The 144179-nt window shown below is 38.1% G+C and overlaps 1 protein-coding gene across 5 annotated transcripts; it reads right to left on the reverse strand.

The window, feature by feature from the left end:
• Window positions 1-8903: 8903 nt before the first annotated feature.
• LOC129235410 (uncharacterized) lies at window positions 8904-72605 on the reverse strand. Of its 5 annotated transcripts, none has more exons than XM_054869237.1 (7): window positions 72533-72605; window positions 69734-70587; window positions 23175-23908; window positions 10392-10629; window positions 10106-10317; window positions 9933-10038; window positions 8904-9799 (listed from the first exon to the last, which is right to left on the reverse strand). In XM_054869237.1, the coding sequence occupies exons 2-7, from the start codon at window positions 70209-70211 to the stop codon at window positions 9687-9689; spliced, it is 1881 nt and encodes a 626-aa protein (XP_054725212.1). In that variant the 5' UTR covers window positions 70212-70587; window positions 72533-72605; the 3' UTR covers window positions 8904-9686. The 5 variants fall into 5 exon arrangements, with proteins under 5 accessions (XP_054725212.1, XP_054725208.1, XP_054725211.1 ...); XM_054869233.1 differs by having other exon boundaries at window positions 69734-70665; XM_054869236.1 differs by having other exon boundaries at window positions 72313-72586.
• Window positions 72606-144179: the final 71574 nt, after the last annotated feature.

The following is a 144179-nucleotide window of genomic DNA, read 5'->3' on the forward strand; positions in this document are numbered from 1 at the left end:
GAAGAAATTCAATTCAATGACATTGAAATTGCTGATGACGATGCTGAAGTTTCGCAAAGTGCCGCAGAAGTATTACCTGATTATGCGGACTATGAGGATGATGAAGAAGACGATGAAAAAGAAGAAGTAGAAGAAAATAATGAATTACCTGCTAGTGGCGAAAAATTTGTTGCACGTGATGGTACTGAGTGGATGAAAGAACCAAATGTAAGTCGTCAGGTACTCAGACAAAATATTATAAGAGAACGTTCTGGACCAGCTAGATGCACTGAAATGTTGTCAATAGAGCAAACATTCAAATGTTTCATGAACGTTGAAATGGCTGATATAATTATGCGCCACACAAATAAGTTAGCAAAAGAAACTTATAATGCTTACAACAATGCGCATCCAAACACAACTCCTAAGTCATGGACGCCTGTGTCAATAACAGAGCTGTATGCATTTTTTAGCATACTTATTATGACTGGTGCGAACCATAGCAATGGAGAACATGTTCGAGATTTATGGAGCGTCAAAAACTATACTTTATATCGCGCCACAATGGGAGTCAACCGTTTCTGTTTGATATTGCGGTTCCTAAGATTTGACGATAAAAACACTCGTGCAACACGCTTACTAACTGATAAAGCAGCACCGATCAGTGAGTTGTGGACGATGATGAACAATAATCTTGCTGCACATTACAAGCCCAGCTCATGCTTGACGATTGATGAACAATTATTTCCTTACCGTGGACGCACACGGTTTACGCAGTACATACCGTCAAAACCTGCTAAATATGGTGCCAAGGTTTGGTGGATTTGCGATGCCACAAATGCATATCCACTGCATGGACAAATATATACTGGCCAAGCAGAAACTGGTAGGGAAACGAACCAAGGAAGTGGCCGAAACATTACAATGGACATTTTTTTACGACCTTGCCAGTTGCAGAACTGCTTCTCACCTGGAAACTCACGATCGTTGGAACTTTGGTAGAAACTGGTAGGGAAACAACCAAGGCGAACGAGTGGTGAAGGATTTGTCTGCCAAATACCAAGTAAGTGGCCGAAACATTACAATGGACATTTTTTTACGACCTTGCCAGTTGCAGAACTGCTTCTCACCTGGAAACTCACGATCGTTGGAACTTTGCGCAAAAACAAATCATATATTCCTCAAGAAATGAATCAGAACAAAAACAGGACAATTGGTTCAACGACATTTGGCTTCAAAAATAATGTGACAATGTGCTCTTATGTTCCCAAAAAAAAATAAAGCAGTAATTTTGCTTTCGACCATGCATAATGATGCTGAAATAGCTGACAGTGGGAAACCTGAAATAATTGAATATTATAATCGTACCAAAGGTGGTGTTGATCGAATGGACCAAATGTTTGCGGAATATCCAACACAAAGACTAACAAAACGATGGCCACTAGCGATGTTCTTCAACATGTTGGACATTACAGCTCTTGAAGCCTACATTGTCTACGATTTGAATAACCCTATGTTGCCTTGGAGAACAAACAACAAGCGTAAGCAGATCCTGCGCAGCTTGGCTGAAGCATTGTGTATGCCCATTATTGAAGCCAGAGCCATAAGTCGTCAAGTGACGCGAAATTTTTCGACTAAAATTGCTATTGAAGCATATTTCAACCGACCGCTGGAATCAATGGTGTCAACAGCAGCATCAACATCTGCCGCAGCGCGCACGCCAAAACCTGTGTCCGGATCTTGCTATTTATGTTACGCACAAGAGGAAAAACGCCGTAGAAAAACCAGAAAGCTGTGCGCCAAATATAAGAAGCCAATGTGTCTTGAACATTCGGTCACATCAACAAATTGCTCTATTTGCCATGATTTTCCTTAGATATAAGATGAATATTTATAATTTTTATAATAAAAGTCAATAATATAATGTGTGAAATGAATATTTTTAATTTTTCAAATAAAAAAATAATATAAAAAATGTTTTTTTTTTTGATTATTATGAGGATTTTTACTATTGGGGTACAAACGTATCCCGGGTGTGTGTTTACGTATATAATGTCTTTGGAAGGCTGTAGCTCCTGAACCAATGGTCCGATCTGGTTCAAATTTTGAATTTGAACTCAAAACTAAATAATCTTCCTAGATCCGAAGTTAGCGGTATAGAGGTATAGCAGTTCAAAAGTTACAACAATTCAAAGTTGAAGTGGATACATTTGTACCCGGGTGTGTGTTCTAGGGTTAAGATGGTCCCTTGAAATGTTGGCCACAACTGCGGCGTAGTTCGGCCATCCGTCAACTTTATAACTTTAGTAATGTTGGCTTTCAATGCCTAAATGGAAGCTGGTTTATCCACAAAGTATTTAGGCTTTACACACCCCCACAAATAAAAGCCTGAAAGTGTGATATCACACGATTTTGGTGGCCAATTCACCAATCCAACGGTCCGAGACAAGAGATGAATTGCTCACCGAAACGACGACACGATAAATCCGTTGTTGCACGGGCTGTATGGCAAGTAGTGCCGTCTTGCCGTCTTGTTGGAACCAAATGCTGTGGAGATCACGGGCTTCAATCTCCGGTCGTGTCGGTCAAAAAGTCGCTTATCCTTATTACCTTCTGGTTGGTCTTCAACCCAAATACGGCAATTTTGTTTGATAATAGCGTGATCGGTCTAGGAAACCCTATTGGAAAAAATACCTCCAATCTGACCACCTTTTATAACGGAAACGTGGGCACTGCCGGGCGTATGAGTAATATGATATTATATTGATTAATTTAATAAAAGATGAATATCAATTTTAAATTGTTTTAATTAACGATTTATTTTTTGTTATTAAAAATTCACTTTCCTTAGAAACATAATTCGCGTCCTTAAATTGCATGAACTTCAAGTTTTTATGGCACACGATTCGCTGCTCCGTATTTATCTTCACCATCTCACCACTTAACTTGTCTATTCAAACATTTCCTTCACAAACAGTTCTGCTGTTTAGCCTATTAAAGTATTATAAAATTGCACAGAAAAGAAGCTTATGTAGCAACGTTCTTCATTCTATTTGGGTGGTTATTATGTAACACTTTCACTCCATGTAGTAGGGAAACAAGTAGGCAATCCCACACTTCGCCTATCGTCACGCTTATATTTACGCTTCCAGCTATATCTAGTCTTCTCACACGAGGAAGTGAGTGTTGCTGGGAATATGAAATACATAAAGGAAAACTATGTTTATGAGTTCTTTATGCCAAGGATTATTACTACCTCTTTATGTACGAGTATTTGCTTGTTGCAACCCATTGTTTTCTATTCCATTGTTCGGAATTCTTTGTTTCGAAGCGCGAAGTTGGAAGCCTTTAAAAATGCTCACTCACTTTATCTATTTCATAACTATGGTATATTTGTAGTTGCAATCTTTAATGTGAGTGTGCATACAATTATTCGATGTGGTTCTACATCACAAATATTCATGATGGTATGAAACTGTTCCATAAGACTGCACTCTGAGGAAATGCTTTAAAAATGTGCAATGCAGACACCCGTCGGCGTCGCGTAAATTTGTCGTCAAAAAATTTAAGTACCAGCCATTATCAAGAAATGAGTTGCATTTTCAGTTATGTTGCATTTGAGAGTCGACACAAAATTGTGAATAATTGTTTAGCTAAAATTTTATATTTTTATGAATCGGCGGTAATTTCTCTACATCCTTATGATAATAAAAAAATAGATATATCGACAAAAAAAAGGAGAAAAATATGTCCATTTGTTCAAAGAAATCTGTAAAGATCGTAAGCCGAAATGTTACCGCAAGGTACTACCAAGACTATAAGATACGGAGAGTCCCGCAAAATGGCTTGGTCTTGGTTTTCTTTTCATGGAGTTTAACATCATATCGAGAGAGGTATGTAAAAAGTATGCAAATTGTGTATTCTAAGAGGACTATGACTAACAGCACACTATAATAGTGAGTTTGTGATCGAGTTGTGATCGAATTCGAGATCTCCGAACTTTTTTTTTTAAATTCTATATGTAATTTAATTGTTTTCATTTAAATGAAAGTAGAAAAAAATCTAAAAAAGCAAAGTTAATTATACCTAAGAAGAGAAGTGTTAACTAATTTTGCTATTTTGAATTTCGTTTTGGGGCATGCCTCAATTCCTCAATCTTTTAACGCTCAGGTACACTTTGAGTGTTAAATAAAAGTACCAACGATATATAGATGTTAATACTGCGTTGCATGATTACCTATTGATCGGTGGCTATGCATTCGAGAGTGCACAAAAATGTACCATCTGGGTATTAAAATATCAGCCAGTCAGGAAGCACTATTGACAGTAAATGACAGAGATTTAGCTGCAAATAAGTCTTACATTTCTAATTTCAAACGGCTTAAGTCTAAATGGTTATCTTGCGACCAAAAGTTAAGGTTAAACACAACCTTCATCTGCCCCATGTTTACCTTTGGTTGCGAGATATGGACGTTAAAAACTACTGACATTAATGCCAGAGATATTTGAAAGAAAAACTTTTGCAGAAAATATATGGACTTGTAAGACTGCAAGAGCTGCAACTATTAAAAACAAAACAAACTGTGATAGTATTTACAATATAAAATCTATAAGGATAATCTGGCACGTATTTAGAATGCCCAAGGAGATAACTACTCGAAAGGCAGTTGAATTACGTCCTGTTGTAGGCCGAAGAAGAAGACGCCCCACAAAGAATGGCCTCAAAGTTCACCTTGAAAAGCTAAACGTTCGGCGTTGGAAGGAGAGACAGATGGTGCAAAGTTGTGAATAAAGCAATGGTTCACCAAGGACTGTGATGCTTAGAAGAAGAAGAATAATACTTCGTTGTCATTTCTCTATGTTCCCCTAATAATTTTAATTAATTGAAGAATGAGCTGATGTTAGTATACAACAAAAGTTTAATCCACAGTTCAAACAAAGAAACAATCCAACTACAGTTCATTTAGGAAGCAGTTGGGGAGAGCAAAATTGCAAACGCCATTTGGATTATTACAGTATGCATGATTGAATCACATACATACAACTGTCTGCTTATTTTCGTGTTTTGGCTCAATCATTACCCGCCCCCCTCCAATCTTATATATAAAAATGGAGACGTTTTTTTGTGTTCGTTAGTCGCCGATTCACGTCTAAACGCATTTACCGATTTCAATCAAACTTTCACAGATCATTAGTATTGGTCCATAGATGGTTTATATGAAGTTTTAAAGAAATCGGTAAAAGTATGCGTGCGTTGTGTAAGTGTGAAAAATACAATATTTGCGTGTTCCCCTTATTCGGACATTACGTATACGGAATGAGAATACACGCAAATGAATGGAATATACACAGACATGAATAACATTGTTTCGATGTCGAGTGACGTATGCGACTGTATTATTCGTAACGCAATAGTTTTCCTCTCTTTTCTTTCCTTTTTATGCATGCGTGAGACGGCATCAAAGCACATTGCTTTTTTTTAAACTGGAAAAATATGTTGAGCTTCATTTGAACGTTTTATGATTTAGATAAAATAAAAATTCGTTAAATATAATATATTTGATTCCATTAATAACCATAAGCCTGTATTTTTCGAAATTCAAAGTTTTTGGGCAAATATTGAAATGTTTACTTAAATTAAATGTTAAATACATATATATAAATGCGCAAATGTAAAAGTTTTGGTGGATTTAAAATGTACGAAATTATTCAGCGGTTGAATCCACATATATTTTGAAATCCATCAATATGGATCGACTGTCGAAATAAATGTTCTTTTAAAAAATAAAATGTGTTAATTTGATGGTAGCTCGAGTATTAAGATCAGGTTTCTATTAGTATAACTTCGTTCATGGGTTTGCATAATTTTTTTGTGGTGAAAGTCTAAGATCACAAAACAATATAGCATTAGCGCTTGCATCGTCTGGAATAGCTGCTACATTATTAGATGGTGGCCGTACAGCGCATTCCGCACTTAAATTACCATTGAATATGCAAATTAATGAAAATCCAACATGTAACATTTCAAAAAATTCTGGAAAGGGAAGAATTTTGCAACAATGCAAATTAATTGTGTGGGATGAATGTACAATGGCACATAAAAAATCAGTGGAAGCATACGATAGAACTTTGAAAGATTTACGTAATAATCAAGAAATATTTGGTGGCACTTTAATATTATTGTCTGGTGATTTTCGTCAAACTTTGCCAGTAATTCCCCATTCAACACCAGCAGATGAATTAAAAGCATGTTTAAAGACATCCCATTTATGGAGGCACGTAAAAACTTTGACTTTGAAAACAAATCTGCGAGTTTATTTGCAAAATTATGCATCGGCTGACGAATTTTCAAGACAAATTCTGAAGATAAGAAATGGACAAATTCCTATTGATGCTGCTACTGGCTTAATCACTTTGCCAGATAATTTTTGTAATTTCGCACACACAAAACAAGAATTAGTTTCCAGTGTTTTTCCAAATATTGCGCAAAATTATCAAAATCACAATTGGTTAGCTGAAAGAGCATACTGGCTGCGAAAAATAAGGATGTTGGTCAATTGAATGCGAAAATTTTAAATTATGTGCCTGGTGAGATTGTAACATTTAAATTAATTGATACAGTTATAAATCAAGATGATGCTGTAAATTATCCAACAGAATTTTTAAATTCCTTGGATTTACCTGGACTGCCGGCTCATTGCTTACAATTGAAAGTTGGTGCACCAATTATTTTACTTAGAAATTTAAATCACCCACGATTGCGTAACGGAACAAGATTAGCAGTCAAAAAGATTATGAATAATCTTATTGAAGCAACAATTTTAAAGGAAAATTCAAAGGTGAAGACGTATTGATTCCGCGTATTCCGCTGATTACACCAGATTTAGCTTTTGACTGCAAAAGATTGCAATTTCCAATAAGTCTTGCATTTGCAATGATAATAAACAAAGCACAAGGACAATCGCTGGAATTATGCGGAATTGACTAAGAATATCCAGGCTTCTCCCACGGACAATTATATGTATCATGTTCACGTGTAGGAAAGCCATCAGTTCTGTTTATATATACCACAACTCAAGGCAAAACAAAAAATGTAGTTTACGAAAAGGCTTTGCGTTAGTTTAAGTTTAAAATTAACATTAATTTTATATTGTAAAAAAAGAATAAATACACATAGAGTGAATTTAAATCGATTGTTCATTATTGATTTCTAATTTTGATATGCCTAGCGAAGCAGGCAGAGGGTCCGCTAGTCTTATATATAAAATAAAGTCAACTTTTTGTGTGTGTTCGCTAACCGGCCGTGTCTTTGCACCGAATTAAACCAAACTTACACACATTGTTAAGAAGTAATTGAAGATGGTTTCCGTATAGTTTGGATACCTATTGGTGGATAGGGTTCGAGATATAGGTCAAAACGTGGACCCGGGTAACCTTCGGATGTGTATGTACAATAAAGGAAGCTGTTGGTGAATGCTTTAGTTCAGAGTATTTTTCATGCCGCTCCGTGACTGGGGTCTCGAGATATAGGTCAAAACGTGGACCTGGGTAACCTTTGGTTGTGTATGTATAATATGGGTATCAAATGAAAACTGTTGATAAGTGCTTTAATACGGGGTAATTTTCATACCTATTGATGACTAGGGTCTCGAAATATATACCAAAACGTGGACCCGCCGTGTCTTTGCACCGAATTAAACCAAACTTATACACATTGTTAAGTAAGTATTGAAAATGGGTTTCGTAAAGTTTGGTTGTAATTCGGAGCACCGGCAACGCGTACGGCGTTCTTTTGAACCCGCCATAATGTCGTTTACTTTTTTAACGCTTGGGGCGGAACTGAACTGTCAAATTGACAGTGTGAGTTACAATGTGTCAATATTTCTTTCTGATTTGGATGCCAAAAGGAGAAGACGTAAGTGCAAAGTGTAAAAACTTTTTTGAATTTTTTTGTGAATTTTTTTGGAGTGGATTTTGGAACAGTGAATAATTTTTTACGAAATTTGAGAATTTAATCTGAAATCCGAATCAAATGAAATTATGTGTTCGTGGAAAAAAAAATTTTTTTCGTTTTTGTTTTGAAAAATATAAATGGATAATGGTTAAAAAAGCTCCAATGCTTAATAAAGCATATAAATTGAAACGAAAAATTCATGGACGATCAGGAAAAAAGACGATTGTTTCTTAGTTATTCATTTGCGTTGATTTGAAATTTAAAAAAAATCTTTTTTCCTGATTTTCAATTTATATTTTATATTTACTCAAAAACAAATAGAAAAACAAAAAATATTGTTTATGCCAAAGCGCTTGAATAAAGAAATAAATAATATGAAAACCATATCTTTTCTTTTCTAAACCATATCTATTTTATTTTAATCTGCCCAGCGAAGCGGGGCGTGTTTGCTAGTATAATAATAATAAAAATGGACAAATAAAACTATTTGTTAATAAATAGTCTAGCACAGCCAAATTGGCTCACAAAAAGCACAAACACAGCTTCAGAGAATTTTATTTGATGCCAGAATTTACTTTGATAAAAGAGAAGAAAAACTAAACTTTTCACAAACGAGTGAATTTTAATCTTTCTTGGAGTCATTACTCGCGAGTTGGATATCGTCAGTGGCATGATTGCAGCATATCATAGCGATTAAGAGCCGTTGTGGCGCGACAGCACACCAGCGATGGCCCAAAGTGTCGCCACTGAGACAACAACGAGCAAGCAGTAAAATTCATGGGGTAAATGATTTTCGATTAATGAGGTATACAACTTTTATGGTAATCTGGCAATGGCAGCAGCTTTGCCCAATTCAAACAGTACTTACCCGTCATCGAAGGCATGTGGCCAAACAATGTTTATGCAAGCAGAGTATCTGTGCTAATGAAATGTACACACACTTACTTATAACTGAGAAAAGACGGAGCTCTTATAATTTGAATTGTCTTTATTGCATTTTATTATAGATTTCATTTTCAGCAACGAGTAGCTTGGCATGCCCTGCAAATATACTCGCCTGTGTGTTGTATTTGTATTAAATACTAAGTGTTCACTTCAATCGAATGCGTTTATATAATCTCTTATGCAGTATTTTGTTATTATTAAGGTAAAATTTATTTAATATTTACAATATTCGATTATGCAGTGCTGAAAGTAGTTGACAATTTTTGCTATTTGTTTCAATTCTCGTAATTATTTCAACTTCTGGTTCCACCAATTTGACTTAACCGCCATAATTATCTTGCTACTGTAATGAATAACTAATCGGCTGCTACTAAATAACTTTTGCTGATATCCTACTTATTGATGTTTCACAACTTTGTTTTCGCACTTTCCGTTATCTGTATTTCAGTTGTACGTTTCATTACGTTAATAAAAAAGTCACTTAAGTTATGGTGTGGAATTATTACATTAATTGTTCATCTCATCTTATAATTAAAGTGCTTGTCCTTGTGATTACGTCCGTGCACACTCTCGTCTGACTTGGGCCTCGTTGTTTGCCATATCCAAATGCTCTTTTCTCTTTCTCTTTGTCTTTGTCAGTAATATTAACAATACTTAATTATTTAATATACAAGTAGCGTTTCCAAGTCCATTTACTTAACTTAGTCTAGATGTCTTTGTTCACAACGAAAAGGGCTTGGCAATGCAAACATAAAATGAACGGCGGAGCTAATGTCACTTCGTCGACTTACGTTAAAATACGACGCAGTCACGTCTTCGGCACGACGAGCATCACCAGCAGCAGCAGCAGACAGCAAAGAGAACTTCCGCTCACCCTGTAGGTGCTTCCCGCCGACATTATTGCCGAGGCAGAATACTCCCCTATAAAAGATACGAAAGTAGAAAGAAAACAGAAAGTAATGAAAGAGCTGCTAGCTAGTTACTTTGGCAGTGAAATAAAAACAGATGGGATCTTGTTTTCTTGTTTGATTGTTGGTTACTCCTTAATACCTACCGCTCAGCACGTGCAGATCCACCGAAACGGGCGCACTATTAGACGGCTGACAAGTGTAGTTACCCGAATCCTTTTTCTTCACAAAAGGTATTATTAGCGAGCCAATCTGTTACAAAAAATTCATCTCATGTTATTAGCTATTGAAAATTGTGATGCACTCTAGTATTCCATACCGTATTACGGTTGCTGTCCGCATTACCGAAGATCGTGCGGTCGATTTCTGTGTACCAGCCCATTTTATTGTCATTCGCGATTTGTGTCTTGCCTCGGAACCAAATGATGTAGGTTGGCGGGTCAAGTGTGTCCCGAACTATGCAGTGCAGTGCCACCTTACTACCTGCTTTCACGAAACGGTTCTGATCACCAATCAGCTCGGTGTGTGGTACTGTGGAAAAATTGAGCAAATAAAGGAATTATTATCAACAAACTTAAATATGTATTGCGTCTTCTGGCATTTACCAACTACGCCTAAATAAATTTTTGCACTCATTTTTGGTTCAGTGGACACTTGGCACTCGTACCAGCCTTCATCGGTGTCCTGCACATATTTGATCTGCAGCGACCAGGTGTACTCGTCCTCGCCTTGGAATATGGCCTGAAAGCGCTGGTCGGCAATGAAAGTCGCTTGGTCCACGGAGAGTATGTGGCCATCACGAAGCCGCACCCACGAAATTGGCTTGTTCAACATGTGATGTATCTGTGAAATAGTGAAACGGCAGAAAATATCGGGGTTTTCATCAAAGAGGCGAATATGCATAAATAAATTAGAGTTTAGGGAAAATGTTTACACACACAATGGAAAATTAATTCACTCTCGAAGGCAGGTGTGTCAAAACTAACTGATGTTGCATTAAATTTATTTCAAGTGAAATCTTATTTCCGCACAATGCTTTTCTCAAATATGTATATTACTTTGCACCCTAGGTGTGGCCGTTATTTTTATGGGCACTGGTGTGAGTGCTGTGCGTGTGTCGGCTTTCTTATCAGAATGGCCCCCACGCTCCGCACTCCGCACACCCACACTATCTGCAAACAAACGTAATTGGAACGTGTGCTTGTGTGCGTGAGCGTTTTGTACTGCGCGGATGCGAAAGTGTTTTTCCGGCTGTGAAATGCAAAAATGTTCATTTCACCAAAGTTTTGTGTCGTCCCAGTATCAGATGTGCCGATTTGCATATCAACAATTTATTTTGCATTTTTCCTTTACTGTTTGTTCTCTTCATTTTTATTTTTTATTTTTGTTGTTTTGCTTCGCCATTGCCTTTGTGTATGTACATATGAAATGTCTGCTATTTATGCTGCTGTCTGATTACGGTTAGTGTTGTTGTATTCAGCGGTCCCTCTGTCGCAGGATGCATAACTACCGTGGCTAGCAGCAGCTCCAGCGCTGACACCGAAACCAAATGAATAAAATATATTATCCGTTAGTGGTTTAATACAGTTCGTCTACTCCTCTTAAAGTTCCGTTGCTGTTTATCCGTCATTAAGCCGAAAAGGTAAGCGCTATGCTTCTGATTAAATGATGTTTATCTTGATTGGATTTTGGGAAAGTCTTATCGTGACATCGGCAGGTCGACGTTATTTATTTACATTGAGTTTTTAAACTGCTGCTGAATCTCGTCTGCCGGCTGTTAGCATTTTAACCAGCAAATCGAGCATCCATTTTAAATATTTCATTACATATGTACGAGGTGTTGTGGGATAAATGTCTAGTAAAGGGCTCCCTGCGTTGAATTAATGGCGCTAGCGATTTCAGCCGCTAATCTTTTCACTCTTCAGCGGCTTAATAAGACGTCTTTTGTCTGAAAATATTGAATTTACTGTACTATTGGAAGGTAAGTCCGCTTAGTACAGTGCAAGCGAAAATCACAGCGAGTTTTTATCACTAATTTTGTTGACATTTTTCGGAAGGTCATTGTAAATATGATAACAAAAATTGTTTGCAGCAAAGTTAAAGTTGACGGTAGTTGCTTGCTGTTTTCATGATGCCTGCATCTTCCGGAGATTATACAAATGATTTTATTTCTCTGCTATTTTGAATAATCTATCTTCTTCATTTCCAGCCACTCTCACTAAGCGATAAATGCGTCTGCACAATATCCTCTCAAATGGCATGCACGCAGTCGAAAACTACTTGACGTCAGGTTGAAAGTTGACAGCTGGTAAAATGCCATTGAAACAGTTAGCCAATGCAAACGAAACTTTTACATTTTCACTTAACTACTCAATCCCGTAAACTCGCTTCGAGTGCTCAGCTCTGTATATTTCCTGATTTTTCGTTTTATTTCAGTACTTGCATTTTAATCAAACGCAAAAAGGAATATAAATAACTGTACATCGATATTTTAAACACTCTAACGAAGGCAGAGTGCAAAGCGAAGAATTTAATGCTCGATTATAAAGAAAGCAACAACTGCGTTGAATACAATATTACTCCTTTCACTGATAAACTTCTTTCTTAGATTATTTACAACTTATATTCCAAAAGACATTTGCATTAGAAACCTGAGCTTACTGTTTTTGATTTAAACTTGCACTCATTAAAAAGTTTAGTCGACTTTGAGCTCAGTTTAGTCCAAGTCAAATCATTTTAAGCAGGCATCATTTAGTTGAAAGTCGGTTTGCCGCCGCGTCACCTCCATAAAAACATTTATCGAATTCCAAAAAAAATATTGTTGGCATGATTTCTCTTTTATTATAATCTGGTAGAAAATTTCCTGGCATTTTTTTTTCTGCACGCATATGGCTATCGCGGCTACGAGTTACAGGTCCATTGTTCAATTTTTGAAAACTTTTTCCAATAAATTTATATGAGACTTTTGAGCAAAACGTAAACGATTCTTGCACGAACTGTATTTTATGGACATGTAAGCCAAGATCCATACCTAAAATGTTCCACGTAGTCGTAGTCGTGCCCTGTTATTACACCCACCAGTACTCTCAGGTCCTTCCTTCTGAGTTTTAGGAGGAAGGTCGCTGTTTTCCTGTTTGGTTCTTTCACAAAGCACTTGGCTACTCTGCACGAGTTCAACTCAGACCAACGACCTCTGTGAGTAGACCTCATGAAGTCGTCAATCCATAGTTGAATCGATGCGGAACTGACACCTAGAAAGGGTTCAGGGCCTATTGGCATACTTTAATAGCCTTCATTTGCCAATTCATCAGCCAACTCGTTCCCTGCAATACCACAATGTCCAGGTACCCAAATAAGACTAACTTTGTTGTGTTTTGCAACACTGTTCAGTTTTGTCTTACATTCACCGACCAACTTCGAAGAGCAGCATAGGTTAGCAAGGGCTTTCAGTGCAGCTTGACTGTCACTAAAAATTCCAATACTGTTGCCCCGCCAGTTTTTCTCAATTAGCCAGTACGCCACATTCAAGATGGCATAGACTTCCGTAAGGAATACTGTGGCCATCTGGCCTGTGGCATAGGAGTACTTAGTGTCTTCGTCTAAGTACCATCTAGATCCGCTTCCATCGCTGCTTTTGGATCCTTCGGTGTAGAAAGTGTGCTGGTATCCCGTTAATAGGTTCTCTGGACTTAACCATTGATCTCTATCTGGAATTAAAACATCATACTTCCTATCGAAGCTAACGACAGGCCCCCGATTGTCGACCGGCATCGAGAACAGTGTGCACCGCTCCGACAACTGGTGGTATATCTGACAGTGGCCAGTGCTTACTTCATTTCCCCAGACTCCGTTTAACTTGAGCCTGTACGCCGCCTTCATTGCTTCCTTTCGAATTTGAAGATTCAGAGGTTGCAAGTTCAGAATGGCATTAAGGGCATCCCCAGATGTTGTGCTCATGGCACCTGTGATACCCAAGCACACACTTCTCTGTAGCCTGTTTAGGGGTTTTACTCTGGAATTAACCATTGTGGCTTTCCACCATACTACAGAGGCGTATTTAATAATGGGTCTAATCAGGGTGATGTACCGCCAGTGTACTATCGCCGGTCTTAGACCCCATGTCTTGCCAAAGGTTCTCTTACACTGCCAGAAGACTTTTAGTGTTCGAGAGACCTTCTGCTCGACGTGTTTCTTCCAGGTAAGTTTACTATCTAGGATTACTCCTAGAAATTTAACCTCAGAAGACAGTTGCAGTGTTACCCCTCTCAATGTGGGTAGTAACAGGCCTTCCATATAGCGTTTCCTTGTGAAAAGCACTAAGGTAATATACTTTTTGTAGGATTCACCGAAAGACCATGCAATTCGCACCAATACTCAATCTTATTTAGAGCTATCTGCTTTTTATTGCATATAGCTTTAAGTGATCGTCCTGAGAAAAATATGCACACATCGTCTGCATAGGCTTGGATGTGTCCAATTTCCTGAAGATCATTAAGAAGAGAGTCCACCACGAAGCACCAGAGAAGGGGAGAGAGTACACCACCTTGTGGGCAACCCTTCTTAACCTCAACTCTGACTCCTTCATCGCTTTCTCCATCCATGGTAAGCAGTCTTTTGGATAGCATAGAGTGGATCCATCTGACAATGATTTCTTCTACTCCATGACTTCTGATAGATGAGCACATAGAGTGAAAGGTAGCATTGTCGAAAGCTCCTTCAATGTCCACAAACACGTCCAGAGTGTACTCTCTTTTTTCCAGCCCTTTTTCGATTATGCTAACGCACTCGCGCAGAGCCGATTCGCAAGATTCCCCACTTTGATAAGCATGTTGTCTGACGTTGAGAGGGTTTCGACTTAGAACCCTCGCCCTAATGTGCTTCTCCACCATACGTTCCGGACCCTTAAGCATAAACGATGTCGGACTTATAGGACTGAAACTTTTTGGTAAAGCGTAGCTGTCCTTACCTGGCTTTGGGACAAATACAACTTTCACCAAACGCCACAGTTGTGGAACATAAGCGTGCGCAAGACATGCCGTAAAGATTATTTTCAAAACCTTTAATAGTTGTTCTCCGCCTCGCTTGAGCATGATTGGATAAATGCCATCGGGTCGTGGGGACTTAAAGTTTTCGATTGGCGAGAAGGCGAACCTTATCGTTTCCTCGTTAACTATCCTGGATGCAATAAACCAATCACGTCTGCTGGTAATTATATTGACATGATCAGATTGATCGATAGAGCTTTGACCAACAACATTCCTGGAGCCAGGGAAATGTGTTGAAAGGAGAACATCATACACTTCTGATTTTGAGTCCGTATAAGTACCATCTGGTTTGAGCAGTGAGTCTAGCCTAGTCGTCCGGTCTCTTTGGAGGGCTTTGCATAACCTCACTGAACTCTTCCGTTCCTCCTGTTCACTGCAGAAGATTCTATAAGAGTCCAATTTAGATGATCTAATTTTCTTTTTATATTCCTTCCTCAGCTTTCGGTAGGCAGTCCAATCTTGTTCAAACTGAGTTTTAAGAGCTCTGTTAAGAAGTTTCGTGGAAGTTTTCCGGAGATTCGAGAGTTCGGCGTTCCTCCAAGGGACTGTCTTATCCTCTCTTCTCCTACGTTCCGGGCACACCTTGTTATAACACTCTATCAAGGTTCGCCCCAATGAGTTTTGTGGCTTCTTTAATACCAGTTATTGTACGGAGTTTGGGAACATCACGGATTTCCTCTTTAGTGAGATCCTCATATAGTGTCCAATCCACTTTTCGAGGATTCCTGCTGGGGTCGAGATTGTCTCGGCCGCAAGCCTGAACTCTATATAGCGGTGGTCCGACATGAAATCTTTATCGAGTACTTTCCTACCAGTGATATGATCTTTATCGTTAGATAATGTCATATGAACCACTTCCTGCCTTCTGCTGGTCACAAAAGTCGGACTGGTGCCAACGTTCTGTATGACCAAGCGAGATGACAGAATGAAGTCCATGAGTTTATGCCCCCTGAAGTTACATTTTGTGCTACTCCAGAGAGTGATCTGTGAATTTGCGTCACATCCCACAATTAGACCTAATTCCATGGATTCAGCATATCTTACAACTTCCTTAAACTCCCTCGTAGGGGGAGGGAGAATGGAGTCGCTAGGAAAATAGGCCGAGGCGACAATTGTCTCTACTTCTTTCCCCTCTAATCGATACTTTATTTTAACTGCAACTAAGTCTTGACAACAGAATTGTCTTAACAAAGTGCAATCAACCACTTTTGGCATAATAATACACGTACGCGGACGGACCTCTCCCTCTTTATGAAGGATAGACCCCCACTTTATATCTCCCAAGCCCCGTATTTGTACATTAGCCACCCACGTTTCTTGAATTAATATTATGTGAGGATTTGTGTGCAGTTTCGCTTGACTACGGCATAAAAGAGCCGTGGCCGATATGCTATGCTGCAAGTAATTTGCGTAAATGAAATGTTTGATGTCATAAGGACAGCCATAATTCCAACCTTACACTTTTCCTATATCTGAGTTGAGGACAGTAACTAGTATCCGTCCCAGATTCAAATATAGGCGCATTCCATACCTCGACCGTATGACCTTCAACGATTCTGGAAACACACCAAGAACCAAATGGGGACAGTTTCCATATTTAGGATCCGTCCCCGCTCTGGTGTAGTGGTATGATATCCAGTGCTTCGTATCAAGTCCCTCGTTCAGGGCATGGAGCCTAGAGATGATCGCATGCGGCTCCCTTGGAGGCCCAGGGATCAGCTTGCTCACCCTCCTGTTTTTGAATTTTGTTCGTTTGCCGAATGAAAAACTTACATCCTTCAAACGCTGACATCGCAGCCACTGTTTTGGTAAGCCATTCGAGCGATTGAGTGTTTGAGCATTGCACCTTCAATATACCTTGATCAACTCTCATTCGCTCGAATCTAGGTACGTCTTTCGACTTCCCTATCGCCTCCCAGACTTGACCGTCGACAAAATCCAATTGTTTTTGGGACAATTGGATATGCTAATCGCCACAGATCTCCACCATCATTCCGCTGGCTGCTTGCGCAGCATAGTTACCTCCAACGGACAATAGTGGATCACTAGGTGGACCTGGTTTTGCGCTCGCTACTGCGCTCTTAGCCCCTGCGGCATTCGTTCCACTGGATTCGTTGGTACTACTACCAGGTACTTGATTGCTGCAAGAGGCTCCTCCTGCAGTCACTACAACCTGTTGTCTAAGGTCGCTTACTACGGATTCCGGTTTATTACCCTTCCTCCTTTTCTTCTTCCTCGTGCCAACTGGTGCGCTCACCGTCGCTTCATCTGTCAAGGTGGCCAGATCAGATGGGTCATCATCAGATCTGTTCCTCTTGCCAGATTCGGCTACAGGAGTGGACGAAGACAGATGAGCCGCAACTCCGGCTCGAGTGGCAGTTGGCATAGCTACGTTAGCCGCAGTCATACCTACTGTTTCTCCCGCCTTCTTCGCGTTCCTCTGCCTTTGCCGCTTCTTCTGTCTATTAGACAGATTTTCCCCTGAAGCTGGCATCTGTTCCATGGCCATTGGTGCGCTGGTACTTTCTGAGCGTGAACTCTGATTAACCACAGCCCCAACAGTCGCCGAAACTGGTGCCAGAACAACCAATTTGGTTTTCTCAGTCGTGGTGAGATGACAGGCAGGGGTTACCTGCGTCATAACCACATCTGCGTCCTCTAAATTGCCTTCCGAATCAGACGCTTTCTTTGTAGCCGTTAGTGCAGTGGTACTTTTGGGATTTGCATCCAAATTAACTACATTACTTCCGTCCGCAAAGGAAAGCGTCAGAGCACTGAGACGTAAATGAGCTAGCGCAGCCTCCCTAGGATCAGCTAAAGGGTTTGCAGGGGTCACCTGCATCCCCATTGCTTTCGCTGGTTCCACTAAGCCGAACTGATTTTCGCCCAGTAACAGGCTCTCTATAAAGCTACGTATAGAGCCTGACGAGGATGCACCGTCCAATAGGTGTCATCCTCAACCAGTAGCTTACTTCCTCCAGGGCCCTGATTTTCAGCCCTGGTCGTCTTGGTGGTGAATGAGTTTTGGGCCTGTACATCCGATGCCCAAGCCGCTGGAGATCCAGGGGAAGGATTGCCACAAGTGTAGGTACCCCGTTAGGAACAGTCCTTGTTTGAACTCATTTCCATTTTTTTTTTTTTGCCCTATTAAAACTCTTCAAGGGAGCCACTGTTGAAGAGGAACCGTTATCAACAATTTAAGTCTAGATCCGTAGTGTTCTGTTTTAACGCATTAATCACTTTATTTATCATCCGACAGCAAGGGATCTTACTGAGTTAAGTAGCAGGGTTACCTCGCGCAGGATGTGATTCTTCATCACGCACTAACGGTCTTGGCTTAGTAGAGGCTATGGGGTTGGAATAACCCACTGTATTGCGCATATCTACGCCCTGTGTCGACCTCATAGTAGTCATAGTCAGTCCTAAGAAAGACTCATACAGTGAGAACAAAACACTTAACCCTCAATATATTCTACTTAGGCAAACTCACGGAAAATCGTTTATTATTATTAATATGAAAGCCTCGCAGATAAGTGAATATGAAAAGAAATCGTGTACATGTCATAAAGAATGTAGACGTAATTTATTGCCCAATAAAAAGCAGTAGCAGTCAAAACATGTTCAACTCGTGATGATCCTTAAGATACAATGGTACAAAAGCATATTTGAGTTTCTACATTCATCGGAAATACGCGTGGGCAGAAATTGTAATGGCTTTGGATAAAGTTGCAGATATTCCTATGGTTTCAATAAATATTTAAACGTGCTAAGTATTTTATGTGTAATAATACAAAAATGTAGATGGGAAGCAATAAAAGCTGATTTGTGTAGCATGCGAGCGTCTGCATTTGATTTTTGATTATAACTGCTTAATTTTGAATTCGTTTATACCAAATAAGTAAACGATTATCTGGAGCATACTCCGATTGCAATATTAGATTTTTAAAGCAACAAATAGCAAATATCAGCAGATGAAAATTGTATCAGACAAATCAAAAGAACGACAAATTCGTTCGAAAGTTCTTTAAGGAGTGAAGGTACGAGTTTGCCACTTTTTCATACGAATCAGTTTCGTGAGTACTTTAGGAATATAATATGGCCTGAAAAGTCCCGGGTCTAACACATTGATGGCCATAGTTTTATTGCATTCAGTTAGTACTAACAAAAAAAGAGGTTGTCTGTAAATTCGGGTTACTGACGATAGTATAACGTGACAACGTCATAAGAAAATACTGATGAATGGTTGCAATTTTCAAAACAAAATTTTTATTTTATTTGTTTGATAGAGAATTTGTATGGATATAGAGAAGGAGGTAAATGGGATCGCAATGGAATTGATCAAGTAGGTAGGTAGGGTGGTTGTCGTAAGACACACTTAGACTTTCGGCAGGTCCATTCTGATACCACTGGAGCTTATCCTTACTCTACGTGTTCCTTTTCAAACCATCCGGTTGCTTTAATAAACGAGCAGAGCCTCGTTAGTTTTAGATGGGCTATATCTGCTACATCGGTTAGAAATGCTGTATCGAGAGTGCGCAGGCTTCTCATAGCTAGGCTTTCCCACTCACATAAAAGGTGTCTGACTGTTTCCTCTTCTTCTGTATTAAGACAGCTTCTACAGAAATCGAAGTAAGGGAGTCCTAACCTTCTAGCGTGGCTGCCTATTAAACAATGACCAGTTAAAACACCTATCATTTTTCTTATAGATTCTCTGTTGAATCTTAGCAATATCTTCGATCGACCGCTGTTCCAGTTCGGCCATGTCTGTCTGCTTAGTTCGCATGTTGTGAGGTTTTGCCAGATGGTATTTACCTTTTTGATGGTTTCCCTGTCTATAAGTAATTTACAAGTGGCTATGGGCATTGGTATCAGCGCCTTATCCGGTTCGAGATCGAGCGTTGTACCGGTTCTTGCAAGTTCATCCGCCTTACAATTTCCTGCGATGTTCCTGTGGCCTGGTACCCAGATAAGGTGCACCTTGTAGCACTTAGATACGTCATCTAGTAGTTTATAACATTCTAGAACTGTTTTTGACGAGTGCGTTTTTGATTCCAGCGCTTTTATTGCTGCTTGACTGTCCGAGTAAATGAAGACTTCATTTGTGGATAATACTCTCGTTTTTATTTCTTTAAGTCCCTCTTTTATGGCAGTGACTTCCGCCTGAAATACACTGCAATGATCAGGTAAGCGAAATGATTGGCATACTCCGAGTTTGTCGGAGTAGACCCCTCCTCCTACTTTGTTGTCCAGTCTTGAGCCATCTGTGTAGATGTTTAAGTCCTTTATCTTAACAATGAGCCCGTTATCCCATTCCTCTTTGGAAGGAAATACTGTGACAAAGGATTTATTAAAATTGATGTCCTTGGTCCTACAGAAATCCGTTGTGCTGGGAATGCAGGGGAATTGTTCTAAAATTGAGGAGTGTCCTCTTTGGTACGTTCTGGGTAGGCCGATTTTTCTTAGTCTGAGAGTTGCTTTGGCAGCTGTTTGCTTACCGTACAGCTCTATTGGTAAAATGTTAAGCATGATATTTAGTGCATCTGTGGGTGTGGTTCTGAGGGCCCCGCAGATGCAAAGACTGGCCATTCTTTGTACGTGTGCCATGGTTCTTTTAATGTACAATTTATCTAAAGCTGACCAGCATACTAATATGCCGTATGTTAGGATTGGTCTGAAAATTGCCGTGTAAAGCCAGTATACGATAGATGGGGAGAGACCCCAACTTAGTCCTATCAGCTGTTTACAAGAGTATAGTGCTATTGTCGCCCTTTTTACTCTATCTTCGACATTTGCCTTCCAAGTTAGCTTTCGGTCTAGTATTAGACCTAAGTAGCGGGCCTCATCACTAAATGACAGTCCCGTTCCACCTAGAGTCGGAGGAGCTATATTTGGAATTTTATGTTTCCTGGTAAATAGGATGAGTTCAGTTTTATTGGGGTTGACGCTTAGCCCATTTGCTTTTGACCAGTTTTCAACCATGTTTAGTAAATCTTGCATGACTTCTCTAAGTGTATTGGGGAATTTCCCTCTTACTACCATGGCAACATCGTCCGCATATGCTACGACGTGTTGTCCTCTCCCCTCTAGGCTCCTTAGCAATGAGTTCAAGTTACATTTACACAAACGTGAAAAATGACGAAACATTTATCAAATTCATGAAAGATATGTTCCATTTCGATTGTGCATCAGACGTAAATAAGTCAACAACACTAAGAGGAACCATCATCGATTTGCCGTTTTCAAGACACATTATACTCGAAACACCCCCTTTTCATTTCCTAATTTTCCTATCATCGTCCTATTCTCAACAGAGAAATGGTTCATAACCATGCACACAGGAAGAAGGCATATGCAAATACAAATATGTGAATTTATATACATATGCGCATATACATACATATATATGCTCACTCAAGTAGGAGAGAGCCAGATGTCGAACGTTGCCGAATGCGGGGGCCGATTGTGCTCTTTGTCGTTCGTTCCAAGCTCTCGCTTGCAGTTCAAGCAAGGTAACGACGAATGAGCAAGATAACGACGATAGAGCAAGATAACGACACATTTTTTCGTGCGAGCAGCCGGCTATATCGAATTATAAGACGTTATCACGACAAAAAAAGGCAGCTGTTATAATTTCATGGTATTCTATTCAGTAATTCGTGAGTTACTCAGCTAAGAGTGACGCTACTTCTGTTATTTTCAAAACAAAAAGTGGATCAAAAAGAATTTCTGGTTTTAAGTTTGCATTGCTTCTTGATGGGAAAATGTACAGCTCAAGCGAAACAATGGCCTTAAAAAGTGTTATAGAGACTCCGCTCCATCAGAAACAACCATAAAACGAGGGTTACAAACGGGGTCGTAGAGTCATCGATGACGTCCGAATGAGGCGGTTACACCAGAAAACATTAAAAAATCAAGAAAATCGTTTTGAATGGTCGAAAAGTTAAGTTGCATGAGTTAGTTGACATCGTAAAGATATCAGAAGAACGTGTTGGCCTTGCATTTGAGTATTTGGCTATGAGAAAGCTCTGCTCAAAGTGGGTGCGACGTTCGCTCACTAGGACCAAACACAAGAACGTGTTGATGATTTTGAACAATGGCGAAATTACATGAATTTATCTTCGAATTGCTGCCACATCCAACATATGCGCCAGATTTGGCTCCCAGTGACCCTTAGCTGTTCGCAGATCTAAGCATGACAAGAAATTACGCTGGAACGAAAAGGTTGTCTCTGAAACTCAGGGCTATTTTGAGGCAAGAGATTCTACAAAAGTCGTATTGAAATGTTAGATGGGCGCTGGAATGATTGCGTTGTTCTTGATGTGAATTACGTTGATGAATAAATCTAATTTTGAACAAAGAACAACGTTTTTACAAATTCTTTTCTTTCCATTTGAAAAATTTTCAATTTAAAATTCTAAAATTTAGATAACAAGTACGAAATGGAGCGAATTCTCTTTTATAGCCTAGACAGACGACGGCTTTAATCAAGATACCGGCGCAGTTAATTCTGATTAAAATTGTAGTACGATAGACGGTTGTTACGCTGGTTAGTAATTATCTGATTCGCTTATTGGACGGTTTTGTCAGTAAAGGATGGACTGCAGGAACAAATACGGGTATTATGATTATGAAAAGTAATTATTTATTTTATAGAAAATCGTAAATTACAATTTCTCAAACTGGTCCGAAATATCAAAAAAGTTAATGTTATTTCGAACTTGTTAATGCATTTCACATAGCCGTCTGTCTAGGCTATGAGGAAGGAAACATAGTGGAGTAGCGAGCAAGGCATTGAGTTTCGTTAACAACGAATACTTTTCAATGAAAACTTATATTCCCAGCTAGCAAAACTGCCAGGCATTTTCTGACAAGTTGGACAAATATCTGAATTAAATGCCGGCTAAATGGACAATTCTTTCAGAGTTTTGTTTGGGTAGTTCTAATAATTTCTAATCCAATTTTGTTCGACTGCGACATGCTATTTAATTACTTATTTCAAGTCGATTTATGTTCGAATCTCATATTACAGACATGTTTGGTTATGTTTATTTTTCTCCCACTTTACTTTTCTCTTCGCTTTCATAAAGCAAGGAAGTTTTTAAAAACGATTTTTCGAATGATGCAAACTGCGTTTTTAACAGAACAAAATCTTTAATTAAATTAGGCTTTGCTCACCGCTCCACTAGGTCGCCTGCCTTAGTTGATGATGCAATTTTTATACTCCAAAGAGTATATCCTTATTTATATATCGGAGTAGCATTTTCTGCTATGAACTCCTATACTTGTACATACTTACATATGTATGTGTGCATATGTGAATGTATAAAAATATGTGCCACTTACATTGCAAGGCAGGTAAGCGTGATTGCCCATCTGAACGGTAATATTCATCGTTGGCATGGATAGGTTGAGGCGGAGCGCGTTTTGCTGGTAGGCGGCTAAATAAAGTTGATCCTGAGGGTCTGTTGACACAGTCGGAGTGACTGCTGCTAACGAAGTAGGCGCCAATTTGTAAGCTGGTAGGTCAGCCATGGCAAAAGACGGAAATGGTGGTAAAAATGTTGGTATGGAAAAGCCTTTTATGAGTACATCGGAAGGTGGCGGAGGCTGCAGGCTAATCGTGGCGCTTTCCACGTTGTCGTCTGTTGTTGTTGCTATAGTTGTTACCTTTTCCATTGCAAATAGCTCTACTGGTGGATCACTTGCTGGCATTATTGTTGTTACTGAGGAAGACGACAATGGGTTTGATATGGGACGCAGAGGCGATGCTGAAGGCGAACGGATAGGTGGCGTAGATAGCATTGCATCGGTAACGGGCGTAGCGTCAGGGACATTTGTTATTGCTGAGGCTGAAACTAATGATAATACAGGTGGCGCAGCCAAGTTTGTTGGAGGTGTTACTCCCATAGCTGCTATTGTTACGCTCTTTGTTTGTGTTGGGGCCGAACTCTCGGCAGTTCTTGCTGTCGGCACGTTGCTTGTAGATGTGTTTAAAAATAACATTGCGTTTGGCGTTGCTGTATTTGTTGTTTTTGTTAACGATATTATTGCATACGTCGATGAAGCGACGGTGGAGTCTGCAAGAAGAAATCAGTGTGAATGTAATTGATAGGATGCAATGGACTACCCTATTGAAAATAACTAAATTGAACGCTCAGTTAATTCAGTTTGTAAAACAGTGAACATCATTTAGAATATGCATACATACATCATTTAGAATATGCATACATACATACATATTATAGATATTCAAACTAATGGAAGGGAAATTGACACTTCAATATTTTCTTATTAAGCGCATAGAGAATGACAAGAACCGACTTCGCACCATTCCTCATATTCGAAAAATGTCAGTTGCAGCAGGTAAATACTTTCTTCTGAAGTGTACATATTTGTATATTTATGCGAGCATATTTCTACTCAATTATCATTGAAATCAATATACATCAAGCTGGAGAGCCATGACTTTTAAATTTATCTTACAGAAGCTGTAAGCTTAAGAAGTAACAACTTTAATTTTTATTTTATAGAATATAGATATTGTGGGGTCGCCTTCAAAGTTTTTTTTTCAAAATTGACTACCCGAATAAGAAATGCTTAAGTTTAATTTTTCAGCCATACAATTAAGTTTCTCCATATTTTCTGCATAGTTTTCACACCTTACCCACGATCTCTTAGGACCAGTTTAACTATGCTATCAAGTTAGATTAAGTTTAATTAAACAATTTTGCAGGCATAAACTCAGGCTAAATACTTCACCATGGTTTAACAATCACCGAAAAATCGAACCCTAAAGTATAGCGCGGAACTCCTGAATCATAATCACACAGCTGATGGATATCGGTGTCACAGTATTCCAGACAGTTTCTGGCGCTAGTGAACTAGCTTCAACATTGCCTGGGACGATTAAATTAACATCAAAGCTCGTCCGGCATCTTTGCCTATGTGTCGTCAGTCCATATAGACGCCAATAATGATCGTTGCATACTCTGAGGCGCAAATTTTTTTTTCATTGTTATTTCATTATTTGTTCATTGTTATTGGTAATTTATTGTTAACCTTTAACTACTGAGGTGGTGGTAAATTTTACACCTCGTAGTTTGTTTTCTCTCTCACTCTCTGCAGTTGAGCGCTCTGAATTTCATTCTCTTGGTATCTTCTCGTTATCCTATGATTATTATTCAGTTGTGTTTCTACAGTCGGGGGTATTGTATAAGCGGAGATATACCAGTGCTGGTGTCAAAATTACCACTCGTCCGGGGTTACGTATTTTTTTAATAGAAATTATTTTACCACCACATCAGACTAAGCGTAAGTATTTAATAGAAAATAAAATACCACTTCTCAGGCTTAGCGTTAGTTTTTCGTGGAATCATTTTGACTACTCCTACGATTTATTGCAACTTATTTTATTAGGTTATGTCAAATTCAAGCAAATTAAATGAATAAGCGATAGCCAGATTGCTGGAAGACGATGACGAAATCAGTGACGTTGATGATGAAATTGCTGATCCTGATTTTTGCCTTCAAGATAGTGATACGGATGATATAATGAGCATTGAAGATGAAGAAGGAAGAAAATGTGATGTTTCCGAGGAAGATGTTGCTAAAGAAATTGACAATGCTAATGAACATGGAGATGGAGAAGACGCAATTGAGTCAATAGGAGTAACCAAATATTTTTATGGAAAAAATGGGTATAAGTGGTCCGCAAAAGAGCCAGCACGGTGCAGTAAGACTCCACTACATAACATCGTGCGCTTGCCAAAAGCATTGCAGCAAAACCTTGAAGATGGAATAATTGGGTTTTGGTCAAGATTTTTCGATAGAAATATAGAGAACCTAATTCTTCAACACACAAATACCAAACTAAAGGCTAAGTTCGATAAGTCTCAAAGAAGTTAAGCGAAATGTTTGGATATTATTGAGTTGCGAGCATATTTCGGTGTTTTGATATATTCGTCCGTTTTCAAATCGAATCACGAAGACACTAGCCTTACATTTGCAACAGATGGAACAGGCAGACAAATTTTCAGGTCCACAATGTCGGTGGAACGATTCCTATGCATCCTTAGCTGCTCCACAGACAGAAATGAACGATTATTAACGGATCCATTGGCTGCCATTTCAGAACTGTTCAATAAGTTTATAGAAAACTGCCGAAAAAATTATACAATTGGTACCCATGGATGCATCGATGAAATGTTAGTGCCGTTTCGCGGTAGGTGCAGATTTAAAATGTATATGCCAAAAAAGCCAGCAAAATATGACATCAAAATAATGGCGTTAACAGATGCTCGCACACAGTACCTTGCAAATGCTTATATATACCATGGCAAAAATTCTGACGGAAATGGTCTCACAACTGAAGAAAAAAGGCTATCAGTACCAACACAAGCCGTATTAAGGCTAACTAAAATTATAGAAGGAAGTAACAGAAATATTACTGCTGATAATTGGTTTTCCTCAATGCAGGTTATAGAAGAATTAAAAAAAAGACAGCTTACGTACTTGGGTACATTAAAGAAAAATAAAAGGGAAATACCTCCCGAATTTCAGCCCAATAAAAACAGACCAATTGGATCTTGTTTATACGGTTTTACCAAAGAAGCTACCATTTTATCATATGTGCCTCACAAAAATAAAGCTGTTCTTTTGTTATCTTCTATGCATCACAGGGAAGAAAGCGATATCCAAAGTGGAAAGCCGGCTATAATAGCAGACTATAATAACACAAAAGGGGGAGTTGATGAACTTGATAAGAAGTGCTCCATATATTCAACCACTCGACGTACGCGACGCTGGCCACTCGCAATTTTTTATAGACTACTGGATATAAGTGCCGCAAATGCTTACGTTATATATCAATCTTGTGCTGAGTTTGATGATAAATCGAGGGCAGACTTTTTGAAAAGTCTAGGCCGGCAATTGATTTTACCACATTTGCGACAGCATAATCCTCGACTACCCAGGTTAATTCGAGATTATATAAGTAGCATCTTAGGACCAGACTCCGTAGCTTCCCCTCTAGGAGAGACGGCCACAACTGCGAAAAAGTTATGCTACATTTGCCCTAGTAGGTTGAAGCGGAAGACTCCACATGCTTGTTTGTTTTGTACTAAGCCTATGTGTATGGGATGCAGTATACGCGTATGCGTAAAGTGTGCAAATAAGGAATTTGATGAGTAAAAATCCTCCAAAAAGATTGATCTGCAGTTTTTTTTTTTGAACATAACTTTTGTTTGTTTTCTTTTTTGTGATTCTAATGTCATAAATTTGGCTGTGAAAAGTGCCTTTATCTAGTTTTGATTTTTTTCTTACAATTTTTTTTAAGTTATGTTAGTGCTGTTTTTTTAGTTTTAAGAAAAGTGACTATGAAATAAAGTCCTTGTTTTGTTAAACTAAAAGTTCGTTTTCTTTAAATTTATTACTCTATTCATTTAAAAATATGTTTTAGTATTCCAAATAAAAACAAATAGTTTAAAAAAAAAATTTCGTTCACAAATATTATTTATAGATTATAAAGGGGTAAAATTTATCCCCACCTCAGTAACTACGTCCAAATATTTCACCTCAGTAGTTAAAGGTTAAGTGAAAGTGAAATTCGCATAAAAAATATTAAAATATTTGCATGCTTAAATTCGGAGTATTGGCTTTTTAAATTCAACTGTTACACCTTTCGCTATCAACGCATTCGATTCAGCAAATTCAAATTTAAATCGTATCCATGTGCAATTGGTAAAGTATACGGAATGCTAGGATCTTTATGGTTAACACAGCACCTAACAGCAATGCCCACAAGACTGCTCGTGGCGAGATCTTATTTTCTGCCAACGTTGTTGTAGGGCTGTGAACTGTATGCTAACACGATAGTCAGTGCAGTAAAACGCTCAATGCGATTTATAATAACATTTCCAGGAATATTTATATAGCAGGAAACGGTATAATCGGATCTCTCTGTGGGCTCGCAAGATACACTCGATATCACTCGACGATATGATGAAAATTACAAAATCATAGTTTCTGAAGAGCATCTCAAAAATCGTCTTCAAATTACTCAATCGGCACGATTACAACAGCTTTTGCACTTCAAATTTTCTTCTGCAATATCTGAACGTCAGTTTTTCGTCCATACTGTCCGCCTATGGAACAATCTACTCCCTAAGTTCAGGGCTACTAAAGATGCATTCCAGTTTAAAACATTACTTAAATACCACTCACAGGGAAGGATAATTTGTCCTATTTAATCATTTGTCTCTTCCTCGCTTAGTTGTTGTATTACTCTTTCTCTTTCTTCAAATCTGACCCTTCAAGAATAATGCAATTAATAAATTTTAAATGTTAAGTTCAAATTGTGACAATTTTAATTTTAGTATGCATTACATTGTAGTAACATTAGAATCTAATACTGAAATACAATATAACCTGTGGCTGTTGTGTTGGACTAATTAACAAATATAAATAAATTGAAAGTAATAAATCACCAATGTGACAACAGTCTAGGAGACTACAAGCAAATGTCTTTCATTAGCGAATTTTAAAAAATTCTCGGCGCAAATTCGCTTTACCATTGAACATATGTGTACATATTTATGCATTGTTGGACTCGCCTTTCCACTGCCAATAGCACAAAGAAATTACAGTACTTTAAAGTTTTCAAATTCTAAACCATCTATCAGAAAGATACCCTCGTGAAATATCTCTGCTAAAAAAAATTGCATTGGGTCACGTTCATTTGGCTACGCACTTTTTTGTGTGCTACTCAGCTGTACAGGCCGAAATTCTTCCTAACCCTGAGATAGGTTTAGTTGGCTGGGCTATAACCGACCAACTGGTTACTACATCTGTTACCCTTAGTAATGACGAGACCGAGCCAGATTCACTAAAGTACTTACACAACACTACTAATATTACTTGATGATTTGTAGTCGAGAGCTACTTAATTACCCCATATATAATAAAAACTGCGTTGATCCCATAATGTACGTGCGTTATGATTAATTATTTCTGTGTGTTTTTTGTTTTTTAATACGGAGTTTCAAGTTCGAGCTTTCTTTGAGCAATGTTTCGTTATACGGCTTTCTCTGTTGAAAAGATGCTGAGTAGGAAATCTACAACTTATTAAAATGAGTTGAATTTGAACTGGGGACCATATCTAATTAAAATTCATTACAAAAAGGGTGTCCAATTTCAAATATGAAGGGCAGAGCTTTGAAAATGATCAAAATTTCGAATTAAAACACGTAAGTTAAGTTAAGTTTTTTTTTAAGAAATAGATATGAATGTTATTTGATTTCAACAACACGCCGAAGCATGCGCTTCATCACACAAGAAAACCCAATTTATGGCAAGCAAAATTTGCAGCAAGAATTTCACGATATTCTGCAAGAATTTACCCGTCGCTGTCATCCGGACATATCTGATGCTGTTGTTGTTGTTGCTGTAGTGACAGTCCTTGGTCGGATATAAATCTAGGTCCAACCGGAAACGTAGAATCGACAGTCGTGGGAACGGGGCTATATCCGATAGAGTTTGTGTAAGTAAACTAATAACAACTAAAGTCTTGACGGACGTACTTGAAAGACCCCGTAGGAGCAAGACAGTTGAGAAGGAATTTTTGTTCTCATGTTTTTCGATACAAAAACCCTCACGTTATTTTTCTACATCGAATAATGTTAAGTTTTTATATCCTTTACGACATAATGGAAGGTTTTTAATACCATCTTTGATCATCTATCTTTCAGTAGAAACAGATTGTACTCGTACATACGGGTGTTTCACTGTTCTCTATGGGCTGTTCGAAGGTGTGGTGGCAATGGTAGGTGAAATTGAACCGCATAGAAAATCACAGTTTTTTTCGCTCACAAACTAGCCTTTCCTTATCTCTGATTGTTATACTCGACGCCTTAACAGATCTTCGAACAAGATTTCGATTCATCATATTTGAGTCAGCCTTGTACGTGTGATTATATCTGAAAGTTATATTTATTGCGATTGATTACGTTTTATATTCGAAAGCCAGTTACAACAGTGTCCATGCTCCTTATGTGGAAACCAGTGAGCTTAACTGCTTGGTGCATGATTACAATTGCACACACATATGAACACATTCACTCACATAAAAAATCTGTGTGAATGTGACCTTTTAACATACTAATACTTTGCATTGAAAAGAAGAATAAAAATGTGCTCAAGCGCTTTCGATGCCCATTTCTATATTTTCCGCTCCGGGAATTGTGTTTGATTTTTAATTGCAAGCAAAAAATTAAAAAATATAAAAATATGAGTATGTAGAACACTGGCGCTAAATAAAAACCTACTATATGCTTAAAGGCCATTGGGCGGAAAAAGTAAAAGAGGCGGCATTTTGTCAGTTTAGCTGGGATGAAATTCAATTCCGTAACTATGTTAAAGCTTTACATGAGAGCGAGTATATAAGCAAACAAATCAGATTTTTGGTTCTATATTATATACATATATAAATTTTCCCTATGTTTGCCCCATTTTTCGTATATATTTTTCAATCGGGGCCATCTGTAAAACTAGCGCTTGAAGTAAATCCATGTTTTATTGCACTACAGAAATTGGTATGCCAAAAATCCAAAAATCTACTAATGAGCCGTTGGGCGCATACAACCTCGACTGGTTAAAGTTGAGCATTCCTTCAACTTATGCTGAGCGTTTCCACTGATTTTAAACAACTTATCAATGAGATGTTGAGATTTAGAGGCCCTCTTCTCACTTATCTGCTTCTTCTTGGCTTGGCTCTTATGATCAGAATTATCGATATTTCCGTATATATCGCCTGGAATCAATATTTCGATAGTTTCCTGCCCAGGTTTTCAAAATTTTGGTGGTTTCGGTTTTATACTAATTATTAAAGGGTTGGAGCTTAATATAAATCCATTCGAAGCAACAGATAATCAGTAAACGAAATTTGATGCCAATAGCAAAAAAACAAAAAAAAAATGACGTATACGCACCGAAGTTGATGGAAGAAATATCTAGGAGATGGGTGGAATGTTGTCTCCGAACGACTCATATTTTCATGATGCTGACTGTTGCGATCACTAATACATTTTAATGAAATTAAAAGTTTTTTTATAAAAGTAATTTCGATTTGTTTTTCCAAATAACTTGATCTGTATTTCTTCTGTGAAATAAAAAATAGTTTAAAAAAACTAAAAAACACGCTTTTATTGCTAATCGAACTAAAAAGTAGAAAATAAATTTTAATGACAAAGAGACCTATAATGAAGAAATAGCAAATCGAACGGTCAGTCATAGTCAACTACCTCAGAACAGAATTATAACAAAAATTAAGATACAAATAGAATAATTCAAATTAGAGTTAAAAGCGTGGGATGCTTGATAGAGTAATATATCATTCTATTGGCAACTACCTATGTACAGAAGGTTATGAAAGTGAAGCAAAATTTTCCCCACTCCATTGGCCAGTTTTTTTCGATTTTCGTGGTGTGGTGCACTATGAATTCGTTCCACCTGGCCAAACTGTTAATAAGGAATATTATTTGAGCGTTATGCGTCGTTTACGTGAAGCAATTCGTCTAAAAAGACCAGAATTATGGGCCAACAACTCTTGGTTTTTGCATCACGGTAATGCACCGTCTCACACTGAATTCGTTCTTCGTGACCATTTCGCTAAAAATTCCACGCACCAATTCCGCAACCACCGTATTCGCCTGATTTGGCTCCGTGTGACTTCTGGCTGTTCCCAAAACTCAAGAGACCACTCCGGGGAACGCGTTTCGAGTCGATTGAGAAGATAAAAGCTGAATCGAAGAAGGTGATGATGGCTATACCGGAAATGGACTATTTGGCATATTGGGGATTGGAAAAATCGTTGGCATAAGTGTATTTCATCGAGAGGGCATTATTTTGAAGGGGATGAAATTGGTTTACAAGAATAAATAAAGATTTTTCATTTTACAACCAAATTCACCTTACTTTTTGCCCACAGGTAAAAAAAGAAAATATTAATCCTGGCAATCCTAATAAGGATAATGGAAAACTTTTATCAAATTATTGCATTGTCATCGGTCCTTGTTAGGTGTGCAAAATTCCAAGTCGATCAGATTTTTAGAAGCCAGTGAAAATTAAGCTCAAAGATTCCGTTACATACATACATACATACATACAACCCGACCTAATAAAAGTGTGTTAATAAGTGAGGAGTAGAGTCATATTATGTAAATTAGATGAGTTAGGTAAATTTGTTTGGCTTTCGGACTTTAATTTTTGACTAGAGGGGATTCATCAGGCATTAGATTTAACATCATTTAACATATGTCAGGGTATGTTTATAAAACTGTTCACTGCCTCCCGACTTCACCAACTGTCCCAGCACCGACTGTTGCTGGCAATGTGATCACCACTTCCACTTCAAGCTCGTTCACAGCAGTTTTCTCTCTTTATGTGCATCACTCGAGTACTGGCAACTTTTTCAGCAAGTGCAGAGTAAGTGAGCAAGTGCAATTTTGTACATTTTTTTAATATTTGTTTGTATTTTTTTGACACAATTTGTATCCACTTGAAAAGTATCTGGCAGAAATTTTACGTATTTCGCTGAAGTATCCGCCAACATGCAATCACTGTTGTTTGAATGGTATTTTTAATCTTATTTATGCTTTTATTTATTTTTTTATTTCTTTATCGCGACGCCAATTTCACTGCCACAAATGTGTGCATGTGCGCATATCGCAGGAAAGCTTCAAAGGAAATGGTTTTATATCCATATTGAATTATTTAAGTCCGCTCGAGGTTTTTTTTTTATTTTTCCGAATTGAGGAATTTCACTCGCTTTCATAATTTGGCTTTGATTTATCTTTTGGTTTCTTATTGCAAGCAAACATTCCTTGATGTCCTTGTCGTCATCATATGTTACTTGACTCGAAGGGCTTCATACGAGCGGAATGAAATTAGAATCTTATTACGAGCACTCATTGCGCGAATGCAATTACGATTAGCAACATCCTACGAATAATTCTAATGTGGAGGCTCGCAGTAGAAATACGCGTGAAGGCGTAACTAGGGTCCGATCTTCTTGGCCTTGAAGCTGAAAACTTACTGTTAAAAATTCCATCTTATTATATAGGAACGTACCTCACACTACCGTAATGAATTGGAAATTTCTTCCTCTTCTTGTAATTTGGATTTTTACCCTTCATTTAGTTATTTAGCTCAGGTATTTTCATATTCATATTATTTTATTTTAATGATATCGAATTGAGAGCAAACACTATTTTGTGGATGTATGCCTGGAATTATGAGGTAGCTTAAAGTAGGTTCGAGGTGTGTTCCAACCTCTTCCGGGAATTTAGTTTAGTTCCAAAACTGGAAAAGGAAATATTTATTTCTTTATATTTACAGTGTCCTCAATGAACGATAACCCTTCCGAGATCCTTCGATAATTTACTGAACTCGAGACCCGATGATTGAGTATGAGCGCGAGTCACATAGACAAAGTCAGCGTAAACCAAGTCGGTTGGTGAAAAGGGTGGGGAGGGCCCAAGCGATGATGCCCAAGTCACAACTAAGGTCAATGTTGATATTTGTATATTTTTTTTTATATCTGTTTCATCATTCGTCGTGAATATTTTCTGCCTGACGGACAATGACTGAAAAATTGTATGTTGGCATAATAGGGCGGCCTCACGACCGCAGATGTGTGCGGATCGAACTAGTCTAGAATGGCTGAATCTTTCACAAGAACAACCAGTCGGTCCCGCCTTTTTTGAGCAAGAATTTTTGGCGTAAATACGCATTTCAACGTTGTCATACTCATTATAGCTTGGACCATAAGTTTTAGTTTCTTGTCAAGAGAACTTATCATGGCTGTGTACGAGGGATTAAGGAAGCTGCAACCACGATACTGAACTGGTTCACTTTGATGGGCTATCACGAGCGCAACGACGCGGTGATTTTATAGGGTTAAAATGGGACTATTTTGAAAGTCGATAATAAAATTTTGCTCGCACCTTAATTTGCTGGTATTTTATTGACAATATCCAGGAACTTATTTTCTACCCCTTGTACACAGGTTTGTTTACGTAAAATTTTCCAAAAAAATATGATTTTAATTTAGCAAAAAGCTTTTATTAAATTAAATAAAGCAAAAAGTAAATTAAATATGAATTCACACTAATTCACTTCGCGAGGAAAGTTAAAGTAGTTAACTAATTTTATTTCCAAGCGAAATGGCGTTGATGCCATGATTTACGAAAATAGGCGCTCTCTTCATCTGAGATATTTACATAAAAATCTGATTACATATTTAATGCTCCCAGACTAAATTATGCTTGAGCCAATAACCAACCAAAGCGTACATATATACACATGTACCAATAAGCTTGCCTCCCCAGGACGAGCGGAAGTCGAACACAACTCGAATGAAATATTCTCTTTGCCCTTTGTGTAATTCTCGCATCGAAAGTAAGGGCATGTTAATATATACAAGTTTTAAAGGCGACAAACGGAAATGCTCGTTGATGGACAAATAAATAAATTACTCTCAGAAGCTATGGCCGCCTGCTAGCCGGTGAATTTGAGTGAATCATGTCACTCATGCGAGTACCACAAGAAAAATCAGTTGTATGAAGCTTTGGAAATTTGCTTGTTTTTGCGAAAAACTGTAATAATGAGTCCACAATAAAATCACAAGCTCGCACCACCAACACATATATACATACATTTACACGGGTACCTACGGTACGCTACGCTGGTTGGCGGGTACCTACGAGTACATACATATACATATATATATAGTTTTTGATAAAATTTTCGTTGTTTTTGTGCTGTTTGGTTTAGCAAAGTTGGCGCATTTCATTTGCCATCGAGCGCCAATCACAGTTCCCATTCGGTTGGTTGGCAAACTTATCGGGTTGACAGACTGCTTGACACACCTATTGTTAGGTAGACAAACTAGCTGCCACCCAAACGATTGGGTGGCTAAAGCAACGCGCCGTAGGAAGCGGGAACCGACTCCCACGTACATTTACATTACAAATTCAAATAAAAATTGTCTTGCATATCCTAAAACTCTTGTGCTTCAACAACATGGCAAGTGGCATTGTTTCGAACCAGGGCATCGCTACTTACCGCCTTCGGTTTGTTGTGCTCGCATTGTTGACAGCGTGGCTTGCTAGCAACAAATTTGCCGGATATGTTTTTTAATGAGCACGCGCTGGGCTTTTGCCCTCATACAAGCATTAATTTCAATTAAGAGCCACAATTTAATTGAATTTTTTAGCTTGGCGTTTTAAATTAGTTTCTTTAGCCTAACCTACGCTCTCACACTCACGTATGTGTACGTACTTTTATAAATGAATATTGCAAATGGGTTACCATATACAATAAAGCCTTTTTCACTCAACCAAATATGCGGTAGGAGAAGAGGGAGGTCGATTAAAAAAATGCTTAGAGAGACAGAAAAGCTTTAAAAAATATTAAGTGAAATTTATCTCAAACCTACGAACAATATTTCAAAGTAGCTTATCTTTCGAAATAAAAATGATTATAATTACGGCAAAAATAGTGTTAGTAAAATATGAGAAAAAGGGACTGGGAAAGCTCACTTCAAGATTATTTGCTAAATAATTATAAATTCCGTAAGAATTTGATAGTCTTAAAATGTGTTTACACATACATACATATGTACATATGTGTGCACTTAGCAGTGTGCAAGCATAAGTGGATTTCGTGGTGAATATTATATGCAAACACTGGGAGTGACTTTTCTGCTCCCTCCGAACCGCAGATGGTTTTTTCAAAAAGCTTTTTCATGACAGAAATACGCTCGGAACCGCTAGAAAAAACCTTTTCAGCCATTCTGGTAGTTCATGTTCGCAGTGGGTTTCGAAGCAGTGCCCTCCCAAATGGCAGTCACAGACAAATCTGTTCGACTACGTTGAGCGAGGTGAGTATTACTGTTTTTAAACGGCTTCTTGGCTCGCTTCCTGTTTTTGGCGATTCAGTGAATGCTGGCATTCTTCTATACTTTATATTTTTCATGGTGTAATTACACTCATGGGATTCATTAGCGGAAGCAGTGGTCCAGTCATGATAAGAAAGAAATAAATGCATTAGTGATATTTTTCTTGTTCTTTCCATCTTTTCCTTGCACTCGTTATGATTCTTTGAATTCTTTTGTGTCTTATTTCATTTCATGCCTTTTGCGTTAAAGGAAAACCTTGAACACAATCATTTTAGCAAATATCTAGATTTATTTATTTGGAATGCGAGAAAGAAATAATTTGATTTGTTGAAATATATGAATATCAAATTATGCTTGTTTCATATTATATTGAGCATTTAATTTTTCATCATAAGTACTTTGTGATTCGACACCTAATTAGCATATAACACCGTTTTAATACCTCTGCTGCTTGAAGATTGAGTTTGCTGATTTGCTATTTCCTATACCCACTTTGTTATGTCCAGAAAGAAAAGAAGATACATAAATTCCATTCCTGAAATTTCTTCCATGCTGTTGCTGAATGGTTTGTCGAAATCTCATAGCACAGGAGTTTGCTTCTTTTGTTGTGTGGCGTGTTTAACCTCGCCACGAGCGCTCTTTCATTCCAGAGTCCTGCGCGAATCGCGATTAGTCTTGAGATGTGGGGTATATCGTACCAAAGCAGTTGTTTGGCCTTTGGTACGTTGTAGTGATATTGTGTTTCGATTACGAAATACGTGATTTTGCATGGCTAGGACGATAAGCGCAGATTTGGGAGAAACATCCATCAATTTTCGGCAGGTGCACACCCCAGAGTGGGGTAATCTTTCCACCTTGCTGTTAGCAATCTTCTTTAGGAACTTGCAAAAATGGGAGATAAGATAATTTCTTAGGCCGATGGCAAAAATGATAGAAACAAGATTGCGCCCATCAGAGAGTGTGTGACGTCACATTAGTTGAGTTGTGCAGTGTTGCCAACCATTTGCTCTTCGCAATAAATTTAATGCTTATTTATACTCAAAATGCGAAAATTTTTAAGTTTCGTGTTTGTTTCTTTTTTTATAATAATTTAAAGCTACCGAAACTGTAAGTTAAAAAAAACTTTATTATTAATCAAAAGAAGGTTAAAAAAGGCTACTCTGAGAAGATTTTAGTGCTAATGAAAATTTGTTGATTCTTATAAAATTTTATATTTTGAAAGTGCAAATTTAATTTTTTGTTCTCTTTAAGGTTATGCAAGAATATTAAACTTTCTTCTCTCAACTCTTCTTAACATGGTGGGGCATAGGGCATCAAAAGGTGTATTCATAGAAGAGATAAACAAAAAATACTACAAAATACTGAAGAAACGACATTTTTAGAGAAAGAGTACCTTATCTTGTTACATAACCTCAAAAATAGCAAACAAGTCGTTCTCTTGACAAAAGGGTTTCTTTTAATAAAAGACTCATAAACTAAATAGTACATAACCATAACACATGTTTTTAAAACATACGCAGATTTTAAAGGCAATTTGTCACGCATACAAAGTTTTTTAAGTAATTCAATAAAAATTTGGTATTTTATTTTCTTTAAATGGGCATTTTAGTGCGTTTTTATATCCAAAGCTAGGCAACACTACAGTAGCGAGAGAGAGATTTGACTGCAGAAGAACACCAACAGCAACTGCAATCGCGGGCAATGCGACCAGATGTTAAAACAAGTAAAGCTAAATAAAACTGGGAGAATTATTGAACTAACTTTTAAAAAATGTATACTTTACAAAATTATAATCATTAGATTTTAGTTAGAATAGCAGCACGATAGGCGCCATCTCATTATTCCTTCCATCATGGGCCGATGGTATTATAATAGCAATATCGGGAAAACATCTTCCAACATTGTGAGATCTTCATCAAAGATCTCACAACATACTATTACTTTGGTGTAAAGGTCGAGGACTAGAAGTAAATCTGGAGAAATGTGGGAAGGTCAGAATAATACATTGGCTCAGCGGAAATTAGGTCAATTCTCTACTATGGTACTGTAGTATGGTGGAATGCCCTTGAAAATGATGTGATAATTAAAAAGGGTTACAAGGTTCAAAGACTCGACTCCCCGGCTACTCTAGTGTCTTTCAAGGTGAACTGATGGCAATAATAAAAGCCATGACGCTGCGAATGAAAGATGGCGTAATGAAACCACTTGCAGAATAGTCCGTCAATGGTGGCCGACTCTCACTGCTTCTTCTTCTTCTTAATTGGCGCTATAACCGCTTAAAAAGGTGTCTCCATGAGGAAGAGACGACCTCGCATCTGCTGTACCATTATCCTGCTCTATTAAAACGTAGATTTACCATTTTAGGTAGACAATTCTTGAAAGAATCTTAAGGCCTCAGTACTGCGGAATTCAGGGATCCTCTAAAATGTTTGATAAGTACAGACTGGATGTAGAAGAGCTAAGGACAAGTTCCCTACGCGGCATTACAATGGGCTATGAGCCAGAGTATCCCATAGTGGATAATCGCTTCAACCTAGCCTAACCTAGACTAGAATTGGCGCCCGATATCATCCGCACATACATTCTTAATTTTTATATCTTCTCTGCAACATTAAATTCAAAATATAATACACGTTTTTTGCAAATTCGCTTACATTACTCACTTAATGCCAAAATGGTCAGCGTTTTAAAGCCTCCCGTTCTTTAACCAAATTTTCGGCAGTTTTTAATAACTTCCATCGCTAATTTACATACTTTTTTAATAATCTCATCTTTACTCATTTCCAGCCTCCACTTTTTCTTCTTCCGCTGCAAGACTAATCATAAACTTTTCCCTTCCACCCGCACTGCTTGGTATTCCGTTAATTCGGCGCATGTGTAAATATGTATGTCATTTCCAACTTGCGTAATCAGATCTTCCAGCGAATTAGGTTTTTAAGTGCAATTTAAAATTTAACTACTGAGATAAACTCTCCTAACGTATGTTATACTTCTGTCTGACGAGTGCTCAACAGTCTTCCGTTCTGCTAAAGCGATGAACTTTGCAAACATTTCAATTCAAGTAACAAAAAAAAACCGCAAGATAAAAGCGAAACAAGAAAGTCTCTTCTTAACGGCCGCTGTATCGTGGGCTGATTGTCAAAGTATTGCTTGATAAGTGCACGTGCCCGTAAAATAAATATCTTCTTGAGCTTCCTAAGCAGTTTTTTTGTCATACACACAAAACGACTTTTAGTTTCGAATTTCACCTTCCGTTTCCGTTCCTGCTTGGCTGATTAGTAAAAGGCTGTTGTTTACTTTTATTGCAGCTGTGCGAAAGTGTCTACAAATTGCTTCCTCGAGCTACTATGAAATATGGTTTCTACGTTCTGTTATGTACCCCGAATTGCTGTGTTGTGCGGTGCGCAAGTTTCTCTTTCTGTTTACAGACTTCACTTGCTAATACCTAACATTTTATGATACGAGTATTAAACGTTTGAGAGTAGCAAAACAAATCACTTCCTCGATTTCCTAGTAACTCGATTAACTAATGACGACTTACGAACATACTGTTATGTGAGAAATCAACAGGTGCGAGAGCTGCGTTGTACGCAACTCAAACGTTCATTATTTTCTAGATGGCTGAATGATTAGGGTTGTTCATGCTTTTTCTAAGTGCTGAGCTTCTGTAGTGCTCACCTTTGACTGAAATGTATGTAGAAACGCTATGTAGCATTTAAGAAAAGTAAACCAATGATGACACTTCTTCAAAATCTGTACCAAACTGTCACTCTCTGAAGATGCATTGGCTTCTCGACGATAAGGTTGGGGTTTTCGATCCTCAGGCGTAACAGTTTTGGTTGTTAACATAGCCGAGATAGAAAGTGGATTTTGACACATATTTAACAACGCTCTGCTTGGGCTACACAACATTGCCGTTGGCAATAAGTTTGCAAAATTCCCAAATGCTGTCCAAGCGTAGAGTGACTTATTTTGTCCGCTTAGATATGACGCTAACTTTCTGTAAAGTCCTCCGGTAAGAAAGATTAAAAAAAAAAACATTAAGTGGGATACTATATACTTTTCGTTTTCCATCTCTTGGAAAAATAAATACATTTTGCGAATTTTTCACTAAAGGATTTCACCAGATTTTTGAATAGATAGATTTTCGAGACCTAATCCACAGACTTATACGGATTGCTCTTGAGCTTAGTTTAGCATAAGTGTTTTGTTATATCATGCCGCGCATTTGCATGAATAATAACCAAATCTAACCATACATAAATTTCATACAAATATTAAGACCACAAATGCAATAGAACTGCTCATCCAAGTTCTCGGAGCTACTGCTACGTCGTTACAAATGTGATGTCAATTCCAGTTTCACCAAACACGTAGAAAAACTCTTGCTCTTAACCCGGGTTTGGCGATCAAACCAATATTTTTGTATTAGTATTATCATGCATATGCTACCCCCTTTTCGCCAGTTACCTTCGGCTTCGAAAATGTGTTAACCTCGATACGTTTCAGCAAATAGCCACAGGCGTGGATTCGGTTCGTTTTGCGTCCTTTGTCGTTGAATTCAGACTGAACAATGGTGGAAGTGCCCACATGCATGTCCGACTTCACGAGGTCCTTGCACCATGGCCACATAATAACTAAATTCAACCAAAGCGGAATCATTGGAACCAGCATTTGCTCTTATATTCGATACTTTACTTGGTTTATCGACAGTAAGAATTTTTTGGCATCCTGCCCCGAATTTTCACCTATTATTTGTGTGCGCAGTAACACATAACCGGTTTCACCCAACACAAAATGGTAAGAGCCATTTTCTTTTAAAACGTAAAGTTACCATTAAATCGCTGTACATCATGAGGAGGCATCAGAATTCTGTGAGATTGAAGCAAGAAATCTGTTTAATTGAAAATGAAAAAATATACGCCCTGGCATATTTGCATATATCTTCTGCTCAAATATGAACGAGACTTTATCAACAAAACGGTCCGCGGATGACATATGGCAAAAATAAATTTTTTGTTGGATGGTAGGACTGTTATAAGATTACATGGCAGCGTGATATGTCACATAGTTTGTTTTCTGTGCTACTGTAAACAAGTCAAGCTCGAGTGTGTTTTTCGAATTTAACGATGGAAATTCAAGTTGAACAAAGAATTTGTTTGAAATTTTGTTATTCCAACAAAATTTCGGCTTCAGACGCCTTAAAAATATTGCAGACAACCTATGGGGACTCTGCTCTATCGCGTGCACGTGTTTTCCAGTGGTACAAATCGTTCACAGAGGGCTGTACATCAGCCCAAAAAACCACGCCAAAGTCGCTCAAAAATCAAGGTTATGCTGACTGTTTTTTTTTCGATTACGAAGGTGTGGTGCACTCGGAGTTCCTTCCGCAAGGCCGATCTGTTAACGCTGAATATTATTTAGACGTTTTAAAGCGTTTGCACGAGAACATTCGTCTTAAAAGGAAGGAATTGTGGGACAACAAGTCATGGTTCTTGCATCACGATAATGCACCAGCTCACACATCACGTCTTGTTCGCGATTATTTGAACAAAAATAATGTGAATATCGTTCCGCAAGCACCGTATTCGCCTGATATGGCTCCATGTGACTTTTTCCTGTTTCCCAAGCTGAAGTTGCCGCTCCGTGGAAAACATTTTGAGACAATTGAAGTCATAAAAGAGAATTCGAAGAAGGAACTGAAATCCATACCGAAATCGGCCTTCCAGAAATGCTATGATGATTGGAAAAAACGTTGGCATATGTATATCGCCTCCAATGGTGATTACTTTGAAGGAGATAAAATAAAAATTGAACAATAATTAACCGTTTGTGTTTTATTAAATCAGTCTCGTTCATATTTGAGCAGAAGGTAAATATTTTGCATGTTTTTTGAATTTATTTTGTATATATATGCATATGTGTATGGTAATTTACATAGATATTGACCAGACGAAGAATTCTTTCATTCTTTTCTTATTAAAGAACTATAAACAGATTTTTTTGTGTTGCCGGTAATTAATTCCGCCTTACGAATAGTCAAAGCTGAGTAATAACGGCTGCGGCTTATTATTACACAAAGCAAGTTTAAATAAATTCGAGTAAATAAGCAAATAAGGAGTAAATAAGTCAATTCGTGACACGGATTAGCCGCGAGACGCTGTGCCAGCGAACTCCTGCAGTCACTGCTCTCAAGTTATCTTCTCCAGTTCACGGCGGATGTAGCGTTATAAATACTTCCTGCGCGTGGATATTGTTTTGAAAATTATTTTGCTGAGCGGCACTCAACTATTGTGGAGTTAACTTCCACTATAAAATATCCACTAGACAAGATAACGAAAAATTAATATAAAGATTTAAGTAAACAGAGGGGCTTAAGCTGGATTAGTCTATGACTCACTAAAGCATCACGCGGAAATTGATCTGAATGTTTATTTAAATATTTGGGCGTTAAGTTTTCCATATTTCTTTAAATTTATGTAATGTCGTAAGAATACCATGTAACTTACAGCTATGTGAGAATGGATTAAGTAATAAAATACCTTACGAATATTTTAGCTGTATAAAAACCAAACGTACATTTTTTAATAATAAAATTGAACTGAAAAAAAAAACTACCGAAGGTGGGAGATTACCGACGATTGATTACAGACGTGCACATTTAAATTACTTTAAATAGTTTTGAACTTTTGTATTATAATAATTTAAAATAAAATTAAAAATATATATACTTTAACATACCCGCTTTGGATGAAATTTACAGTGCAGTTATGAAGCAAAAGAGTTACAAAGTATTTGGAATCGATGGCAAAGGTGCAGAATTACTCAAAAAAGGAGGACAAGGGGCCCACAAAGCTCTTCACGCCTTAATAAAAACCATAAGAAGCGCCTGCAGACTGGCAGGTAGGGGTCATTATCTCACTTCATTAGAAAGTGAAACAAAGTTGAAACTCTACGCAACAATAATTAGGCCTTGCATTACTTATGCTTCTGAAACCTGCGAGAGGCGTTAGGCGGCTGAAGAAAAATTCTATGGGGCAATTTTGGTTTAGTGCGGATAGATCATGTCAACTATCGCCCACATTTCCATGCCTAGCCTGAGCTAAACGGCTTTCAACTTGCTGACTACATCAAGCTTTAGCGTCTTAAGTCGGATGGACTTTTTCTGAAGATGGATCTAAACGAAATTGCATAAAAGATGTACAATAGTAAGTTTTATGGGCCTTAAAAAAGGCATCGCCCAAGGAAAACTTGGATTCACACAGTTAATGCCGACGCCAAGGTTTTTAGACTGAAAAACTGGAGGATGTCTACAAAGGATCGAGATTCTTGATCGAAGCTATTAAGCGAGGTCAAGTTTCAACCCGGACTGTCACGCCTCCAATGATGATGATGCTGAACTTTAAAGGGTGAACAACCCAAACGTACTTAAGTGTTTAGTGGTATGGTGCCGTAACCCCTTTTTATTTCCCTATTATTGTTGTTTTCGTGCATACTTATACGTGCATCACACATACACTCTTATTTCGCTTGGCGAAACTGAAAACTAATAAAAAGAAAATATTACACTAAGATTTTTCAATCAGGTCTAATATACTGAACTTATGCGGAATGCCCCAAAATGCCTACATAATTATTTAACTGACACACAAACAGTGCGAGTTAGCGTTTTCCTACTAAATAATTAAGCATACTGTTTGAAAAGTTCTCAATTGCAGTTTTTGCATCATTAAGAAAATATTTATTTATTTTCCATTACATAATTTTTGGCTTGTTTGGATCGAGCCATGCAGAAAAACATCCATTTTGACGGGTGCACTTAATAATTTTCGCTTTCAAACTAAAACTGTCCACTCATAAAATTTCAAGCTCCATTAATATTGACAAAACAATGTTTATTATAACATTCAGCAGACTATACAAACAGAGCAATAAATAGTTGAAAAACTTATTCGAATGCCAGACATCGAATGGAGTCCAACAGCGACGGCCCAAGAACAAAATGTCTCCAAAAGCAATAAATGTGACAAACAAATATTTTAACTTAATTAAAACATTGTTTTTGCCGTTTGTGGTAGGTATGTAGATCTGTAAGCCATTTGGCAAAGCAATCTATGCAAAATGGCTAGAAGGCAATGCGACATTAAGCGAAGTCATTCGACATAAGTCAACAAATAATCGAAATCTACCGCGCAGGGAAAACTGGTACCACTGCAACCAATGTTTATCAGGTCTAGGTTGTTAATGCGAATCAAATGTGGCTGGAAGTAGTGACTTCATTATAACCAATTCATGCGCCCGAAGTGGCAAAATAATAATATTTTGGACTTTCTAATGAAAAGCTGTACATTTTGCTATTTTCTTAAAATATGGTGATGGTTTGGTAAAAAATCCAACTGCATAAGTGTGACTAACTAGATAAGTTTCGAATTTACATGATTTTATTTATGCCTATATCAGTCATATATGAAAATTTTATTATTTTATCCATAAGATTAATTTGGTGCTTTAAACCTGGGAAATAATTACGTATCATTTTTCGAGTCGTATACTGCAGAAAAGTGATACCGTTTATCCAGAAGGAACGCAGTCTACTCAAAATAATAACCAGCTACATGCACACCAGTGCGAAATCAGTGCTTGTCCTTTCTGACTCGTTGGCACTGACTCAAAAATTTACCTACGACGCGAGGATTGCCACAGCTGAGTGCCAAAAAATATGCACGTAAAATGAAATAAATTTCAACGAAATTAAATATGACCTTCAGAGGCGAACATGAACTGCACTCGTACTAGAAGGAAACTAAAATTAATGGAATAAGAAGTCATAAAGCATGTTCCACTCCTAATTTCGAGAAACAGGGTTTTATGAGAGACCGTAGTCATTTGCCGTTGCAGAATAAGTTAATTAAACTCTGACCAGGCCAACAATTAGCAAACATGCGCTACATTGCCATTCGCTTTCACTTGGCGCGTAGGAAAGAAGTGCTAAAGCAGTTCAGAGTGCCGAAGACAGTGCATAGTCGCTACTGCGGAGTGCAACTAAAATACCACAAGAAATAGCCAAAATAATGAAGTCAGAGAGCAATTACACCACATCCGGCACAGCTGTTTGTGTGTGCGTAGCATTCAGCAGCAGAAGCAATTGCAATTGCAGTTGAGTGGCCGGAATGAATGGCTGCACTTTAACACAGAACTGCACTGCACTGAACGACCCTTTGGCCATCTGGATGGCTAACAAATGCAGCCAATACATTCCTTTTGCGTTTTTTAACAATTTGCCTTTTTGTGCACTTTTATTTGCCTTTGAGCAAATTGAAATCTGGCAAATGCTTTGCTTTAACAACTCCAGCAGCCGATCTGCAGGTTAACTGGGGCCAACGGTTACGAGGGCTGTTGAAAAATAAAATAAATAAAAGTGCTCATGCAAATTGGTTGTGAGCAAAAAGGATTATATGGAAATTTTATTATCTTTGCATTTTGATTCGCGAAATTTGCCTTTATGTGACGAAGTAAAGGCTTCCAAATATTTTTATTCAAAACTCATTTCATGTACATTCGCAATGATGCATCTCATTGGCATACAGAAAGAAGGTAGCTAATCCTTTTATGGATGTCATATAAATGTCATCTGTTTTATTCCAGGAATTCAAATGTGCCGAACCTGTAGTGAATATTGGTTATGTGTCTTGCGAGTGTTTACTAGTTCCTCTCTATCCCCTTTGTGAGTACATCTAAATGGCTAAAACTAAATTCAAAGTTTTTTACGGATATAAAAACAATTTTGGTCAACCAACCGAAGCCTCTTGAGTAAAACTCGAATTCCACTATTTCCTCGGTAGATAGCTGTACTGATCGATATCTCGCAAAGTATCGATCAAACAATTTAAAGTTTATGCTCGTTATCAAGGTGACATTTCCCACTAAAGAACTTTGTTTCCTCCTTTTTGTTTGTTCTATTGCGTTGTGAGTTACAGGGTGTTAACAATGGAAGTCACCAAAGGGAAAATTCGGTACATTTTACAGTTTTTCTTTTGATAAGGGCGAAACTACAAGCCAGGCCGCTGAGATTGTGAATGGTGCCGATTCTGTAACAGCTAATTACGTGCAATTTTGGTTTTGTCGATTCTGTTCAGGCATTTTTGATGTGAAGTAATAGTCGATAATGTCGATAAAGTCACAGAAATAATCGAAGTTTACTCAGGAGCTAAAGATCGACCATAAAACAGTTTTAAGCCATTTGCCCAAAAATGTACGCAACAATATTTAATTTCTTTTTCCTCAAAGTAATAGATTTAATATCAGCCTTATAGATAATAACACGTCAAGATTACTTGGTGCTCTCTGGTCTATGTAAACGTATTTTCTTTCAGTGCTACATCTCTTACAGGTTAAACGGATGCCCACTCGGACGATAAATCAAATGTGTCCTTTGTGGTACCATACAAAAGAAAACAGAGGTAAAAGAACAGAACAGAGGCAGAAAAGGAAGGCGTATTTTGGGTACACTCTTAAGGTAAAAATTCTAATTTTTATATTAGTGTGAGTATTTATGAATAATATACACGTAAAGACAAAAAAAAATCCCACATAGTGACAACTTTTAACTAATTATTGTATTTATTTTCTAATTGCAATTTTTTTAATATACTTTCTTTTTATTATACACACTTTGTGCAAAATTTATCCAAGTTTGGAACAATTTCATAAACATTTCAATGTTTTTATTATGATAAAGTGCAAGTCTAAAGTAGCTGAAGATTTTTCTGATTTTTTATATTTGTTTTCCTTGACAGTGTTGCGTATTTTGACCATATAAAAAGTGCGATCTTTCACATTTTTTTCGGTGCCTACAAATTGCCCTTTCAAATGACGCATTTCTAACTTTGTGCCATTGTCTGCCACATCTGTACACACACATCTACTTTCGGTAGACACATTCTCGTTGCTCACAGGATGTCCTGTAGCTTTCGTTCTGCACCACTCAAAATTCTACTGGAGTAGTTTTTGCCGAAACAGAAGTGGGGGAGGGACTACATAGAAGCTGTGGTGCTTCGGGAGAAATGTAAGCATCTCCACTGCTTTGCTTGTATTTTCCGTGTTTTATTTTCTGTTTTGTTGCACCATAAATTCGGTGTTGTCAACAAGAAAGTCAAATGCTCAAAATGTAATATAATAAAATGAAAACACGACGATGCATGAAAAATGTTTAGAATTCCAGTTGCCACTTTAGCATTCCATTCGAGTACGAGCGCGTGTGTGAGCAAGTTTTAACTCCTACACCAACTTAGCTTGAAATATTCCCAACAAATTTTGCTTTCCGCGCCAATTTATACCCATACATATGTATGTGCCACCTACTTTCCTCTATTCCAGCCTGACAGTCTGTCAGCATTCCTGGTAGCGCAAGTGTGGCTGATATGTAATTTTGATTTTACTCACTTGTTAAGAAAATTTATTTAAATTAGTTTTTGCTTTCATTGGGATTGGGTCTATATAAAAAATGTAATCATCTTCATGAATTTTTGTATCTTTCAATTTATCAAAAGAGGGTTGGGTACAACATTTTTACGGTAAAATATTCTGTGTTCAAAAGTCTGGGTGTCAAAATTATGTATTCTAAAATTCCACTTGGTACTATCATTAATTGCGAAATTATGTATTTCAAAATTCTGCTCTGCAAAATTGTGTAATTCTGATGTGATTAAAATCCAGTGCTCATTTCAGAAATTGTTCAAGCCGCCAAAAATTTAGTTGCATATTAATTTATTTTGCATCTCAATAAGTTCAATAAGTTTTGCGGATCGATAAGAAAGGGCGTTGCTACTGACCTATATTTTTTGTTATGTACGTATGTGAAGTTTCATTTTACTCTGTCAATTCATTCTTTGTTTACAAGCCACTTTGTATCGACGTGTGCCAATATTTTCTACAATGGAAAAAGTCAACTATCTTGCGGTGATTGCATTTTTATTTTTGGAATGTTTGAAAGCAAAAATTTATGAACGAATGTTGAAAGATGGATTGCTAACTGAATACTGGGCTCGAGGCAGCTCAGAGAAAGCAATATTTTGGCTGAGCTCTGGCTTTCAGAAAGCTGTGTGCGCAATAGGTGCCGCATTCGCTAACAATGGAGCGATCAACAACATTTAGAGCGTTTTAAAATGGATAAAGTGGATTTTGTGCATCGACTCGTCACTATGATGATCCCAAATAAAAAGAAGAGGCTAAAGAGTGGTGTGGACCTGGTTCATCGGCTCCGAAATGAAATCAGAAATCGGCCAAGAAGGTTTCAGCATCAGTTTTTTGGGATGCGAAAGAATTTCCTTTGTGGATTACTTGCAAACTAATAAAACAACAAATTCTGAATATTATTGAAGCATTTAAACCAATAGAAGGAAAAAATTCGTAAAAAAAGATCCAGTTTGCAAAGAAAAATTGTCACGGTCACTGTGTCACAGGAGCATTTTGACAATGTTTAAATCCATGAATTAAAGTTCGAATCGAGCAACCGCCAGAGTTGGACCCTAGCGGCTTCTCTCTGTTTGCAGACCTAAAAAAATTCATGCGTGGAAATGATGAGGTCATAACAGCTGTGGAAGCGTATTTAGCAGCCGTTCCATATTCTCACTCCATGGATAGAATTCAATTATTTCAAACCATTCAATTGTGTTTTTCTTATCGAACTGCCCAAAATAAATTTGCATACATAATTTTAATACCCTGAATATTGATTCTACATAATTTTATAATATCTTTACAGAATTTCGAAAATATAGAATTATGACCCAAATTAATTTAGGTTGTTTAGAATTTATTTCATACTTTTTCCAGATTTTGTTTTATTGGAAAGAAGTATTTAGAACCTATGCGACTGCAGAATCGACTAATATTCAGGCTCTTCTATTTGTTTTAAGTATTTTTACATAAAATTATGTCTAGCCAATGCTTTAAGGAAGAAATTTGAAACTCATTGACTAGATATGGAGTACTATCGAATCCAAACCTTAGTCGCCTCTATTTACCCGAGGCCCGTATTGATCTATTGATTTCATTTGGCCATTCCGTCTGAACTGACATCTTTAATACGTAAAATAAAATAAATAAGGTTCTTTCTGTTCTGTTTAAAATGTGGAAAAATTTATATTTATTTAAGAATTTGCTTGAGCCATAAGAGCGGATAGTTGCCTGGTTTCTGGGTCACTTTAGCTCCCTGCCGCGCGATAACCATTCCTGGCAAAAAGGGATCCTTATTGCATCACTAAACCTACTCGAAGTTTCTAAGCTTCAGTGCAACATTGACAGCAATAAAAATTGCCGCTAAACAAACAACGTAAGAATAAAAAAAAAAACTAAACGTTCCTAAACTGGGCCGTACCGAACAGGATTTCGTTGCAGGGCCATTGCCAATATACGTGGGTGGGACCAGTAAAAGGAAAGAAATATGCAAATACAAGCCACCATTGTACATAGAATATTTGTTTTTATTTTTTAAGTTAAATTTTTGTTTGTGTGTTTTGTGGCTAGTTTTTATTTGACTTGCGCTTTGCCGACGTTGCTAGAGTGGAAATTAGCGCTGTAGATGGGATAATGTCTGTCGAGCTGTTCGTGGTGGAGCTGATGGAAGCTTATAAATTTTGGTGAGCTTTATTTGAAAGTCGTTTTATGGATTTCATTCTTCCCTTTTTGCTGCCAGGCGAGTTGTGTAAACGATTTTAGTTCTACGGGCGTTCATTAAACATTTCTACTTTCATCTAAACTACATCTATCGTGGAAACTATTCTGGTGTGAATAGCGTGACTCTAACGTTTGACGCTTACACACATATTCTTATACACATAAATATATATATATTTTTTCTTTTTTTAATTTACATATTGTACATGCAAATAAGAGGGTAACTGCTACTTCGTCCTTGTTCTCAATGTGAACGGTTTTCCTAACGAATGCCGAAAGGGTTACAAAGTAGTTTGATTCACTTAATTTACAGTCTTAACCAACAACTCCATAAAGAAAACATTGAAACGAATTTCTTAAAACGCCATCAGCAATTCACACAATATTGATAATCTTGTCTCTCATTCTAATAAACTCCGCCGACAGTTCATTTTTTGCCGCCTCCTAACGTTCCGTGACTACAAACTTGACAATAAAATTCGCCTCCATAACTTTCAGCTTGTCTATCTCTTTAAGAGTCGTGTAAGTCTTTAATTAAAACCACTCCTAGTGGGTTGCTGCTTGCTTCGTCTTTCCCGTCTGCCAAAGAGTGCCTTCAATAGCCACAATGGCCCGTTTGCTAAGTGTATTTCCAGACAGACTGCGCGAAGGCGGCTTCAGCCGCTTTTCTTTAGGCACTGTCACTGGCATTTGAGCAATAACACTGCCTCGAGCATGAGCGGCGATGCAATACAATGCTCGATTACCTTGCAATTTACATTGAAGCCGCAGTCAACTCGCGTTGCCGCAAAACTAAAACTGCCGGCTGACAGCGTGTAAACCGACAGCGAAATGGCGGATTAAGTATTTCGCGGTTGTCACGACGTGTTTGAAAAAATACTCATACAAAGGAGAGGGAGAAATACAAACCTACTTTGCAAAATCTTGTTGCTTTTTGTTTGCAAATTTGCAGTGGACGCACTTTTTCGCCTGCCATTCTGTTATCAAAGAAGCTTTTCGTTATGCGTAGAATAAGAAAATAAATTTAAAGTTCTATGAAATGTGAAATTAATAGAAGTAGACTCTGACCTTAATTGGTTTACTCAATTGGTAATGTTTTTAAGTGAACTTTATTCTTTTCAAAGACTTTCTGTAAAATAAGTTATGCTATATTGATTACATATAATTAAATAACTGTCGTGTCAAATATATATTAAATAATCAATGCCTTAGTCAAATGGACAGTTTTTGAGACTTTCGCCTCTGTGTGCAGATGCAGCCGCAGCTCAGCAGCTCGCCACTTCTTTTTGAAAGATATCAGATTGCTGATAGCCGATAACGTTTGAAGTATTAAATAGTGTAGGGAAATTTACTGAGTTTGCAAGTTTCGAGTTAAATACATATTTTCCTAGGTAAGTAAGTATATTTGGTTGATACTTTCAGGGCGATGTTTGGCCGAGTTTCCCCTTCAACTGGATTGTGTCTAAATGTGGTTCTAAAATTGGAAGGACCTATGACTCTAAGCGGCAAATGATTTATGTGAGAAGCTTTTTCAAGTGGGAATGCATTCTGAGGGACGACAGCTACTATACACATATAAAGGGTATTTCAAAAGCAGCGCCTAGTTGCTGTTTTTAAAATAAAAATCGTGAAAAGTTAGATTCTTTTAGGTTTCACTTTTTTTGCTCAAAATTCGGCTCTTGACAATTGTACGACTATGTGAAAAATGACACAATTTACATAAATGTCCACCATTAGCACGTCTACTGGCTGCCATAAATTTATGAATGCATAATTGTTGAGAACGCCTAGATATCAATATTAAAGGTTGTTCAGCAACACTTTCCACTGTAGCAGCAATATTCTGAACATAACGTCCAGTTTTTGCTCTGCCAGTCTTTTTTTCATCCTCGAGTTTCGTCTACTGTGTTGAGTGGTGTGGTGAGTAAAACAATCCCTCCTGTTCTTCTGGGGACACACCCTTCCCGGGACTACTTCCTGCATTACTTCGGGAAGGGCCATAAAAAGGATCAATTCAGCCAGCTTTATGCTATAGGCTCGTCTTCTTGTATCTCTACCTGAAGTAGTACGTCATTGTGAGTCAATGATACTCAAGTTAATTTCAGTCCGCCTGCACTGCTCTGCTGCTAATGGTGATGCTGCGCCTTGCGCTCCCAATCGATATGGCGGAGACCAATTACAATTTTTATTGCGAAAACTCAACTGACTTCCACTTCTCGCATATCTCCCATGCGGCTGTTTAAGGCTATTGGGTGCTCCAAAACTCTTTTTGGTGCATCTCGTTTTCTTCTTTAAAGTGGTAACAGAACGGAAGTTTACCTGTCTGGGAGCAACTGCTTTACAATTTACTTTGTTTTGTAATTTAATGTTTCATAGCTACATTTTGCTTCCAATCCGAGCCAGTCGAATAATAGTCACACGCAAACTTACTTGGCACCGGTGGCAACCATAGGCCACATTAACCATTGAAGTCAATTCTTCCCAATACTAAGATAAAAATATGTTCTTTTCATGCAATGGTTATTGCGGATTTTTAAAATTGAAATTCAAATTCAATTTACCCATAAATAGATCAGATCCTAAGATTATTGCTGAGTTGTGAAGTAAAATTTGAGTAAATTAAGTTATTCTTTAAATTTGTAATATTTTCAACATGTAAAGTTCAATGGTAAATTTGCTGCAGTATATATAAATATGTGCAATACATGAACTTGACCAGCCATCGGAATGTTCTCATTCGAAAGCTTAGTAAAACACGAAAACGACTTGTGTCTCTTGTAATTGGCTGTATGAGTATTCGATTTAAGCTTTGTTGTGGAGTTGTTGCTTTCACACTTGACCAGTTTTACATTAACATTTGCAATGGGAGTAAGCTAACAAATGAGCGTTCTCCCTATTTGTTTGTGTAGCTGCGTTGGTTCGCACTAACACGTTGTACCAAATACCCCTCTACCTCATTTGGAACTGATTTTTAAGTGATGCAACTAGCATGTATGGTAAGATGTGATGTGTTTCAATCGAGGAATCTTAAAGTGGTACTACGAAAACTACTACTTTATTTATATATCCACATGCATCTAACGACATGGCTTACCCACAATTAGTGTAATAGTAATAATAATTCTACACAGTTAAACGCCAATTTTCCTTGTAGAGTCACTACGATTTACTATTAGGATGTGAAAACGTTTCATGCAACCTCGCGGTAAACAATAAGAGGATTTACAGATTTGAAGAACTGTTTTGCAAAATACAGATACCTGCATGTACTTAGTTATTTAAACTACGTAATGTAGTACAATGAAAAAAAAAGTAGCTCTGCGCTGATATGCACATACATGCAAACTTGTCAGCAGTTGAATTCTAGCCGTGGACGTGGACGCAACGATCGTTTTTTCATTCCGCCTTCGACTTTTCTTAAGTTTCGCATTACAATACTTCGTTTCTTTTATTTTCGTTTTTTACTAATAATTGTAAATGAACTATAACTTTATATATCTATGAGTTTTTGAACTATAAAATAAAATAAACATTAAAATATAAGAAAAACCAAAACAACAAAACCATATCGTGGGGTCTCAACCGGGATGAAAATAATTAAACCGATGTCTTTTGACAGAAGTAAATCAATATCCGTGGCTGGTTTGGGTTCTAAGGTGCACACTAAAGGTGTCTGCAAACTCAACATGGAAATATAATAAATGGCGAGATCTACACTGATGTTGAAACTCACATCGTGAATGATACCTGTATGAAATATAATCTTTTATTGGGTGCAAACATAATTCGACAGCCGGTTGTAAAAATAAAGGCCGGTAAGTTGACGATGGTGAAAAAGGTTGGTGAATCTAAAGAATGCACTCCTGATGAAATAAGATCATGTCTATTAGCTGATATTGAACTTGAAGCGGTGGACAGCGAACTTGATTTTTCTATTGCATGCGACAAATCTGCGGTAGACGAGATTCGCAATATGGTTAAAGAGTACTCACCAGAAGTACCTAAGCAATTACCTGTTCAAATGAAAATCATCCCATTAGACGAGGTACCGGTTTTCCAAAGACCACGGAGATTTCCACCCTACGAGCAAAATATCATTGATGAGCAAGTACGAGAATGGCTGCAGAAAGAAATCATAACGGAAAGTTCATCCGATTACGCTAGTCCAGTGGTTCTCGTAAAAAAAGAAGGACGGCTCGCATCGTTTATGTATAGATTTCCGCGAGCTAAATAAAAGAATCAGGTGTGACCACTATCCGCTTCCCATTATTGAAGACCAATTAGACAAGCTGCAGGGAGCATTTGCATTCAGTACGATCGATCTGGAGAATGGATTTTTTCACGTGGAGATAGAACCGGCGAGTAGAAAGTACACTGCCTTCGTTACGCAAAAGGGGCAGTACGAATTTCACCGCGTGCCCTTTGGGTTATGTAATTCGCCCAGCGTATTCCAACGTTACATTAACTACGTTTTCAGGAAATTAATAAATGAAAATATCGTTATCGTTTACATCGACGATTTGATTATACCCGCTAAAACAAGAGATGAATGTTTGCAGCGGTTGAAGATGGTTTTAAAATGCGCCGAGGAAAATGGTATGTCGATTAAATGGTCAAAGTTTCAGTTGTTAAAGGCTGAAGTCGAGTACTTGGGCCACCTTGAGAAGGCAGGTGAGATTTCTCCTTCACCATACAAAATCAAGGCCGTTATGAATTTTCCACAACCGCGAACTATAAAGCTGGTGGAGAGTTTTCTGGGACTTATGGGGTATTTTCGTAAATTTATCCCAGATTACGCAGTTATAGCGAGACCATTAAGCCAACTCTTAAGAAACGGGATAAAATTAAATTTTGGGGAAAATGAAACCTACGCTTTTAATGAGCTTAAAATGAAATTAGTGAATCCTCCAAGTTTGAAGATTTTTGAATACGGTCAGTACACCGAACTACACACAGATGCAAGTCAGCACGGCTACGGCGCAGTGTTGATGCAAAAGAGCTGCAAAGACGAGGAGTTACATTCGGTATATTTTATGAGCAGAAAAACAAGCGACGTTGAAGCGAAGTATTCAAGCTTCGATTAGAGGTGTTAGCAGTGGTTCAAGCGGTTAAAAAATTTCGCACTTATCTACTAGGACACTTTTTCAAATTGGTAACTGACTGTAAAGCTTTTGCTCTTACCTTAAAGAAAAAAGATTTGGTTACTCGCATTGCACGTTGGGCCCTTTTACTGGAAGATTATCAATACGAAGTTGAACATCGCTCCGGTACCAGAATGAGACATGCTGATGCTCTCAGCCGAAATTCAGTAGCCCTTTGCGCGCAAACAGACATCATATCAATTCGGTTACGTCAAGCGCAATTAAAAGACGAAAAGATATGTGCTTTAATTGAAGCATTGAAACATGGACCATATAAAGACTATGTAGTCCAACATGGAATTTTGTATAAAAATGTAAATAATTCTTTCTTATATGTCGTTCCAGAGCAGTTGAAAAATACCATTGTTAGGACAGCGCATTAAGATGGCCACTTTCACCACCAAAAGACCAAAGAAAAAATTGAGCGGGAGTATTTTATACCTAACGTACCCAAAAGAATCGATTTGTGCATCGCTTCCTGTGTGAAATGCATCTTAGCAGGGAGGAAACACGGAAAAAAGGAGTATTTTCTCAATCCCATACCGAAAGGGGAGCAACCACTAGAAACTTTCCATATTGACCATTTAGGTCCTTTATCTACAACAGCGAAGGGGTATCGATATATTTTCGCAATGATAGATAGTTTTACAAAACTTTGTTGGCTTTTTCCAACCAAAACACTCAACGTCGAGGAAGTTGTCAAAAAGTTTGAAATAGTGGCAGATACGTTTGGTTACCCCAACCGAGTAATCGCAGATCGTGGCGGCGCTTTTATTTCAAACGTATTTAGATGTTACTGCGAGAATCACGGTGTAAAGCTTATGCACATTACTGCAGGAGTTCCCAGAGGTAACGGTCAGGTGGAGAGGCTGAACTCAACGATCATATCTGTAACGAAGCTCTGCGTAGACAAATTAGATAAATGGTTTCAACAAGTGCCTGTTCTACAAAGGGTATTAAATAACACGTTTCACCGAGATATTCAATCAACGCCGTTCGAACTGTTGGTGGGAGTTAAGATGAGAACTAAAAACGAAGAGAAAATTATGCAATTGGTAGAGGAGGATTGGATTGATAGGTTCAACAAAGGTAGAGAAGAAGCACGTGAGAACGCAAAGCGGCCATATGTAAAATTCAAGAAGAAAACCGAAAGCAATTCAATAGAAAACGTAAGGCGGCAACGGTTTACAAAATAAATGATCTTGTGGCGATCGAACGCACGCAGTTCGGAGTCAAACCGAAGTTTTTGGGTCCGTATAGAGTAGTAGCATCGAAGGGGTTTGATCGTTATAAAGTTGAAAAGATGGGAGATTGAGAGGGACCCGTTTAGACAACAACAAGTGCGGATAAGATGAAAGCATGGCTGCAAGAATGCGAACTATATGACTTTAGTGAGAATGGGGAAACAAAAGGCAGTAGCTCATCTGAGACAGATGAGTAGTACAGAATGGCCGAGTGTGGGAACGAGAAGTAGTAGAGAGAGTGAGCAAAACTTGTCAGCAGTTGTATTCTAGCCGTGGACGCGGACGCAACGATCGTTTTTTCATTCCGCCTTCGACTTTTCTTAAGTTTCGCATTACAAAATCCATTGTGGGCATGAAACATCAACTGTTTCACTTGTCAAAGTGGATGCCTCCTACTCGGGCTACCAACTTTAGAAACGCGTACGCAATTTTATTTCTGAATATGTATTCGATTCATAATCCCTCGTATTTTAACTGCGTTTTTGTGCTAAAGTTAATTATTTTAAATTGGATCAACCGGGATCCAAATTCATGCAAAATTTCTCATATTCATCGTCCTGGGACTCATTTTAGGAAACCACTAAATTGCTACTTTAGGCACGCCAATGAGTTAGTTTGTCACTTGGATCTATTTTCAAAAAATGCAAATAATTTTAAGGCCATATTAATTTCTGCACCCCCCTGTTTGCTAGGGCATATTCCTCTTTATCCCTGCTACTATAATTTTTTACTCAAAATTTCATTGCCAAAAAAAAGTAAAAGTAAAAAAATAAACAGATAATTGTGGTCGCCCTTCGGTTTGGTTCGCCAAGGGCATATTCCTCTTTATCCCTGCTACTATAATTTTTTACTCAAAATTTCATTATCAAAAAAAAGTAAAAGTAAAAAAATAAACAGATAATTGTGGTCGCCCTTCGGTTTGGTTCGCCAAACTTTCAAGTGTATTTCTGCTATGAAAAACCGCAACTAAACCTCATCCGCTGTTCAGTGACGGCATGAACCATGAGCTAGATATAGACATTTGTGGTATATTTAGTCAATTTTAATCGGGAAAATCAAACCACAGTTATTAACCACTATTTATTGAATAGTTTTTGACATACATATTTTAGCCTTGGCGGGTGAACTTTTTTACAAATATTTTTATGTAATTATAAAATTGGCACGTGCAAATTTTCGAACTTAGTTCTATTTCCTTTCACTTGATCAAACTGCTGTTCCTAGCCATCAAGTACAACATATCGAACTGCATATAAGGGCGTTTCTGTAGATTTTTCAAAAAACAATTATATAACTAACCTACTTCTTCAAACTATTCATTCATTGGCATAAATTCAGAATCAAATTGCAATTATTTCTTTCCCAAATTTCTCTATTTCAGTCACCGTCAGAGTGTTCGTTCCTATATTGCTTTCCTTTGCCATCGATACCTCCGTTATAGTTAAAATTCAAAGTTTTCAGGTCGATTGCCAAACCAGACAAAAATCAACAGGTTGTACAAAGGCCTTTAAAAGCAAAGTGTTTGTACTTAAATAGTAAATACTGGCACATGTTATATAATATAAGAGTTTAAATAGATATGGAGTTTTGCTATTTAATCAAGTAAACCTATGTTAGGTTAGGTTAGGTGAAGTGGCTGTCCTACGACGCACCTAGGCCAGTTAGAGGCCCCTTGTGATATCACCGGAACTGTCCTACCCTACTCAACTTGGTCCTCTCTAAACCATTGTGTGGCCTTTAAAAAGCTAGCTATACTAGATAGTTTTAGATTTGCAACCTCTGCAATGCTGTCCAGAAAAGGGAAACCGAGCAATCTCCACCGCCTACTACACAGAGCCATGCACCCGCATAGTAGGTGTTCGATTGTCTCTACCTCCTCTATATCTTGACAGCTTCTACAGTAGTCATTAGATGGTGCCCCTAATCTACTGGCATGTCTTCCTATTAGACAGTGCCCAGATAGGACACCTACTACAATCCTTAGATCCCTCCTGCCTAACTTAAGTAGACTCTTAGTGCGACCCATGTTCCATTCGGGCCACGCTAGCCTACTTATAGCGCAGGTGTTTAACTGCCTCCAGTTGGAGTTAGCAGCACTGATGGTGTATCTGTCTATCAAAAGTTTACATGTTGCCAAGGGCATAGGTATGTCGAGCCTGTCCTGACTAATTTGGAGCGAGGAGCCTAATCTAGCTAACTCATCTGCCTTACAGTTACCTGTAATGTTACTGTGTCCCGGCACCCAGAGTAGATTAATAGAAAAGTACTGTGCAAGTGTTGTTAATAATTTGTAACACTCCTTTACTGTCTTAGACGAGTGTTTGCTTGATAGAAGCGATTTCAGGGCTGCCTGACTATCGGAGTAAATGAAGATATCTCTAACAGTGACTACACTTTTATTTAGCATTAAAAGGCTTTCTGAGATTGCCAGGATTTCGGCCTGGAATACGCTACAATGATCAGGCAAGCAAAAGGATAAATTGGCGAAAATAGTTTCCGAATAAACACCACCTCCCACTTGATCATTGAGTTTTGAGCCGTCCGTATACATACTAACCCCGTTTTCGTTGTTTGTTAACCCATTCACCCAGTCCTCTCTGGATGGAAAATGGACTGTATAAGGCCTGTCTAGGTATGTATTCATCGAGTCACAAAAGTCGGTGGTAATAGGAATACCTGGAAACATCCCAAGTATGCGCGAGTGTCCCCAATTGTTTGTCTTGAGCATCGATGATTCCCTCAATCTTAGAGCCGCTTTGGCGGCCAGTTGTCTACAATATAGGTCAATTGGTAGTAGATGCAACATAACGCTTAGAGCCGAAGTTGGCGTTGTTTTGAGCGCCCCAGTAATACTGAGGCTTGCCGCCCTCTGAATACTATCTAGTTGCTTAATGGAAGATTTCTTATCAAGGGATGGCCACCAGACCAGGACTCCGTAGGTCATAATTGGTCTGACAATGGCCGTATATAGCCAGTGAACTATTTTGGGGGCTAATCCCCATTTTAAGCCTACAGTTCTCTTACAGGAATAAAGCGCCGTAGCAGCCTTCTTTATTCTTTCCTGAACATTCAGCTTCCATGAAAGTTTCCTGTCAAGGGTTAAACCTGAGTACCTGGCCTTTTCACCGACCAGCAAAAGAGTTCCGTTGAGTGTCAGATGCCGACAGTCGGGAATTTTATATTTCCTTGTAAACAACACTAGTTCCGTTTTGGCCGCATTCAGGCTCAAACCACATGTTTTGGCCCAAGTATCCACATATTTTAAGGTTCTTTGCATTAGACTGCAGAGGGTGTCTGGAAACTTCCCCCTTATTAGTATAGCAACATCGTCCGCGTAGGCCACAACCTTAATTCTCCTCTCCTCCAGATCCAACAACAACTTGTTCATTGCTAGATTCCACAGAAGAGGAGAAAGTACCCCGCCTTGAGGAGTACCTCTACAGACAGATCTGCGCATCACCGAAGAGCCCAACGTCGAATTCACGAACCTGCTCGTAAGCAACTGCTCAATGAAATTCACAAAGGTTCCGGAAATGCGCAGGTCTGACAGCGTGTTCGTTATGACCTTAGGCAGGATATTGTTAAAAGCTCCTTCGATATCTAAAAAGGCTGCCAGTGAATAATCTTTAACTTCAAATGAGCTTTCAATTGATGTGACCAGTGAGTTTAGGGCCGTCTCTGTAGATTCTCCTTTACAGTAGGCATGTTGGGATTGGGACATACGTGATTGGGGTATGCTGTTCCTGATAACCGAGTCAATCAGCTTTTCTAATGTTTTCAGTAGAAAAGATGATAGACTAATCGGTCTGAAGTCCTTAGGTTTGGTATGCGAGCTTCTACCTGCCTTCGGGATAAAGATGACCTTAACCTCCCTCCATGCTGAGGGAATGTGATTTAACTGAAGAGTACTTTTGAAAATGGTAACTAACCACCTTGTGATATGAGCCAGAGGCTGCTGAAGTTGTGCCGGTATTATCCCATCAGGGCCTGGCGATTTATACGGCTTAAAATTTCCTATAGCCCAAGTAATATTAGTTCCATTGATTATGTCTGAGATATCCGAGCTGATCTCAAATTCTGATACTCTGGGGTTGCAAGTTCGGGTAGGACCCGAGTTATAGACTTCAGAGTTCCCCGGAAAGTGGGTATCTAATAGTAAACTTAGCGACTCCTTGGTAGAAGTCGTCCAGCCGTTGTCTGGCTTCTGTAAAAAGCCAATAGATGTCGTTGATCTAGCCAAGACCTTTCTTAAGCGAGAAGCTTCCGCTGTAGTTTCTATATCCTCACAGAACGACCTCCATGAAGATCTTTTTGCTTTCCTCAACTCTTTTTTATAGACTTTGAGTTGCTCATAATAGAAGTCCCAATCGTCTTCCAGCTTAGAGTATTTCGCCTTATTAAATAGTGTTCTACATACAATCTTATGAAGGCTAAGTTCTGAGGACCACCATGGGGGTTTTGTCTTCCCCTTGTGCCTGACAAGAGGGCAAGACTTATTTAGCGCTTTACAACATGTTCCGGTAAACAAATTGACTAGCTTATCTAATTCTTCCTCGTTTTCTGGATAATAAGGGGGAATTTCAGGAAGATTTCTCTCCAACTCGTAATTATACAGCTGCCAGTTGGTCCTCCTGTAGTTCCTAAAACTAGTTGGTTGAGGGATTTCTTCTTCTAATATTAATTCAATGTAGCGATGGTCTGAGAAGGAGTGCTTCTCTAATACTCTCCATTGAACCACCTTTTCTATTAAACAATCTGAGACTAGGGTGATGTCAAGAACTTCCTGACGATTCCTGATTATAAAAGTAGGATCGTTCCCACGATTACACAACAGCAATTTAGTACATAAAATGTAATTGAAAAGTAACTCACCACGTTCGTTGATATCCGAGCTTCCCCATACAGAGTGGTGTGCATTCACGTCACCACCCAGTATTAATCTGCCTTTGGAGGCTTCGCTGTCCGATATCAAGTCCACTAACAGTTGTGGTGGTACGGGTTCTTCGTGGGCCAAGTACATCGATGCCATACGAAATTCGATGTCACCTGCTTCCCAGCTTACCGTCGTGAAGTCTTCATTGCTAATACAGGGTGGCTGATGAATTTTGCTACATTAAGAAACTCAAATAACTTTTTTTTTAGTGTATGGAATTTATTTTTTTTTTTCAAGTTGGAGGTCATTAAATTTTATTAAATGTAGCTTAACTAGTTTTAAAAATAATTGAATTTAAATGCCCCCCATGCTCGTTGACACAAGTGCGGCATCTTAGTAAAAAGTTGTTCATTGCTGCTTTGAGAGTTGCGACAGGAATAGCCGCAATTGTTGCCCGAATGGATTGTTTTAGTTCATCCAAATTTGTTGGCTTTGTTTTATAAACTTCTTGTTTACATAAACCCCACAAGAAAAAGTCAGGTGCAGTAAGGTCAGGCGACCTGGGGGGCCAACGAAATTCGGAGTTTCTTGAAATCAGTTTATTGGGAAATTTTCGTCGCAACTCTGTCATAACAGTCTGGGCTATGTGAGACGTTGCTCCATCTTGTTGAAACCACACAGAGTTGAAAGGAATTCTCTTTCGGCGTAGTTCTGGATAGAAAAATTCTTTCAGCATTTTCAAATAACGGTCTCCAGTAACCGTAACGGTGTGACCATTTGCTTCAAAAAAATAAGGCCCGACAATACAGCGTGAAGAAACCGCACACCACACTGTCACGCGAAGAGGATGCAATTCTGTCTCGTGGAGTATATGTGGGTTAGAAGTACTCCATATTCGACAATTTTGTTTGTTCACATTGCCGTTTAAATCGAAATGGGCCTCATCAGACATGAAAAGGCAGTTTAACATGTTTTGGTCTTCTTCCACCATTTGCAGGATCTTCTGGCAAAATTCCAAGCGAATCGACAAGTCTGCTGCATTCAGTTTGTTAACCATTTGAATTTTGTAGGGAAATAAGTCTAAATCTTTGTGCATTATTGTTTGCAAAGACTGTCGGCTGACACCAAGTTGAGCAGATAAGCTTCTTGTTGAAACCCTTGGATTACTTTGTATAGCTGCAGCTACAGCAGCGATCGTTTCCTCCGTCCGAACTGGTGGGTTTCGATGATAAGGCCTTCTTGCGACTGTTCCTTGCTCAGCAAAATTATTCACCAGTCTCATTATGGCCCATCTGCTCGGGGGGTCGCCGCCAAACATCCGCCTGTACTCTCTCTGTACCAAAACTACGGACTCCAGTGCGTGATAGCGGCGGACTATCCAAATTCTTGTTTGCGTGTCCCAGTTATCCATTTTAATAAATTTTAAAGATCAATCTGCAAATTAAAATAAAAATGGAACAGATAACTTAAAAAGAAAAAAAGTTATTCAATTTTTTTTTTGTAGCGGCTTTCATCAGCCACCCTGTATTATATATTTTATATTTTGGGATTAGGAAAACGTTAAGTTTAGATTTAGCTAATACGCATGTCCTACTTTTACCTGCACAGCTGGCAGCGTAAAGCTTATAGTGCGGAGCCCTCAATCCGCATATGCGCCCTTGTCTCACCCATGGCTCCTGAATGAGGACAATATCAGGATCTTCTGCCGCCATTAGTTCTACAAGGGCTGCTGTAGCTGCTTTACTGTGGTGCAGATTTATTTGAAGGAGCCTCATTGGTTACATCTGCGTCTACCTCACCCAGGAGCTCTTTCTCCGACAATAGGTTGGCAAAGTCTTCTGTCAAATCCGCCCCAGAAGAAGCGTGTCCAATACTGTCGACATCGCCTATAGATTCTTTTTCTTGCACGTCCATCTCGCTAGACAAATCTTCATCATCAGCAAGCTGGCCTAACGTGTCGCTTCTGTATGTCCTGATTTTAATCTTACAGAAGCCATAATTGACTTCGCCCTCGCTCTTCGCCAATGGCTCTAGTGAGTCCTCAGTCAGCAGTAACATGACTTGCATAGTGGCTCTTTTCGACTCCACCTCGGTGGTTGACTTCTCCTCAAAGGACTTGACAAATTTCCATTTGTCAGCTGGAAGATTAGGATTGCATGCTCTTAACAGCTGCATGATATCCTCAGGCTCTGATGGAGTAGTTGGTAACCAAACTCTTGCTCTTGGACGAGACGGAATATCCTTCTTCTCGACCACCGCCAGCTTGGCACCGGGATATACTTCGCCAACTTTAGAGATGGCAATCTTGTAAAGCTGCACCGACCTTTCGTCGTCGCAAGCAACTATCTTTATTTGACCCTGATACCACCCTGCATCTGTACAGGAAGGAGGAGGCCCAGGGTTGCTGGTCATAACCTCCATCGCTACTTTCGTCAGCGCAGCATTCACCCATTTCCACTGGTTCTTGGGGATTTTTCCTTCAGGGTCGTTTTCGTCTACAACGCCTATTATGATGCGGTTTTTTGCAACCTCCGCAAAAGACTTGTGTGGCGTGACATTGTGCAACCTTATTTTCTTTGCCTGCGAGCTGTCCCCCTCGGCTGACCTCTGACGCTTAGATATGTCCGGATGCACCGGACGCTCAATTTGGAAATTGGGTAGTACCGCCTTCGCCCAATCGATCGCAAGTAAACCTAACAAGAAACACAAAATAAGTCCACTTAGATGTTTATTGGTTCTAGAAGATTCAGCCGCTTAACCTGCGTGGATACAATAAAACTTGCATGCTGCGAAAATTAAAATTGAAGAATAAGCACTTAAAAGCGAAATGTTCATGCATTAAACACTTTCGACTGCAAACTTATCAGCTGTTCCTCGTAATCAAAGAACAAACATTTCTTCCGCGGATTTTTGGCTCTAAATAGTCATTGTAGCAGCTCGAAATACTGTTTGTTTTCCAAATAACTATCGAAGCAGAATGTGTGACTAGCTTGAAAACATGTAATTTGCATTCTCAGCCGCTGGGTGCCAACTGTTGAGAACGAAATTGGCTTCTCGGAACTGTACAAATATTGAATAGCAATGTCATTCCGGAGTTTGTAACTACAACCGCCACTAAGTTTGTATGTCTTAGCAGTTCATCGGCAAAACAATACACGCGCTAGTTTTCAACTGAAATTAGCTAGCGTTCTTCACCCCCATGGCAACGCTGCGTTAATACCGTAAGTGGTGGAAGTAGTGGTGAAGACTGAAGCGAAAAGGCGACCGTGACAGCTGCTCGGACGCGTACACGCTAACAGTGGATATGCGTGTGCATGTAAGTGAGTGTGTGTGACAGGGGGCGCTGCACGTACGTGGAACATAATGAGTGCTCAGGCGCATCTGTCTCGCGTTCGAATGACACCTGCTAGCAGCGGAGGAACCAAGTGCCAGCCGTGAGCTCATGCATCATTGTGAGACTTGTTAATGTGTGGCGGTTGGCAACAAAGGCCACACAAACAGTGCATTAGCGAGGACGGTTTGCAAATTGGTTTCGCGCTGTTCGCGGCAACCCTTCGGGTGAGTGGGCAACACTCTGTTACTGTTATGCGATTTTTACTTGTTATTTATGTCACTTCAGGTGAGAGTCAACTTTTGAATTCAAGAGGTTCAAGGTTTTCATAATACGAATGTATTTTTTGCGCTAACATTCGCCATTAAAATTCTGCAGGCACTGGACAAACAAAAAACCAGTAAATAAAGCTGCGGAGCTTAAAAAGTGAATACAAAGTAAGTTAAGCAAAGCTGAATATTTTTAGAATTCCCAAAATAGGAGACACAGTAAAACTATAATGATCTCACTTAACTTATTCCGACACCAAAAAGCATCCAAACTAAGCTATAAAGGATTCGATAATTACTAGAAAATTCCAAAACCAAAAATCACTACCTTTTCGGTGACCTGCAGCTGGTCCTGGATGTTATATAGAGAACACAAAATAATTTTTTGAACTATCAAATTTTTATGGACAAAGGCCAACTTCCGATTCTTTTCTGCCACAAAAATACTTAAATAAAATACTCAAATATTTTTCGTCGTTCGGAGGCAGTATTGTAGAGCCCTTTCCTTTGCAATATGCCTGTCATATAGAAGAAGGCGAAGAGACAAGGTGATACCCTCAAAAAAGAAGGGAAGGGAAAACGAGAGGAGGCGAACTAAATTGAAATTAAATACAATGAAAACCAATCTTGTGCCATTCACTCATTTTGTCCATTTCGAATTTAAGGTTAAGAGGAATGATGTTCTGAGAGTATCATCTAAGTTTCAAACTGTTGAAAGCTATTTGAATTTTGAGCAGAGTGTTTTATGTAAAGCAATGCGATTTCCCTACTAATCATGCACTGGTTACGGCCATGTATGCTTGCGTAATAAAATGCAAAATTACAGCCCATTTATGTCCTGATTTTCTCTTAGCTAAGGTGTAGCAGCTGCTTAATTGGTCGGACATGCATGTCATTGCGGTTTTCGTGCGGATACGGCAAATCACTTTATGCTCAAATGTTACGGAAAGTGCATACAAGAATGCATGTGTGTGTGCATCGAATGGACTCTTACATATGTAGTACAGTATGTAAATATGTAAACGTGCCTGCAATAAATAATGCGTGGAAGTGCATTGAAGTGTTTATAATTAAGGTAAAGTTTCATTTTGAATTTTTGCTAAAAGTGCTCCTGCATAATTATAAAAATATCAATGACAACCACACCAGCGAAATCGCAGTAAATAAAAGGCAACTGCGAAGTGGCCTCGGCAGAACGCGCAACGAAATGCCTTCCGACTGAATCAGTTTCCCATATGGAATGAAATTTTTCATTAACCTCTGCAGTACACCACAAAAACGGGTGTTAAAAGCGTGTCACCGCGAAAACAACCAGTACAATGACAAATCTGCTTGCATGCGCTTGAGCAAACTGAGCTGCAGCCCCATTGGCTTACTAAACACACATCATGTCAAACCTCGCGCTCACTGCCCATCACCGACTTCTGTACATAAAGACACAATAAATGACTGCTACGCATGTAACGTACAAATTGACCTGCCAATTCGGATTGTAAAAATAATTTTTGTATTCTGTTAGTGCTTCGTGGCTATGTCAACAAACCGCTGTTAAGAGAAATATGACGACCAAACTGTACTTTTTTACGAACTAAGTGATGCTCACTTAAGTGCGCGGGGAGGGCGTGTTTTCAAAAAAATTTGAATGAAAAATAAGTAGAAGCTTGATTGTTATTGAGGGAATCGGTGGATTTTGACCATTGGCGAGGAAATGTTGGCGAACGTGATTTCGCAAAAAACAGAGTTACAACTCGCTGAGATTGGTGTGATAGCAAAAAAAGTAAGAGTTTTGTAAATTAAACCGTAATCCTGCTATTAATTTGCGAAACAACAAAGCCTCCCTTCACTGTCCACTACGACTTCGCAATGGCACAAGACTTTCGGTGTAAAGCAATGATCAGCAATAAAACACAAGGGCAAGCGCCACAAGTGTGTGGGTTAGACTTGGACTTGATAAATGCTCGACCCTCTGAAATATTTCGTCGGTAAAAAATAAACAGTTTATTTACAGTATAAACGCACTCATAATTTTTCTGAATGCATTGTCCACAACAACTTCTAACTCTTAATGTTTGTGAAACTAATGGAAATTCAAGACTTGTTGTTGTTGTTATACATAGTCATTGCTGAAAAATACGGTCCAAATCTCTGTACTTGCGTCTTTGCACTTTTTGTCAATAAATTTTGCGCGACATGCATACCCAGAGGTTCCCCACCGGATTAAAATCGGCACAGCTTGCAGGCCACTTCATAAGCGGTATTTGTGCTCTTCAAAGCATTTCAACGATTCCTCGGAAACGTGAATGGCAGCGTTATCTCGTTGGAAAAGTTTGTCTTCATTCATTCTATCATCCAAAAATGAGATGAGAACATCGTTCAATAATTCCGTGTATATTTTATAATTCAGTTGTTGATGAAAATGCTGCCACCACCAGAGCTTCTTTTTGACATACCTACGTCGTTGTTACGCAAATTGTACCAATAACTGCTTCACGAGTCTGTGTCATGTGGGTGATTTTTTTGGGGGAGAACACAACATCGCCGCACTCAATTTCCCACTGCAAGTGTTTTTGAGCGAAGTCTAAACGCACTTGTCAGTGATGTGTTTTCAACAAAAAATGCGTGCGACCCAGGTGCTCTTTTATTTAATTCGAATATAAAAAACTCTTCTTGGCTTCCTTTTGAACCTTTCGTAGGTTACACCATAATTTTTGCCTTTTCTTTAAAAAGAGCGCACACCGCCTCTGATCTTCCAATTCTTCGCCTAATCTCTCTACTAGAATAACCCTCCTTACGGTACAGGTTGATTTGCACCTTTCCACAATCATTAAGATATTTGCCTTCTGGCGTTTTGATAAAAATTTACCAGTTATCAACTTAACTCAAGAAACGGGAGAAATACTACTTCAATGTATTCGGCTTTCTTATCCAGGTGCATTTCACCGGATATGTTATTTTAGTGTGATACTTAAAAAGCAACGATTTAGGTAAAACAACAACAACGAGACTTAAAGTAAACATGCAATCTAAATTTCCGTTAGTTTGACAAACAATATGAGTTAGAAGCTGTTGTGGGCAATGCATTCAGAAAAGAGAAAGACGGCAGTAAAACTAATATTATGAGTGCGTTTATGCGAATATGCGGCACTGTATCTTATATTCAATCATAATGAGTTTAATTGAATTTCCTTTCTTCTGAGATGGCAGCAACCTGGGACGGGTAGACAAGTGTATAATTAAAAAAAGAGCTCAATAATTAGACCGTCTACTGGCATTCTGCGGCGAGGTATGCGGTTGAAATGATATGCAGATCTTTTTATACCCAGGCGTACTTGTGGATCAGGGTATTATAATGTTGTTCACAGAATGGTTGTATATATATAATAGCATTCAATAATCGAGGTAGTAGAACTCACAGAATTTTGGTGCACGATGCTTCGGTTAGATCCGTCCTAATTTTTATTCAGATCAAATAAAAACTGGCCCACTTTTTATATGTTAAGACTAAATTTCCATCTGGCCACCTTATGTTACGAGCAATAACTTTGTCTAAGATTGTTTGATTATACAAATTAATTCTTACTAAGAGGGGCGTGAATTCGAAGCACCAGGCGGCAAGGCAGCATATGTTGCAAAACCGAAAAAGCACTAGGAACGTCGAGACACTGGCCGATCTGCAAGCCATCATTGATGAGGACCCTTCAAAGGTAGTTTATGTCGCGGCAAACCTGAGAACAGCGAGCTCTCCGAACAAAACGCCTTCTAAACAAAATTAAATCGCTTGAAGCGCCTGAGATGTTATGGTTTTTTTCTGACGTTACAAATTTTTACCAAGGCCAACCACAGAAATGACAAATGGCTCTGTTCTAACACTACTGGGATTCCTCTTGTCATGCACACGAAGTTTCTAGCCACTATTGTGGTTTTGGTGTTGTGAGCAACAATGGTCATGTCAAGTCATCACACTTCTTTGCTCAAGGATTTAGAGTGAATTCTGCTGCATATATCGAGGTTCTAGAGACAATAGTGAGACACTGGATTTACAGAGTACGCGGTGAGAGTCGGTACATCTTTCAGCAAAACTCTGCTCCTTCACACAAAGCGATTGCGACACAAGATGGGATGGCTAAAACTTTCCATGGCCACATAACACCAAACTTATGACCGCTGCCTACTCAGATCTTAATCGCCTGGATTACTATGTATGTATGTAGGGTAGTTGAACGTGAAACCATTTGGTTCGGGTATGCAATCATCCGGATCCGAGAGGTTATTGAAGGTAATGGAAATTTTACTGAGTGATTCATAAGTCAATTCTGTGTAAAAATTGGTGCAGTGTCATTAAGTTTTGTGCAAAATAAAAGGTAATTTGGTTTACTCTCCAGTTGTCCTCAAATGCCGTACGCACCCTATATATGTATTAGTTGCGTTACGTAATAATACAGAAAGTTTTTCGCTTTTTAAATAGCGGCTATAGGCATTAGAAAACTATTAATCCATCGAACTGACGCTTTACTCGGTCTTCCTGCCCACACATTAACAGTAAATTGCCTGTTTCTGTATGCTAATCTCTAATTTTAAAATAGGAAGTTTAAACAGCTAAGCTGCATTTGGGTGCCTGAATCTAATTAAATGTATTTCCTTTACAGAAAGTGCAGCCACATGTTTGAGTTCTCAACAGCTAAAAACTAATTATTTTCCTCTTTGTAATATTTTGTATGAAGTGAATGTAAACAAAAACACCCACACTTCTGAACAAATATGCACAATTTGCATTTGTGCAGAGCTTCTCCTGTAAAATTTTATTTGCACACACTTGGAAAAAGCGTTCATTGATGATGTATTGTGGGCGGAATTTGAGTTTTATTGTTGTAAATACATTAATATACAAATGATTTACACATCAACAGTAGCAAGCGAAGAGTTCAACGGTCGATCCGCCATAAGTGTAGAGCCGAAAAAATTTGGTTGCGCAAAAACGTGAAAGGCTTTTATTAAATGGCATGAAATGAGTAAATAAAATTAGTCTCACAACGGTACTCGTGCTTCCGAATTTTCTTCACGAGTATTTTCCTAATTTTAAAGTTTTAATAAAGCCCAATAAATCTACATGAGGAATAATTTACCAATGCCTCGCGAAATTCGGTACGAAATGCGCAGAATTTCTCCTTTAGTTCAGTTCATAAAAGTCGAATAGGTCGCAACTAAGAGCATCCTCAGCTAAGTAAAGTTTCCCATATTGATTGCTATCTTTTTAAATGAAGATAATTCCTATTGATTGGCTCATGCACGAGTAAATATCTGAAGAAGGGAGCAACCACCCTATTGACCTCGAATCCTTTTCGGAATTCCATTGGTCGTATGCAAACTAAGTAATGTGCGAAATTAGATTGAAAAAATTGTTCGCCTTCACTTACTCGCTTCCAGGACGAGCACGGAAGATAGCAGCATTGTCAGCAGGAGTTGTCCGCTTGTAATCGTTATTCTTCTTCTTGCTGTAAAGCTCTTGCCATTTCTAACACAGAGATTATAGCCGTAGTAGCTGTGTCTTTTGTTGTTGCTCTTCGCATTGCCATGACTGTAGTCGGTGCGAATGGCCCCACTGGTGCAGTTAATGTTGGTACTGGCGCCAGTTGAGCTGTTGTTGTTGCTGCTGCGTCTCTGCAAATGTCTATAGCTTCGCATGCTTGTTTTTGTTTTTGCGGTGGATGTTGGTATTTTAGCTAACTTCTTCAGTTCAGCTTCTTCGCTCTGCGCACTTTTGGGACACATTTGCGGCGTGAATTTTTGGTGTAGTTGAAGTTGCTGTCTTTTCACAATTTCGCACAAATATCGCTTATTAAAATAATTCCTTAAGGACAGAAATTCAGTTAGCGTTTGCGCTTGTTGCTGCATTATTATTGTTGATGTTCGTTTTCTTGTTTAATTTCTTATTTTTTCTCTCCTTTTTTTTCTCTTTTTCTTACACTTACAAGTAAGCTGCGATGTTTTTGTCACTTAGAGAATCGCACATTTTCACACTTTATTTATTTTATTTTATTACAAAACTTAGCGGCGTTTTTTTTCTTTTTTCGATAGCCACTAAACTTAAATGTTTATGTTGAAAACATTTTTACGTTGCAGAGTTGGCACTGCCGCTTTGGTTAATTAGAAGTACTGCGTTGTATGCCATCGCGGATCGAGAAATATTTTTGACCATTCAGATGCCTCATAATATATTTTTTTTTTACTTAATTGCCATTTTCTGAAGCATGTGATTTATTTGTCACTTCTGAAACATATTAGCCATCGCATGGGATACATTCATTCATCACAGAGGAGAATACAAATCCAAAGTGAATGTTTTTAGCTATTACAGAATGCCAAATTTCATATTCAAAATTTTGATTTTATTGAGTGTATAACTTGAAATATAGGCATTTATGCAAGAACATGACCAATGAGTACATCAGATTTCGATTTATTGTGGGTTTGCTCTTCGGACTCATGCCCACCACCAAAATTTATAACCCCTTGACATTTGTCAGGTAATTATGGATGCTCATTCATATTTTGAGTCTAAGAAAGGTCAAGCCCTAAGTTTAAATGAACTGTTATTTTTAAAAATCAGTCTGTATCAATCGAAACAAGTGGAAAGCAGAAAGTGCAAGGACTGGTAAATCCAGTGTGTAGCAGTGTAGCAGTTCGGGAGCACTGTCACAATGAAGAATTACGCACTCTTGCCGTGATGCATAAAAATAAAAATTAAAAAAATAAATAGTTGGCGCGTACACTTCTATTAGGTGTTTGGTCGAGCTCCTCTTCCTATTTGTGGCGAGCGTCTGGATGTTGTTCCACAAATGGAGAGACCGAAAATTTTAAGTCGACTCTGAACAGCAAATAGTTTTTCTTATGAGGAGTTTTTTCATGAAAGAGGGCCAACCGCTTTTAGAAAAAAATATGTTTGGTGTTTCATGCATGGAGTCACGCACCAACTCATTCGGCTGCGTCGGCCGATGCATATTCTGGTCATTTTTCTCGCAATGCTTCAAATGACCATTTCGTACTTCCTGGCGGTGGCCCAACAACAACCTGCTACTTTCGCACCACCATTCTTTAGCTAGAGAAACCTTTAGCTATACGATAAATTATTAACAGTACAGCTCTGAAGTGTCTAGTACAACTTCTGATAAGTGTTTTAAATCCTTCATTTTCAAGTTACACACCCTGTAGCTTCATCTCATCCACTAAGCTACATTTTCGAATGCCTAATAATTTGTCTTCAAAATATCGGCTATCAATCGTCAAATTATAAGCTCACATTTGATTTCGATTTCTTGATATCTCTGCCAACAAATGGTCCTTTTATTGACCATATCCAAACACATATTTTGGTTTTGAATTGATTTATTCTTTTCGGTCGAGCAAAGAACTCATCTGTCAACTTCTAATTTCATGGCTGAATGCGCTCTTAGTGGCTTAGGTTGCCCTCATTTTATTCACTCTTTAATCCTGAATATAAAGTTTTGCAAATATTTTGCATTTAAAGGATTTAATCTTTACTATTTTGATTTTCACTGCCTCGGAATTCGAAATGTTGGCTCAATGCTCACATTTTTAATATTACACTTTCCATCAGCCCACACAATTCACTTCTACACAGGTCATTATTTTTTCATTTTATACAAATTCTAAATATTTCGAATTTATTTGCTTTTTGCATGTAAAATTGGGCACATGGCTGCGTTATAGTTGAGTGAGTTGCCAGCAATCATAACTTCCAGGTGGATGCTGGCGCACCACACACAACTACACAAGTGCGCGACCGCACATTTTCTTTGAATCACTGTATTTGTGCACAAAACAGGAAAAAAAACATGGAGTAGAAAGCAATTCGTTTTACATTCGATTAAAAACAATTTAAATCTTTCCTTGTTCTCACAATCTTTCTGCAGTGCCTGCACCTGTATTGCAATATAGGCAATGAAATGCGTATTTGCTGGCACCAGCTGTTCACCTTATGTCGACAAACATTTAATTGCTGTATGATGGCTAGATGTGTAAGTCACGACACATGTCCTGGCACCCGCACGTGCCCACACACTTGACAATCCTTCATATAATCCTGTGTCTCCGGCGTGGAGTCGTGTGGCGCATATTCCGCCTCTGCTTTGAGGCTACGACCACCCGCCTAAAGCACTAAGTGGATGTTTCTTTTTCACAGTTTAATGCGCTACCTCTTAGACTTTTGATTTGGTATGCCGCGCGTGACACTCGCGAGTGTAGCTCATCAGATGTGTTCACGGCAACATTACAGATTTTCAACTGAATCCAAGAAAGGCACGCAGTTATCAGCAACGTCGAGATGTTGTGATGTGCCGCTTGCCAGCGTTCCTTTTAGTTCGCCCATTGCTGAGGAGTCTTTATGTGTATATGTTTTTCGATTTATTAAATTCCGTTTTAACAGAATTGAGAGATTTACAGAGTGTTTCATCCTGGCACGTGCCTTTGAATGGCGCATGTCCGTTCCCAGCCGCCAGAGACAGAACAATGCATTTGATGTCTTTATTTCAAGCTGCTTCATCTGCTTTGTTTTGCTAGCTCTTTTCGTTATGTAGAAATGTAATTCATTACGAATATTTAAACAATCTTCGAGAAAAATTCATCTGTCATAAATTACTCACCTATTCTTCAACAACTTCGTGAAGAAGCGGACACCAGAATTCTTCATATTAATTTGTAACTACTTTTAAATGAACCAAACATACAAATTAATTATTTAAAAGGGTTCACCACATATGCATTCCACTTCTCCAGTATCTGAAATGTAGTGGTCAAGTAAATTGTATTGCAGAACTTCTCGCTTATTAGTGGACATGGCAATTAATAAATAATTTGAGCTTACAATGATTGGCTTAGATCGAGCTTCTTTTTCAAGTTTAAGCCGCGCTCCAAAATGAATTTTTTTCCTGATATGAAATGGCCTACCCTCCGACTGTATTTCCGAAGACCTAACAAGGATCAAATTAAATGGAATGTAGAAGCGCCTCACGCAAAGTTTATGTCTGACTGGCGCTATTCATTCGTATGTTATCCGCCCTCTATGTTCGGAATTTCCAAGTTCTCGCTCGCGGCTGCAGTGACCAGTGCACAAGTACGAGCATGCATTTAAGGTGCGGGGGTGGGAATATGCAATAGCAGGGGTTTTCGATAGCGATGCCGACTGCGAAATATTTGTGCAATTAGTCGTACTTTCTTGCAGTCAAACAGTGAAACTTGAAAAAAAGGCCGCCTTCGGGAAATAATCGCTTCAAATTGCATAGCGCAGAGCTAACTTCATTTTTTATTCCACTCAGGACGGCATTTAAAAGCAAACTACAAAGCGCATAACCATGACGAAACCAACGGTGGTCAGATGAGAAAGTTTGTACGCTGCGAACCGCAACTACATTTGCATTTACACCTTGGAGGGAAAGTTAAATTAGACAAAAAGCGCATTTCGATTGCTTGTTTTTGTTCTCAATGCGAATGTAATGAAACTAGACTTCTAAACGGAAAATCAACAAATAAGAAAGTGAAAATCATTTATACCCGACTCCTTAGTTGTCGAAACTTGCAAGCTGGTTAGGCAAATAGTTCGAAATAAATTTAATTTTAAATTTCTACTAGACGAAATGTTGGTAGTAAGCCAAGAGCTTTGTACTTGCAAGTATATGAGAAATTAATTGTGGCTGCCTGTCTCAAGTTTCTCTTTGGAATTGGAAGCAGAAGAAAGAATGCATGAAGAACTGCAGTTCGAGGGAAACAAAGTTTACTCTTTTTGTAAGTAATTCCAACTCAAAGCAAATAGAAATATGAACCGCAGTTCCTTTCGAAACGTTTGACGGAGTAAACTTCTTCGAGCCGCATGTTGATTACCAGCGAACGGAAGAGAGGTGCGAGTTTCAATACCTTCATTATTTTTCTATTGCCAAGGACAGACATTATAACTAACAGCTCAACGCCTATTTTTGCGGTTTACTACAATTCTAAAATTCTGCTTAATGTAAACTTTGGCGATAATCGGTAATCGGAGAGGGCTGTGCACCTCTATACCCATACCTACATACATACACGCATACATATATCAACAAAACAGTAGCCATGCTGTGGCTTAGCCATCGAACCGTGGCAGACATCGGATATCAATTTTGAATGTCCTGACGGCAACCAGTGCACTTGGCCTGCCCTTCCGTCTGCCGATACGAAACACACTGACTCTCTGTTTTATATCAGCTGAATCGATAATCTATTTTGAATTCTCACTGCGTTACATTATCGTTCGCCTTCATCGGCATTCCTCAGGTGGACCTGTACTACATTAATTTGGGGGCGGAAAATTCGATATTGAAAATAGCAATTTAAATAGCCAGATGTCTAGAAACGAAAAAGAGTGCCAAGCAGCAAATGTTTGTGTGAATATATGCAGCTCATTTACCAAGCAAAAGCGAAAGTAAGCGAATAATTACCAAACTAACCGAGTTTACATTTTGCGTTTGAGTACGTATGTGTGTGTGTGTGTGTGTGCTGGCGATTAAACCGACTTTTTTGCTGCTACAGATTACAAAGCCTTTAAAATGTAACAGAATAACTATGTATTAATGTATAATTAGTATGTTTAACGGCCTTTGACAGCAAGCCAATTAATACTTTTCTACATATGTATGTGTGTATGCATGTACACCCACATACCTAATTTGCGTTCCACTAAAAAAGTGAGCTTTACTTTAATTAAATTGTTCGAAATGTTGATGCTTTTAATTTTTGCAATTTCTGCATTTCTGACTCCACCCTAAAACATTTTTTAATATATTTTTCAACGTAAATAAATAAAAACTACCAAATGGAAAAGTAGCACTTAAAGTATAAACTCCACTTAACTTCTAATTTTATATGCTTTTGAACTTAAAATAGCCACATAAACGTTTATATTTTTACAGAACATTGGTGGCTAAACTTTTTTTAGATGAAGATAAGCAAACGGTACTCCTAAAGGATAACTGTGCGGGGTGCGAGTCCGGCAATAGCTCGACTTTTATGAATTCAGTAAATGTGAAGTGTTTCCATTGAGCAGAGCGTACGTTATGTGTGAGAAAATTTTCAAAACTGAGTCGTATGGTTGCTTTAATGTGGAAAAATTATGTTGCCGACTCGGTTTTTTAATATACAGGGTGCTGCATATACTAGGTTGTTTAATAAGTTTTGCGGCTCGAAAAGAAATGGCTTGCATTTTTTTGTTATGCTAGTTTGTGAAGTTTCATTTGAATCTGTCAATTCATTCTTTGATTACAAGCGATTTAGTACCAACGTGTCACATTATTTTCTGCAACGAAAAAAATCAAGTATCGTGCGGTGATTGAATTGGCTTGCTGAATTTAAACGTGGCCCTACAAGCCCTGAAGACGATCTACGTCAAGGACGTCCAAAAGCAGCAACAACTCTAGAAATCGTAGAACAAATACGAGATATCGTATTGGAAAATCGCATAGAGATTGGGAGATTTAGTAGGGGCCTGAGGTATCTCATTAGGCAGTGCAAGCGGTACTTTGACTGAAGTAGTGGGTTTCAAAAAGCTGTGTGCACACAGGGCGTCGCATTCGCTAACAATGTAATGAAAACAGATTTGAATGCCACTTTCTCAGCTACATTTAGAGCGATTTTTAAAGGATAAAGTTTATTTGACTCAGGTATATCACCATGATCCCAAATCGAAACAAGAGACTGAAGAGTGATGTGACCTAGTTCTTCGGCTCCGAAACGAGTTCGTGTCCTGAAAGCGGCCAAGAAGGTGGCAGCATTATGTTTTTGAAATGCGAAAGAAAGTTTGTTTGTGGATTCCTTGCAAACTATATTAGTAAAACAATAAACTCTGAATACTATCGTAACCTTTTAGGAAAAAAATCGAAAAAAGACCTAGTTTGCGAAAGAAAAACAATCGTTTTGATCTGGGCAATGCACCGTGCCACAAGAGCATTTTGAAATGCTGAAATCCATGAGTTGAAGTTCGTATTGTTGGAGTATCCACCGTATTCACCAAGTTTGAGCCCTAGCGACTTCCCTCTGTTTCCAGACCTAAAAAAAGTCATGCGAGAAAAGTTTTTTCATCAAATGATGAGGTCATAACAGCTGTGGAAGCGCATTTTGCAGGCCTTCCAGATTCTCACTGCAGGGACGGAATTCATAAATTGGAGCAAGTGTACTGATGCTCAGGGATACTACTTGAATAAAAAGTGTATTTCAAACCATAACATTGTTGTCTTTCTTATCGAACCGCAAAACTTATGGAACAACCCAGTGTGCTTAACACATGGGAGCTATGAAAAATTTAGTGAAAAATGCATTAGCTTTTATTTTCTCCAGCCGAGCTGCTCTAAAGGCCCTAGGGGCCGTTCGCATCTCTTCAAAATTGCTGAGGAATGTAGGTTGATTTTATCCTCTGTTGTAAGTCAGAATGGCATTGAAATTATGTTACGTATGTATTTATAGTGGATCACATCAAGGCACATCATGAGGGCCGTTGGTGTAGTTTGGGGTCTTCTAAAAAAAATCGAGAATTTTTAGTGCTCCGGAACAAAGTTATGTTTACTTTGTCTTCATTGTTCGTGACGCTGAGATTTCTGCGCGTTCTACGGCAAGGAACACCCTGTACGTAGAGCATGGAAACTGCAAGCCACAGATGTGCTGCCTTACTGTCTAATGCCTTTCGATTAAACTGGCTGTGATAGTCTACTTTGAACGTTGTTTTAATGAACAGGTTCAGAAACAGAAGTTACCTGTAATTATTAGCTCCTTAGCTATGATTGTTTGCTAATAACATTTAACGTAAATAAATTCCACAAAAAAGAAGAAGAAACATTTCGTTGAGTCTAACTTCATGTCATGTCCCTGAAAATAACTTTATATTTTACTTTTTATTTGAATTGACTTTTCCCAAAGCCTTGATATTACCTACTTACTTTGCTTTTACCAGAAGCACATCCACTAAAAGCAAACCTACGTAGATTTATTTGTGTTGCTGAAAACTTCTCCAACTCTTTCTTATTACAATCTCCTTTGCCATAATTTGGAAGAAGTGTGCCATTGCACTTGAGGGAGTGCTAAAATCACCCAAGGGACTGCTGACTTTGTGAACCAATACAATCAACAATAACGAAGTTGTAATTACGTTAGTCTGCAACAGGCCTTCAAGTGAAAGTGCTCCCAAAGTGGCGCAAACCGCAATAAGCTTTGGCAAAAACTGCGCTCATACGTTTATGTAATATATGCAAATATGCATATGTGTGCATGCTCGTGAATGTGTGTTCCTTATTCTTTCAGCTACATTCTTCCAAGAGGTCTCAAGTATTTCATATTTTTAGAATGCAAAGCGGAAAGCAAATGCACTGGCATTGCGTTGAAAAAGACATTTCAAAGATGAAAATACAATAAAATGGAAATTCCATTATATTCGCCTGCCACTTTTGAATATTTGCAACTCACATCCGAATGACAAGTAAAATTGAAGAAGCGAGCGACGGGCAATTTCGTTTGTCGTTCGACATTGGACCAATGTGCTGCAACATGTGAATGTATGTATCTATGCATGTGTGTGTATGTAAAAAAGATCATGTAAAGGGTTTCGATGGAGTATTTTTGTCTTCCGGCTCATAAGTGTTGCTTGCAACTTTAACAATTGAAAGTCCTTAAAAGTTTGTGTGCGGCTGTGATTTTGGTCTGAGAGAATTGTAACTGTGCCAAAAATGGTATTTTGCATATTTGCTACGTAGACGTATATACTTCTTTACTTATACATACAGTATTGTGCATAATCTAACCAACCAATTAAGAAATATGATTTCTATTAATGAGAATTATTTCTGATTTAAGATGAGAAGTCTTACGAAATTCTCGGTTGAGCAAAATTTTCAAAATGTAGAGTTCCATGGGGTAATGGATTTTTCAAAGCTTTTCAAATTGGTACTAGTTGTGCTTCTGTAGCTTATACATATTGAAACCGTATTTCTACACATTTCGCCGACATCTTCAAGAAATTTTAGCACTTCAGATCATTCAGAATAGGAAGAAATTCCAGTAGATTATGGGCACCATCCGATGACTATTGTAGAAGGTGTCAGAATATAGAAGAGGAAGAGACAATCATACACCTTCTATGCGGGTGCATGGCTATGTGCCGAAGGCGGCTGGGATTACTCAGTCTCGCTTTATCGGACAACATTGCCGATGTTGCGAATCTCAAACTCACCCTCACCTAAGCCAAGATTATTTAAAATATCATTTAACTGTATATAATTAACCAATAAAAGATTTACAGTTATTTCAATTTAACTACATTATATATATATATAATTGGCGCGTACACCCTTTTTGGGTGTTGGGCCGAGCTCCTCCTCCTATTTGTGGTGTGCGCGTTGATGTTGTTCCACAAAATGGAGGGACCTACAGTTTCAAGCCGACTCCGAACGACAAATATTTTTATGAGGAGTTTTTTCAGGGCAGAAATATACTCGGAGGTTTGCCATTGCCTGCCGAGGGGCGACCGCTATTAGAAAAATGTTTTTCTTAATTTTGGTGTTTCACCGAGATTCGAACCAACGTTCTCTCTATGAATTCCGAATGGTAATCACGCACCGATGCATTCGGCTACGGCGGCCGACTATTATGACTCAAAAATAAGGTTTTACTATTTATTTACTATATAAGCCCTAAACTCAAGGAAAGAAATGCACCCTACAATTTTATCTCGGATACTAGTCGCCTGCGAAGTGTTTTTCATTTGTAAAAGTACAACCGAAGTTAACACATTTTTTGTAAAGGGGTTTTCAATTGACGCGGGTCGATTTTGGCGCCCTGTGGAAGCCATTTGGTTTTGGTGACATCTGTCAAATCTTTTGTTTATTATTCAGTTGTTTATGCCAAATCATCATGGCAAGTTACACGATTGAACAGCACGTTCAAATGATAAAACTTTATTATTAAAATGAGTGTTCATTAACGCAAACGTTGGTGGCCCTTCCAATTTCTTATGGCCCATATTGAACCATATGGACCTAGACGACATGTGGCTCCAGCAGGACGGCGCTACGTGCCACACAGCAAACGCCATTTTATTCCATTTCAACATCTACCCGCCCTTATTGAAAAACCCTTTATAATAAACATTTTTCTTGCATCTTAAAATTCATTTCAGTCCTTACTTCAGAAAACATTACAAAATTTGTTTGTACATAAAATAATAACTAAATTGCAATTTTCATATACATAACTCCATTTTATTACTTATAGATATTATTAATCGGGGCTAAGTTCCGAATAGAACAAGAATTTAAAATTGACTTTCTGTACGATGCACTACTTCTGGAACCTTTTTTGTGTTGCTCCCAAGTGGATTTAATTCTTGGCCATTTCCATTAAGGTCCAAATGGGCTCTTTTGATTACGAAATGTATTTATTCTGTTCTCTTCAACTTGGTTGGTCAAGCATTCAGAGTTCTATACGCCTGACAATATGCGCAGGAGAAGATCAGGAGTATTATACGGGTCTAGGGACCTCCAAAAATGCTATTGCACTACGACTCAAAGAGAAAGTTGCTTAAGTTTTGCACAATGATGTACATATTCATTGGCTTATATTATACCAATAGCGTGTGGGAAAAGAAAAAATTCGTTTGAGTAAAAATATTCTTATAAAAATATGCTTTACAACTACAAACGCAGTATTCGGATTCATCACATTTTACAAAACAATGTCGATTATTCAAAGGAATGCTTTCAAAATAATAATTTATCGTAAATGACGTATCAAAGAATTATTTAAGGAAAAAGTTTTTGCAGTTGTTTTCAATAAAATTTACTTTGCTGCAAACTATAAAGAAGAGATGCAGCTGAAAGGAAGCAAACTACCCTGGTTGAATCCAATCGTCACAAAGAAAAGCGAACCCATAATTGATGTAAAAAGTATTCTTATCTAAAATATTTCTTTTTTTGTTTGCTGTAGATCTAACAAAACATAATCTTAATACACTTCTTTAAATTTATTTTATATTTGGTAATTTCTAGTTGCAGAGGCGTTCAAGAGGTGTTTTAGCGGTAATCCAGCCACCCTAATATACATACATACATATATGTATGTATGTTACATGTGCGTACATACATACATATATGTATGTATGTAACATACATATATGTATGTATGTTACATACATACATATATGTATGTATGTACGCACGTTTTGATGATGTATGAGCAAATACATAAAACTTATGTAAAAACATATGCCCCATATCCGCACCGATTCTCAAATTATTCGTTTACTTCGTAGTGATGACAATGCAAAATATTCACTTAGGCATTGCGTTGAAGAGCTGGCACGTTGGGACGAGGACATCGATCTTTTTCAATGCATTGGGTAAAAGTTGGGTGCACGTAGCACTGATTATATGCTTAGGCGAGGAAAAGATATGCGGAGAAATGGATCAATACGCTTCAATAAGGGCATTCAGCTCTCCAAATTTGTTAGTGAGCGCCCTTTTTAACCTCGAAGGGGGCAGAAATAATTTTTAGTTTCAAAAAACTATCATACTAGCCATCATACTCACAGCAATTGAATATTGCCTTTGTTCATCCCTGAGTAAACATATTTGTAAACATTTAATTCGATTGGCCGTAAGCGAATCGGAGAATTTTACTCTTTGGATGCTTTTGTTGTGGCTACTGTTGCGGCTGCCGTTATAAATTACGTTATTTTCATTTCAGATAATTAGGGCCAACAGCATAAATCAGCGTTTTAAATGTGAAATGCATTATCATATTTGTATGTTTGTATGTATGCTTGTGTGTACATACATTTATTTACTATTTATTTTGGCTGAGTACATCCTTTGATAGGTGTATGGCCAAGCTTCTGCTGGAGACGTGGCCAATGCATTGATGTCTTCACAAAGAAGAGGAAGCTCTGGTGTGTACTGCTTTACCGACTGTGCCTACGTACTCTAAATACCTCTCCACTAACAGCCACCCTCCCCTTGAAACTACCACGAAGGACTTACCTCCTTCAATTCTTAGCAGACTGCAATCTGGAGTCCATAATGTTTGCCCCTTATAGAAATTTGCTATCTTCGGCTGCGTAGCGTGAACATTGGAACTCTCCACAGATGCTCCACAACTTCTTCATTGTCGGTCAAATCTATTGAGGTGTGAAGTAAAATGCAGTTTTTTTCAAGGTTACCTTCAAGCCAAGTGTGACACGGCATCAGTTTATGGGTCCACTAATATTGTTGATCAAGAGACTGTTTCGCTTTGTTCTTCCGTCATCTTAGGTAACCTTGTATAATTTCTCTTAATTTATTTTGATAGTATATCGTATGAAAGTAGACCAGCGTTGACGGGGGAAGCTTCGACGAAAATTGTACGAAACCGCAAATGGTTCGTAATCTGCTAGGCTGATAAAAATATGCATACTTTTTTCATAGGAATTTATATTAAGTACGTCAGCCCAGATCGGGGTGGGTTAGGTTAGGCATATATGGCTGATTTCATATAGACCACCATCACGTAGTATTACCAGTGTTGTTGGAGTCGTTATAAACTTAGTTCGTGATGCATGTCTTGGCGAGTTTTAATAAGCAGAGACTTTTGTCAGTAGCATCCTTCAGAGATGAAAGGTATACCGATCATAGGCAGTTGTAACGAGTTCTGTTTAGAGCAGGGCACTGACAAAGGAGGTGTTCTAACGTACTCTTGTGAGTGATTACTACTTTACCTTATAAAATTGTTTTACTCTTCCCGATAGGCAGCACTCCTGTCCCATGAATCTGTTACAACATACTTTAGGTGCGCCTCGAAGTTGAACGGATTGTTAATCAAAGCCTCCTACTTTTATCCTCAGGAGTTCTATCGCCTTTTGGCTGCTAATAGGATTCGCTTCAGTTTTGTGATCGGCTGGTTAAAAGTTCATCAACCTCAGCCTTGGTCCTACTTATGGGCGGATTCTCATTTCAAACGCTAAAAAATACGGTTTTTTTTACGCATTTTTATTGGGAAAAATATCAGTTGAATCTTTTGGAAAATTTACAGCTATATTCATTATGCTTTATATAAAATTAACTTAAATTTTTGGTCGATTTTCTAGAAAATTGTGGCTTTGACAACGCTCGATGTGAAATTTCTATGAAAATTCCTGGTCGCTGGGCGTCACGATAACTCAGCTCCAGGTTGTCTGAAAGGAAAAATTGAAATGGCATTTTACTCTTTATGAATATAGTTTCAGTATGAGCTATTGAAAAAAAATTTCGAAAATTAATATAAATGCGATGGTTGAAAGACAAAGTTTATTTTTTCGCACATTTTTTCCTCGGATTTTTATTTATAAAAAAAAGTCATGCATGTATCTTATTTTCCGTAGTTTATAATAGAGACAGATATTATTTCGAGATTCATGTCGAATTTGACAGCAATCGACCGAATAGTTCTCGAGATATCATGGCGGCCGCATAGAAAAATGCTGTTTTGAGAAAAACGCATTCAAATATTTATGTGAAAAAAGGTATATACTACTGTGGGCAAAAAGTAAGGTAAATGTGGTTGTTAAATTAAAAATCTTTATTCCTGTAAATCAATTTCATTCCCTTCAAAATAATCCCTTCTCGATGAAATGCACTTATGCCAACGATTTTCCCAATCCCCAATATGCCAAATAGTCCATTTCCGGTAAGCCATCAGCACCTTCTTCGATTCAGCTTTTATCTCCTCAATCGACTCGAAACGCGTTCCCCGGAGTGGTCTCTTGAGTTTTGGGAATAGCCAGAAGTCACACGGAGCCAAATCAGGCGAATACGGTGGTTGCGGAACGATATGCGTGGAATTTTTGGCGAAATGGTCACGAAGAACGAGTGCAGTGTGAGACGCTGCATTATCGTGATGCAAAAACCAAGAGTTGTTGGCCCATAATTCTGGCCTCTTTAGACGAATTGCTTCACGTAAACGACGCATAACGCTCAAATAATATTCTTTATTAACAGTTTGGCCACCACGAAAATCGAAAAAAACTGTCATCATGACCTTTATTTTTAAACGACTTTGACGTGTTCTTTTCGGTGTGGTCTCGCCTTTAGCACGATATTCGCTTGATTGGCCGGTTGTTTCAAGGTCGTGAGCATAAATCCAAGTCTCATCTCCCGTAATGATGCATTTGAGCTTGTCCTGATAGTCTGAAAGCATTGTTTCACACACATCAACGCGACGACTTTTTTCCAAGAAATTGAGAGTTTTCGGTACCAAACGAGATTTGACTTTTCGTAGGCCCAAATGGTTTTCACAGATCCTTCTGATATTCCGATCATATCAGTAATGTCTTTAACAGTCAACCGACGATTTTTCAGCACTAACTCCTTCACTTTATTGACGTGTTGGTCATCTGTTGACGTCGATGGTCGTCCGGAGCGCTCCAAGTCATCAACATGTTCTCGACCCTCTTTGAAGTCTTTGTACCACTTATAAACATTTTTCTGCGACATGGTCGAATCACCAAATGCCTTCTGCAACATTTTTTTTTTTTTTTTTTTATTTTACATTGCGACTAGTTACAAAGAAAAATTTTATTAACTAACGAGCAATTTGTTTAGAATTTAGAAAATAAGGTATATACAACAGTTAACGCTAAGGTGTGGTTAGTACATTAAGTCTTTGGGCTTTCTGCGTTTCAGTCTTCTTCTCCAATTAGCTGGATTAGCGAGAATAATGGCCTCCGTATTGACGTGGTTTTTTAACCTTTCATCATGGGCTTTTGCTATCTTTTTTATCGTGTCTACCACCGAGTCAATATTTAGGTCGCGTTCAAGATCGGAGCTACGGATATACCACGTAGCACCGACTGCACATTTAATAATTTTGTTTTGGAGCCTTTGTATAGATTGAATGTTACTTTGGCTGGAGCAACCCCATAACTGTGCGCCGTAGGACCATACAGGCTTCAGAATTTGTTTGTATATAATCATTTTATTATTGGTGGATAGTGCTGATTCCTTTCCCATAAGCCAATACATATTTCTGTATTTTAATTCCATTTCTTCTTTCTTTTTCTTTACATGGGCTTTCCATCTTAGCTTGGCGTCTAGAGTCATGCCCAGATACGTTGCAGTATTTGAGTATGGAACCTGTCTACCATTTAAATATATTGGAACATATTTAATTTTGTTTTGGGTGAAATTTATATGCACAAACTTGCTTTCATTTAATTTAATATGCCATTTATTGGTCCAGTCATATATTTCATTTATGGCTAATTGTAATTGTGATGTCGATGTGTTTTCCGTGTTTCCTATCGAAAGAATAGCTGTATCGTCCGCAAAAGTAGCTGTTATGCAGTTTGAATTGCATGGCAGATCGCATGTAAAGAGCAAATACAATAAAGGGCCAAGTACGCTTCCCTGGGGCACCCCTGCTTTGATTGGTTTGAGACATGAATATGAATCTTCTTGTTTTACTCTGAAGTAGCGGTCGGATAAATACGAATGTAGGATGGTGGAGTACTGCTTGGGTAGCAACGCATTTATTTTCTTCTGTAGCCCATAGTGGCATACTTTGTCGAACGCCTTGGATATATCAAGGAATACCGCAGAGCAGGTTTTTCTTTCTTCGAAAGCATTTTCTATTATTCGCACTATCCTATGTACTTGATCGATAGTCGAATGCTTCGTGCGGAATCCAAATTGGTGCGTCGGTATAATTTTTTTATTTTCTATTATTATGTTGATCCTTTTGATTAACAATTTTTCCACCATTTTCGATAGTATTGGAAGAAGGGAGATAGGCCTGTATGATGTTACATCGTGAGTATCTTTACCTGGCTTATTGAACATAACGACTTCCGCTGTTTTCCAATATATTGAAAAATATTTTAGCTTAAATGTGGTGTTGACGATATTCGTCAATACAGCAATAATATTGTTCGGGAGCTGTTTCAATATTTCAGCAGTAATGAGGTCGTAGCCTGGCGATTTTTTTATCTTTAGATGTGAAATTTCTTCTAATATTTCGTCTTGTGAAACCGGAGGGATCTCATTTATAGCATTGCTATCGCCGTCGTGATCCATATCATCAGCCATTACCGATCCATATGGTGTGAACGTCTCCTCGAGGTAGTTTGCGAATGTATCTGCTTTTTGTTTATTTGTTTTGGCCCACTTATTGCCATGTATCTTGATGGGTGCGTTCTGAGATAACGGTTGTTTTAATTTTTTAGTACATTTCCACAGTGAATAATTTGTCTTCCGTTCATTTGTTAACTCTTGCAGGTATTTTGTGAATGAACTGTTTTTGTACGCTTTAATTTCGTCGCTAAGTGTTTTGGTTATTTTATTTAGCTGAGCTTTGTCAAGAGGTGATCTTGTTTGATGCCATCTTCTTCGTATTTTCCGTTTCTTCAATACCATTTCCTTTATTTCTTTGGTATACTTGTGACCTGAAATGATTTTCCTAATAGTTGGTGTACTCTGCCAAGCTGCGCGTTGGATGTTATTTGTCAATCGAAGTACTTCGTCATCGAGTTGATCCTTTGTGCTGATTATCGGCAGGTGGTCATCTGGGCCTTCCAAAATGTGTTTAAAGTATTCCCAATCTGTAAGGTGGTTAGTCAATTTGAATGGATGTTGTATTGTCGTTACATTTTCGTGCAGTGTTAGATAAATAGGAGAGTGATCTGATGACATATCCATGCCATTCTCAATGTTTACATAAGCGGTTGATACTTTTTTAGCGATGAAAAAATCAATTAAGTCCGGTGTTTTATGTGGATCTGTTGGCCAGTACGTTGGGCTGCTCGTCGATATAGCAATGCATCCTGTCTTCTTAAGTGCATCGTAAAGTTCTCTTCCTTTGGTTGTTGTGAGTCTCGATCCCCAGTGAGTATGCTTGGCATTGAAGTCGCCACCCATTATAAATCTATTCTTGTGGCTGTTTATCAGTTCAATATATTGGGCGCATTTGATTGTATGTCGTGGAGGGCTATATACCGCGGAAATTGATATTTCAGTTTTGGCGTATATCGTAACAGTTGTTACCCGGAATTCTTCCGTGAATATTTTTTGGTCTTCGTGATGTTTCAAGTTTCTTTTGATTATAATTGCACTCCCTCCTCTTGCACGGTTGCTAGGGTGGATAGTGTGATAAACATTGTAATTTTTAATTTTTATTGATGACTCCTTTGTGAAGTGTGTCTCTGCAATCAAACATACATCCACTTTTTGAGAATCTAAAATAAATTCCAGCTCTTTTTGATGCTTTAAAAGCCCGTTTGCGTTCCAGAGCATTACTTTCAGGAAGTTTGGCATTATGACTTATTTTGCAGATATTTTTCGACGTTTTGCAGTCTTTTTTCGAGTACCAAATTGAATTCATGTTGTTTTGTTAGTTTCTCTAGGATCAGTTTCAAAATGTTATCTTCCTCAATTTTGTTAGCCTTCAATGCTTCTGCAAATGTAAGCACCTTTGGTGCCGTATCTGATGATAGCAGAGTTTGCTGTTTATTTTCTGTTTCAGGTAGCCCATCGTTATTATCGGCTTCAGCTACTTCTTTGTTTGGGTGTAAAGTTCCGGTAGTAGCTTTATTTTTGTTAGTTTGCTTGTCACGTATCTTTTGTAGCTCTTTTGTTACAATGCAACCTCTGTAACTAGCCGGATGGGCTTCTCCACAATTGCAACATTTCGGTTGATGTTCCTCCGGTTTTGTGCAGAGAGAAGTTTGGTGCTTGCCTGCGCACTTAACACATCTAGGTTGCTTTCCGCAGTAGTTATGTGTATGTCCGAAGGATTGACAGGACTTACATTGAGGTATAAACGTTGGTTGTCTAACTGGTTCAATATTGACTACTGAATGCAGTATGGTTTTTATATTATAAATTTTATTTATGTCTTCCGAAGTTTCAAACGTAAGAAGGAACATATCAAGCGGTTGCTTAGTTTTCCATTTTAATTTGTTTATCGCGTTGGTTATTTTTAATCCCTGTTTATTCAAGTCGGAAATTATATCCTTGGGGTCACATGAGTGGTGTAAATTTTTGGCTATGACCTTAATTGGTCTTGAATGCTTATCTTCATAAGTGTACCATGAAATATTTTTGTTTTTCAGTGCTTTCGTAATTTTCCTATAATCATTTGGGTCCTTGGTAGATACTTTGTAATATTTGTTGCTAAGCAGTTTAATTTGAAACTCTTCGCTTGCCTCAGCTTTCGCTATGTTAAAAAGCTGTTGGTAATTACACTCTACCGAGACCATTATAGGTGGAGGTCGATGGGCCTTTTTTTTTTACTTCCTTGGTTTCTTGAGGATTTTGAATAATTGGTGAAGAAATCAATAGTTCGGGGGAAGAATCGGCTTTCCTCTTTTTGCTGGATCTCTTTTTGAGTATCCATTCCGTTTCACGGGTTAGCTCTTCTTCATCGGTTTCATATATTTTATCATTTGCATTTTCTATTTGAAGTGCATTTTTTCCAACATTGGATTTTAATTGGCAATTTTCTGATTTAAGGTGTACTACTTCTTTTTTAAGATCGGCGCATAGCTTTTCCAAATTATTTAATTTCTCTGATAACTGATTTATTATTGTTTCATACTGGTTATTTTTGGTTGCAATTGGCTTTGCTTGCAACATGCTAAACGTTTCGGCAGCCGAAATTTCATTTCGCAAACAAAATTTGATGGCACTTCTCTGCTCAATCAAATCAGACATTGTAAAAATCTAAAAATGCATTCTTGGTCGTTCGGTAAACACAAGCGTAAATATATTACTGATAATGACATTCACATGAAAGTTGGCCCATATGTTATTAACAGTGCTGCCAACTCATGAAAAAAAAACCTAGAGCGAAATTTTAATGTCGCGAAGTTTGACAAATAAATTTCCCTTACTTTTTGCCCACAGTAGTACATATTTAAGACTCACAGCATTTTGGTGTTAATCACCTATTCCAGGACCATATAGTATTCCCTCTTTTTATACTATATGCCTGCTAATCTACTTTTAACCAGTACGAATAAAAATCTCAGAATTGCATTAGGACAGAAGTAATTCTCGGAATAAAAACCGCCGCTCGGCTATTGCTCGCGCGCTTTTTTAGTATTATGGAGCGCGCCGAGGTCATTGATCACGCATAACTTCGTCAATTTAACGAATTTTGTCATGAAATTTTGCACAGAATTCTATAAATGTATAATAAACAAGAATCGGTCAAAAAAAAATCGGTTTTTTTAAGCCGGGGAATGGGAATCCCCCCTTATATGTGGCATTCTGTATATGCTTTGCCACTATTATGACTGAAATATCATTATTAATCTTATATATAAAATTTTTTTTTTTTTTTATACTTTCATTTGCAATCTATCTTGACGACAATAAGCAAATGTTATAATTTTTGTAATCTTAACCTAGGTACTTAACAGGAATGGTTTAGTCTCCACTGAGACTAACCATTATATGCCATTTTATGTTAGGATATTTTATATTATCTAGTATATGGAATCGTTTATGAACTGTCAAATTGACAGTGTGAGTTACAATGTGTCAATATTACTTTCTGATTTGGATGCCATAAGGAGAAGACGTATGTGCAAAGTGTAAAAAATTTTTGTGAATTTTTTTGGAGTGGATTTTGAAAGAGTGAATAATTTCTTACGAATTTGAGAATTTAATGTGAAATCCGAATGTTCAAATGAAATTATGTGTTCGTGGAAAAAAAATATTGTTTCATTTTTTTTTTTGAAAAATATAAATGGATAATGGTTAAAAAAGCGCTCCAATGCTTAATAAACATATAAATTGAAACGAAAAATTCATGGATGATCAGGAAAAAAGACGATTGTTTCTTAGTTATTCATTTGCGTTGATTTGAAATTTAAAAACAATCTTCTTTTTTCCTGATTTTCAATTTATATTTTATATTTACTCAAAAACAAATAGAAAAACAAAAAATATTGTTTATGCCAAAGCGCTTGAATAAAGAATAAAGAAATAAATAATATGAAAACCATATCTTTTCTGTTCTAAACCATATCTCTTATATTTTAGTGTGCCCAGCGATATATATTTTTTATTATTTATAATAAATTACACTGTGTGACAAAACAAAAAAAGTTAAATATGCTTTTATGGACACCTAGTGCAACTTGTAGGTATAGTAAAACTAAGAAAAATGGTATAGGAGAAATTTCCAATACACCCCCAAAATCTCATTTTATGGCCATAAAACCGTTTTTCAGTAGGTTGATATGAACAATCACTCCTAACTTCGCCAATTTCCATCCGATTTCGAATTTGTTTTTTTAGTTCGAAAGAACAAAAACAAGCCTTTTTGACAGTGTGTTGACAATATTTCTGAAATGACAACTGACGAGGCTGTAGACGGAAGTATTTGGAATTTTTTTATTTTTGAATTAAAATTAATAGAGTTGTGTGAGTTTTAAGATTTTATTTTTTTTTTTTTTTACTAATTTTATATGTAGGTATAACTTACGCTAAATGGGAATAAGGGCGCGTGAAAATGATAACAAGTGTCATTATAAACACATAATATTTATTGGAGTATTGTGCAGTGCAGCACTGTACGGTATGGTACGGTGCAGTACACAACGGAACTGATTCCAAACTTAAAAATGCATTGGAAACGGCCCTTTGGAGTTTAGTATGGTACGGTACATTTGTCATTCTCTTCATCAGTTTTGAATACTTCTCTGTAAGAAATTCGATCATCATCATTCATCTGAAGTCGTCATCAACTAAATTCCATTGTGTAAGCGAGCGTTTCAGATTGTCTTACCAATAGAAGTAAATCACGAGAAAGATCCTGAAAATCTGAATTTGATACAATGTGTCGTTCTGAAGACTTAGAACCAGACGGAAAGTACTCTTCATCATCAGGTTTATTGTTATCAGTTTGATCATCATCAACAATGATTTGAACTTCCTTCATTTCATGACCTGCAGTTGAGTCAATCATATCGTCCAAGACTACGGGGTTCTTAACAGTTGCAACATCAGCATACTTTATGTGCTTTCGAGTTTTATAATGATGACCCTTTACGTCCGTTTTACAAAAATAACAATCATCTGGTTTATGATAAGGCTGATGATGCCACATCATCGGAGAATATAAAGAAATTCGACTTTTCTGGCAACGTTTTGATTTATATCTCTTGAATTCAAATGAACACTCAGTACAAGCAAATCCCGGTTCATACCAGCGATCAGAAGTAGTATATGTAAGCTTAAAGAAATCTTTGTAGCCATCAACCAGAGCTTTATTACTCTGTAACTTCAAACAATGCTTTTGATCCACAGACCATATATGAAACGAAACATATTGCGATTATCGCATATTTCTTTCTCACAAATTGAAGCAAAACAATAAAACTTTGACGTTTTAATAAGGTTAAATTATAATAACAAACTTCTTTTGTTAATCAATGTACAGTGTGAACTTTGGTACACTTGGGAGCTTTTTCATATTTCTATTGAAAAAAACAATGCTATAATATGTCAGATATTTTCGTAAGTTCTAACCAGTTCTGTTGTATGCAGTACAGTGTACTCTTATGTGTACATATATACTCCAATAAATATTACGTATCTATAATAACGCATCAAAACACTTCCTTATTCCCATTTAGCGTAAGATATACCTACATACCAAATTAGTACAAAAAAAAATAAAATCTTAAAACTCACACAACTCTATTAATTTTAATTCAATAACAGTCAAATATAGCTCGTTCGACGCAAAATTAAATTTACTATAACAGTAGTGTACTAAAAAAAATCCTCAATATCGGATAATATCGTAAAAATTATGTCAAAGTTGAAAAAATAAAGAAAAAATAAAAAAAAAAATCCAAATACTTCCGTCTACAGTATCGTCAGTTGTCATTTCAGAAAAATTGTTTACACACTGTCAAAAAGGCTTGTTTTTGTTCTTTCGAACTAAAAAAACAAATTCGAAATCGGATGGAAATTGGCGAAGTTAGGAGTGATTGTTCACATCAACCTACTGAAAAACGGTGGCCATAAAATGAGATTTTGGGGGTGTATTGGAAATTTCTCCTATACCATTTTTCTTAGTTTTACTATACCTACAAGTTGTACTAGGTGTCCGTAAAAGTATAATATCACTGTCGCACAGTGTTATTATGAAAAACTTTTTTAAGGCAGAAAATATACTCAAAGAAAAGTTGTTCTACAATTTTTTATGTCATATGCATTGTGGGCGTCGAATGCAAGACCAAACGAATAGCAGTGGCACATAAACCCACTTAGGCCCAATACGGGCGCGTTTCTATGTATGCATGTATGTATGTAGGTATGAAAATATGTAAGCACAAACTCACAAGTGGCCGAATGCTCTTGTTTATGGTAAAGTACTTCAGTGTGTTTAACATTGTTTGTTGCCAAACAAATTACTCGCACGAACACATGAGCGCAGATGTTCATACGCACAGTATTTATGTGAATGCAGTTAAATGAATATGTACTTACCAGTTTCCAAGCAAACAAGCATACCAAACCCACAAAGAACAAGCAAAAGCTGCCGTCATCTAGCGTTCACAATTCCTCGTGCTACTGCATGTCCTATGTGTGAGTGTGCGTGTGTGTGTGTGAATGTGCTCATGCTGCTGTCTGACTTTTGCAAGTGCATTTGAGTTGAAGTTGGTGTGGCTGTAGTGCGGGTGTGCGTGTCCTTATTGCAAACAAAATTAAAATTAGTGCAATGGAAATTTTATCCATTTATTCATTGGGTAAACTGTTATTAAATTTTATGCGAAGTGCCATGTACATACATACATATGTACACAACGATAATTTAATGCTTTCGTTACATATTGCTTCAGTTCCAATTGGCAGTGTACATTTCTGCAATAGCTTTGGTAAATTTTCAATGTTTAACTTTTTTTACTAAATCACTTGAAAATTGTATCAAATACATTTTTATGTACATTAGACAGGCCGTAACTTTTTTTTTGTGGAAATCCATACATTTTCGGGTCTTAAAACATGAGGTTAGGAGTAATGGAAAACGGTGTAATTTTTTAAACCGATCCGATGATGCCTAACCGTGCCCATTCGATCCCAAAGTATGGACAATTTCAAAAAATCACAATTTTTACAAAATTTTTTTTTTGTTTCCAATTTATATAATTTAATTTAATTTAATATGTATATACTTAATATATATATAATTTAACTTTATTTATATAATTTATTTTAATTTAAGAAAATTTTAATTAAAGAATTAGATTGTCTATTTAATGAGAGATGTTTTGGTGTAAGCCGGATACAATTGCCTGTACTGCTCAACAACTTGCAGTAAATACTGTCCGTCTTCTTCATTATAAGTAAGCGATCTGTTGTAGTCTGTTAACTACAGACAAATGCTGACAAATTCGTTTTCCCGCTTTATAGTCTTCACTTTCTTGCCATGTTGAAGGATCTGATTCTAAAAAACTTGGTTCAATTCCTAGGCCGGTAAAGAATGTTTTAGTTTTTGATGAAATAAAATCATTTATATTCTTGCTACCGTAAAGCGTTATTTCTGACATTGTTGCAACAACTCTCTTTGGAACAGCATCTTCCTTCTGGTTATCGCTAGTAATTGCTTCCACCATTTTTCGCTTAATATGTGAAGGAATTTGATCATCAAAAAATGAAAGGCCAACCGCCTCTTCCGACAAATACCATAAATGATTTTTAATTTTATGTAAAAAGGCATTGGATACATTCTTATCGAAATATACAATCACATCTTGAATGAGCTTAAGGTCATTTTGTGGAGCAGCTATTGGATCCACACAACGAAACCAATATGGAATGTAGATGCAGGTTAAAAAGAGGTTGTCTGTAAAGTTGGTTTACTGACGATAGTTTAACGTGACAACGTCATAAGAAAATATAGATGGAATGGTTGCAATTTTCAAAACAAAATTTGAATTTTATTTGTTTTATAGATATTTTGTATGGATATAGAGGAGGAGGTAAATGGAATTGCAATGGAATGGGTCACGTTACATTTACACAAACGTGAAAAATGACGAAACATTTATCAAATTCATGCAAGATATCTTCAATTTCGATTGTGCATCAGACGTTAATAAGTCAACAACACTAAGAAGCACCATCATCGATTTGCCGTTTTCAAGACACTTTACACTCGAAACACTCCCTTTCATTTCCTACTTTTTCTATCATTGTCCTATTCTCAACATAGAAATGGTTCATTACCATGCACACAGGAAGAAGGCATATGCAAATACAAGTATGTGAATTTATATACCTACATATGCGCATATACATACATATTAATGCTCACTCAAGTAGGACAGAGCCAGATGTCGAACGTTGCCGAACGCGGGGGCCGATTGTGCTCTTTGTCGTTCGTTCCGCGCTCTCGATTGCAGTTCAAGCACATTAGCTTACATTTGCTTGCGTACGGAATAGATTCGTATATTTGATATGTCGTCCATATGACTTGTATGCATCTTTACATATAGATTTGTTCTTTTTGAAAATTGCGCGAAATTGTATATTTATATGCATGTTTATATACATATATTAGTATACAACATATCTTATAAGGTATATGGTAAATATTACCATACATTTTTTCCTTCATATATAATAAAAAAATTAATAATAATAACATTAAAACAACAGGTATTATTAACAAGGTAACGACAAATGCGCAAGGCAACGGCAATGAGCAAGGTAACGACAAATGAGCAAGGTAACGACACATTTTTTCGTGCGTGCAGCCGTCTAAATCGAATTATAAGACGTTATCACGTCAAAAAATACAAACGCTTCTTAGACTCTTTATCTCTGAAGTCGTTAACACGAATTGCTCGTGAAACAGAAACATATTGTAGCAATATAGGCACTTCGACGTAAACCTTGCGTGTGATGTTGCACCAGGTGACCGAACTTGTGAAAAATTTGGTACGTCTTCCCCAACAAAGAGCAACGATAGTTGTAGTAATTCTTTATAATCGGTACGAGTATGACTATTTAATGCCGTTAGACAAAAATTCTTAAATATTTCCACTTCAGCTATTGTAAAGACTTTCCGAACTTCATTTTCCGATATTCCACTTTTGAATGACTTAGAATTAATGTTTTTCTAGCTGTTAGAGAAACGATTGAATAAGGGAACTTCCGGTGCTGATGATTTGCCAAAATTTAGTTCGAACACTGCTTTGACTAGCAACTCACTAACATGGTGACGACAGGGAAAGAAAAGTAGATTTCGGCCCAACCTTTTTTCAAGCAAGAACGCTGCTCTATTATTAACTCCCGTATTAGCAGCTGTTGTATCAAATGATACAATTTCCACTAAATCATCGAGCTTCTACTTGCACAAAAAATTATGTGTTTCTGCAGCTATTGCATCTCCCGTTGAACTTTCAGTTTTTGGCATCCCCAGCAGTTTTTCCGTATATTCTCCTGTGACAACGAGAGACAATCTATCTTTCTTTTCTGTGCCTCGGACTTCTCAAGCAGCTTGCCATTCCAGTGAAGGACAAAAACGTCGGGAATCTATAAACCAGTAAAAAGAAAGGTCAAGAATCCAAAATCTTATAAACATATTCGGTAAAACCATTACATTGAATCCATTAATAATCTCTTGAGCTTGTCTGCGACGATAATCTCTCCTGATCGAATGTAATGTTGTTCGATTAAGAATTAAATCTTCCATTTTTATTGACAGCGTTCCATTATCATTTTGCATGGTATTTATGAAGGCAGCAACCGTTGCACTCACCAAATGCATGGCATCTCTTGTTGAGAGGTTACATTTGTCCATGCATGCAAGCATTCTATCATCAATAAAATTAATTTTTCCTCGATTTGCCTTTTTCGGTAGTAAATTAATGTTACTTCCGTCTGTATCTTCGCCTTCATCCATATCTTTTGCTGCATTTTCTTCGCCAGCTGAAATATCCTTTTCAGCATCCTCGGTATCCGAGGCTTCAAGAGGATAATTAGCTTCAAATGGGATCAAATATTAAAAAAAAGAACCAGTAAAGCTTAACTTTAATAAACTTACTATGAACTAAATGCTTTTCAACGCGCCTCCTTTCTTCTTCCATTCGTTGCTCTTTGCGTTTTTCTTTTCTTGTGAGTACAGTATCGGCCCCATACATACTACCTGGACGTCCTCTATTTCTTTGGAGCAAAAGAAAGTCTTTATCTTCCTGCATTTTAATTATACCTAGGGCATCCATGGCTGCAATGTCAAATATGAAGTTTTCAATTTTATTCTTAAACTCTGCTTCATTTTTACGACACTTCTCGTTAGGAGTCTTAGAATGTTTTTGTAAATTTCTCCATTCCTCGAAAAGATTTTTAAGTTTTTTAATACGATTTTTTTCTTACGCCGTGGGAATTTTAGCTTTTTTCCAAAATTCAATCGTGGCACTAATCGTGTATTTCATACTGCTTTCCAAAGTCAAGTTTTCGTGCCTCATTTTGTAAAACAATAATTGGAGCACCTGTTTCATTGATGGCAACTTGGCCTCAAAATTAACACTTTCACATTCACCCACAAGAAATATTTTTTGCTCAGAACGTAATCTTTTTTTCGGAATGCCTGATAATGATTTTGAACTCATTTTTTCACTGACTGATTACTTTTATACTAATATATTAAACGCAAAAGACAGCTGAAGCTGCATAAAAGTGCAATGCCATAGCCTACCGATTCAAATATCGAGAAAAAAATGCACACTGAATAAGAATGCAATGTCAAAGCCTACTAATTCAAATGTCGAGTAAAAATTCAAAACTTTTAGCGTATTCAGCGAACACAACAATAGATGAATTGTTTAGTGATCAACAAAGTGTTGATTATGAAACAAATTTTTATTTTTATTATTATAGTGAAGTGTGAAAAATTATTTAAAAAGTACCTTTGCATAAAATTTAAAAATAATTATTTCATTTAGCAGCTGGCTCAACACACCCTTCATAAAACACAATTTCTATTACTCAACTGACGGTGACATATTTTCCACGTATCACTAATCAGTTATGTGTGCTGAAAGCGCCTTTTGTCAGGTGGCTTTCGCGATATAAATTGGGTCATGCCCCAATAAAGTAAACAAGATCATTAATTAAAATCGCATCACATCAATAAATATAAGATTCGAACAAAAAAATTGGAAACGAAAAAAAATTAGTAAAAATTGTGATTTTTTCAAATTTTCCATACTTTGGGATCAAATGGGCACGGTTAGACATCATCGGATCGGGCTGAAAAAATATACCGTTCTTTATTGCATCTAACCTCATGTTTAACGACCCGAAAACTTTTGGATTTTCAATTTTTATTTTTCTCCATACAAGCTGCGGCCAGTCTAATGTACACATATATTTTTATTATTGATACAAAATAATAGAGCAGTAGCACGAAATCTGTTTTAATTAGAATTAAAATTTACATTACATTACTTTGCTAAGGATTTAAAGCTTGAAAAATAGAAGGTTAATTTGTTGCTGCTATATCAGAAATTTACGTCGAGGAGTTCGGAATGGATAGATTTGATTTCATACAGTTGTAACGGATGGGATCTCCAGTTATGTCTGTGCTATTGCTGAATTGTGTGAGCGTTGAAGCTCTTTGCGTGAAGATCCTTTTGGGCAGGTTATCTAAAATTAAACAGTTACTTAGTAGTGTTGATGTTGGGGCTTCGATTTACGAGTAACTGCTTTTGTAAGTTCACTGGCTAAGGGATGATCTGCACATACCCCTTTTTTGCCAGTTATAATCACTCTTTAAATAATAATATTTTCTGCGTAATGAATTTTTATCTATTTTTTAACCTAAAATTATGCAAATGAAACCTTTAAATAAAAAATGAAGAGAAAATAATTATAAAAAAAAATTTGGAGCGTATACTTCCGTTAGGTATTTCGTTGAACTCCTCCTCCTATTTTTGGTATGCGTATTCATGTTGCTCCACAAATAGGGGGACCTAAAGTTTTAAGCGAACTCCGAATGGCAGATATATTTTTATGAGGTGGTTTTTCATGGCAGAAATACACTCGGAGGTTTGCCATTGTCTGCCGAGGGGCAACCGCTGTTAGAAAAAACTTTTTCTTTCAATTTGCTGTTTCACGTACGGTGATTCAAATCTAAGCACTGACAACTGGTAGACATGCACCAACTCATTCGGCTTCGGCGGCCGCTATCAAGTACTTATTTTAAATGATTCCGGCTGACAACATACCTATCAATCATATAGTCGTACGTTCTACTAGTTATAAGCATCCATTGTATAATATATAATAAATTAATAAAATAAGGAACATAAGAACTAACTCACTAATCACTTTTATAACGGTTCATCACTGCTTTTTTTTTGAAGTTATATAATTACAGAATGTCTCCCGTGAAGATTACATACTTCCCTTTTGAGCGTGGCGAAGAACATAAAGTTTGTAGCTGCTGAAAACTGCAAAGGAGGTCTTGAATAGGGAATTTGAATATGAATTTTGATTTTGTCTTCTGTAACATAGCCTCGGCCGCTGTAGCCGAATGGGTTGGTGCGTGATTACCATTCGGAATTCACAGATAGAACGTTGGTTCGAATCTCGGTGAAACCAAATTAATAAAAACATTTTTCTAATAGCGGTCACCCCTCGGCAGGCAATGGCAAACCTACGAGTGTATTTCTGCCATGAAAAAGCTCCTCATAAAAATATCTGCCGTTCGGAGTCGGCTTGAAACTGTAGGTCCCTCCATTTGTGGAACAACATCAAGACACACACCACACATAGGAGGAGGAGCTCGGCCAAACACCCAAAAAGGGTGTACGCGCCAATTATATATATATATAACATAGCCTCAGGCGCTGAGAAGAGTTTTGTCCATAGAAACGTATGCATATATTTGGTATATAATATGCTGCAGATGGCGGCCGCCACAGCCGAATGGAAAGGATCATAAGAAATATCTGTCGTTCGGAATCCAATTTACTTGTTTCATTGTAATGAATGAAATAAAATTTAATATTTCTTATAATTTACAGAGGAAAGATATTAGGCAATACTTAGAATTTCAAGGGGTTCTTGGTTGAAGAAAAATTTAAGCCAATATGGTTTCAAAGCGAATAAAATTCTCTCGTAGTTCTAGAAATCGGAGCATTCGAAGCATAACTAATTCTAACCATCCACTCCCTTCTGCGGCCTTCAAAGCCACGGTTAGCAAGTGGGTAACTACCACCCACAAGCGAGCTTGGCTGGCTGAGAGAGGCTGCAGATGGACTAAACTGATGTTACCTGTCATGTCCGATCGACTGTCGCAAACCCTTCTGTCATTAAGCAGAGGGAAGTGCAGACGGCTGGTTGGAGTGATGACGGGCCACTTTCTGTGGGTGAAGCACATGGAAAGGTTGGGCATCTCAGACAGTGTACTCTGCCCAGCTTGTGAAGAGGAGGATGAGACGGCGGACCACTTCCTGTGCGTCTACTCCGCCTTAGCTCGAATCAGGTTTGAGGTCTTTGGCACTGATGTGTTAAGAAGCGACCACCCTGGCTCCTTGGGACCACAAGATCTACTTAGATTTCTTCGGAGATCGGGTAGATTTAAAGAAAATTAAAAGGGAATCCAAGTTTAATACAATGGACTTAATTGTCTGAGGGCTGCACTTGCTAATTGTACCGACAAAAAAAAAATTATTTTAACCATCTCTAAGCAGAAAATATCATGATTTCGTAAGATTTCGAGAAACGATGAGGATACAATCGCCCCACTTATTAAGTCAGTTTTCGGTTCGTACTATTTTAAGCTACAATGGAAATAGAACAGCAATAAGCCCAATGAACTATGTTGAGCTCTACAAACATACAAACCAACATATATATAAAATCCTTCAGATATGATTTAAATCCGCCTCTCCCAAAATTTGAACGCTACGGCAAATGTTAACTTTCGGAGCAATATCAGAAAATCAATTTCCATCCGGAATAACTTTGTCTTTTATTTTGACGGAAAGCAGCCTACTCACCCATATTAGAATTACAGTTAAAATAAATAATTTAATAAAATGAATTTACTCATATACTTTTGTCTTAATTGTCCCACTGTGCAGATCTCTTATTAATATGCTCGGCTTTGTTTGAATGGAAATAAACCAGAAAATATAGAATATACATATAAGCTAAAATGCCAGCAAAATTTCAGGAAATAATTTCAATCAGTATAAATAGGAAATAGTGGAAACCGAAAACCAGAGTTTCTAAATGTTGGCTTGCTGAGGCAATTGGCATAATTCGAAGCAAATATTAATAAATGCCAAATTAATAAATGCTCTCATTTTCACCAAATTACTTGCATGAAATCACACTTGCAAAATTTATTCCTTGAATATTTACATACAAACTGATTTATTTGAGTTGCTATGAAGCCAATTTGTGAATGTGCAAAATAGGCGAATACAAATTCATGCGAGTAAGATATTATAAATCAATTTTATTTTAGATTAACAGCAAAATGATGTAATGCAACAAAGATTCATTTAAATTATCAAACTTCAAATGATTAACGCTGTTTCGCGAGTAGCAAAAGTAATATTTTCTTCATTGATTAAATTTTTGTTTGGTAAAATGTGTGTGATAGTTTATTCATAAATCCTTTTATTAAACAGTTATGCATTTAATTAGATTTATTGAGAGGAAGAGATGCTTACTCATAAAGGACGTTGTGCATTGCGTTCAATGATGTTATCTTTTGACGTGATAACGTCTTATAATTCGATTTAACAGGCTGCACGCACGAAAAAATGTGTCGTTACCTTGCTCATTAGTGTTACCTTGCTCATATGTCGTTACCTTGCTCATTGCCGTTACCTTGCTCATTTGTCGTTACCTTGCTCATTACATTGAATGAACTGCAAGCGAAAGCGCGGAACGAACAACAAAGCAAACAAAGCAAACGAACGGCAACGTTCGACATCTTGCTCTCTCCTACTTAAGTGAGCGTATATATGTATGTATATGCGTATATGTACATATATAAATTCACGTATTTGTATTTGCATATGCCTTCTTATTGATTATTATTAATTTGATTCACTTGAAGAATTTAAAATAATATAAAACCAAGTTTTTTAATAATACCTGTTGTTTTAATGTTATTATTATTAATTTTTTTATTATATATGAAGGAAAAAATGTATGGTAATATTTACCATATACCTTATAAGATATGTTGTCTATACTAATATTATAAAGAGGAAAATTTTGTTTGTTTGGCTCAAAACTACTGGACCGATTTTAAAAATTCTATCACCATTCGAAAGCTACATCATTCACGAGTAACATGGATTATATTTTATTTTGGAAATAGGGCTCGAGATATAGGTCAAAACGTCGACCCGGGTAACCTTCGGATGTGTATGTACAATATGGGTATCAAATGGAAGCTGTTGGTGAATGCTTTAGTTCAGAGTATTTCCATCCGCTCCGTGACTAGGGTCTCGAGATAGAGACCAAAACGTGGACCCTAGAATGTGTTTGTACAATATGGATATCAAATGAAAGCTGTTGATAAGTGCTTTAATACGGGGTAATTTTCATACCCATTGATGACTAGGGTCTCGAAATATATGCCAAAACGTGGACCCGCCGTGTCTTTGCACCGAATTAAACCAAACTTACACACATTGTTAAGGAGGTATTGAAGATGGTTTCCGTATAGTTTTAATACCTATTGGTAGATAGGGTCTCGAAATATAGGTCAAAACGTGGACCCGGGTAATCTTCGGACGTGTATGTACAATATGGGTATCAAATGAAAGCTGTTGGTGAATGCTTTATGATATGTTATGTTATGTTATGTTATGTTATGTTATGTTATGTTATGTTATGTTATGTTATGTTATGTTATGTTATGTTATGTTATGTTATGTTATGTTATGTTATGTTATGTTATGTTATGTTATGTTATGTTATGTTATGTTATGTTATGTTATGTTATGTTATGTTATGTTATGTTATGTTATGTTATGTTATGTTATGTTATGTTATGTTATGTTATGTTATGTTATGTTATGTTATGTTATGTTATGTTATGTTATGTTATGTTATGTTATGTTATGTTATGTTATGTTATGTTATGTTATGTTATGTTATGTTATGTTATGTTATGTTATGTTATGTTATGTTATGTTATGTTATGTTATGTTATGTTATGTTATGTTATGTTATGTTATGTTATGTTATGTTATGTTATGTTATGTTATGTTATGTTATGTTATGTTATGTTATGTTATGTTATGTTATGTTATGTTATGTTATGTTATGTTATGTTATGTTATGTTATGCTATGTTATGTTAATGTTAACTCATTCTCTATATCCATGCAAAATATCTATCAAACAAATAAAATTAAAATTTTCTTTTGAAAAATGCAACCATTCAATCAGTATTTTTTTATGACGTTATCACGTTAAACTATCGTCAGTAAACCGACTTTACAGACAACCTCTTTTTTTATACTTAATTTCTCTTCTTTATCCATAATTTGACATTCCGTTCCCGGTTTCTTTCAATAAAAAAATGACCATTACCCACTAAATATATTCTTTTTTTATCAGATGGTTTCTGTAGTTTTCGATAAATGGTTACTTGCGCGTTATTAGAGTTGTCTTAAGGAAACTCAACTTTGAAAATCTTTGTGTACGTAGCAAGGCAGAAGCCTATGGATGATCGAGTACTTAAAAAAGCAGGAAACATGAAATACATAAATAGTGTTTAATGGGGAATGCTTTGAGAATAGCCACGACATAGCTAATATAATAAACGGTTATTTCGAGCAGAGCATAGTCCAAATTAATGATAGTATTGAAACAAATACAGACGCTGATGAAATACCAAATACTAAGTAACCCTCTAGTAAATATAATTTGAATTCGACGTCTTTGAACTAGAAGATGAAAATCACTAAAGCATATAAATACAAATATGCTGGGAAAAAGCTGATCAAAGACTCTATGATGTAAATCGGCCGTTTATAAACGAATTCCGCAATAGTAACATTATTCCTAAGAGCGGGAAGATATCAAGAATAGTACCGGTGGAAAAGTTAAAAATGCAATGAAGCCAGAATAGCTACTCCCGATTAATACTTTGGTGCAGATGAAACAATTGTGGAAACAGTGGTAAAAAATCAGCTGATAAAAAGGCTGATTATTTTTTATTGGCTGATTCATCATCAACTGTATATGTTGGTTGAATTTGTTGTACATTCTTTTGTAGTAACGTCGGAAAGTTTGGCCAATATTGAACATTAAAACAGTGAACGATTCTTCTTCTTCACATCTGTCATACGCTTCAATCATTAAAGGCAGATGGTTTTTTTTTTGAGGAATTTTTTCATGCCAGAAATGTACTCGAGGGCTTGCCCTCGCCTGCCAACTAATTAAACGTTTCAAAAACAATGGTTTTTAATGGTTTGAAATATTTTTGTGAAAAAAATAAAGCGCGAAAGACTACTAGTCAGACTGAGAGGATGATCGTTAGATTGTCGAAACAGGATCCCAAGAAGAGTGCCGCTGATATCCAACGAAATATTTTTGTTCACCTGGAAAAGCCAATAACGAAGAGAGCAGTGGCGCTTTGATTAGCAGAACAGAAGAAGTCATTGGCAACAGCTTCGCAACGACAACGCGGAATAGAAGTTGCTCGAGAGCAATTATATTTTATTCAGCGATGAAACAAAAATAAATATAGTTGGCTCAGATGGTAGGAAGTACGAGCGACGGCCAAAACGTGCAGCATTCGACCCAAATTTCGTCTCAGAATCATAAAACACGGCGAGGCTCAATAATGGCGTGTGGCTGCATTTCGTCGAACGGTGTCGGGCTAATTCATTGTACTGAAGGAAATATGGATGCCGTCAAGTAAGTTCAGATTCTTCATAACAAAGTGCTACTTTCGGTGATTTGGAAATTTTAACAAGACAATGATGAGATGCACACTTCTCGTGTTGCAAAAAAGTTTTCGAAAACAATCGATCACAGATTGGGCATCTTAGTTATTTGAAAACGCCAACCCATTCCTGTTGAACGTTGTAGAGATTTAATAATTTCAATGCAAATGCGTTGCGTGGCAAAAAGGATTTTAAACAAAATATTTATTTTATTTATGTATACCTTTCCATTTCGTCTGAATTTTCTATGAGTTATTAACTCCTTGTTAATTTTTATTTTGTTTTAAGATTTCATTGCGATAAGTTACAAAATATTTGAAACTAACAAGCAATTTTTTATTTGTTTTGTCCAAGTGGGCGCCTCGCAATGGCTAACCTAACTTAGCCTAAAAAGCAATTTGTAGTGAATTTGTGTAAAACAAATTAGTATTCTGATTTCGAACTTAAATATTATGGAAATAAATAAAAAAAATTTTTAATTGTCCAGGTCTTGTGGCGTTTTGCCATTTATTTGAGTCAGCAAGGCGGCCTCTATGTTTATTTGTTTATTCAGTGTCTCTTTATGACAATTGGCTATCTTCTTTTTTGTGTCTGGAGATAATCAAGGTGCACCTATATGCAAAAAATGTAAGTTATTTTATTGAAAAAAGTCTAAAATGAGGATAAGTGGGCATCGATCTTAAGTAGTTCAGCGGATATGGTTTTAGGCTCAATTAAAAACTGTAAATTTTCAGAAGTTTCTGAGGGAAAAACAGTTGTTAACGATATTTATAAGAGCTATTTTTTTTGCTTATACCATAACTCAATAATTTCAAAGAGAGGCTTTGTCACACGCGATTTAAGGTATCGTCCCCTAAAGAACTTAAAAAAAGCACTAACTTTTTGGACAGGAATATGAAAAGTGTTCATTACCAATATTGGATTAGCTTAGTACGTAATTCATTTCATATAGCTTATATTCCATGGAAACGTTATTACAATAAGTACTGAATTTAACCAATTCTTCTTCGTGCGTCTGCTTTATTTAATTAACATTTTCCAATAGTTTACACCTGCTTTTGGTATAGTCATGCATGTATCTATTTACAAAAATATATTAACTCGTTTTTATATTGACGCACTTTGATGGCTGCAGATTTCTGCACACATCTTATATAGTATCTGGAAATACAAAGCTCATACCACCAAAGGGATAATTGGGGAGCTGTGTGCGAATATTTTCCTTTTATGGTTCTAGCAGGCAGTTTTACGATTTCAACACGCCGATATACTAATCCTGCATGTGTACAGATGTACATACATATAATTTTTAAAATGCGCATGCATGTCACGTTGCACGCGGAGCTCCAGTGGCAATAACGCTCGACTGAGGATACCTATCCTTGCCTACGTTTGCGACGTCCAGAAATACATAAATCAGCAGGCAGCTTTTGTTTGTTGCTCTTTGTTATTTACACATCATTTGCGGCATCAAAATTTCTATAAGCTGCTTTCGTGTTGGTAACGACTACGCTATTTGCTATTTCACTGCTTCTCAACGACAGTTTCATGTTTATACTGCAGACGGATACTTCTGGCTGAGATGTGAAAAGGAAGCATTGTCTTGATTGTTTTGCATAAATATTTGACGCTGAAGCAGCAGCTGTTTGTATCCCTTTAATAGAAGCGCTGGCAGCGTTTTAGATGTTACCATAAATTTAACACAAACAGTGACACAGACGCATAAACCGGAACTTAAAATTTCCACACATCTTAACACCATACACCATACTTGCTCGCATTCGCTGCTGTGCCATTTTCTTGTTCCTGTGGATGTCATCTTCAATTCTTGCGATAAAAATATAAGATAAGAAATATATATAGATATAAGTTACCAATTGGCTCCACCATTGTTGAATGAAATACTTTCACTTTTGTCCACTCCAAGAATTCAGCGGCGCCAAAATTGGCATGCCCTCGTATATTGTTTGTGTATGTGCATATGTATAGGAGTATGTGGCAAGCACAGAATTACCTTCATTTTTCATTTTCACGTGGCTGTGTGTGCTCAAGCATATTCATTTACAAACACATAAATAAACGTCAAGCAAGTATTGGGATGAGGGCGTTTTGATGGTCGAGAGAAGGAGAAATGCGGCACGCCAGCACAAAAAGGGCCAGGTGATTTTAAGCTACTGAGTGCAAGTGCGAAAAGGTCTAACGGGCGCCGACATGCGGATGGTGTCAAGTGTCGATGCGGAAATTCAGTAAAGTAACTGGCAGCCATTGTGAGTAGTACGAATAAAATACTATTCTCAAGAGATGGAAATAGCCTTCAGAGCGGTGCCCTTAAGCCACTCGGGCAGATCCGTAGGCACGACTGGAGAAAACTACAACAAAATTTGCCCACATTATTTGGTGTTTAAACCAACCTCAATCTACACAATTCTGCTTACTCAAGAAAATCCAAGAAGTGCTAGACCACTACAGGGCAGGTTTATTAGCAAATGCTACTTAATTCCAAAATAATAGCCGTAAAGAAATAATTTACAAAATAAGTATATGTATATGTATGCATGTGTGCATGCAAATACTCGCATCACTTCATTTGCCAACAAAGCATCGAAGTTTGTTGCATAGTGCAACATCATGCAATATGTGAGTGCGTAGGTTCAAACAAACATTATACGAGTATACACAGATTACAATTTTACAAAGTGATATTTTTGCCCTTTTGTGGTATTTCTGTTGGTTTGCTCTTCGTTCATGGTAGAGTTGCCAAATATGATTTCTGTAAACAATAAAAATAATAAATTTACGTCTTAATTGATGAAGATTGAAATATATTTATGAATAATCAGAACTGAAAAACATACATTTATAGAGTCTCCTTTGAAGTAATATAATTTAGTGTACACCCTTGCCTCATAATTTTCGTTACATATAATTTCTTAACGTAATCAACTGATAGTAAAGAAATTGGATATATCATATAACTTAACGACGTAAATTTTGCTTCGCGAGTTTTATGAAAGTATGTAGCTTTGCATCTTGCACCCACTCACTATTATTCAAGCCATTGGTTTCAGTAGTTTCTTCTTGAAAATGGGTAAAACTATTTCTCACGGGACTATTTGTGCATTAAATATAGGAGAAATTTAGGTGGACAGCGCTTGATTGACAATATCCGATGAGGCGTCCTTTGGAGTGGACCTTTGCACGTTGGTCACAACGAGTATCGTGGGCGATGGAACGATGAACTGTATGAGCTTTGCCACGACATAGAAATAGCGCAGCGAATAAAGACACAGGGGCTTCGTTGGTTCGGTATTGTTGTCGGAATGGACACAAACGCTCCGGTTCTGAAAGTATTCGATGCAGTACCAGCTGGTGGTAGCAGGGAGGAAGAGAAAGTCCTCCTCTGCGTTAGAAAGATCAGGTGGACAAGGACTTGGGTTCACTTGGTGTGTACAGCTGGCGCTGATTAGCACGAGAAAGACACGAATGGCGCGCTTTGTTAAAGTCGACCAAAATTATTAAGCGGTTACAGCGCTCTCGCAATCGAGATGAAGAAGATAATTTTTTAAAAGTTTAAGAATACATCTCACTAATGTATTTGTGTTTTTTTAATAGTTTTGTAATTTTACATTATATGGCAACCCTATTCAACTATATAAGTAATGAAATAGCTCCTTTGTCTAAAAATAAGTCCGTTATGTGTGCGTCAGCACCAAAGGGTTCTAAAAACAAAAGAACGTGTACGAATGTATTTGAAAATCTCTTCAGCTGCAAAATCGTCTATTTTAATTCGCATAATGGAAGGTATACCAAAATGTAAATGTTTGTTGGGCGCATCGTTCATAAGCGTTAACGTTACCGTTGTGGTTAAATATTTGGTTACATTCATTTTGGGGTCCACTTTGTTGCTGATTACGGTCTTAGCTTTTGTCGTGGCTTGGCATGATTTTTTTTTAATATTATATATGCACATGCATACATACATACCAACATGCATGGCATACATACATTGACAACTACAGGAAATGTGCAAAAGTAAGGTAGAGCGGAATAAGGTTATGAAATTTAATACCGTAATGGCTGCTGACAACAGCTTTGTTTCTAATAAAACAGGCATTTTAGCTTAATTTGTGCAAATAATGTAAACAATATTTTAATTACAAAGCTGCTGGACAAATGATTAAGAAGCCGGGTTTGAGCTAAATTTACAACTTAAAAAGGTAAAAGAGATGAAATGGATGAAGGTTGCAGTTGGCCTAAATTGGCTTTAGGATGGAGGTGGCAAGCCTGCGAGAATTTTCCTCTTTATATTAGATTCTTTTACACGTACTTGTGAAAAGGTTTAAGCAAAACTGTAATTTAATACTAGCTCTCGGCGGAAATAAGATTTAACAGAATCAGTCATATGAAATGAAAAAAATTAAATGAGCATTATGAAGTTTGAGAATTCATCTTCGGGCGGACTACCTTGCAACTAGTATTGTTAATCTTCACACGCAGCTTATTTATTAGCTTATATTTATGTATGGTTAGCTAAGAGAGAGTGCAAAATACTGAATGTCATTTTGCACTTACTTAACATCGACGTTTACGTTATTTCCATTGCGGTTAGGCGCTTGGGGTTCCTTAGTATGCCTTTTGGGGATAGGCTGCGGCAATTCTCCAGCTTAGATCCCTTTTGCTCTCCTCCACTACATCAACATCATTGGATGGCTGTAGATGCTTTTCTTCCTTTAAGTTTTGTAATCTTTCGCAGTCTACATTGGTGTCAAAACGTCACTCGAGGGCTGCTTGTAGTGTACCCGTGGCACTCTTGCCATCTAACCTACCTATCCTAATTATTTATAATTATATTTAATTCTAATATATAAATGAGGAAATAAATAAGGAAATACATATATAAACTGGTTCTTTCGAGTTGCTATCAAGCTTCTTTTGCTGATGATAATTATGACCTTCCTGTAGTCTTCGTTATCCAGTTCAAAATGCATTGTATGAATTGTATTTCTGGTTACGACATCAACTAGAACTGCAAAGTCTCGCCATATTCTTTACATGTGCAGTGATTTTGTGTACTTTTATTTTCATTTCATTAAGGTTATAATCAATAGTTTGGCTGGAATTCCCAAGGGAGTCGCAGACGAGGAAGACCAGCGAACAGCTGCAGACGACTGCTGGAGTCAATATCCGTGCCATGCGTCTTAGCGCAATATACCCGATTAGAAGAAATTCCTTGCGGCCCTATGCTCCAACTTGGAACTCGAGGAATTGATGATGATGATCAATATTTCACAATTTCCGCAGCTTTTAACTAGATAATTATATATAAAATTGTGGATATTTGTTCGTAAACCTCCTCCACAGCTCTTTTTGCGGAAGAATGCATAAACTATAATATATTTAGGTCAATATGAATACCATCTGAATTAGTTGACATAAATAAGTCAACGCTTAATGTTTAATAAATTTGGTAGAAAAAATATTAATACATTACGAAGAGTTACATCAGTATACCCCAATGGGATTAGAAGTTGACGATGACGCTTGGAAACGTGAAAAAACTGGAGCATTTGCCCAATGCAAAGCTAATAAGAAGTGTTTTTACATACTTTCTTATATATGCATAAAAATATAGGGTGTGTTTTTAGTTATATGAGAATTATCGATATCGATAACTATGGTTCGACAGCTGAAATGGCAAACTGAGTTGACATTTTCGTTCGAGTAAGGTTTAGAAAGTCGTAATGAATCGTTTAACGTCATACTTCTAAAATTACTTAAAAAAAAATCAATTTCCGATATTCATAGAGCGAAGTGTTCAGAAAACGCCGAAATGTCGATTCATCGTCGTTCTCAACTTGTTGGCCTTTGTCCTTCGACTACGTGGAAAATTTTTCGTAAAGATCTTAGCAAGAATTGGAGCCAAATTACCATCGCTTGCGTCGAATTTTTGTTGATTGGTCTCATTTAGATTTATTCTGCGGATTTATTGGAGAAATATGAAAAAACTTGACGAATGACCATGTAACTTACAGCTGCGGCAGACATATGCCGGATATCGTATTGAAAAAAATGCCGTGAAATTATTCACTAGATTATAACAAAACAAATCATTCCAATGATATTTCTGTTTTGTAAAAAGGTGATCGATTTTGAGGTATTGTATTTTTGGAAAATTCTATAATAATTGATTGGGCAATCTTTATTATTTTTCTACGGAATCATTCATGACATTTATTTTTTAAAGATAATCCCTTTTAAAGGTTGGCCGCAATCGCGTCGTAATTTGGCCATCCGTAAACACCATTTTTAATGACTCACTGGAAGGCTTCGGCCGGTATCTCCTAAATAACAATCCACTGCTCCAAGGCGAGACATAAATCGATGAAACGACGGCCCAGTAAATCCATTATTTCACGGGCTGTACGACAAGTGGCGCGCTATTGCCGTCTTGTTGAAGCGAAATGCTGTGGAGATCATGGGCTTCAATCTCCGGCACCAAAAAGTCGTTCATCATGGCGCCATAGCGTTCGCCATTCATTGTTACATTGGCGCCAGCCTCGTCTCCGAATGGGGCGATGATTCGTCCAACCCATAGGCCGGTTGTTTTCAATGGATATAATAGCTGTTTTTGAACGGCTTCGGGTTGCTCTTCAGCCCAAATACGCAAATTTTGCTTATTGACGTAGCCATTAAGCCAAAAATGAGCCTAATCGCTGAACTCAATAAGTTGGCCTGAGTGTGCGATTACTTCCGTAATACAATTGAACGATTTTTAAATGATTTTGAGGCGTAAGTCTTTCCGTGATGAAATGTCAATACTGAATACTGGAAAAAATTATGTACAATATTTAGTTTGAAGTAGTCATGCGTGATCTGTCAAAGAAACACTTTGGAAAAAGTACCTCCAGTCTGATGACTCTCTATTATCACTCTAAGTTTTTAAGCTCATAAGAAAACAACCGATACAAGTATTCTTCGAATGTACGATATTTGATTATTTCTGTTCAAAAGTACGGAAATCTTAAGGCAACGGGGGGCATGCTAAAAAGCACATTTCCATTTCTACTTCTTAAGGGGTAACACCACTGTAGAAATTTCAAAAAATTGATTTTTTTTTTATAAGCTTAAAAAATTCTTTGAACCTTTTAAAATACAGAACAAAAAGTTTTATACGTTACCGAAGTTTATTTCATAAATATTTAAGCAGGTTTTTCACTACGTCTGTATAATAACCTTCTTAAGAGAAGAGCGTAGGGGATTTTCGATAGATTAATTTAAACGATTGTTATAATTATTTAAGTGCCGTTTTTTTAGTCCAAAATAGAGTTTTTTTCTTCAAATGCTTGTTAATTCCACAAAAATAAATATTTTTGAAATCCCCTACGTGTTTCTCTAGCTATTCTTATCTAGATTAAGAAAAAATAAATTTCCTTGTTCCAGATTAAAATTTGCACCCTCTGTGCTGCGTGCCGCGGAGCTCCTTCAAGAGAAACCACATTACAAAAATGTCTCCAATACCGCCATTTTGTAAAATTTTTCGATCAAACTTTGTAGTTTTGTATTTTAGTATATAAGTAATAACTTCCCAAATCACAGTGATTGTTTTCCCTTTCTTTCTATACAAAAAAATTCTTTAAAAATCGTGTTTATTTTACGCGTGTAGAGTGGTGTTACCCCTTAAAGCTTACTCCAAGCTCCTAGTCTCGTATGTTTGCAGGTTTCTTTTTTTCTTTGTGTACATATTTTTCTATTGTGACCAGTTGACAAAATTTACCATAACACACATACACACATATAAGAACGCGCAATATGTGCTGCATTGGTGTTCATATGGGTACTGTTAGTTGTTTGACTCGTGCCAACCGCTTACCATGTTGTTGGCTGCTCGGTCACGCGGTTGATCGTTTGGCCAGGCAGTGTTTGTGTCGCCGTCGCTAATGGCATTGTAAAGTTTGTCGATTTGCTCCATTTTAATGCTGAATTTCACATCTCACCAACAACCGAAGAGCTTAGCCGTTGTGCATTTTCACATTCTTGCGTTATTTGCGAAGCCAATTTACTGTTGATACTCCGCCACGGGGAACGAAACGGTATTTGCAAAGGTCATACACGAAGCACAAGTTAGCAAATGATATTTTTTATGCTTCACTGAGTTGCATGCTGCGCCACTCATACACATACATAAATGCACACAATTTTTCCCATATGAGGTTACAGGGAGGGGCCGTGCAATGTTTGCATTTCACTTGACTTTACATTCCCACATTGACCGCACTTTCAAATGTTTACCCAAGAATGATGTCTATTAGCTTCGATTTGCTCAGCCAAGCGTCTGCTAATATTAAATACAGCATAAATTTATGTAAATCAAAGTGGAAATGGAAATTTATGTTTTCCAAATATTTGTTGCGAATAGTTTTAACTTTTGAGTGCATTCTCTATTTTATATTGAAATTTTATAGTTTCACTAATTTTAGGTGAGTCACTGATTATTCCATACGTTTTCTGTTTGCTGTTGCAATGCAAATTTTGAATGGAAAACTTTCAATCCATGCAATCAATTTTTTTAGTGTCGTTCAATGCCTTACTGACGTCTGCAGCAATCAATAGAATAAATATTTAATGAAGATGAAAGAAAAATGCGAAGTGGCACATTTTTACATGAATCGATATTACAGGCGAGGTTAAGCCGTTTGCGTACTTACATACAAAAATTTATCTGAATTGGTGCACCTGCCATGCGCAGATGCTAATGAATTTGGCGAGTTGAGCTCCAACGGAGACTAAAATGAAAAATACAGGTTGGTTGAAAAGTGTTGTAAGCGAGTGTTAAGCAGTGGAATCAAAATTTGTACAACATGTTAGTATTTCATCCTTCATTTGAATGCGCAAAAAAAATGATTTTGATTTGCCATTTCATTATTGCAGTTTATGCCTTTTGGTTTACAATAGGAATAACCGAATTAATTCTGTTTTTGTTTTTTTGTTTGGATGCTTTCCATTTCAATTCAACCGGGCTATTCGGGACATGTTCTTCGATCTCGATGTAACTCAAATATGTTGCTCTCTGGTCAAAATAATGAGACACGTATTTTTTTGTTCGGCCGAAAAAATTTTTTTTCAAGAGTTATCGGCAATTTTGTTTTTCAGCTCAAAATCGATTTTTTTAATTATATAATTATAAGCATCTTTGATGATTTCTCAGCAACAAAATTCACAAAAAATGGTAAAAGCTTCTACCTTTGCATCGATGGACCATTGGAGTTTAAAGACCGTTGCGGTTGTTTGAAGATAAATCAAATAGTCTTCACATCTGTGATCATCGAAGTTTTCCTAAGCATGAAATTGCTGATACCGTAGGCGTTTCAGTTGAATGAGTACTCTATATTTCAAATAAGAAATTGCATACGGAATAGCTGCATTTGTTGAAAATTCGAGAAAAAAATTGTTGCACGGTATTTTTCAGATCCTCTGAAAATTCACTGTAGAGATGCGCTCGAATAATTCCAAAAATGCAATACAATTACCATCCTTAAATATGTATAAAAAATCAAATCCTTAGGCTTAAAATTCTTTTGAGATTTTGTTATGAGAAGGGAATTCATTCATTAACTGTTGGTTTCAACAAATACGTTGAGTCGTGTTGCGCCGAGTTACTGGAGAATAATTGAGTAAGATATGAACAGTCAAATTTAATTAAATATAAATAACGTTGCAATTGAGAAAGTGAGGGGAAGTATTTAGGTGACGTATTAGACAAAAATACGAAATTTAAGGAGCACCTGGAATATAGATGTAAAAAAGTTGGAAACAAAAATGGATACGAATTTAAATCGACACAACAACTGCAATAAATATTTATAATGTCGATATTAAGCTGTATTTTGAATAATGTTTAACTCTCTTATATACTTGCAGTAACCAAACACAACTTAACATCGGGTGTTCTGTTTAGCTGCATGAAAACTATCAATATCGGTAACTATGGTAGAAGCTAGCAGAGAATGACAAACTGTGTCATCATGAATAGTTTAGCACCAGAACAACGCTTGAAAATTGTGAAAATTTACTTTGGAAAAACAAATAAATCTGTTGGCGAAGTTTATAGAGCGAAGTTTATGTAGCAGAAGTCGCCAAAATGTCGACTCATCGCCGTTCTCAACTTGCTGGCCTTTGTCTTTCGACTACGTCGAAGATTTTACTTGCGGATCTTGGCTTATGTGTCCATAATACAGCTCGTGCAAAAATTGAAGTCCAATTACCATCGTCTTCATCGCATTTTTGTTGATTTAGCTCATTTAGATTTATTACTCAGATTTATTGAAAAAAGTAGTCAACAATTTGGACTGATCGAATGGACCACGTAACTCATAGACACGGCGAAAAAATGCCGGATACCATATTCAAAAAATTATGGTGGCATGGAGTAATAGTAATAATAATAATAACATTGTATTGAGGTTGGCTTTTGATAAACTTGTCCCCGGAGCACTTTCGTTGGCCATTCCGTAGGAATGGTGAAGTTAGGCTCGAAGTGGGCGGACATATGAAAATACATATATAACTATCGGTTGTAAGAGAGAATTCTTCACCATAGTTTTTTTGTTGACTCTATTGTTTGTTATATTTATTTGCACTTGATTAATTGCTTTGTTTTTAGTTTCATATAGGTATGTATATCTTCAAAATCACTTCGAAATGCCTTGCCCTAGAATATTTTGAGTAGTAATAATAGCAAAAAGATAATATCTCTTATCTGAAAATCAGTTATTTTATGCGTAAAGGCTTGAAAGTTAATTGCTTGCTTTAATTAAGTGAGAATTTTAAAAATTTATTATATAATTCTTTTTTCAGTTTGAAAATTCCAAAGTATTTTAAGGATTTAAAAATTAAAAGATGTTGCTAAGTTAGGTTAAGCAAAGTGGCTGTCTTTTGACGCACCTAGGCCAGTTAGAGGCTTCTTGTGATACCAGCGGAACTATCCTCCTAACTATCCTTTGACCCCCTCCAAACCATTGTTTGGCCTTTAAAAAGCTAACTAAATGTACCAGCAAGTTTGAGATTCGCAGCATCGGCAATGCTGTCCGGAAAAGCGAGACTGAGCCAGGTACCCGCATAGAGACAATCGACCCTTCTTATATTCTGACAGCTTCTACAATAGTCATTGGATGGTGCCCCTAATCTACTGGCTTGCCTTGCTATTAGGCAGTGCCCAGATAGGACATCTACTACGGTTCTTAGATCCTTTCTACATGACCTAAGCATACTTTTAGTGCGTCTCATGTTCCATTCGTGCGACGTTTGTATATTGATAGCGCAAGAGCTTAACTGTTTCTTGTAGAGATGGACAGTTGAAAAGAGAAAACGGACAAACCCGCAATTTTACTGCACTACTAATAAATAGCACTTTAGAATAAATAAATTTACAAGTAGACTCACAATGCCAATAAAGCCAACAACGCAAACCTTTTCAGTTCAATCAATTCTACTTTCAAATATCACTGAAAATAATTTTCATTACAAATATTCGCACACGTAGTAACATCTTTTATGTATTCTCTTATAATTATATGTATGTACATACAAGTAAAGATAAAAGACAGATCCGTTGCCGAGAAAACCTAAAGTTCCATTTATTTTTCTTAGTTTCCTTTAAAGACTTTTCTCTGCTGCTTTAATGAAAAAATTATTGTTTTACAAGCTGCCAGCTTTCCTTGCATACTTTTATTTTCAACAGAAACTAGGTCACTTTGGCAACCTGCTGCGCGGCGGCATTGAATTTTCATTTTCTCGCTTAGTTGAAACAATATGACACTGACACTTTGAGCCGGAACAGCAGGCATTGTATGACATATTCTCGAATGGAAAGTAGAACTTAAGAAAAATCACAAATAATGTGCAATTAATTAAATAAAGAAATTTAACGAGTTAACCGCAATAATTGGAAGAAAATAGAAGAAAATTAGCTTAACAATTGCTAAGAGATGTAAAAATAGGGATATCTGCAGAAGTCTGTCGTCAATGCACTGATAAATACTATAATCAGTTGAACTCTATGCAGTTTAAAACAATTTTTAATGGATGCATTTAAAAAAAATGCACGATAAAGAAAAAACATTGGAAAATAATACATCGCTGAAAATACTATCGTCTAAAAATATTTGAAAAAGAATAAAAAGCAGCATGGTTTTCACTTACCAATTTGTGGTATTGACAGAGCCAAACGTAGGTTGGAAGGTTTCGGTAGCGAAAAAGCGAGGTCATCTAAAAACATGTAATTGCTGAGTCTGCAGTTGTCACCCAGCCACCCAGAAACGATATCAGCAAAGTCATCGAATTCGAAAAGAAGTTCAGCATTGAACTGGACGACAAGTTAATCTGGAGTATACATGCATTTGAAAGGAAACAGACGGCACAGGCGCCTGAATATACATGTCCCGCAGAAGCAAGCTTCTATGCCGATAGGTTGTGTTCAAAGTTCCAATGGGGATGTATGCCTCCGGAATGAGCGAGTCGCCATTTCAAGTAACAGCTAGGCGGCACTAAAGGCATTGCCATCCTGTAAAGTGCAGTTCTCACTGATCCTTGAGTATATTGAATCTATTAGGAAGCAAAATCGCATCCTGCTAATTTGGAGAGAATGGGAATTGAGAATGCTCACGAGCATTTCCACAGGCCACTGCAGACTGCGCAGTCATCTACACATGATCGGGATATATATATATATAATTGGAGCGTACACCCTTTTTGGGTGTTTGGCCGAGCTCCTCCTCCTATTTGTGGTGTTCGTCTTGATGCTGTTCCACAAATGGAGGGCTGACTCCGAACGGCAGATATTTTTATGAGGAGCTTTTTAATGGCAGAAATACACTCGGGAGGTTTGCCATTGCCTGCCAAGGGGCAACCGATATAAGAAACATCTTTTTCTTAATTTTGGTGTTTCACCGAGATTCGAACCGACGTTCCCTCTGTGAATTCCGAATGGTAGTCACGCACCAACCCATTCGGCTACGGCGGCCGCTATGATCGGGATATGGACCACTAATTCATGTCCCAGCGCTATAGCGCAGAAAAGGTTAAGACATTTCGGCCAATTAAGCTCAGCCCATTCATTTAATAGGGAAATGTGTTTGGATAAGTAGAGGGCTCAAAAGACCATCAGGTGGAAGGACACACCTCAAATCAACCTATGGCTATGTCTATTTGCAGCGACTGAGTCAGAAATTTACTGTATTGACAACAAAATAATTTCGCACTTTAGACTGCGAATTACTTTAATTATACTTGCCTAAACCATTATTCATGGCGGCGAGGAGCTGGTAAGGTGCATGCATCAGCTCCTATGCAAAATATGGTCGGATGAAAGCATGCCTGCCGATTGGAATGTAAGTGTGCTCTGCCCAATCCATAAGAAGGGCGATCCTGCAATTTGTGCCAATTACCGCGGGATTAGTCTTCTAAATATCGCCTATAAGGTTCTAGCGAGCGTATTGTGTGAAAGGCTGAAGCCCACCGTCAACCAACTGATTGGACCTTATCAGTGTGGCTTCAGACCTGGAAAGTTCACCATCGACCAAATATTCTCAATACGCCAAATCTTGGAAAAGACCCATGAAAGGAGAATCGACACACACCTTCTCTTCGTCGACTTCAAAGCTGCATTCGACAGTACGGGAAGGAGTTACCTGTATGCCGTGATGTCTGAATTTGGTATCCCCGCAAAACTAATACGGCTATGTAAGATGACGTTGCTCAACACCAGCAGCGCCGTCAGAATTGGGAAGGACCTCTCCGAGCCGTTTGATACCAAAAGAGGTTTCAGACAGGGTGACTCGCTGTCGTGTGACTTCTTTAACCTGATGTTGGAGAGCATCGTACGAGCCGCAGAACTTAATCGCTCAGGCACAATATTTTATAAGAGCGTACAATTGTTGGCGTATTGACATCATTGGCCTAAACAACCGCGCTGTTAGTTCTGCCTTCTCCAAACTGGATAAAGGGCAAAGCGAATGGGTCTGGTGGTGAACGAGGACAAAACGAAGTACCTCCTGTCTTCAAACAAACAGTCGGCGCACTCGCGTATCGGAACCCACGTCACTGTTGACAGTTATAATTTCGAGGTTGTAAAAGACTTCGTCTATTTAGGAACCAGCATTAACACCGATAACAATGTCAGCCTTGAAATCCAACGTAGAATCTCTCTTGCCAACAAGTGCTACTTTGGACTAAGTAGGCAAATGAGCAGTAAAGTCCTCTCTCGACGAACAAAACTAACACTCTACAAGACTCTCATCAGAAGCGTGGACGATGACAACATCCGATGAAGCGACGCTTGGAGTGTTCGAGAGAAAGATTCTGCGTAAGATTTTTGGACCTTTGCACGTTGGCAACGGCGAATATCGCAGACGATGGAACGATGAGCTGTATGAGCTTTACGACTACATAGACATAGCGCAGCGAATAAAGATCCAGCGGCTACGTTGGCTGGGTCATGTCGTCGGAATGCATACAAACGCTCCGGCTTTGAAAGTATTCGATGCGGTACCAGCTGGTGGTAGCAGAGGAAGAGGGCGGCCTCCTCTGCGTTGGAAAGATCAGGTGGAGAAGGACTTGGCTTCACTTGGTGTGTCCAACTGGCGCCCGTTAGCACGAGAAAGAAACGACTGGCGCGCTTTGTTAAACTCGGCCAAAATCGCGTAAGCGGTTATAACGCTAATTAAGAAGAAGAAACCATTATTCATTCGCACCCCACCGGTGTCTTCTCATATACACCCCATTAAAAATTCATAAACGCATCACTATTTTCTTTGTAAAAATATATCTTTGCGTTATATGGTTTTGTTTAGTTGATACTAAAACAAAAACCATATAACGCAAAGTTTGAAACAAGAGATTTGCACAAATTTTGTTCAAAATTTTTCAAAATATCATCAAAACTTTCATCTTTTTAACAATAATATTTAGACTTCTTCTGAGTAATCAGTTTTGTAGTTCACTGAATTTTAATACAACGAAGTGCAAGGTTAAAGGAAACTTTTTTTTTTTAAAGTTGCACTTTGTTATACTAAAATACTTCTTCTTAAACCTACTAATTCATGTGTGTATGTTTATCAGCAATATATACAATATATTCACTCAAACTCGAGAGGATATAGAGAAACAATGTCCTATTCTTGCGGGAGTGTTGCTGACATGCGCGCTCACCCTACTTTCAGCAGCTCCACTCCAACATAGAAGACATTTTGCGGACTTGGCCTATATATAAAAGAACACCTAAATACTATAAGTAGATGGGAGTGTCGTAGAAGAGGGATAGAGAAGAGCACTGTATTCAGTAAAATGTAATCGAGGAGAGGTTTTGACAGTAAAATAGTTTCACTGCGTTCTTGACTCGATTTCAGTTTTGTTTCATTCTATTGTCTTGTTGTTTTACAACCGCTTTTGAAAATGTGTACACTGTTAAAAAGGCTGGGCCTTTAGCTATTGAGCAATGAACGCTTCAAGGCAATCGAACCAAAATCCAGGAAGTTATGACATTTTCCTGAAAGAGCACATCCACACCAATTTCAAATTAGAGCGCGTGTTTGCTCCTTCGATTCTGTGGTTGTCTCACAACCGATTTTTGAAACTTGTACATGACTAGCAAGGCTAGCGCCTTAGCTATCGCGCAATGAACGCCTCAAGGCAATCGGAGCAAAATTGAGGGAGTAATGCCATTTTTACTGAAAGCGCATACCCACACAAATTTCAAATTAGAGCGCGTGTTTGGTCCTCCGATTCTGTGGTTGTCTCACAACCGATTTTAGAAACTTGTTCCTGATTAGCAAGGTGGGCGCCTTAGCTATCGCGCAATGAACGCCTCAAGGCAATCGGAGCAAAATTGAGGGAGTAATCCCATTTTTACTGAAAGCGCATACCCACACCAATTTCAAATTAGAGAGCGCGTTTGCTCCTTCGATTCTGTGGTTGTCTCTCAACCGATTTTCGAAACTTGTACATGATTAGCAAAGCTAGCGCCTTAGCTATCGCGCAATGAACGCCTCAAGGCAATCGGAGCAAAATTCAGGGAGTAATGCCATTTTTACTGACAGCGCATACCCACACCAATTTCAAATTAGAGCGCGTGTTTGCTCCTTCGATTCTGTGGTTGTCTCTCAACCGATTTTCGAAACTTGTACATGATTAGCAAGGCTAGCCTTAGCTATCGCGCAATGCAAGCTTCCAGGCAATCTGAGCAAAATTCAGGGAGTAATGCCATCTTTACTGGCACGCCTTAAGGGCAATCGGAGCAAAATTGAGGGAGTAATCCCATTTTTACTGAAAGCGCATACCCACACCAATTAAAATTAGAGAGCGCGTTTGGTCCTTCGGTTTTGTTGTTGTCTCACAACCGATTTTCGAAACTTAGCAAAGCTAGCGCCTTAGCTATCGCGCAATGAACGCCTCAAGGCAATCGGAGCAAAATTCAGGGAGTAATGCCATTTTTACTGACAGCGCATACCCACACCAATATCAAATTAGAGCGCGTGTTTGCTCCTTCGATTCTGTGGTTGTCTCAGAACCGATTTTCGACACTTGTACATGATTAGCAAGGTTGGCGCCTTAGCTATCGCGCAATGCAAGCTTCAAGGCAATCTGAGCAAAATTGAGGGAGTTATGACACTTTTACTGAAAAGATATATCCAGGGCAACTTCAAATTAGAGAGCGCGTCTGCTTCTTCGATTCTGTTCTTATTTTACATTCGATTTTCGACACTTGTACATGATTAGCAAGGCTAGCGCCTTCGCTATCGCGCAATGAACGCCTCAAGGCAATCGGAGCAAAATTGAGGGAGTTATGACACTTTTACTGAAAGCGCATATCCAGGCCAACTTGAAATTAGAGAGCGCGTTAGCTTCTACGATTCTGTTGTTGTCTTAAAACCGATTTGCGAAACTTGTACAAGATTAGCAAGGCTGGCGCCTTAGCTATCGCGCAATGAACGCCTCAAGGCAATCGGAGCAAAATTGCGGGAGTTATGACACTTTTACTGAAAGCGCATATCCACACCAACTTCAAGTTAGAGAGCGCGTCTGCTTCTTCGATTCTGTTCTTGTTTAACATTCGATTCTCGACACTTGTACATGATTAGCAAAGCTAGCACCTTAGCTATCGCGCAATGAACGCCTCAAGGCAATCGGAGCAAAATTGAGGGAGTTATGACACTTTTACTGAAAGCGCATATCCAGGCAACTTCAACTTAGAGAGCGCGTTTGCTTCTTCGATTCTGTTGTTGGCCCACAATCGATTTTCGAAACTTGTTCCTGATTAGAAAGTTTGGCGCCTTAGCTATCGCGCAATGAACGCCTAAAGGCAATCGGAGCAAAATTGAGGGAGTAATGCCATTTTGACTGAAAAGGTATATCCAGGGCAACTTCAAATTAGAGAGCGCGTCTGCTTCTTCGATTCTGTTCTTGTTTTACATTCGATTTTCGACACTTGTACATGATTAGCAAGGCTAGCGCCTTCGCTATCGCGCAATGAACGCTTAAAGGCAATCGGAGCAAAATTGAGGGAGTAATGCCATTTTTACTGAAAGCGCATACCCACACCAATTTCAAATTAGAGAGCGCGTTTGGTCCTCCGATTCTGTTGTTGTTTTACATTCGAGTTTCGAAACTTGTACATGATTAGCAGGGCTAGCGCCTTAGCTATCGCGCAATGAACGCCTCAAGGCAATCTGAGCAAAATTGAGGGAGTAATGCCATTTTTACTGAAAGCGCATACCCACACCAATTTCAAATTAGAGAGCGCGTTTGGTCCTCCGATTCTGTTGTTGTCTCACAACCGATTTTCGAAACTTGTACATGATTAGCAAGGCTAGCGCCTTAGCTATCGCGCAATGAACGCCTCAAGGCAATCGGAGTAGAATTGAGGGAGTTATGACACTTTTACTGAAAGCGTATACCCACACCAATTTCAAATTAGAGCGCGTGTTTGCTCCTTCGATTCTGTGGTTGTCTCACAACCGATTTTCGAAACTTGTACATGACTAGCAAGGCTAGCGCCTTAGCTATCGCGCAATGAACGCCTCAAGGCAATCGGAGTAAAATTGAGGGAGTTATGACACTTTTACGAAAGCGCATATCCAGGCCAACTTAAACTTAGAGAGCGCGTTTGCTTCTTCGATTCTGTTGTTGGCTCACAACCGATTTTCGAAACTTGGTCCTGATTAGAAAGTTTGGCGCCTTAGCTATCGCGCAATGAACGCCTAAAGGCAATCGGAGCAAAATTGAGGGAGTAATGCCATTTTTACTGAAAAGGTATATCCAGGGCAACTTCAAATTAGAGAGCGCGTCTGCTTCTTCGATTCTGTTCTTGTTTTACATTCGATTTTCGACACTTGTACATGATTAGCAAGGCTAGCGCCTTCGCTATCGCGCAATGAACGCCTCAAGGCAATCAGAGCAAAATTGAGGGAGTTATGACACTTTTACTGAAAAGGTATATCCAGGGCAACTTCAAATTAGAAAGCGCGTCTGCTTCTTCGATTCTGTTCTTATTTTACATTCGATTTTCGACACTTGTACATGATTAGCAAGGCTAGCGCCTTCGCTATCGCGCAATGAACGCCTCAAGGCAATCAGAGCAAAATTGAGGGAGTTATGACACTTTTACTGAAAAGATATATCCAGGGCAACTTCAAATTAGAGAGCGCGTCTGCTTCTTCGATTCTGTTCTTATTTTACATTCGATTTTCGACACTTGTACATGATTAGCAAGGCTAGCGCCTTCGCTATCGCGCAATGAACGCCTCAAGGCAATCGGAGCAAAATTGAGGGAGTTATGACACTTTTACTGAAAGCGCATATCCAGGCCAACTTGAAATTAGAGAGCGCGTTAGCTTCTACGATTCTGTTGTTGTCTTAAAACCGATTTGCGAAACTTGTACAAGATTAGCAAGGCTGGCGCCTTAGCTATTGCGCAATGAACGCCTCAAGGCAATCGGAGCAAAATTGCGGGAGTTATGACACTTTTACTGAAGGCGCATATCCACACCAACTTCAAGTTAGAGAGCGCGTCTGCTTCTTCGATTCTGTTCTTGTTTAACATTCGATTCTCGACACTTGTACATGATTAGCAAAGCTAGCACCTTAGCTATCGCGCAATGAACGCCTCAAGGCAATCGGAGCAAAATTGAGGGAGTAATGCCATTTTTACTGAAAGCGCATACCCACACCAATTTCAAATTAGAGAGCGCGTTTGCTCCTTCGATTCTGTGGTTGTCTCTCAACCGATTTTCGAAACTTGTACATGATTAGCAGGGCTAGCGCCTTAGCTATCGCGCAATGAACGCCTCAAGGCAATCGGAGTAAAATTGAGGGAGTTATGCCACTTTTACTGAAAGCGCATATCCAGGCCAATTTCAAATTAGAGAGCGCGTTTGCTTCTTCGATTCTGTTGTTGGCTCACAACCGATTTTCGAAACTTGGCCCTGATTAGAATGTTTTGCGCCTTAGCTATCGCGCAATGAACGCCTCAAGGCAAGCGGAGCAAAATTGAGGAGTTATGACACGTTTACTGAAGGCGCATATCCAGGCCAATTTCAAATTAGAGAGCGCATTTGCTCCTTCGATTCTGTGGTTGTCTCACAACCAATTTTCGACACTTGTACATGATTAGCAAGGTTAGCGCCTTAGCTATCGCGCAATGCAATCTTCAAGGCAATCGGAGCAAAATTGAGGGAGTTATGACACTTTTACTGAAAAGGCATATCCAGGCCAACTTCAGGTTAGAAAGCGCGTCTGCTTCTTCGATTCTGTTGTTGTTTTACATTCGAGTTTCGAAACTTGTACATGATTAGCAGGGCTAGCGCCTTAGCTATCGCGCAATGAACGCCTCAAGGCAATCGGAGTAAAATTGAGGGAGTTATGACACTTTTACTGAAAGCGCATATCCAGGCAACTTCAACTTAGAGAGCGCGTTTGCTTCTTCGATTCTGTTGTTGGCCCACAATCGATTTTCGAAACTTGTTCCTGATTAGAAAGTTTGGCGCCTTAGCTATCGCGCAATGAACGCCTAAAGGCAATCGGAGCAAAATTGAGGGAGTAATGCCATTTTGACTGAAAAGGTATATCCAGGGCAACTTCAAATTAGAGAGCGCGTCTGCTTCTTCGATTCTGTTCTTGTTTTACATTCGATTTTCGACACTTGTACATGATTAGCAAGGCTAGCGCCTTCGCTATCGCGCAATGAACGCTTAAAGGCAATCGGAGCAAAATTGAGGGAGTAATGCCATTTTTACTGAAAGCGCATACCCACACCAATTTCAAATTAGAGAGCGCGTTTGGTCCTCCGATTCTGTTGTTGTTTTACATTCGAGTTTCGAGACTTGTACATGATTAGCAGGGCTAGCGCCTTAGCTATCGCGCAATGAACGCCTCAAGGCAATCTGAGCAAAATTGAGGGAGTAATGCCATTTTTACTGAAAGCGCATACCCACACCAATTTCAAATTAGAGAGCGCGTTTGGTCCTCCGATTCTGTTGTTGTCTCACAACCGATTTTCGAAACTTGTACATGATTAGCAAGGCTAGCGCCTTAGCTATCGCGCAATGAACGCCTCAAGGCAATCGGAGTAGAATTGAGGGAGTTATGACACTTTTACTGAAAGCGTATACCCACACCAATTTCAAATTAGAGCGCGTGTTTGCTCCTTCGATTCTGTGGTTGTCTCACAACCGATTTTCGAAACTTGTACATGACTAGCAAGGCTAGCGCCTTAGCTATCGCGCAATGAACGCCTCAAGGCAATCGGAGTAAAATTGAGGGAGTTATGACACTTTTACGAAAGCGCATATCCAGGCCAACTTAAACTTAGAGAGCGCGTTTGCTTCTTCGATTCTGTTGTTGGCTCACAACCGATTTTCGAAACTTGGTCCTGATTAGAAAGTTTGGCGCCTTAGCTATCGCGCAATGAACGCCTAAAGGCAATCGGAGCAAAATTGAGGGAGTAATGCCATTTTTACTGAAAAGGTATATCCAGGGCAACTTCAAATTAGAGAGCGCGTCTGCTTCTTCGATTCTGTTCTTGTTTTACATTCGATTCTCGACACTTGTACATGATTAGCAAGGCTAGCGCCTTCGCTATCGCGCAATGAACGCCTCAAGGCAATCAGAGCAAAATTGAGGGAGTTATGACACTTTTACTGAAAAGGTATATCCAGGGCAACTTCAAATTAGAAAGCGCGTCTGCTTCTTCGATTCTGTTCTTATTTTACATTCGATTTTCGACACTTGTACATGATTAGCAAGGCTAGCGCCTTCGCTATCGCGCAATGAACGCCTCAAGGCAATCAGAGCAAAATTGAGGGAGTTATGACACTTTTACTGAAAAGATATATCCAGGGCAACTTCAAATTAGAGAGCGCGTCTGCTTCTTCGATTCTGTTCTTATTTTACATTCGATTTTCGACACTTGTACATGATTAGCAAGGCTAGCGCCTTCGCTATCGCGCAATGAACGCCTCAAGGCAATCGGAGCAAAATTGAGGGAGTTATGACACTTTTACTGAAAGCGCATATCCAGGCCAACTTGAAATTAGAGAGCGCGTTAGCTTCTACGATTCTGTTGTTGTCTTAAAACCGATTTGCGAAACTTGTACAAGATTAGCAAGGCTGGCGCCTTAGCTATCGCGCAATGAACGCCTCAAGGCAATCGGAGCAAAATTGCGGGAGTTATGACACTTTTACTGAAAGCGCATATCCACACCAACTTCAAGTTAGAGAGCGCGTCTGCTTCTTCGATTCTGTTCTTGTTTAACATTCGATTCTCGACACTTGTACATGATTAGCAAAGCTAGCACCTTAGCTATCGCGCAATGAACGCCTCAAGGCAATCGGAGCAAAATTGAGGGAGTAATGCCATTTTTACTGAAAGCGCATACCCACACCAATTTCAAATTAGAGAGCGCGTTTGCTCCTTCGATTCTGTGGTTGTCTCTCAACCGATTTTCGAAACTTGTACATGATTAGCAGGGCTAGCGCCTTAGCTATCGCGCAATGAACGCCTCAAGGCAATCGGAGTAAAATTGAGGGAGTTATGCCACTTTTACTGAAAGCGCATATCCAGGCCAATTTCAAATTAGAGAGCGCGTTTGCTTCTTCGATTCTGTTGTTGGCTCACAACCGATTTTCGAAACTTGGCCCTGATTAGAATGTTTTGCGCCTTAGCTATCGCGCAATGAACGCCTCAAGGCAAGCGGAGCAAAATTGAGGAGTTATGACACGTTTACTGAAGGCGCATATCCAGGCCAATTTCAAATTAGAGAGCGCATTTGCTCCTTCGATTCTGTGGTTGTCTCACAACCAATTTTCGACACTTGTACATGATTAGCAAGGTTAGCGCCTTAGCTATCGCGCAATGCAATCTTCAAGGCAATCGGAGCAAAATTGAGGGAGTTATGACACTTTTACTGAAAAGGCATATCCAGGCCAACTTCAGGTTAGAAAGCGCGTCTGCTTCTTCGATTCTGTTGTTGTTTTACATTCGAGTTTCGAAACTTGTACATGATTAGCAGGGCTAGCGCCTTAGCTATCGCGCAATGAACGCCTCAAGGCAATCGGAGTAAAATTGAGGGAGTTATGACACTTTTACTGAAAGCGCATATCCAGGCAACTTCAACTTAGAGAGCGCGTTTGCTTCTTCGATTCTGTTGTTGGCTCACAACCGATTTTCGAAACTTGGTCCTGATTAGAATGTTTTGCGCCTTAGCTATCGCGCAATGAACGCCTCAAGGCAATCGGAGCAAAATTGAGGGAGTAATGCCATTTTTACTGAAAGCGCATACTTACACCAATTTCAAATTAGAGAGCGCGTTTGGTCCTCCGATTCTGTTCTTGTCTCACAACCGATTTTCGAAACTTGTACATGACTAGCAAGGCTAGCGCCTTAGTTATCGCGCAATGAACGCCTCAAGGCAATCGGAGTAAAATTGAGGGAGTTATGACACTTTTACTGAAAGCGTATACCCACACCAATTTCAAATTAGAGCGCGTGTTTGCTCCTTCGATTCTGTGGTTGTCTCACAACCGATTTTCGAAACTTGTACATGACTAGCAAGGCTAGCGCCTTAGCTATCGCGCAATGAACGCCTCAAGGCAATCGGAGTAAAATTGAGGGAGTTATGACACTTTTACTGAAAGCGCATATCCAGGCCAACTTCAAATTAGAGAGCGCGTTTGCTTCTTCGATTCTGTTGTTGGCTCACAACCGATTTTCGAAACTTGGTCTTGATTAGAATGTTTTGCGCCTTAGCTATCGCGCAATGAACGCCTCAAGGCAATCGGAGCAAAATTGAGGGAGTTATGACACATTTACTGAAAATGCATATCCAGGCCAATTTCAAATTAGAGAGCGCGTCTGCTTCTTCGATTCTGTTGTTGTCTCACAACCGATTTTCGAAACTTGGTCCTGATTAGAATGGTTTGCGCCTTAGCTATCGCGCAATGAACGCCTCAAGGCAAGCGGAGCAAAATTGAGGGAGTAATGCCATTTTTACTGAAAGCGTATACCCACACCAATTTCAAATTAGAGCGCGTGTTTGCTCCTTCGATTCTGTGGTTGTCTCTCAACCGATTTTCGAAACTTGTACATGATTAGCAAGGCTAGCGCCTTAGTTATCGCGCAATGAACGCCTCAAGGCAATCGGAGCAAAATTGAGGGAGTTATGACACGTTTACTGAAAACGCATATCCAGGCCAATTTCAAATTAGAGAGCGCGTCTGCTTCTTCGATTCTGTTGTTGTCTCACAACCGATTTTCGAAACTTGGTCCTGATTAGAATGGTTTGCGCCTTAGCTATCGCGCAATGAACGCCTCAAGGCAAGCGGAGCAAAATTGAGGGAGTAATGCCATTTTTACTGAAAGCGTATACCCACACCAATTTCAAATTAGAGCGCGTCTGCTTCTTCGATTCTGTTGTTGTCTCACAACCGATTTTCGAAACTTGGTCCTGATTAGAATGGTTTGCGCCTTAGCTATCGCGCAATGAACGCCTCAAGGCAATCGGAGCAAAATTGAGGGAGTAATGCCATTTTTACTGAAAGCGCATACTCACACCAATTTCAAATTAGAGAGCGCGTTTGGTCCTCCGATTCTGTTGTTGTCTCACAACCGATTTTCGAAACTTGTACATGACTAGCAAGGCTAGCGCCTTAGTTATCGCGCAATGAACGCCTCAAGGCAATCGGAGTAAAATTGAGGGAGTTATGACACTTTTACTGAAAGCGTATACCCACACCAATTTCAAATTAGAGCGCGTGTTTGCTCCTTCGATTCTGTTGTTGGCTCACAACCGATTTTCGAAACTTGGTCCTGATTAGAAAGTTTGGCGCCTTAGCTATCGCGCAATGAACGCCTAAAGGCAATCGGAGCAAAATTGAGGGAGTAATGCCATTTTTACTGAAAAGGTATATCCAGGGCAACTTCAAATTAGAGAGCGCGTCTGCTTCTTCGATTCTGTTCTTGTTTTACATTCGATTTTCGACACTTGTACATGATTAGCAAGGCTAGCGCCTTCGCTATCGCGCAATGAACGCCTCAAGGCAATCAGGGCAAAATTGAGGGAGTTATGACACTTTTACTGAAAAGGTATATCCAGGGCAACTTCAAATTAGAAAGCGCGTTTGCTTCTTCGATTCTGTTCTTGTTTTACATTCGATTTTCGACACTTGTACATCATTAGCAAGGCTAGCGCCTTCGCTATCGCGCAATGAACGCCTCAAGGCGATCGGAGCAAAATTGAGGGAGTAATGCCATTTTTACTGAAAGCGCATACCCACACCAATTTCAAATTAGAGAGCGCGTTTGCTCCTTCGATTCTGTGGTTGTCTCTCAACCGATTTTCGAAACTTGTACATGATTAGCAGGGCTAGCGCCTTCGCTATCGCGCAATGAACGCTTAAAGGCAATCGGAGCAAAATTGAGGGAGTAATGCCATTTTTACTGAAAGCGTATACCCACACCAATTTCAAATTAGAGCGCGTGTTTGCTCCTTCGATTCTGTTCTTGTTTTACATTCGATTTTCGACACTTGTACATGATTAGCAAGGCTAGCCTTCGCTATCGCGCAATGAACGCCTCAAGGCAATCAGAGCAAAATTGAGGGAGTAATGCCATTTTTACTGAAAGCGCATACCCACACCAATTTCAAATTAGAGAGCGCGTTTGTTCCTTCGATTCTGTGGTTGTCTCTCAACCGATTTTCGAAACTTGTACATGATTAGCAGGGCTAGCGCCTTAGCTATCGCGCAAAGAACGCCTCAAGGCAATCGGAGTAAAATTGAGGGAGTTATGACACTTTTACTGAAAGCGCATACCCACACCAATTTCAAATTAGAGAGCGCGTTTGCTTTTTCGATTCTGTTGTTGGCTCACAACCGATTTTCGAAACTTGGTCCTGATTAGAATGTTTTGCGCCTTAGCTATCGCGCAATGAACGCCTCAAGGCAAGCGGAGCAAAATTGAGGGAGTTATGACACGTTTACAGAAAGCGCATATCCAGGCCAATTTCAAATTAGAGAGCGCGTTTGGTCCTTCGGTTCTGTTGTTGTCTCACAACCGATTTTCGAAACTTGTACATGATTAGCAGGGCTAGCGCCTTAGCTATCGCGCAATGAACGCCTCAAGGCAATCGGAGTAAAATTGAGGGAGTTATGACACTTTTACTGAAAGCGCATATCCAGGCCAACTTCAAATTAGAGAGCGCGTTCGCTTCTTCGATTCTGTTGTTGGCTCACAACCGATTTTCGAAACTTGGTCCTGATTAGAATGTTTTGCGCCTTAGCTATCGCGCAATGAACGCCTCAAGGCAATCTGAGCAAAATTGAGGGAGTTATGACACGTTTACTGAAAACGCATATCCAGGCCAATTTCAAATTAGAGAGCGCGTCTGCTTCTTCGATTCTGTTGTTGTCTCACAACCGATTTTCGAAACTTGGTCCTGATTAGCAGGGCTAGCGCCTTCGCTATCGCGCAATGAACGCCTCAAGGCAATCAGAGCAAAATTGAGGGAGTAATGCCATTTTTACTGAAAGCGCATACCCACACCAATTTCAAATTAGAGAGCGCGTTTGCTCCTTCGATTCTGTGGTTGTCTCTCAACCGATTTTCGAAACTTGTACATGATTAGCAGGGCTAGCGCCTTAGCTATCGCGCAATGAACGCCTCAAGGCAATCGGAGTAAAATTGAGGGAGTTATGACACTTTTACTGAAAGCGCATATCCAGGCCAACTTCAAATTAGAGAGCGCGTTTGCTTCTTCGATTCTGTTGTTAGCTCACAACCGATTTTCGAAACTTGGTCCTGATTAGAAAGTTTGGCGCCTTAGCTATCGCGCAATGAACGCCTCAAGGCAATCGGAGCAAAATGGAGGGTGTAATGCCATTTTTACTGAAAGCGCATACCCACACCAATTTCAAATTAGAGAGCGCGTTTGCTCCTTCGATTCTGTTGTTGTCTCACAACCGATTTTCGAAACTTGTACATGACTAGCAAGGCTAGCGCCTTAACTATCGCGCAATGAACGCCTCAAGGCAATCGGGGTAAATTAGAGAGCGCGTTTGCTCCTTCGATTCTGTGGTTGTCTCACAGCCGATTTTCGAAACTTGTACATGATTAGCAAACCTAGCGCTTAGCTATCGCGCAATGAACGCCTCAAGGCAATCGGAGCAAATTAGAGAGCGCGTTTGCTCCTTCGATTCTGTGGTTGTCTCACAACCAATTTTCGACACTTGTACATGATCAGCAAGGTTGGCGCCTTAGCTATCGCGCAATGAACGCCTAAAGGCAATCGGAGCAAAATTGAGGGAGTAATGCCATTTTTACTGAAAGCGCATACCCACACCAATTTCAAATTAGAGAGCGCGTTTGCTCCTTCGATTCTGTTGTTGTCTCACAACCGTTACCATTACATTGTTGGAAACGCTGGAGACTTAGCTATCGCGTAGTGAAAACTTGAAGGCAATCGGAGCCAAATTGAGGGATTTATGGCAGTTCCACTTAAGCAAAGCTTTTCCCGTAGAGAATTACGTTCTTTTAGTTACATATTTGCACAATACATCGTTGTTTGCGTTTGGTTGTATCTACACAATGTTGCCATTGATATTTTTGCATGCACACTTTTTCACACACCCGCGAACGCGATATCAATTACAATTTTTCATTGTTTAATAAACCAAAGCCAAAAACCAACAAATGCAATTAGTTCATTTATCTATAATTAACATTATTCAACATTTTTTTTGAGTTATTTTAACAAAAATTAAAATTTTCCCAAATTTATTTTGTAAATGATTTCGAAATGTACTGTACTGGCAACACTGTGTGGTGAGAGAGCAATCAGATGACACGGTTCTATGGAATTTTCAAAAATCTACGATACTACGATACGGAAGGGAAGTAAGTTTTCATTTACATGGGGCTCTCATTAGTTTGGTCGTAACAGCTGACAGGAGACTGTGTTTACGTCGGTGACTGTTTGCAGCATAAGAGAGTAAATAAGGAATCGTGAAGAAGAGATGTGAGAATAAAAGTAGGCGAGATATGGAGAGAATGAGTGAGGAAGTGGTTAAAGTGGTGATTTATCCAGAATCCATCTAGCACTTCCGCACGATTTTGTTGCCATATCCTCGCTACCAACTTGTTTAACGGTTATTTACAGCATGACTATATCCAGTCTGTGCGGTTTAAGTAGCTTATTAGGTTGTTGACATCTAAGTCTCTCGAACAGTAGTTTGCCCAAGGTTGACATTCTCTCCTTCCATAAGGCAGGTCATTCACAGAGGAAGTAGAAGATTGTTTGCTTTTTCTCCAGTTGTGTTGTAAAGGATGCCCATTTTGGCTGCTTGTTCCGCGACAGGCCAAAAGCCAGTTATGACTGGAGTGAGGGTAGTAGATCGACATTAACATTTTGCTAATTTTTCATGTCGTCTTGTCTCTCCATATATATACAATCCGCGATTCGGAGGTATTTTGTGGAAATTGTATTCTTGGTTGCAGCCAGTGGTGTGCATACCGATTCTGCAAGAGCGTTATTCATGTGAGATCCCTATTTTTCCAGTTCAGTTGTTTCTTCATTACCTTCCACGTTCCGTTCCTGGGACCCAGATTAAGGTAAAGCTATGGTATTCACTCAAGGTGACCAGGCTATTTCTACTTTGTTCCACGAGTTAGAGGTTGTTTTCAGACTAACTGGAGAAATACACTAAATAACGAATTAGCTCTTTCATGTTACGAATTAGCAAAGTTAAGCAACGTTTTTTGGATTATATGAAAAGCTCCCGTTTTTCTAAAAATGAGTGGGAGAATTCAGAAATATCTTAATTCTCAACTCACCCTCAAATTGGTATCAAATTTAAATGTTTATTGGGATACGCCGGTATAAATTTTTTTATGTAACTGCTTATCTACTGTTATAAACTCAAAAATTTGCATCATTGCTAGCAAAGGCTACTAGTGGCAAAAGAGAGATTCCAACAACAACAAAATGTGGAATTTTGAAGCGATTATTTTGATATTAAAACTTCTATAATTAAAACAAAGTCTGTTCATTATATTCCAACTAATAAGTCATAAGTATTTTACTTTGAAAAAAGTGCATGTTAAGTATAGCGCTACTGTATTGCCACAGAGCTTGAAAGGCATACAACGAGCCGATTGCAATTGCAATCCTTTTACGCTTTCCTTGAGTCAATTCGCCTTGAGTAGATCGGCTAAATTTTTTTCTTTTACCTTCGCCGTGTACATTAGCATGACAGCAGGAAATAAAACAACGAAAGCTCGTTAAATGTCGGCTGCACAAAACATTTCGTCTTTTAATTTTCTATTTTCTTCTGTCGTAGCATTCCAATGTACAAAACGTTGTTATTGGTTTCGTGTCATTAGTTTTAATTAATGCGCCTTGGAATAAACGAACTATTTATCACATATCAAAGAAAAAAGTTGTCAAGAAACTCAATGTGAGCAGGAACAAGATGAAAATAGATTACATACAATAAATATAGCATACAAAAATTGGAAAGTAATCAAGTTCTTATTTGCTATTTCGCTTATAGATCATATGGTCAACCGCTGCAAGCGTGCAACCAGCTGTTTTTGTTCTCACATATATGCATGCCCACTGATAAGACCTAGGAGAATTTATTTAAGGTGGTATCAGTAAATCAGCTGAATGAAACAAAGCGATTCATGCTTCCGAATTCGCCGTGTCGTAAAAGCGAATGAATGCACAAGCAAAAGGAAGGGGCATTAATTGTTTGTGAAGAAGAAGAGTAGGGGAAAGTAAGAGCAGGCACTTCGTTCTCATTAGTTTGATTAGTTTAAATCTCACAAATCACAATATTTTTTTACAAACTTGTAATTGTTAATTTTGCTGGTTTGTTTTGTATTACGAACTGAGCTGACGTCAGACTTGTCAAAATCACGAAAAATAAAGGAACTGTTTTGCCAAGGCGCCATTTGGTATATCAGCTGATTTGTTTTTTTTTTCTTTCGCTGCGTCCATGCGACTGTCTGCCCAGAATGAAACAAGGCGAGTTCATTTTTTGTTTTCTACTTTGCCAATACATTGCTTTGACAATCAAACGTACACAACCTTGTTGTTGGTCTAGTGCCACCACCTTTAAAGAATGCGCCTTGGATACGACTAATAGAATCTAAATTATTAAACCTGATATTTTTATCGATAACTTAAAAAAGTTGTTACATTAAAGCTTTTTTTTGTATGTATAAATCGATTTTAATCATGTTCGAACATGCTGAACCAGTATAAAACACAAATTCCTCATAGTTTCTTTTTATAGAGAAAACATCGAAATCAAAATAAATCGAGAACATCACAATTATTAAATGTTTAAGATTTCAAATGATTCGGGTTAACTACAGCTTCTATAACCACACCTTCACGCATTAAAATGCGTTTGGTTTTTTGATTAAAAAAACAACCATCAGCTGGCGCCAAGGAAGTCATCGATAAACTTGTAGTCGCCGTGTATGTATGCTTTTGGAGTTTTGCAACATTGATTGTGCCGAAGATTTCGTGTTGAAATAAATATTTTCACGTAAGCCCAAAAAATAAAAAGAAACAAAGTTCTATTTGCATAAGTGCTGTTCGAAAATAAAAAAGCTTAAAAACAAAGCAGAAAAACACTTTTAAATAAGCCAGCGCACCAGAGTTTCACACCAAAGTACATTTGGCTTAACTCGATTCTTTTTCAAAGCTAACCGAATATATAGGTATTGTGGACACCCTGTTGTCATGTCCGCTTTTATCCAGTGCAAAAACCAGACATTGCTGCAACTGTAGGGTGAATTTTTGCTTACCTGCTGGATAATTTAGCTTTACCAACTAATAGTCATCACATTTATTATTTAAGGCTGATAAAAATTGCATTGAAAATTGCTCTCGATTTATGTATACAATTGGAATATGATGACAGAGTTGTGACTGCGTTGGTCGAAAATAAATATATCGCACAACATGGGTCGCGTTGTCTGTAGCAGTATGGAGGACACTAATGAAGTGGCTAGACTTAGGAAACTAAGAATCCGTCTATGCAAAGAACAATACGAAAAATTAACGGGGAGTGGGCTGACAGTTGTGAGGACTCTCTAGAAGAGCTAGTCCGCACACATTTTCCAAGGTGTGCGGACACTACGGATCTCGAACCCAGAAGAAGCATTGTCCACGACATCCCGACGAACGTAATTACGACCAACAAAATAGAATGGGCTGTACAAAGTTTCGACCCATATAAATCGCCAGGACTGGATGGAATCTTCCCAGCCATGCTCCAAAAGGTAAGCCTTCTTGTGGTACAATGGTTAAGAACGATATTCAGGGGATGCTTGAGGTTCAGCTATGTTCCTGTATTGTGGAGAGAAGCGAGAGTTGTGTTTATTCCAAAAGCTAGAAAAAACAACCCTCTCTACTCGACGGAATACAGACCCATTACTCTGACCTCAGTTCTCCTGAAAACGTTAGAGAAGATTCTAGACACATACATTAGAGATACAGTATTCAGTATTCATAGAGGTCGGTCTCCATCTGGTATTACTAGGGACCAAAAAGTATATGCGTGGCTTATTGCCAACCAGGCTAACCTAACTTAGCCTAAGGGTAGTGTCGGGTCAGATTCTGCCTTAGGAATCATAAGTTTGGCTGTATTAAATTAGATGCGTTATGTAGTTTGCATTTCGATTTCATGGTCGTGTGTGCCCTCCACCCATCACAGTACCTCATCCAGACCTAGTTTCCTTACTAAATTTAGGATGGAGCGGGGTTGGATTGAGCGTATGTGCCTTTCTTCTGGCTGCAGTTGGCCGAGATGTCTCAACCTTCTCCGCGCTATACCGCTACATTTCAGGAGAAGGCTCCAATGCACCTTGAGATTGGTAGCAGAAATGGCAAGCGTCCGTAGACCAAATCCCGATCATGTGCAGATGACTTCGCAGTTTACAGTGGCTTGTGAGAATGCCCGTTCATTCTCCTGCGCATTCTTAGTTTATCATTAGGGAGGGTTATGAAGTTTTCAAACCTCTTTTGATTGTACCCTCCCACTAGGGAATTCGTCTTGCCAGCAAACCTCCCTTAGCCTTAGCTCCTCACTCCTTAACTTCTGCTTGATGGTGTGTTGCCCATAGAAAGGAAGGGCTCGAGTCCTACTAAAGGTGACGCCGCAGCCTCTCTCGCCAATGCATCCGCTATTTCGTTCTCAGTTATACCCCTGTTTCCTGGGACCCAAATTAGCCGGATGCAATTGTGCGTTCCTAGTAGATTAAGTTTCTCGATACATTCAAGGACCAGTGAGGATATGAGACGATATGGCATCACTCCGAAAATTTCTGTATAAGATAATCTCTGCACATACACCAATGACATACATCTCCGCTTGGGAGAGCGCTTGATTCTGGGGCTGTAAATTCCACCGCCTCTGCCTTCTGGGGTCTTTGAGCCATATTTGTACCAGAGAAATTCAGTTGTTTTGGCAGCAACTTTGCAGCAATACGGCACAAGCCCAAATCATTGACTACAATGTCCTGAATAAATTCATACGTAATTTTTAAGTTCTCGGATGGTAAATTTGTGTTTTTTGATTAGCTTTTACTTCATTTTATTGATTTTTTTTTTTTTCGATATCCTCGATGGGCACACGACCTCTTCTCTTACAATATCAGCAAAACAGTTTCCCACCATTAAATCTGTTTTTAATTCAAAATTTCATACAAACTCGCTGTTGCAAGCTCAAATTAATTTTTAAAGCTGATGCTACTCAAGAGGGCGTAATTTTTACAAATGTCAAGCAATGGCATTACAATTTTGGTAAAAATTTTGGCTCAAATCAGTGCCCGGCTCTTGTTCCAGGAACATTTTGATCAAGTTGATGATTATTGGTTGACTTTGCGTACACGGGCGATACTAGCAAAACTCATCACTCAATGCCTCAAGACAGACAAGAAGTAAAAAAAATTCATTTATCACCGTTAAGTTACTTGCGTACTTGTGAGAACCATAAACTCCCACACCCAACGCTCTCTTGCAGTTTCTTCTTGCAGTTTCTACATTTCAGTCAACTTGCGTTCTTTTCATGCAAAAACTAATATGTTTCCAAGTGCTCATAAACATACATAAATACAATGCTAATGCAGACAAATTATTTTTTCATTATTCCATATTTATTTTTAAATATTTTTCTTCACCTTTTTTCATGCGTTGTATTGTTAGAACAAAAGGTCGATTGCTGTGAGTAGATAGCTAACGGAATTCATGGCTTGTTCATCGTTTATTTACTTCACATGCATACATTTGTACACTTCTTCCCCTTCTCAGCCGCGGCTATTCTCCATTTCATACTTTTAATTTCCATTATCAGATTTCCATGACTCTCAACAACATTTTAATTTAATTGCGACAATATTACGTTAAGTCAACGATTTAATTATTCACCACATTTTATGTGTACACTTACATACTATATTATATACGTACATATATGTATCTATTTTGCTGTTTGTTTAGGTTGCTCCGCCAGTGATGTGTCGCAAGTTTGTTGCTTAAGACTTTGTGTTATTGAAAATCGCAAAGAATTCGACAGTAATAATTAGCGGCTACGACCTAGTCTTAGTTTACATGAGCAAAAATTAGATAAGCAAAAGCGGAAATTTGTGTTGCCTCAAGCGAGTTTGTCGCTTAAGTCATTTGCTTGTCAGTGAGCACACATACATATATATGTACATATGTCAAAGTTGCTACAAAAGAAAATAGAAGTTAGACAGCGGAAGAAATTCTTGCCTGTTGTCAGCCAGCTTGTTGATCGCTTCATTTATGTCATCATCATTAACTAAACCATTTGGCCAAAAGCATTACGTCACTAATAGCTTAAACAAAAACGCTTTAAATTAAACTTCGGGTATAAACATAAAATTATTTTTATTTCTAAATTGCCTACTTTACGCCATTCAGAAGTCGTTTTGTAAAGGCTGATTAATTTAGAGGCATCGGACACTAAATCGAAATAAAACAACGAAAATTCTAATGCATTGAGCAATCCTTTTTATTTTTGTGTGGAACCATTCATGATCTTTATTTTTTAAAGATAATCCCTTTCAAATGTTGGCCGCAACTGCGGCGTAATTCGGCCATCCGTTTTTATGTGATTGTCGCCTCTCTAAAATTTTTCTGTTCAAAATTTTGTGAACTCATTTTTTTTAAATCAACCATATTTTAGTAGTTTAAAATCGAAGAAAGATAAACTATCAGTTGGCGAATCATCACATCAGCGAACGTACCGCTCGTAGCTGAAAAACGCATATTTCGTACTATGAGATATGTGAACAAGTGCTGGACGTACTCTTTTGATCGAACTGTCATTCGAATACCGCCCTCAAACGATTGAATTTAACGAAAGATGTAAGTAAATTGTAATTAAATATGGATTTCATATAAATATATTATAGGACGAATTTTAGTCAACTCAACCACACCCAAAAATATATCATAACGAATCAGAGTATATATATATATGGCCAACAACTCTAGCTTGGCAGAAAATAAACTGCCGAATACCACGCAAGGTAAAGTACAACAAACAGGCTTTGGCACGAGCTACCAACAACAGTTAAAGATGCCAAGATGTGAAGGAAGGTGGGCATATAAATGAGACCTTCAACAAGCAGATATCTACCAATGACCGAGTCGCAGGTCTCTTTTCTGTTGGGGTAGCATAAAAGCAAAGTCTATGAAACAACATCACTTCGAGTGGCATGGAGCACAACTGCCAGAATCCATGAGTGTATCAGACGTAACGGCTAACACTTTTTATGTTTTTTTTATATCTCTTCACTCTGCTCGGGAACATAGGGCCCCGACAAGACTCTTCCATCGTACACGGTTCTAGGCTGTTGTTTTTACGCCGTCCCATGTGGTGTTGGTGTCTGCTAGCTCGCGCAACACCCACCTTCGCCAAGTGATCTTTGGCCGACCGCGACCTCTGCTCCCTTGCGGATTCTATCTGGTGGATTTCTAATGCCTGTGATGCTTTCTGGTGGATTTCTAAGGGGGTGACCTATCCATTTCAGCGTTTGCCTAACATTTAGACGAAATAATTACAAAGAAATAAGGTCCGCACTTGTCTTCTTTGTAGTAGTTTTGAAATAAAATTTTATCATTAGTAGTTTTTTTTTTAATTTTCAAAACACCCTCGCGATGCGCGCGTGCCGTATTTGTTATCATATTTCTGTTGGCATGCAAAGCCATACCAATGAACGTCACTCTTTTTGAATTGCCTTTTTGAATCAGAAAAGTCAGTGAATGCATAAAGTGTGATGTAGGAGAAAGTATTGTACATTTTAAAAATTGATCTAAATAAAAAAGGCTATGTTGGGTGGGAGTTGCATAACTTTTTGTGAGCTGTTTTTTCCATGACTTCATTGAATTCGAAGTACTCAGCAGCCCCAATTGAGCAAAAGCGTATGGTATTTATTTATAAAAATAAAATGTGCTTATAAAAGACGCGGTGTCAAGCAAATATTATTTGTTCCCACACCCGCTACGTGAGCTTGCCATGAGCAATGCGGTTATTTTGTGGTTATTAAGTGTCAGTTGGCAGCTATTGAATTTTAAAATGCCAACCTTTTGATGAAATTTCGCTATTAAATGCAAAACACATACACACTGAATAACAGAGAAATAATATAATAATAAATTAAAAAGTTGTGGAAAGGGCCACCAAATCAAATCAACCCATCATCAGCACTTCATCGCGTGAAGAAAAAAATTTTTATTAATAAATAAAAGAAGAAGAAGACGTAGACGACGCTTTAATAATAATAGATTCAATAATCTCAGAAAAATTGCGTAAGTAGTGCAAAAAGTGTAAAGTGGCCGCTCCTCGTGACTGCATAGGTGCGGCGCATCAATCCACTGACAACCGAAAAAATCAGAATTAGCGCTGATTGATTTTGGGGTCACAAAGGTGTTGATTTTATTATCGCGTTTAGTACTCATTGTTCGAGTGCAGACGGGCTAATCGGATCGATGGTTTCACTGAAGCGTAATGACATATGTAAGTGCTTTATTTTCAGTGATGCGGATTGGCGGAATAGTGAGAAGTGACGTAAGCCCACCAAACCGAATAGTAGCGCAATGTCATATGCTTATGCCAATAAGGCTAACACAGTAAGATTTCCGTTAATGCCACTTCACAACAAAAAAAAACGATAATGAAATTAAAGAAATCATATCAAATTGCTACAGTTAAATACTCGTATATTGGGATGGGGAATAAGTTCATAGCGTTTTTATATATTCCTTTCGTAAAATACAACAATTGTTTGCTGTTTGGCAGGGCAAACATTCATTCGGTATAACTCTTTCTGCTCTACAAAACTATTGTCAGTCAGTCAGTCCAACTAAATGCAACTCTGCTTTAAATCATAACCTGAGCAAGACAGCGGAATGTAACTCTACGCAACAACCATTTTGATATTGGTCAGCTAAGGGTAGAGAAAGCACCAATTTGTAACGCGCACTCGAATGCACTTTTAATGCCCATATTTAATTAATTTTCAATAAAGCTTAAGTTTGCTTCAAAAGCCCGTAAACAGTTTTATTTGTTCTTCCTTTCAATATATTAAGTCGACAAATATTTTAATTGTATTTTTGAGTTATTTAATTTTTTATTTGTATTAAGGCTTATAAATGGAAAACCCAGGAGGCAAAAATCAACTTTTGTGACACCAGCTCTTCTATGCTTTTCATCGGGGTCAAAAAGCTGCAGAAGCAGCCCGGGACATTTGTGACGTGTATGGAAAAGGTGTCATAGGCGAATCTACAGCACAGAAATGGTTTGCGAAGTTCAGAAAAGGCGACTAGGACGTCTATGACACGTCACACAGGGGAAGGCCTTCTTAATTCGTTGAAGAACGTCTCAAATCACTTTTGAAGGAGAACGGTCGCCAAACTAGTCTTGAATTGGCAGATTCTCCATCTTCATAAAATTGCATTCAAATTAAAAAAAAAACAAAGAAAGCCGCCTTCAAATTGCTTCTCAGGAACTCGCCCGCCATCGAGCAACACGCGGTCTTAAACAGTGCTTTTTGTACGGAATCGTCACGGGAGATGAAAAATCCCCATACATCAATGTGAAGCAAAGAAAAGAGTAGGTGGCTCCAGAGGATACGCCAAAGCCAGGAGTCAAGCCGGATCTTCACCCAATGAAGATCGTGATATGTGTTTGGCCGGACTGGAAATGATCGAAAAGAATGCCATGGTCAACAAGGAGCTGCATTGCTACACCGCGTGAATGAGGCTATTCGACTGAAATCATACACCTTCATGACAACGCCAAGCCTCATGTTGCACAAGCCGTCAAAACAGTACTTCAAGAGCTCGAGTGAAGTGCGGCTTCCTGTCAAAACATTTGAAGAACTTTACCTTCGATAACAAATAGGTTTTGAGAAACTGGCTCAACAACTTCTTTGACACCAAATGGGTCGAGAGGTGGGAAGATGTTATAAACAGCAACGGCGAATATATAATTGATTAAATAAAAGTCTTCTCCCAAATATAATAACAATAATTGTCATAACCTAATGTAGTACTACATCTGAGATCCCATATTTGTTTCTGCTCTTCCTTTTAATTCTCGCCATTCTCATTTTGTTATCTTCATGGATGTAAATCAATTGGGTAATTAACTTTCAGTTTATATTTTCAGTTTTCTTTGTTTATCCTTTTATATTAATTTGTATGATACTTCAGATCTTAGGTGGGCATACTACATTTTATATTTACAGCATTATAAATATTGCTAATAAAATTTCATTATCAGTAAGATTTTTCTGATTACTGGAGACAAATTGCGACATTTTTACTGCTACTGCAAAGTGTTCATCTATGTTTCAGATGCACGAATAATAGCTCACAAAATTGTATTATCCGAAGCAAAATTGTGAGAGCAACCTTGGCTGCTACGTCATAGGAGATTTGACAGCGCAATTGTACCTTCTCATTTCACACGTGCTCTTGCGCCCTTCTAATCAGTTCAGGTGGCAACGAAGTACCAGGTGGGGTAAAATTAATTTATAATTCTTGTAAGTGACATCGTACGTCAATCATATTTAACATTTGGGAACTGATTAGACAGCTGCAGTATAAAAACAGACAAGCAATCGGGTGCTAAACTCGGAGAGAGTGTGAAATAATTGTATCGAGTTTTTTGGCCAAAACTCGGTAGGTGGTGTTGGCTTATAGTGAATTTCGGCGTCGATTTTCTAATCGTATTACGCAAACTGGGCAAAAATTCCGGCGCTTAGCTGCACAACTCGACTAACTGGAACCAAACAAGACCTTGCAGTGCGTGGCCACCACCGAACTGGCAGTTCAGCTGAAAATATCGCTGCCGATGCGGCTGAGAACGACGAAACATCAGCCAGACAACCCAGATAAATATTTTGTGCAGTGAATCATCATGAGCGACGAGGCGCACTCCCACAAGAGCGATTACGTCAATAAGCAAAATTGTAATTTTTGTCCATCAGCAATATGGCGCAATATTGGCGCTACGAGAAGTCGTTTATTTCTTGCTGTCGGAGTTGAATGAGCAGGACTTGGTGAACATCTGACCCCAATGGCTATTGTGCCATTTTGACGATTTGGCATATCCAGCAGTATAGCCCGCTTAAGCCATTCCACTCGTCTTTCTTTGAGGCATCTTGAAGTCGTGGGATCATGCCAGCAAGTCTCAGAGAGTTCGAGTAGCAGCCCTTAGGAATAAAATTCAACAGAAATGTTATCACTGAAAATCTTACGGAAAGTTACGGAAAAAGCGATAAAGCAGGCGGTAGCCACTTGACGGATATAAACTTTTCTATTCAAAACAGAAAAAGTGGTAAATGTCCGAATACAGATTTTCATCACTCAATGTCATTTGTTAGTTGTAAGTAAAAAGTTATTCAAAAACAAAATTGATAATTAATTATAGAACACCTATCCCGAAGAATTGTGATTTTTGAACTCTTAATATTTATAATAATAATTTAATTTTTTTTAATATAAACCAAAAAACCAATTTTTTTGCTCGAAATCTATAAGTTAAATTTTACAAAAAATACATGAAAAGCCTAAAAATATTGATTGAAGTTGTTATGAAAAGATAAGAAAACGAATTATTACGAATTTCAAAACTTTAAATAGACCTTCCATTTATTCAAATGTTCATAGCGAATACGAATGGCAGTCACTGTCTAGACAATTTTTTTGTGAGTTTAAGTAGTTGAACCATTAATTAACAACAAACACTAAACTTCAATATCGACAATCATCCAATGTTAAAGTAGCAGGAATTGGCCATGACAGCTCAAAAATTGTTGTTGCACCAGCATACCAGCCGCTTTTTGTCTTCAATACCAGTACATGCCCGTATACCCACAACATAATTGTTTACGCGTATCGAGACGCTGGATTATGTGCAATCAAAGTTTCAAGTTGTTGAGCAGACTGGAAGCTTGCCACCGAAACTACTTCGTGATCTTTATTGCATTGTTAATAGTTTTGTGTATTTTTTATTAATTTAAAGTATTTCATCAATTTTTTTTATTTTTTTTTCATCTCTTATTGCTCCGCAATTAATTTGAATTGAAATGTTTGAAAATTTAGAAATTTCCCAAAAACAATGCACAACAAAGTACGCCGCGCTTGAATTGGCCTCCTGCTGGGCCCGACTCGATGCTGAACTGACCATTTCACTAAAGATTCCTTATGCGTCATGTGTGAGTAGCGGAAAGTGGAAAAGGAAATCATTCATTTCAGATTGTATTCCCTTTCCACTCTTTCTAATCTGCCGCAACACACAACCGGTTGGACTAACGAGCGGGCGTTTTCCAATGGTAGCAGAGCGTCTTTTTTTCATCCAGAAATATATTTTACCGTTGCCCCGCAATAAATATTAGGTAAAGCAAAACTCAAATTGCTCAAATGTATGATTCACACTACCGTTGGAATTTCGCTAAAATTTAAATTTCTAAACAAAAATATGCATTTGTAAAAAGCGATGCCCAATAAATCTGCGTTGGTTTTTTCTCTTGTTTTTGTTTTTGTTCTTAATTTATTTTGTTTTACTTGACTTGCATTACTTTGTTACATTGTTACCCATCTGTGCCACAAAAGGTGGCATGTTACCATCGCAGGCATTACAAGCGCCACAAAAACAACAACTGCAATTATAACCATCACTATCACCTTCGGGTCCATAGTTCACGAAAAGTGAAATTGAAGCAGCGAAAAAAATATTATATCACGCACATTTGTTGGCGAAAGCGCATGCGCGTTGGCTGCCAAGAAAATATAAAACGAAAAATGAATATTCATTTACGAAATGAAATGAGATGAGGTGAGCTTAATTGCACAATAAGCATAACAAAGCAGATATGTATGTGCGTGTGCAAGTAGAATAAAGACAAGAGCTAACAGAAATTAAAAAACGAAAATAAAAGAAAACAAAATTTGGAACGTTCAAGTAAAGACCAAAGTGAGTAGTTATATGAAATGTGTTATGCAAAGTTGTCTAGAACCAGTAGGCGATATTTAGTTTGTTCGCGCACAACACATGACAACTCATTAAGCCTGAACGCCGACAAATAAGGCAGATGCTCGAAAACTGGGAAGACTAGAAATCTTTTGGTGGAATGTTTCGGTGCCACCTCAGTGTCATTATTTAATAAGCCCACCTTGTACGTAAGTTAGGTTAGGTTTGGCAGCCATATGCCACATAGGGACAGCGATGTCACTTAGACCACGAAGTGGGTCCGTTGTGTGCCATAGGGGCTGGGCTAAAATTCCGCTTCTAGACTGAACCATCCTGAGCTTTGGTCAAAGCGCAAAAGGTTGTTGATACCTAAAGTCTATAGATCATCCCTATTCATTAAGAAGTAAGATCTTAAATATCGGTACCTGCTTCTGGCTAGAGCCGGGCATGTGCAAGATATTGAATTGTTTCCTACTCCTCCTCATTCCTACAGCTACGACAGAAATAATACAACGCCTAATCTCTTTGCGTAATTTCCTTTGAGACAATGTCCTGTGAGGCCCCCTACTAAGGTCCTAATTTGTGGTCCATGCTTGTCTATCAATTTCACATTGGCACTAATCCATCTTTGAATTACAGAATGGATGAGTGCGTCTATAACAAGAAGCTTACAAGTTGCGAGAGGTGCCCTATAAAATTGTATATGTTCTCTTACAAGTTGGTCAGCCCTACAGTCCCCTGGTATATTTCTGTGGCCCAGAATCCAGCATAAGATAATACAATACTGTTCAGCTATCTCATGAAGATATTGACGACAAT

The sequence above is a fragment of the Anastrepha obliqua genome, chromosome 1, assembly GCF_027943255.1.
Source record: "Anastrepha obliqua isolate idAnaObli1 chromosome 1, idAnaObli1_1.0, whole genome shotgun sequence".
NCBI lineage: Eukaryota > Metazoa > Arthropoda > Insecta > Diptera > Tephritidae > Anastrepha > Anastrepha obliqua.

Bases quoted from the DNA above. Each gene is read 5' to 3' on its own strand.
- LOC129235410 (XM_054869237.1), bottom strand. From the start codon at position 70,211: ATGCAGCAACAAGCGCAAACGCTAACTGAATTTCTGTCCTTAAGGAAT. The intron at 23,909-69,733 runs GTAAGTGAAGGC...TTCTTCTTGCAG, and splicing joins CGTGCTCGTCCTGGAAGCGA to ACTCCACCGTCGCTTCATCG. The intron at 10,318-10,391 runs GTAAATGCCAGA...ATTTTTCCACAG, and splicing joins AATTTATTTAGGCGTAGTTG to TACCACACACCGAGCTGATT.